This window comes from Pararge aegeria, chromosome 27 (genome assembly GCF_905163445.1).
Source record: "Pararge aegeria chromosome 27, ilParAegt1.1, whole genome shotgun sequence".
Lineage (NCBI taxonomy): Eukaryota > Metazoa > Arthropoda > Insecta > Lepidoptera > Nymphalidae > Pararge > Pararge aegeria.
Genome location: NC_053206.1, coordinates 8,247,535 through 8,374,945, shown reverse-complemented (window position 1 = coordinate 8,374,945; position 127,411 = coordinate 8,247,535). Strand labels below are relative to the sequence as shown.

Below are 127,411 nucleotides of genomic sequence, written 5' to 3'. Positions count from 1 at the left end.
CTACACCACGCGGCCGCCGCTGCCGCGGTTGTGGAGAAGGTTCTTGTAGAAGGTAAATTCAACCTCGCCCTCATCCAAGAACCCTGGGTTTCGCACTCAAACGTCCTAGGCCTGAACGCTGGGGGTAAGTTACTATCAAATACCAACGGTTGCAGGCCTAGAGCTTGTATTGTTTTCAACAGAAACATTAACTTTCTGCCGATTCCAGAATTATGCACTGACGACCTGGTGGCGGCATATATTGACCTCAACAGCTGGGGGGGCAGAAGAGTCATCCTCTGCTCAGCGTATTTACCCGGTGAGGTCACCAATCCGGCTGTCGCCCTACTCCCGGTGGTAGAGTACGCACGGGCACACAACGCGGAGCTACTGGTGGGATGTGACGCCAATGCCCACCACGACGCATGGGGCAGCAGTGACATCAACGAAAGGGGTGAGTACCTTTACGATTTTCTTCTTGCAAACTGCCTTCAGCTCTTAAATAGGGGAAACACGCCTACTTTTATAACAAGGGCAAGACAGGAGGTCTTAGATATTACTTTCGCGACTACCAATCTAGCCAGGTATATAGAAAACTGGTTGGTAAGCGATGAACCTTCCATGTCGGACCATCGACACATCAACTTTGACATAAAGTCATGCTCCAGCATGGAAACAGTTACTTACAGGAATCCGAGGTGCACCTCTTGGGACAGTTTCCAAAACAAACTAGAGAGCAACCTGGAACTGGTCCCCAAAAGTATAAAGACCCGTGTTGACCTTGACCTTGCGGTGGATGCTGTCTCCAGAGGTACAATCAGTGCCTTTGAAGACAGTTGCCCGCTTAGGGTGAAGACCACACGGCGTAAGGCACCGTGGTGGAACTCGAGGCTAAAACGACTCCGAGACAAAACACGTAAATTATTCAATAGGGCGAAGGCGACCAGAGAATGGGACATTTATAAAAAAGCCCTAACTGAATACAATAAGGAGATAAGGAAAGCCAAGCGAGCATCGTGGAGGAGTTTCTGTGAGGAAATTAGTAGCCTGCCTCAAGGAGCGAGACTCCACAGAATGCTAGCAAAAGCGAAACCCAATCAACTGGGGCTCCTGAAAAATCCTAATGGAACCTACACGTCAAGTGAGAAGGAAACCCTAGAACTACTAGCCACAACTCACTTTCCAGGAGCGAAAATCGGGTACGCTCGAAGTACTATGGCATGCTCTCTCGGCCATCCAAAAGTTGAGGATTGGAGAAGGGCATCCATCGTCTTCAGACCTGGCACTGTGAGGTGGGCCATAAGCTCTTTTAACCCGAATAAAGTATGTGGAACTGACGGCATTACTCCCCTTCTTTTACAAAAGGGAGCCCAGTTGTTAGTTCCGCATCTGGTAAAAATCTTCAGGGCAAGCTACGCCTGGGGACTTATACCGGAACAATGGACCAAAGTTAAGGTCATCTTTATACCTAAAACGGGGAAAAAGGATTACGCACTGCCGAAATCCTTTAGACCCATAAGTCTATCCTCGTTCTTACTAAAAACGATGGAGAAAGTGCTTGATAGGTATATCAGAGATGCGTTTCTCATTGAGAGACCCATCCACGCTACCCAGCACGCATATTGCAAGGGCAGGTCCACTGAAACTGCTCTGCTCAGCCTTGTTGACAAGGTTGAAAAAGCGCTGGAGGATAAGGAGATCGCACTCTCTGCTTTTCTGGACATTGAGGGAGCATTTGACAACACCCCGATACGCACACTGGTGGGCGGTCTTGCCAATAAGCAGGCTGATCATACAACCATCAGGTGGGTAGAGGCGATGCTCTCCAACCGGAATGTAAAAATCGAACTAAACGGTTTCTCGGTTGAGGTGCTCACCACCAGGGGATGTCCGCAGGGCGGGGTTCTCTCGCCCCTGCTTTGGACCCTTGCGGTGGACAATTTATTGCACAAGATGGCTAACTTGCACTTTGATGTCCAAGGATACGCTGATGACTTGGTGGTCATTGTGCGAGGAGCATGTCAGGACACCCTCTCCCATCGCATGCAAAGAGCACTCAACACTATTGAAAAATGGTGTATAGAGAACGAACTTACAGTTAATGCTGACAAAACTGTAATAATACCGTTCACTAGGAAGCTTAAGATTGACAATCTTAAGCCACCCAAGCTGAACAACATAAGTATCCCATTCTCGGAAGAGGTCAAATACCTGGGAGTTGCACTTGACAGGAAAATGACCTGGAACTCCCACATAGATGGCGTACTTAAAAAAGCAAAATCTGCACTGGGGATCTGCGGTCGGCTGGCGGGGAACAGATGGGGTATGAAACCCAAGATAACCTTCTGGCTCTACACAGCCATTGTGAGACCTATTGTGTCTTACGCATCCGTGGTTTGGAGTAGTAAGACGATGCAGGTAAGAACCCAGAACAAGCTAAGCAGTCTACAACGCTCAGCCTGCTTACTCATAACAGGAGCGATGAGCACCACCCCTGGGGCTGCTCTGGATGCTTTGCTGAATCTCCCTCCTCTTCACCTACATGTTAGGAAGGAGGCGAAGGCTTGCATGTACAGGCTAACAAGCCAGGGTGTGGTAAACTGGATCTCACGAGAACTGAGGCATCTTCATAACTCAGTTCTTGAGATACCTGTTTTGGGGATGCCAACAGACTCAACAACTCCAAAACTTAATTTCCTCAGGCAATATACTGTGGAAATTCCAAACCGTATTGACTGGCTTGAAAACCGGATCACCTGGAAACCGGGGAGCCTTAAGTGGTACACAGATGGCTCCAAGTCGGGTAGTAACGTAGGATGTGGAATATTTGAAGAGACCACCAGGGTAGGGCTCCAACGTAACCTGGGTGTCTACGCCTCCATATTCCAAGCAGAGGTCTTCGCAATAATTGAATGTGCGGAAACCTGTCTGCTAAAGAACTACAAAAACAAAACTATTTATATCCATTCGGATAGTCAGGCTGCACTTTCTGCTCTATCTTCTGAGGTTCTAAACTCAAAACTGGTAGAAAACTGCAGACAATTACTGAATACTCTGGCGATAATAAACAGGGTCATTCTACGCTGGGTTCCTGGCCATAAGGGGATCATCGGTAACGAAATGGCCGATGAGCTTGCAAAGTCAGGCGCTTTGGAGAAGCAGATTGGCCCTGAGCCGGTCTGCGGAATACCCAAAAGCTTGGCGCAACTCACCCTTCAAACCTATTGTAATTACCACACACTTATTCGCTGGAGACAACTCCAAGGAATGAACCATTCTCGAGCGCTAATAAAACCATTTAACAAAAGGTCCGCCTCTGAGGCATTAGCACTCAACAGAAAAAACCTATGCATACTAGTGCGAGCGCTTACGGGGCACTGTGGGCTTAATAGACACATGTTCAACCTAAAGCTGCAGGATACAGATCTATGTAGACTCTGTAAGGAGGCTGCGGAGACGCCGCTGCATTTGATCTGTTCCTGTCCCGCGCTGATGCATAAACGCAGCACTCTTTTGGGGAAACACATAATGCAACCAGTGGATGCTAAATCTCTTCCAGCAAGGAAAGTGCTGCTTTTCCTGAAGGCGACCAACGCTTGCTGGGAGATCTAGACAGCGGCGTCACAATAGATCGTAGCCGGTCGACGTGACACCAGGGATCAGACGAACCTGAGCCGCCAGCAGAAGAAGAAGAAGAAGAAAGTAAAAATAAAGCATAAAGCATACTTAGTAAAAAGTAAAAATAAAGCATAATTATAATCTTCACATACTTTAAATGTTATAAATCTAGATGTATCTTTTGACAAGACTGCCTGAAAATGGAGAGTTAGGTTTTCATGATTTTTGTTTATGTCTGGATGTGATTTTCTTAATATCACTGTAATTTCTAAGTGCCTGCATAGATTTAGATTTTTGGTATTGTTGGAATCCTCACCTCATCCTAACCAAAAAAAAAAAAATTAAATAAGTAGCCATTTTTGACAGATAATTGTGCATTTTAAAAATCTTCATTGGAATGGAAATATGTGCAGATTTTATAGGCATTTCAAGAAAATTTGTTTATTTTTTTTTTGAAATATGTAAAAATTAAAAAAGATTAACTACGCATTTGACATAATTAATATACAAAAGAAATTTTTGTTTTCGAAACTTTCAAATAACAAAGTGTTTTTTTTTCGAATGCATAGTGTCGGTACTTGATTAAGAAGTAGTTACAAGTATTCTAGTGATAAAAGCGGATCTCGTTTTTAGGGGTCCGTAAGGATAAAACCCTACCCTATTACTAAGAATCCGCTGTCCGTTCGCCTGTCACCAGGATGTATCTCATGAATGGTGATAGATAGTTAAACTTTTACAAGATGATGCAGGTCAATGTTAGTCATATTGAAGCATCAAAAACCACTCGACTTTTATGAGTGTTTCTCGAACAGGCGGTAAGACACTTTATTCATTTAGCAGTTGATAGTAATTATTTTATCTCTAATGTTCTAAGCATTTACCATAAATTGGGAAAAGTGTGAGCTGGCAACAACAATCCGCGAGTGTGAAGTGAGACGTGCGCGGGTCTTCTCTGTTTTGGACTGCATGCAATAATGTCTTAATGAGGATTCTGTATGTTTCTAATTCTGTTGATGTAGGTATTTTTGTTGCTGCTAAAACAACAAATACTAAAAAACAATAAAATATTTAAGGGTAACATGATTACCGGTTTTCTTTGGCATCTTAGTATAGTACCTTTTGTTTCGTTTCTAAAATGAATAGGCATTTTCTAGGCAAGCGCGCTCTGCGTCATTACCCACCATCAGGTGTGTACGCAGCCAAGCCAAGTACCTATATTAAAAACGGGAACATAAATGAAAGACTTCATCGAGTATACGTTTTATTGTTTCGTCAGTACAAGATAAAATATTATTAGAAAATTGAAAATGTCTACAAAATTCCGTTATCGTAATCATTATTATTATCTATCGTGAAGCAGACTTACTTAAGTATAGTAGGTGGCATGCAATAAGAGCGCTGGCGATCCAACTGGCGTAGTTTACAATGTCAAGCGAAGTAACTATGGGCAATACACACATCGCCATCTAGCCCCAAAGTTAGCATAGCTCGTGTTATGGGTACTAAGATGACTGATGAATATTTTTATAAATAATATACAGATAAACACCCAGAGACTGAAAAACATTCATGCTCATCACACAAACATTTTCCAGTTGTGTGTTACAAAACTCAGATATGGAGACAGGTATACTCTGAAGAATTTATGTGAATGGAAGAATTCGAGTAAGCAAGATGTTTCGGAAACCCGAATGACGTTTGGGTCCAATTAGCGTTGGTAGACCTCAATAGGTTTGCAGACGCCATCCACCGAGTCCCAGATATCGATTATAGCGATACAAGGACAAAAGAATCTCATGAGATAACATCAGAAGGTTGAATCTTAACAAAATACCGTGTCGTACGAAAGTCGTAAAGTTTCTGGTTTAAGAGCGTAAAAGGCAATGTCGTATAAAAATTACAATACAGTCTCGTTATTAAGTTTTCTATGCAACAAACCTATGTCAAGCTGTTGACAACGTAAGATGACGTCTGCGTGAGCTTTAGATATAAATAAATATAAGTATACAAATATACTACAACAATACACACATCGCCATCTAGCCACAAAGTAGGCGTAGCTTGTGTTATGGGTACTAAGATGACTGATGAATATTTTATACATAAATATTTATAATATACATATTAACACCCAGACACTGAAAAACATGTATGTTCATCACACAAACATTTTCCAGTTGTGGAAATCGAACCCACGGCCTTAGACTCAAAAATCAGGGTCGCTGCCCACTGCACCAGTTGCCCGTCAAAATGAACCTAATGGGCGAATCTTTATCCTTTTCTTTAAAAGATCTCAAGCTTAATAGTGAGACACAAAAAAAAACAAATGTTGAAATTGTTTGGTATCATTTCACGCAGCAACGAAAAATCGCTAATTATGCATAGCGGTGGTAAAGGAACCGTGTGAGATGCTCAGGCTACTTTTTGTCTCCGCAAAACAAACGAAGACGAAGATGTAAAAATTCGTCCACAGCTCATTGAGTACCCAGTGCTCTTTTCATGTGACACGTTTTATAAGCGATTTGTTAATTGATTCGTGTTTCAGAAACTGAAACAGTGTTTCAGAAACTGGGATTAGTAACATCTAGTTAGTACAAGAGACTAATCTTGTACTTTCTTAATCAAGTACCGATGGCCTTGATTTAGTCAACAAATGATCGAAATTGTAGTTTAATTACAGTAAAAATTACCTTATTTAATAAAATCTCGATACGGTCGCTACAAAATTCAAAATTTGAATTTTGAAATTTTGAATTACAAAATATTGTTTAATAATTAATTTATCTATTTATCACCAGATATCAAAAAAATACGTGTAAATACATGTATGTGTGTATATGTGACATGACATTAATGGTGTGTGAGGCTGTACAAAGAGGGGTGTGTTTTTTTTCCACTACAATTTAGCCCTTTATTGGAATCTGACTTTGTGTGAAGTGATGTCATTGGATGGAAGCAGGCGTTACTTTGCGGAATTCCATGATATATTATGGAACTTAAGCTAAGTTTGCTATACTCCGCGAAAACAAGGAGAATCTGTATGGTGTAATTTATAGTTTCTTTAATCTTTATACTCCACACCAAACAGATCTTCGACAATGTACCTCTCTCATCAAAGCCAACATCTCCTGAGGATGCTTCGGTTTCGGAGCGAAACGTGCATAGAGGATACATTGCCGAGGATCTGTTTGGTGTGGAGTATACGGATTGAAGAAATTATAAATTACACCATACAGATTCTCCTGCTGTCCGCGGAGTATAGCAAATTAAGCTTAATTTTCATAATATGAAGCGATTCCTGTGAACTACCCTTGGAAATTTATTGTTTTCCCAGAACCAAAAGTAGTATGCTACTCTCCGTACTTTCAACTAACTCCAAAAATCAAGTCATCTGTTCGCTTGGTTAGGGCATAAAGGACAAACAAACAAAGAAACATATTTTGGCATTTATAATATTAGTAAGGATCATTTCATGTCATATATAAGAAGTTGAGTACACGGATTCTGTATGCTCTTAATTCTATGCACACACACTACGCGTCCTCACACACCTGACAGACACACACTAGAAGGCGTAGCACAAGATCTGCTCGTTCGCAATCGGGGAATTGTTTTCGAGTATCGGAAAATCGAACGTCGAAGTAAAATGGATCTTATTGCATTGTGTGAAAGCTCAAAGTTGCCTACAATTCTTTAGCTAGGGCTTTTTAAATGAAAAACGACTCCCAGTAAGCGAGCGAGCAAAACTTGTGCTAAGGCTACAGAAAAAATAACAGAAATAAATACAAAAAAAAACCTTAAATATATTGTTATGCTTTCTAACACATGATGACAAGGTAAAACATACGTTTGAAGTAAATTTATGTGTGTATGTCTGTTGTATTTTGCTGAAAAATTATTAGACCGATTTTGATATGGTTACCACCATAGAATAAGTTTTTTATATTTTATATTACAGTTAGTTGTAGGTTTAATGTTCCAAAGGACCTTATATACTAAATTATTTGAAAATCTAATTCGTTAATAGTAATTATAAATGTTTCATTTTTGTATGCGAGATATTTTATATTAGTTTATTTTAATTTACTCTAGTAGATTTTTTTTAACAAGAAATTGGTTTATGAAAGCTAATAGAAATGGGAAAAATTCACTAAGTTTAGTCAGTTCAGAAAAATGTAAAATAAGAAAATATATCGCCTACAAAAATTAGAAAATACTAAACCTATATAATACTTTATAATGTTGCACTACGCTATCTAAATAATTATCGTTATTATAAAAATAAAACTCGTCAAAATATAAAATGAGAAGTTATTTTTTATTCCAAATAAATTTTTTTTTTTTTGGGTAATAGACAAACATTTTTTTTTATAATCAGACAGGATATTTATTATTTCAATTCGATTTTCACAAAAACATAAACACTTCTAATAAAAAAACATAAACACTTGTAATTAAAAAGTACAATAAATTTTAACGAGTTTTATTTACACAATTGAATTGCTATTCTCGTCCAATCATCTTAAAAAAGTGATACAAAATGTGATATAAGTACCATAATTTCCTAATATAACCATAAAACTTACTTCTCTAAATAAATTTGGCTGCCCTACTGTGTCATTTAAGGCTTTTACCCCTTCCAGTTTCTACCCCTAAAATATATTTCGTTGAGTATTGATTTCATTAAATTATTTTTTTTAATACCGAAATTTAGAAGAAATGGCAATAATTTTTTTGTGGAAAGTGGCAAGAAGTTGCGTGGTTTTTAATTTGCCACGCCGGAATTTTAAGAAGATTTGTTTCTTTTTGAATTCCGTTTTTTATGAAGTTTGTAGAAATTTAGAAAACATCTTGAAAATAGTTGGCATTTACAGATTGACTGGTGGATGATATTTTTGTACACGAAAACCTTAACGAAACTAAATTGACAGGAGGTGTCAATTTAGATAAGATTAAAGATACATACTTGCAACGTACTTTAAAAGATAATCTAAAGATAATTTAAATGTTGAATCTTTTGTACTGTCTTTTATTCTACGATACCACCAACTACCACATAGTTAATTTCAATCAAGTTAAGAGCAAAAGCTAACAATATATTTCGGGCCAATTTTTCAATACGTTATGTAGTAATGCTAGTTTGGCAAATTTATTTTTAAAACAGCTCCTAAAGTAACTCCCTCTTCACGTTTTTCTTTGGTGAAAGGTACAGCACTATTTTACACCTGTCGCTTTAGTTAAGAGATGTCGCCACTGTTAAAATACCTCAGAGGTTTCGGTCATTGAAAAACCGGCCCGTAAGAAGCGAAGATTTAATTTAGTGTCCACTAAAATAAATTGAATGTATATTTTATAAAGTATACTAAATCTACTATCTACTTAAATACATTGTGAGCGAAAAATCAAATACATTGGTGTATCTATACGTGAGCTCTAGTAATAATAATTTAGTTGTTTTTTTTTAATTTTTTGAATATTCTAATATAATAGTAATATATAAATATTAAATATTTAAGTTCATCCGCCGCCCAGAAGAGCTGTACTGCATCTGGAATTAAAAGAAAGTATTTTAATCGGTAACTTTAGTACGTTTCATAAGATGGTTAAATAATGAGAGTTTTGGTAGCTCACTGACCTCAACTATTATTTGCTGTCAATTTGTTTTGTCTCCAATCAATTGACGTCACATTGGCGCTGAAGTTTGACGCCTGTACCAGTGTTCAAGAAATAAAAAGGACACGGTCTAAAATTGTATAGGAGTCTGCCCCAGAGCACCCATAGATATCTTCTTTTTACCAGATAATGAAGTTACATGTACGATGTAGCTTTGCTGTCGCAGATAAACGTTTGAAACACAAGTTGATGTATTTACTGACTTCTTGCTACGTTGTTTTACTGTATTAACTACCTGGTCAAACCATAGACCAGTTTTTTCTAGGTCTATGCGTTTATCTGTCATCACTCATCGTAAAAAGTTGACATTCCATGGCCGTAAAATAAATTAAAAAAAACAAAGTTGACATTATTTATAGGCATCATTAATATACAGACATAATATTATAAATGTCAATGTAAGTTTGTTTGTTACGCTTTCACGCAAAAACTACTTAACCGATCCTCATGAAACTTTGTACACATATTCTTGGAAGTGTTAGAAGTAATATAATACTCTTTATGCTGACATTAAACTCGGTTCCTTTGGGAGAGGGGATGAAAGTGTTTGACGATTTAACACCATAACTCCGACAAATTGTAACCGATTTAAATAGTTATTTTTGTACTATAGAGGTTATAATATGCATTTGCCCCAACTTTGTGTAGATCTGATGAATGTGATTGGAGATAGAGCACAGAACTCTCAGCGGGCAGCAGCAAACCCCTCATTTAAGGCTTAGCGATACTGAATACTTTATTTTTTATAGAACTACAATTAAATTGAATGCCACATACAAAAACAAAATCAAACGCAGACGAAGTCGCGGGCAACAGCTAGTATACAATAAAAATGACAAAATTACGTTAATTCATCGATTTTAACGAAATTAATTCTAATTCTTCTTTTTTCAATATTTTACAGCGGGATTATAAATAGTTGTTGAAAATCCCTTGTGTATTTATATTTTTTTTTAAATATGCTCATATGTTTGGGAAGCCTGGGGCAAGTTTCGGCCATGTCCTTTGAATTACTAACAACACTATGATATTAGTTCCAGAGACAAATGCATGTCACATTTAGCGTTTCAAGTGATGACAAAAAAGCTGCCATTTGTAGAGGGATATCCAGTCTAGTGTTGAGTTGAAAGAGTGTTGCTGTTTATATAAGTGGATAGTGATTGGTTTTTTTTCTGCGGCTGGATGGCACCGCGTGTGTTTGCTGGATGAGACCCGACCTTATATATATATATATATATATATATAATAATTGTATAGACTGTGGTATGTTTCCTGACTTGATGAAACACACCTGACCACAAAAAAAACCTGGCTTAGTTTGTTGTAGGCTCTTCTTAGAACAGGTCGCGTTAGGAACCCTCCTTGCTTGAGTTTTAAGTTAACGAATGCAGTTATCACCATCACTAACATTAGTGTAACATGTTAAATGTATGAACGCTTCATAAGTGCCTGTGATAAGGTCTACATGAATAAAACATTTTTGATTTAGAATTTGAATTGAGATATCGGTATTGCCGTTTTATACCGATTGCTTACATCTGGTCAAAAAAATGAGCTGCGAGTTATGGAAAGAGTTCTTTGACAAGAGATCAAAAGAAAATGGTATCTGGTACAAGACCATACAAGCTGAGCCTTTATGACTCCTTGGATCACACTTCAATGAATAGGCACATTCCATTAAATAAATTTGCCTACTTAATGGGAAAGGCTTCAACACCCAACTGCACAGAATGTGGTGTGGTGGAAGACGTACTCCATATTTTGATGGAATGTGTTCGGAATGAGTCCACGAGACGTTCCGTTTTTAATACAAATTGTATACACCACTTTATTGGCGGTATGAATATAGGTAATTCTAATAATTTTAAATGACATTGTGAGATGGTGATAACAAAAAAAAAACATTAAAGTTAATTTTTTTGTGGGCTTCTTCTTAGACCAGGACGCGTTTGGAACCCTCGTAGCTTTAGTTTTATGTTTACGAATGTGGTTATCGCCATCATCTCACTACCGTGTAATTCTTAAAAGTGCCACCTATAGGCCCATTTGAATACAGATATTTTTGACTTTGACTTTGGTAGTTTTAGTTCATCCAAATTACCAAAAAAATTCATTGATTTATAATGTAGCGGTAAGTTAAATATAATTTAGTGGCTCTAACAGAGCGGCATAGTCGCGACGACAAAGCTCTTTAAATAAGAATTGAACAAACAAATAGAGTCTCACCACACGCTCTCGGCCGGGCTCTGGAACTCCGCCAGCGCGTGCACGGGGCTGGGCTGTTTCTTCTGGCTGCCGCGCCGCACCTTGGCGCGCACCTCCTCCGGCTTCTCCGGCCGGATGAGAGGCTTCTTCTCCGGCGCCTTCATGCGCCACACCACTATCGGCGACTGCGGGCAACGCGCCGTTAGCTTCCCACGCACTCATGCGCTCCTGGTCACGAGCTACTCCAGTACCCATCATTCCCGACCATAGACAACTCGTATGCAGTGTTGCCAACACCAGATATTTAACTGTACCGTTTAATCTTCAAAGTTAAAACAGTTGTTGTAATAACGCAGAAAGTATCTTCGTACTTTGATGACATGATACGATAAAATTTCAAACTGCTAATGATACCGAAAAAAACTCCAAGACATGCCCCGGCAGGATACATTGCAGCGCATGCGCAAATGGGAATATTTAATATAATAAGACAATAATAAGTCCGCCTCTCAATCTGGTTACAGCGCCCTCATAGGGTTCCATTTCAAATGTAAACATTAGATTGACATTCTTTTTGAAAAATATAACAGTTATGTAATCTATATGACATTGTAATGGACTTGTAATTGAATAAATAAATAAATACGAATCAAAAGGTGACAATAAAAGGAAAGAGAAAGTAAAAAAAGGAAAGCTGATTCCTGCCTTTCAACAATTGTTTTTTGACAACGAAAATGCGTGAGTACATTGTGACGCTAAATTTGCATCATCTATCAACAGATAAAAGTAATAGTTTCGATTTGCGTCTTTTGTACATTATCGCAGGGTAAGAAAACGCAGTAGAACTTCCCCGGACGACCTCCGCTACAAAAACTTCAACTACCACTTAATAAACAGAAAAAGTAGTCATTGATGAAGGTAAAACCAACATGACACTTTAGTCACTTGACAATACTCAAAACAACTTGGCTGACAAAATGGGAATTGTTAACGCATGTCAGCAGGTATAAATTTTTAGTTTATAAACGCACCAGCGACCAAATCTTATTTTTATGGATCTTGCATAAAATGTTTTGTTTTTAAATATACTTAATCTAGAACTCTGCGTGCATTTTTTGGCCAAAATAAAGTTTACTAGATTTGAGAAAAAAATAAATTGGAATGTAACATAATTAATGATTTTATCATCTGAACTGTTGACCCTAAAAGTAGATGGAATTGGCCTTATGTTCAACTACTTACTTATTTTTATTATAATAATCGATTATATTTTATTAATATCATTAATATAGCCCTGACCTTGAAACCTCAGATTTTCATTAATTACTGTCTCCTCGAAACTCTGTCGATACTGTAAGGTCAACAACAAGACGGGGCAAACAAGCTCGCTTTTTTTTAATCCCAATATTACTAATGCAAAGGTATCGGGACACATCCAACACATTATTATTAAAGATTTTTTCAGGATACAGTTGTCATCATGCGTCGACTTCGCGCGGTTGTCGTACGAGGTGTCTAAGGGAATCTAGCAGAAAACGGACAGCAGCGTCATCTGTGCTGGTTACGGGCAGCCACATCGGCAGAAACCTTTAGTCCAGCAGTGGACCGGTCATAAATAGATAGGCTATTTATGATAAAACTTTGAGTAAAATGTCACCATAAAGTACGAAGAAACTTTTTGTGTTAAACATTGTATTTTTTGTTTTTTATTTTCATGCTATATGCAACAATCTGAAGAATTTACCATGTTTAGAAAACCAAGGCTTTTCAATTTTATTATAACTTCATTTTATATTTTTCGATTTTGGGCCTCATTAATGATTTTAAACTATGTGAGGACAAATTTAGAACTAATTCTTATTTTCTTTAATCTAACTTATCAAATATCAACAATCGAAGAAATAAGCTATTCAGGCAGAATATAATCAAAATCTGGTCTGGTTAAAAAGTTAGGGAATTGTTTGTTTTTTCTTTATCATTCACACGTAGTAGTATGTATATATTACGTCTTCTATTCATACAACTTTTTACTACTCCCATTAGATAAAGATTGTACGTATCAAAACATTTACCATACAAGATGTTTTTATTTCTAGAAATTTTTGGGAAATTTTAAGTCAAACTAAAATTAAATTAACTAAAGTGATAAAGTTACAAAATTGACTAAAATTTAAGTACATATTTGCCTAAAAAGCCATGCTGTAAAGTGAAAAAAAATGTGAAAGCTAAGCTAATTAATATAGGCTAACAATTAAGTAAATAAATCATGCAACTAATCGCAGTGCAAAGAACAGATACAGGAGTTTGACGCCTTTGATCTCGTGCCAAAAGTCGATGTCTAAATAACGTCGCATTGGATAGCCCTTCTTACTTAAGTCAGTAAGGGTCCTATCCTCACCCCGTACGATGATGTAACGGGCTTAATACAGGCTTTCTGGGACTTCTGTATGCTCATCCTTTTTCTGTGCTAATACATCAAAATATTAAAAAAAAAATATATTTTCATAATGTTGCCACTTACGTAGTTATTCTGCCCAGCCGCATAAAGCATGATATATATTTTGCGCATGAATAATTATATCCAATCATACATATTATAATTTCTATTTATTACTAAAACGTCACTATGGGTTTAGTACCTTTATTTTTTTCTTACCTTATTATGGCAAAAAATTTATTGGTTATTTTTAAAAGTGTCTATATTTTTAAAAATAGAAAAATCAACAAGTCCACTTATTAACCTTTAAAAAAAACTGAATATTACGTAATTAATAATAGGTATTTAATTTCTGTACGTATTTACTTTTTTATTGATTACTGTATAATAGTTTTCAAAACATTTTTGAAGTTATACTTCTTTAGCGGCGTTAGGAATAAATCAAGGGAGAGAAAATTATACGATGTAACGAAATGCGCGCGCATTTGGTTACACGATTTTAACAGGATGAAGGTAGTTGCGAAACCGAGTGAGAGAGGAATACATCGTCTGCCAGCTCACTTTTTTATTCGCGCACTCCGTCACTAACACCCTGAAGTTATATATAAGGTTTGACAGTGTACACCTTCAATTGTCAAAGTTGTCAAAGGGCTCATTCCGGTGATTTAATCGATTCAATTGTACAAAAATCTCAAATTTTTGATCATGAGATAACACGTTGATTTTGAAAAGTTTTATCTTGTTACGCCAAAGAAGTATAACTTCTAATGCGTGTACACATACGTTTTTTTAATTATCGAAAGGTATAAAGTATGATTTAAACATAAAAAAGGTGAAATACATATCCATAAGTACATAAAGAAAATATCTTTTTATTTTCAATTTCAAACAAACTTGTTTTTTTTCTATTTTTAAAGCAAATCATATTAAAAGAATGAATTTTTTCATACATTTTAAAACCGGTAAGAAAAATTGGAATAGTGTCCCTGGTTCTATGACAAAGATATCATGGCCGCGTGCGAACAGAATTCTGAGGCATTTTGTGACGTCAAATTTGACACCTATACAATTACTGTATAGAACGATGGACATTTTGGCTTCTTCGTTTATTAATATAGCAAAAATGATAGAAATTTGGTCTATGAGAAAGTAGAATCAATTATCTTCTATTTGAAGGTAATTAACAAAACATCGCAGTGTTTATATCCTCTTTGCTCGCGTTACGATTCTATTGTCATAGCTTTTAATATATACATATATTTATTAAACTATAAACTAGCCCTTGACTGCAATCTCACCTGATGAAAAGTGATGATGCAGTGTTAAATTATAACGGGCAAACGGATAACAATGGTATATCTATAGTTGTATATATTCTACAGCGCAATCATGATGTGAAGCGTTTCGTATTAGTTCTTGAGGTATACATACGGAGTTATTTTACTTTATAGTTGTATTTCAGCGCGTCACGCACAACAAAAACAAAAGTCACAATTAAGTTAAATCGCCTAAGCATGTGTGGGTTAGGACCAAATTGAATGCTGTAGCACCTTAGGAAAGTATTTAGGCACAATAGTCGTATCAAATCAATTATTACCTTAAAAAATAAATTACACCTATGCGATATCGGCAGTTACTCTAATCTATTCGATCTGAAGTTTTTTTAGTAATAAAACAATCACTCATTCTTACCTTGAAGTATTTAAGTATCCTGCACCTATATTCTTATTTACTAATATTATTATTGTATTTTTGAAGTAAAACTTCTAAAGGCGCAACTAGGGAGTAGCCCCTTCTCTCTAGGTAGTTTCCACTATTTAAATATAATAATTTGGATTGGTCGTAAGTATATGTTATGCATAGAAAAGTGAATAAAAAATATACAGTTTAAAAATCTCTAAATATAAATTATTCATAAATTTTCTGACGTTTGGTCTATAATATTCAATGACAAGGTTATATTGACATGTGCTGATGTAACCTTCAATTTTCTACTCTCAATTATTCTGTTTAACAAATTAAAATATTTTTAAAATGTGAAAGTAGAAATGTGAAGTAATATTAAGGAATTTTAAATAGAATATAATATGAAATAGTGAATATTAAAAGAAATGGCGGAGTCTAAAGAACATCTTACTCTTTCATCAAAAGTTGTACTTCGACCGCGCGTAAAGGTTTTTTTCTTCTATGATTATTTGAACGAACTAATTAATTGAACGATTCAATAATTAAGTTTTTTATTAAAAATTTTAATGTTAAAGCCTACCTCAACGGGATTTAATAAATAAATAAATAAATAATAAATAAATAAATAAGTATACAAAATATGTTCGGCCTACTGCACCAGTAATTAAAAACTAGAATTTAATGCAGTTTTGAAACATCGAACAACAATTGCCTATTCGAGCTATAAGTTAGTCTATTGGACAGAAGCAGGCGTTAATTTGCGGAATTCCATGATATATTATGAAAATTAAGCTTAATTTGCTATACTGCGCGAAATGCAGGAGAATCTCTATGTTTTAACAATTATTTATTGTAAAGCCAAAATCTCCAGAGCGAAACTTGCGTAGAGGGTACATTGCCAAAAGATCTGTTGTGTGTGGAGTATAAGGATTGAAGAAATTATAAATCCAGAACCATACAGATTCTACTGCTTTCGCGGAGTATAGCAAATTAAGCTTAGTTTTCATAATACGTTTTTATGTTCGCGGAATGAGAGGGTTGGAGGGGGGTGATTAGGCTAATTAGGATCGTAACGTGATCAGTGACTCATAATTAGTATAAATACGAGGTTTCATTGTTATTAGACATTAAATCTTTGACCTATCGTCAACCAAGCAACATAATCAGGGGTAAAAAATGAAATATGGAAAAAATCACCAAGCAAGGTCTATTTACAACCGCTACCGCACCGCGCTCGCTTTGCAATCGCTCTAGGGTTCTTCTTAAATATTTCACATTCACTAGGGTTCTTCTTAAATATTTCACATGTGACATGTTTGAAGGCCAAGCTAGCTAGATCGCAAATAGGTCGTAGTCCTAATAATTTGGTTAAGTACCATGTTACTTGATCAGCTGTTTCAAAACTGAATTATTTATTAATTATTATTCTTACCCGGGACTATTAAAAGAATTTAACAACTAGTAATAATTACAAGATAAAATTAAAACATAAAAATAAGCTTTATAAAATTAAGAATTATAATAAAAAAACAATAATAATAACAATAACCAAACATTCAATCATAATAGAAACAAAACATTCTAACATATAATTATTATCTTAGATCACCTACTTTTAAATAACATTTTAACTTATATCCTGTTACAGTAAATTTGTAAGGTGGGTAAATAATTAAACTTCATATTTGCCAGATATTTATGTTCGTGACATTGAGTTGGAGGTTATTTTGATATAAATACGACTGCATTATCCTCTATTATTACATTTTTAATCACTAGAGTAGTAAAATGGGTACTTTTTGTATAATGCCAGAAATACTTCAGATCGGACAGATAATATAGGGACTGCCGATGTGAGACGTTTTAGTTGTATAATCTTAAAAAAAGCATCACTTATATGTCAATTTGGTCCTTACCTTTAACAAATAGCACAGTCAAAACAAAAGCCACAACACTGTAACACGGTGGAGTTAACCCCACTCACGTAAGCACCTAAGATGCGGTCCCCCTCCCATTATTACCGTCCCACTACAGGGCACGGCTCTCCCCCCAGGGCCAGAAGGGTTTAGGTCGTAATCCACCAGACTTCACACGCGAGAACGTTATGGAGAACTTTATAAGTTTCCTCATGGTGTTATAAAACTGCATAAAACGCACATAGCTTGATAACGTTACAGGAGCGCACCGGAGATCAAACACCGTCAATAATATCTTCAACTTCATTAGTTCAACCAATGGACGTCCACTGCTGGACATAGGTCTTTTGTAAAGAGTTCCACAATCCACGGTTCTGGGCCGCTCGCCTCCAGCGGCTCCCAGCGACTCGCCTGATGTCATGTGCCCACCTCGTTGGGGGCCGACCTACGCTGCGGTTACCGGTGCGGGGTCGCCATTCCAGCACCTTAAGACCCCAACATCCATCGGTTCTTTGAGCTATGTCGGTAACCCTAGTTCTTCTACGGATCTCCTCATTTCTGTTTTGATCACGTAGAGATACTCCAAGCATAGCCCCATTCTTATGCAGCCCATAAATTCTTATGAGGGAAATCTGGTCGCTGATAAACATCACTGTTAGGGCTCAAGGTCACTCAGATTTATGTTAGGAGTGTCTCTACGTGATCAAATCAGGAATGAGGAGATCCGTAGAAGAACCAGAGTTACCGCATTGCTTGACGAGTCGCGAAGCTAAATTGACAATGGGCTGAAATAGCTCGGAGAACAGTTGGGGTCCCAAGGTTCTGGAATGGCGACCCTGTCCCGGAAAACGGAAAGATGGGAGACGACATTGAATGAGTCGAAGGAAGGCTGAACTACGCTAAACGCAAGCGTCACAAGACCGTGTATAGAACTCTCTACAAAAGTCCTATGAGCAGTTGACGTAAATGGGTTGATATGATGGCAAAATTCCAATGTTTCAATGTGAGTGTAAGGTATCTCACCGCGATGGTGCCCTGGCGGGTGTACTTGGTGGAGGCGACGTAGGAGGCCTTCACAGTCAGCACCACAGCGTTCATGAGGTTCTTGGCCGCTTGTATCAGAGACGTGGCGCTGTCCAACTGCAAGAGAAGTACATACGGCATTGTTTCATTGATTTTAAGTGAACCATTGTGATTTCAAATTCGATGACTGTTAAAAATTCATCTATTTCAAGTAGGCCTAATATAAGCACTTTTGAAACGTCAAGTATGTCTGTTTGTAGTGACTCTACCACCGGTTCGGAAGGCAGATTCTACAGAGAAGAATCCGGCAAGAAACTCAGCAGGTGCTCTTTTCCAACATCAACAAGTTACATTTTACATTTTAACAATTCATTTTTCTATCTTGTGAGAGATGAAAGCGGAGCCGGGTGCTTCCAAGCAACCTTTTCATTTGTGTGTCCGCCCAAACCGTGTCTTTCTGTCACGATAAACAAACAAACTCATAAATGTTGACGACGAGAGTATGAGATAGCTGTGCTTGATGAAAAATTACTTAATACCGCAACGACTGTAAAATGCAATGTACCATACTTGCTGCATAATGTATTATTGTAGCATATGGATAGTATATAGTGTCGCATATATCAAGATGGATAGTATATAGTATCGCAGTATGATACCACACTTTAGTTTTTACGCAAAAAAATATTGTGCTACTTTTCAAAACTATTGTGAAAAACAGCAGATTAATTTTCATGGACAATCACTTCCTTAGATATACAATATATTGCATAAACAGTATTTATCATAGACAATCATTTCTATAGAAAGTAATTTCCACAAACCGTGATTTCCATAGACAATTATTTTCATAAACAAGAATTGCCATATACCATAATTTCCATAGAAGATAACTTCAGAGACAATATATTTGCATGGACATTAATTTCCATAGATAATAAGTTCAAATACAATAATTTTGCATGGACATTAATTTCCATAGATAATAAGTTCGAAGACAATAAATTTGCATGGACAAGAATTTGAAAAGATAATGAGTAATAGTAATAGTTTCTACAGACAGTAATTGCGTAAGACAATGACTTCAGGGACAATAACAGTTAAGCATAGACAATAGTCCCCGCTGTCGGGGAGCAACTCACCCCGCTGACGATGAGCTCGCCGGAGATGTTCTGCACGTCGGCCTTGACCTTGCTGGTGATCTGGATCTGGTGGCAGTACAGCGCGATGCGCTGCAGGTAGGCCAGCAGGTCCTGCTTGGTGGACGACTCCGGGCACTGCGGGACAGCCTCTGTTGTACACGCGCCGAAACACAACAACCCTCGTCCACGAAAAAACAAATCATTCGCGGTCCCTTTCTGTAACACTGCTGCAGCATGACACCTATACCGCGTCCATTGTTGTCGTACAACGCAAATTCAAAATTTCTTTATTCATGTAGGCCTATGACAGGCACTTCTGAAGCGTTCATACATACATGTTCACATAATTGTAAGGGGACGGTGATAACTTCGTTCGCCAACTTAAACCGAAAGCTACGAGGGTTCCAAACGCGCCCTGCTCTAAGTCTTAAGAGCCCACAACAAACTTAGCCGGGTATTTTTTTTTTGTTATCACCATCTCACAGTAAATTTATTTAGCTATGAACCTAGAGCAATTCGCACCCAAGCTTTTTGACAGCAATGCTCAATGGGATTTAACCCATTACGGGCGGACAACATTGTTCCGTGAATTGTTGAGATACTCTGAGAATATTCAATGACCTTTACTTCAATATTCGCAGAGTACAACTATAGTATATACACTATATTGACATCATGTCTTTAATGTCATCTTTCATTAGCGTTAAAATAAAGATGGACAGTGAAATGAAAGAAATAAAGATGCTTCGCGAGAAACGCGAGTAATTAACCAAAGCTGGCTCAAAAAGATGACGGCGTAGACAAAGAAAGCGTTGGTTTGGCGAAAGGTTTATGGTATCAAGCAGACGGCAGACCATGGTCAAGGCAAGCTTGGGACACATGGAAACACCTGGAGGAGGCCTATGCGTCATTAGACGCACTGATTACAATACCGAGACGCTGATAACAATAAACTGATGTGCAAAATATTAGTGACAATAATTTAAATTTATACATTGTAACAGCAATTAAGACTTTATTTATTGAAGTAAAACTTCTTTAGGCGCGACTAACAGTTCAGTTTTGTTCTGTTTACAGACGATGGGCTTCATACCATCTGCTTATAGAACTTCAATAACTGAGCTCTATTGTAAATACACGATTAGTAAAGAAAACTTCTCGCCCGACGTTATAAGCGTTGTTGATGGATGACACGATTCAGACCGTACAAAACACCAAAGTGGGCAGATTCTGCCCGTGACATCCATATTGACATCTCGTAGCTACGCAGTCCCGTCGTGACCACGATCCATGCAACTGGCTTGAAATATCGACACATCCCAAAATATTATCGTGGTTTGAGTTTAGTAAAATAACTGGCCACCGACTAGGACTATTTGTTAAATACAATTTTTCAAAGGTACGAATTTCTGTTCCATCGGTCAACGGGAAGGGATAAAATTTCAATTACTACATTTATCCGTACAAGGGACATAAGGCATGCTAAATAAAACAGTTTAAAAGTGACCTGCTCGGCGATCTCCCGCGTGAGTTTGTCAAGCTTGGTGCCGGCCTCCGAGATCTTCTTGGCGGCGTTGATGACGTCCATCGTGGTCTTGAGCGGCCCGCGGCCCCTGCAACGTGGTTATTTTCATGTAATACAAACTCTGAGGTACCACGATATAAGCAAACCGAATCCTAAAAAACTTAAATTCTTAGGATCAAATGTTTATATGGGGTCAAATAAAAATTGCCAGACAAGTCTCAGCGTTGTAGTTCCTATCATTAAAACCAATAACAACAACTTAAACAACTTTTGTTCTACGACTTTTCGAAAATCAGTATTAATTTATTTCATGCAATAAAAAATATAAATCATGTTATTTCTGTATGAAATGAAAAACCAAATACGTGTGAGTCGATAACGTCGCGCAGTCGGGTCAGTGACCACACGATATAGTCGTGTTTCGCGCGCTGTTACCGATGTGTCACTACAGAGTAGTAACAAGTAGAGTATCTGTGTAAAATTTTGAATATTTAATATTACACAAGCTATCGAGTTAAAAAAAAAGTTGTAGAACAAAACATCTTAGTTAACAAATACGAGAACAACAAACAAGAGCTTTGTGGTAAACCTAAACGTAAGCTACGTTTAGCTGTAACCATTATAGCAGGCTAACTACTGACTAACGCAAGTTTACCTGTCATTGCAGATTGTTTACCTGTCACTGCCCAATGCTTACCTGGTAAAGTCCGTCATCTCCAGCATGATCATGCACATGTGCTTGGCCAGCATGATGATGTCGTTGCCCGCGTCGTCCCACTTGGCCACCTCGTTGTCGAAGGTCATCTTCTCGCGCCGGAACAGCTCCACTTGCTGCAGGATCTTGCGCTTGTCTTCCTCCGTCATTTTGCGCATGGCTTCCTGTTCGGGGGATGTTTCGGAGTGCATTATGTGTATTGCTACAAAACTTGGAGTTCGAAGATTGGCATTGCATCTCCATTGTGCTTTAAAGAGCAGGTTAAGCCACACGTGATGATAGTCTCTGAATTCCTCTGTCTTATAAAAGTGGAGGCATGTGGCCAGTAAAATATATTTAAAGAATGTGAACGTTGGAATGGATTGAGCTTGGACCCGTGGCTTTGACGGATGTGTTTAGTCTATAGTACCTATATAGAAGTATAAAGGAAACAGCGTGAGAAAACCTGCACGAGAACTCTCAGGTTCTCGATAACGTTCTGGAAGGGTGTGAAGTCTACCAATCCGCACTCGGCCAATGTGATGGTCTACGGTTTTAGTTCGTATTCTGAACGAACCTGCCCTCGAGTGGGCCGGTAATGAGATGATTTTAGATGGAGCATTGGTTAATATTTGGCCTGTCAAGAGGTTTGTTAATCGCAGCAGCACTTTAACAGTTAGGCGATTTAGACAAATTTAATTCCGCTATCAATTTTCATGAATCTAACAATTACTTAAGAAAATTTGCGTATGTTCCAGATCTTCATTAACAGTCTAACTATCACAAATTAGTATTTTCTCTTCTGTACTCATTAAGATTGCTTTAAGGAAATCTCCGAACAATTTGAACCTTTTTAAGGCATGTTTTTGACATGCGATGTGTCTGATTTTTTAGGACAGATTAGAGACTTATGTTTTTAACATATACAAAAATACTCTAAATTTTTATTTTAACTGTTAAATTAAAGTGTAAAATATATTTCTGCGAGTTAGAGGAGAGTAGCAGTACGGTAGCAGGATAGACGCCTCATATGTGCCTGTGATGACTTCATGACTAAATAATTTTAGATTTAGAATTTTGAATTTCCACTCACCCTGGCGTTCGTGATGCCGCTGATGTCCGGGTACTCATCCACGCCGTGCTCTCCAGTATGAGCACTCGCTGCCAACAGATTCTACATGAGTCTTTACAAAAGCGATAATGGACTGATTGAAGTCTCCATTCTATTTCTCTTATGAAGCTCTGTACCTGTAACTACCGGGTCGACATTTCCGATCCCGGGATTTCGGGATTATCTATAATTAATCTTGGAATCCCGGGATCGTCCCGGAATTGTATTCGTAATTGAAAGTGGTAACAAAAAACAGTAAAACATATAAAAAACTTTTAGTTTTTTGAGGACATGTGAATAGGCATCTACACTTTCCATCAGGTGAGATTGTGATCAAACGCTAGTCTACGCACATCTTATTGACTATTGAAAATCCCGGTATTCATTAAAATTGATCCCGAAAATTACGGGACTAAAATACAACCGGGATCCCGGAACTCGAAATCGAATGCCATACCTATAACCCTTATATCAGAGTGCCAAGTGTGTCTTTTTTCCGGAAGGGGGATAACAAGCCACGGCCGAAGCCTCCCACCAGACCAAACCAGAGAAAATTCGAAATATATAATATATAATATATCCCCCCATAAGATTGCCCCTGCCGGAAATCAAACCCGGGATCACAGAGTTAAAACATCGGCCGTTCTCGAAGGTCGTCAAATAACAGTTAAGGGGTGTAGCAGTTTTTTGTGCTGCTAAACGATTTAGCGTTCCGATACGAAGTCGCTTGGAAACCGATTAGGGGTACATGTTAAATATAAATGCTAAACAGGTAAGCCCGCTACCATCTTAGACTGCATCTTCACATACCACCAGGTGAGATTGTAGTCGAGGGCTTAATTGTAGTGTAACGAACAAAAAGGTACATTAAACCTACACTCCCCCAATCGGTTTGAACGGCACATCCTTGTCAGTAGGGTGGTGGTATTATCACCCTACCGCGGCCGCAGCCTCCCACCAGGTGGACATGATGGTGGTAGCAAGGCGGTACTCACATCGGCTCCTGGTCTCCATGGTCATGTCTTCCACGGGCTCGAACTCCGTGTCCGTGTCGAGGTCGTCGCTGGTCTACACACATGCACGGTCACACACACATCTACACACATGGCTACATGCAATGGACGCTATACAGGGTGGTCCGTTAATTTCACGTTTATGTTTGTGTCCGCAATACTCCAAAAGCACTAAATGTACTGATTAAAATTTTATACCAAACGTTACATTTTTATATAAGAGTGTTTATAGCGTGTTTTGAATTTGATCCCTCATCAAATGTCAGTAAGTCAGGTTTTAGTTTTTGATTGCATTTTATCTACGAACCAACCTGTATAGCCCATTATGACACCAAATTAGACAACACAAATAACATAGAAAACCAAATAAACACAATATCAAGGTAAATAGAAACACTTCTAGTCGGTATTAATCAAGTTAAACCTTTAAAAATAATCCTAATACCAACTGACTGTAACGACAAAATTCAAATTCGTGCACACTGTGCTGCGCGTTACGTTTATGAAACAACGAATTTGCGACTCTAAATCAAGTCGTAGGTCATCAACAGTAGGTCCGTTTTCCTTTGGCGTTACAGTAGTAGGTATTAACACCCTCGCGAATCTAATTCTAAAGTTACCTATTATATTTGTATTTGGTTTTTTATATCAAAGAACACAACATATAATGATACAAATTAAATAAAGGTAAACTATTAATGATGAGTCCCACCGGTAACATGCGATGTTCACCATAATTAATGACTAGACCGACACAGACATGCCGACGAGCAAAACAAAATGGCGAAGTTAGGACACAAAGGACAATGGTTTGCTAAGTACGTGCTTGTAAGGGCGTAATAACGTAGCGGGGCGGAAATCCTTTGATCTTAGATTGAGGGTTACGGAGAATTGACTCCCAGAAAATTTTCAGCACTTTTTTTTAAGTCAACTACATGTTATCACTTGATTGCATTGTCACCTGGTGAGTGGTGATGCATCCTACGGTGGTAACAGACCTGTTAGGCGTATGGCAATTTATGTTAAGCCCATACACGCCCAAAAACCTAAGTTGTAAACTCTTCTTTAACATTTACTAAACAATTATTCATTAAATCGTAAAGTCAACATGTCCTGAGGATGCTCCGGTGTCGGAGCCAAACGTCCGTAGCGAGTACATTGCCAAAGATCTGTTTGGTGTATAAAGATAGAGTAAAGGGTATTGATTATAAATTTCACGGTACAGATTTTCCTGTTTTTCGCGGAGCATAGCAAATTAAGCTTAATTTTGACAGTATCGCACCGTAACGCTGAATCTTTTGGAGCCACGTCATTGACCGCCGAGAGAAAATTCAGAAATTATAAATTCCCAAAAATTCCCCCACCGGTAATTGAACTTCCACACTTCTCTAATATGTACGTCAGTGTTGAAAATTTCCGGGAGCCCCTCATATCTACGATCTCCAGCCCTACAACATCAACGCCCTTCATGACTACCGCATTCGCCTAAGGAGCCCGAAAGCCTACGCAAACGGACGGACAGTCATGCCATGGACACCGCACTCGGCTCACATTTGCTCCTGGTCTCCAGAGTGTAGTGTTCGTCCAGCTCCACATCCTCGGGGTCCAATTCCTCTTCGTCCTACGCACAGTTATTGCTGTTCAACTTGTATCATTTTGGAAATGAGCAGACTACATAAATGTAAGTAACTATATAGTAAATGATCCTTGAATGGTTTAGATCTTTAACGTTACTTCATCAGAGTGGACTAAAAGAATGGTTTGAGAAGGGTTGGTAAATGATGCTCAGTTTTAGGACTACCTCACTCCGTAGTTTCTTCCGAGTGGACTAATGCAGTGGTTCTATGAAAATCCTCTAGCTAACTTTACATAAACAGGAAACAGATACACACCGGTGATTTTGTTACACTTTTCCCCTACCCTAACTTGGATTGAGGACCTTTGTAAAGAATCAGTATGATCTCATGATTTGAAATGTGCATTGTGTATTCAGTAATGATTTAATCTTCGTAAGAGATTGAGCGGGTTCTGCATCCTATTGCGGCTTCAGGAATGCCTTGGAAATTTTTTTTAATCCAATACTTCCTTGAAATCTGCTTGGACAGAGGCGATCACGCCTACGTTGACTCGAGCTAAAGAATTGGCGGAACACGTGCTAAGAACGCAAAGGTATTCCTCAAAAAATACTTGTCGGAACTAGCAGACAGTGCGAAGAAAATAAGGTGAAGGCAAAGACCACTGTATCACAAACGAAATACGCATCACATGCGACGCAAGTATAATATACGTTGGTAGGTTCTCATGTTATGATTCTTTAAATCTAAAGATTCAAATAATAAAATATGGACTGGGGAAATTTCTTCGGTTATTGTCACTAACTTTTATAAATCCCCACTCAACTTGCATTATAACTGCGTGGAGGGTGGTTAGCTTGTTTTGCCTCCTCAAATGTAAAGTTGATTTCGCGTATCCAAACATAGGAAAATTGACCTAATTCTTCTCGTTTTAGAGTCCCAAATTATGTACTACATTATTACTGAAAAAATCTATCTTCTATCTTCAAAATCTATCTAGCTGGACAATAATAAATAAATTTGAGTTCAAAATTAAAAAATAAGATCGTATAAATTATGAATGGCTGGAATTCATAATTTATACTAATCGTAGGTCAGTTTAGACTCTGTAATACGAATGTAATGAAAGTTGCTTTAACGCTCCTAGTCGTCCACACTTACAGCACAAGGCAAAACCATTATTACAGTATTTTCGACTCTAAACTGAGTGATATTAGTTTCATTTTGCTTTGATGACACAGTGTTCTGATACTTGTTGATAACTGTATTATTGCGAGCATGCAAATACAAAGCGTTACAGTTTTAGTTCAAGATTTGCTTTGTCACAATTGATGAGTTGTGTTCGAGTATCGAAATGGTTCAACATCAGTGAAAAATAGATCGTATGGATATTGTTTTAAAGCTGAAATTTTCCTGCAGTCAGCTTGGATTTTTTGCAGAACATTTTTAAAACAACAATCAGTACGGAACAAGTACGGAATTTTAGATTCTAAAACAAGTGGCACTAGGTCAATTTTGCTGTAAAGTTACAGTGTTTTGATACTCGGTAACGACTGTACAAATGCGAGCGAGCAAATATTGTAAGAAGCCTACTGATCGCTCTCTCTCGTGAGGGATGGTTTCAGAAGTGGGATATCATTACGTCTAAGATAGTTGCCGCTCCCAACTCCTTATGGGTACCTCATTATGGCTATAATATAAAATAAATTAATGTGGAAAGTGGAGTGATTTCTGGTATCTAGGATTTCGTGGGAGAGGATATTATCAGAAGTGGAATATCGATACGGAATGGTGAAGAGTGTTCGGTAAGGCCACGGCTGAGCACGCACCCTGTTCATGAGCACGGCGCGTCGGATCTCGCGCACGGCGTCGTACACAAGGCGCGACGCGTCGATGAAGTCATTCTCGTCCAGGCCCGCGCCCGCCCCGCCGCCCAGCGCCGACACGGCGGCGTCCACGCGCACCGCGAACTTCGACATCACTGCAACAACAACACAACACTTGGAAAACTGAAAATTACAATGCCATATCAAATAGTAGATAGTTCAACTAGAGCATATAACAAGTCCTTTTTTCATCCCGCATGGATGTTTTTATGTCGACCTCAAGTAAAGTAGTCAGATCTGAACGATTTTGACGGCCTATTGGCGGAATTGACAGTGAACCTGTTATATGAGTCCACGGCTGTGTGTTTGATATTGCCGAGGATCAGTTTGGTGTGGAGTATAAGGATTGAAGTAATTATAAATTACACTATACAGATTCTCCTGCTGTTCGCGGGTCATTGCCGAGGATCTGTTTTAGGTTAGTATATGCTGAGTGAGTTTTTTTTAATTTATTAAAACCACATTATTACCATTTTCTTTACGTTCATCTTACTATCCCTACTTCCCTACTAATATAATAAATGTGAATGTAAAAAAATTACGTAAGATTTTTTTTTTTTTTTTTATTTTTTGTTCAAAATAAAAGTAACAAATATTTTTCCAACATAATTATCCATCCCCTTAGAAACTATGCGTTTATGGTGTAAAAAAAGGTTTGTGAAAAAATCTCATATATATGCTATATAGCAGTATGCTGCCTCCCAAAATTACGCGGGCGTAGCCGCAGGGCACACCTAGTATTATTATAAATGCGAAAGTTCGTATGGATGGATGGAAGTTTGTTACTCTTTCACGTAAAAACTACTGAACCAATTTGACTGAATTATGAAATGAAGATAGATTATGCCCTGGATTAACACGTAGGCCGCTTTTTATTTCGGAAAAAATCACGTACGAAGCCGCGGGCAACAGCTCGTTCAATTTTTTTTTTGGTTTTCCCAAATCAACACTATTTCTACATGATTGTGTTATAGAAAACCTCGTAATGCTGAAGGTTCAAAGTGGGATGACTTTGACCAACTTTGGTGTTATTTAAATGTCGTTTGTTTCATCGAAATTAATATTCATCAGCGGCGTTAAAAGCAAATTAACCTTAGGAATGGGAAATGAGCCAATAACGGAATTCGGAGTATTAACTGCTGGGCTCGAGGTCGCGCGCGGAAATATCACGGCCGAGGATGGTTCAATAACTAATAAGATAAATAGCATTTTTGAAGCCAAACTTCTTTAGGCGCGACTAGGGAGTAGCTACGAAGTAACGCTTACTTACGTCAGACGTCTGTCTAGTTTCCGCTATTTAAAAATAAGAATTTTAAATATTATAAAATAAATAAAGAAATAAATATTATATAATATTTGTAAATTTATGTATTGTTTATTGTAATTGCGATTTCCCATCTCTCAAATATTATTGTGTACTATCGTTAAGGTTACCTGACAGAGATCACTTTTAGTGAAAAGGTCGCCTTTTGCTTTTAATTTTATTTTTGAATTTTTAAGTTTTTTTTTAATTTCTCCTTTACTACGCAATAAAGATGTTTTAATAAATAAAAAAAAAATTGGATTGGTCGTAAGTAGTATTATGTCATATGTCGCTTGTTGACTTATACCAGGTTCCCAAAGCTATAACTAGATTTAAAAACAAAATATTAAAAGCATGTCCTCAAATTTGAGCCAATACCAAAATGTTTAGTCAAGTTGATTACTCTTCTTAATCTATATATATAAAAATGTTATGTTTGTTTGTGCACGCTTCAAAAACTCAAAAAGTTCTGCACTGTACCGATCGAGCATAATCCGCACCAAGGATTGTTTTTATCTATTTTTTGCATCAGTCACATATCCGCGACCGCGAAACTACAGTTTTTTTTAACGATCGATGTACCAGTGGCCGCGCCATCAGCCGAAAGCGAAAAAGCACTCGCTGACATTTGTAATGTATTCTTTGTTTTGTTTCTTATTTCCCAACTATTTCATAAAAATGTGCCACAGCGAAGCGTGGCAAGGTACAACTAGTGTTATATAATTTTTAAAATCAACGTAAATATTCATTTAAATCATAATAACATTGATGCAGAAGATACTCTTTCAATTTAATTTTAAACATATTAAAATTATTTGTCTTAATGAGATCCAACAGTTTATTTACAAAAAATTGGAGATCCTTAAATAAAAGTTGCAATAATTTAAACCAAAGTAGCAAAATTATTCCTATGCAATTAACTACTCGACATAACTATAATGTGTTTTTAAATGGGCCTTATTGAAACAATAAAATAATAATAGGCTAATGAACACATAACATCCTCTTTTAGTAGCGCAGTCGGTTATTATTTTATAACAAATTACCGAATGAAATCTTTGAGATTTCTCTCAATAAGTTCAAAGTTTATATAAAACGTAAGCTTACAGAAAAATCCTATTATAATAGTAAGGATTATTTAAACGATAAAAAAGCTTGGGTGTGAATTGCTCTAGCTTCATATAAATTTACTGGACATCTTCCAGTAAATTGATGTAAGTGATTATTATTAAGTGATGACAAAAAAATAATTTTACCCGGCTAAGTTTGTTGTGGGCTCTTCTTAGACCAGAGCGCGTTTGGAACCCTCGTAGCTTTAGATTTAAGTTGGCGAACGAAGTTATCACCATCCCGTTACAATTATGTAAACAAATATGTATGAACGCTTCATAAGTGCCTGTGATAGGCCTACATGAATAAAGAAATATTGAATTTGAATTAACTTTAAGTGCCGTTAGGTTAAACTTGAGAACTCAGTAGGTGCGAGCTTCTGAGGCTTATCTGGCTTAAGATAATCGCCGACGAGTCGACTTGACTCGACGCCGGCACTCGTGACGTCATCGGTGTTCAGAGGACAGTGGGAACGAGATAAAGAAGCATCCTCGAGATGGACGCAAAGATTGTACTATCTAAATCTGTAAGAAATTACGCAAGAGTTGGAAACACACGGAGTGGCGTTCGGGGCGGGAGCGTAGCGAAGTCGCTTTATCCAATTTTCTAGTTTTAACTACCTAATTGGTCTAGTCATAGCTTGTCCAAGTACCTATCACGAAGGTCTGGATACGAATCCCGGAAAAATTTCCTCTCGGAGTTCGGACATTTGTGATTACTTCGGAGAGCACGTTAAGCGGCCTGTGTCGGTTATTACCACTAACAAGTGATAGTAATCTCAAAGCCCAATTACCCGTATTGGAATGGCATGGTGGGAGAAGAGGCTTGTGCCCTACGGTGGGACGTTAATAGGCTACAGCGTATTGCACTCAAAAATATCACTTTGTTTGTTACCATAATCGTCATCATCAGATTAACTGACGTCACACAGGTCACGTCACACTCACATCCTCATGAATATAGAACTGTATCTATTAATTTAACGACAATAGTTATCCATTATTGAACGGGAGAGCCTCAACGATTCCTTAGCATTGCGGATAGGTAAAGACAATATTTTGATGTCAAAAGTCACACATACATCCAATAGCATACTTGAATCAATGCAAAAGCATTCGATTGATTTGCACCACATTTCAACACTCAATAAAATATATCAAGAAAAATTTATAAAATATTCAGATAGGATATTTTTAAAGGCCTGTAAGACAATTAATAAAAATAAATATAATTGATTTAAATAAACTGCATTTAAATATAAGCATATAGATACTAATTTTATTCAAGTGTTTATAACTGCATGGTAGTCTAATTTGAAAGATTTGCCAACCAGATCAGCTCGGAGACTGGCTTCCCTCGAGGTGTTCACCTATCGTCACTGGGTCAGCCTAAATCCATTCTCAGTGTGTGTGTGTCATAGTATATGATATTATTATTATTATTTTTTATTATTTAACTCTTTATTTGTACACCACTATGAAATTAGGAAAATAAAAAAAAAACAATATAAATACTGACAAATATAAAGACAGAAGTAGAATACAAAAGGCGGCCTTATCGCTTAGTAGCGATCTCTGCCAACCTTTGGATTAGAACAAGATGAGCGAGAGCGGACAGGTGGTGTAAAATTATTATAAATCTACATTCAAATAGCTAAATACAAATACATAAACAAAATTGCACAAATGAGAAAAAAAAAATATAAAATAATAAACTAATTTATACTCTATCATACAAATATACTTAAGAACATATAGATAATGAAAATAAACATAAACAATGTACAAAGAGTCGTCATTATTGTGCAAGATAATATAATTTCACCGCGTTTTTAAATGTTTCAAGCGATTTGCCTCACGAATTCAAAAGCTTGCACTGTAAACGATGATATGCATAATAAATAAATAAATAATAAATAATAAATAATAAATAAATATACGACAATACACACACCGCCATCTAGCCCCAAAGTAAGCGTAGCTTGTGTTATGGGTACTAAGACGACTGATGAATATTTTTATGAATAATATACATAAAAACTTAGAATATACATATAAATACCCAGACACTGCCAAACATTCATGCTCATCACACAAACATTTTCCAGTTGTGGGAATCGAACCCACGGCCCTGGGCTCAGAAAGCAGGGTTGCTGCAAACTGCGCCAATCGGCCGTCATATAGGTCAAATTTCACTTTTACCAGAGACATTATTTAAGTCCCTGGTCTACAACCGATCATCTGGACGACGAAAGCGCGAAGTTTAAATGCGTTAAATCATCCCGTAACACACACAAATCGAGACAGAATCAAGATAAATGAACTATCTTGATTATTTTTAAGTGTTGACCCAAAACATAACACCTACATTCACCACTGTAGTTTAGTGTCTGGAATAACTAAGTTAGTTTCAAGATATGCATTTAGTTATTAGTAAAACAAACTTAGTTTAGTCTCTAGAACACAGAAGTGGTATTAAACGAATCGGGAGCAAAGGATCAAATATGTGGGTAATATTCTGCGTAGTTCTGTGCGCCGGTGTATCCCAGGGCAGGGAACGTCTGGACCCCCTGGTCCAGACCAATCAAGGTCTCATCAGAGGTCAAAGATCTGAGGATGGTAGTTATTACAAGTTCCTCGGAATACCATACGGGAAGATTGATGACGGTAACCCATTCGGAGTAAGTATTTTTTTTTAAATATTTTCCTAATGCAGTCAAGGATATTAAATCTAACACCTAATGGGTTTTTGTGAGCGGTGATAGCCTGGACCACCTGGACCTGGTGGGTAGGACGTCAACTTCACAATCGGTGGGCCGAGTTCGTATCCCAGCACACACCTCCAAGTTTTCAAAGTTATGTGCGCTTTAAGCAATTTAAATATCACTTGCTTCAACGTTGAAGGAAAACATCATGAGGAAACCTGCATGCCTGAGATTTCTCCGTGATATGCTCAAAGGTTAGTGAAGTCTGCCAATCTGCACTCGACCAGCGTGGTGGACTACGGTCTTAGGCCCTTCTCATTGTAGGACGAGACTCGTGCCGTGTAGGGGACTGTAATGGGTTGATATGATGATGAATCGGTTTCTATGCTACATCGTAAGTACTGGACTCCTTGTCCACGGCTTAACCAGACCAGAGAAAATTAATAAAATATAAATTCCCCAAGTGCCCTCGCCAGAGTTCGAACCCTTGTGTACACATATAAACCACTTGTTTTAGGGACGGCAAGATATCCTTACATGTACTAATTAATATTATAAATACGTAATTGTCTTTGTTTGTTTATCGTTTACGCTCTAACTAAGCAATCACTCAACTTATTTTTTGACAAAGTCTTAGTTAAAAGGACGAAGAGTAACATTGACAATGTTTTATCCCAGAAAAACAAATAGTTAATAAGAATTCGTAAAAAAACGGTAACACGGATTAGGAACAGATGGTGTCAAATAAAACAAAAAAGAAAAAAAAATAAGCTATAGTAAGCTCCTAGATTAAAGACTGCGGTATGCGCTCTAATTAATCATATAAAAAATAAACTTTCAGCTCGCCACCCCTCATCCTATATTCGATGAAATCTATGAAGCGGACGACGACTCCTCCGTCTGCCCTCAAATGGAAGGATCCACTGATGACGTAATCGGTACATTAGACTGTCTGCGTTTACACATATACGTTCCCGCGAAGGCTACGTCACGAAATAGATTACCCGTACTAGTGTACATTCACGGAGGTTCATACAACGTTGGCTCTGCCGCACGCAACGGTCCAAAACATTTGATCCAACACGATGTTATTGTAGTCCTGTTGAACTACAGACTCGGTCCGTATGGTTTTCTATGTTTGGGAACGCCGGGAGTGCCCGGTAACCAAGGTATAAAGGACCAACTATTAGCCTTGAGATGGATTAAGGATAATATAGCTTCCTTTGGTGGTGATAGTGGCAAAGTTACACTTATGGGTCAGAGTGCTGGCGCTCGGTCCGTGGAACTACATCTTTTGTCCAAACAAGAGAAGCTATTCAGCAAGGCGATACTACAAAGTGGTACAACATTGAGGCCCGGGAATGTTATGGCTACGGATGGGACACCTGCATTAAAAATTGCTGATAAATTAGGTTTCACAACAGAAAACGTTGACGAAGCATTAAATTTTCTTGTACAAGCTGATCCTAACTTAATTATAGGAGCATACTCTCAACTATCACTTAATTTAAAAGTATGTGTTGAAAAAGAGATTGATAATATAGAAAGTATTATAACAGAACATCCGATACATCTTAATATACCTAAAATTAAAGCAATGCCCATTTTAGTTGGTTACACCAGTAGGGAAGCTTTGAGTACTGATAATAGTAAACCTAAAGATTACTTCAAAAGTGCAAGCTATTTCAGAGATAACCTAGAACTAGTTTTTAACCTTGATGAAGATTTTGAAGATTTCATAGATATTGTTAGAAGTTTTTATATTGGTGACGAGGAGTTGACTGAAGATATTAGGCCAGATATTATAAATTTCGAATCAGATTTCGACTTCGTCTATCCTATACAAAGGATTATTAAAAAGTATCTAGATAGTAGTCCTGGAAACGTTTTCCAATATTTATTTTCGTATGAAGGAGGGATGAATTATGTAAAGAACAAACACAATATAAGTCTAGAGGGTGTGGCACATGCGGATGAGCTAGGCTATTTATTTCAAATCCCAGACGAGATAAGCATACCTTCGGATGAAGACAAGCTCATGATTGACAGGCTCACCACTCTATGGACGAACTTCGTTAAATATGGGTGAGATAGAATTTCACACTAAAACAACTAGCAAACTTAAGCTTTAGAGATTAGTTTTCTGCAGAACATTAACTATATCATCGTAATATAGTCCTTAATCCATCGTAATCCTTGAAATGAAATAGAACATCTGCTGAGTTTTGTGGCGTCTTTATTGTAAAATCTGTATTCCAATCTAAAGATAAAGATCAACAAACAGAAAGGCTTTAGGCTCAACAAACGAGTCAATAATTTAAGCTACTCGATTCTTTATAAGTAAGTTATATGTAACTCAATCACGCATACATTTTGGGAAACAAATAGGTTTTGTCGACTATGTTGCCGACGGAAGGTAGTAATAGTATGTATTTTTTCATCTTCTTGCAGAGATCCAACCCCAGAGACTACAGAGCTGTTACCTACAAAATGGCTGCCGATAACCAACGGCTCAGCCAACTATCTAAACATAGACTCTGATTTGGTGATGAAGAAGAAGCCGTTCAAGGACAGATTAGCTTTCTGGGAGCTGTTTTTTAAGGCCAACCAAGAGAAGCAAAAGTGGTTAAACATGAGTTGAATTTCCGCGACATGAATGTTAAATTAAAAATAATTTATGCTTTTATTAAATATTTTATTATTTTTAAGTGACCGTTGTAAATAAAACCTTGCTGAGCTGAGATCATACAATGTATTGTATGCCCTGTTTCATTCTAATCCTTATCTTATTCAGTGTTATATTAAACATCAGCATCATGTTCATCTTCAGCTTTTTAAAATCCCACTACTCTAATCTTTAAAATTGTAGAACAATCTGTTACCTAATGTGTTCCTTCAAAACTATGATTTGGGATTCAAGCCGCGGGTAAAGACAAAAAATCGCACCGAAATAATGAATTTCTAAGCTCGAAACTAATCAGGGACTGTGAAGACTATATGACGGCTCCAGATCGCTTGCATGATCTAAAGCTTATCTGGCTTAAGCTATCTTCAAACAATCGATGTGGATGAGTCAGCTTGTTATCCGTATTCGAGGTACGGTGGAAATTTGATAAAGCTGTATTCTCAATTTGAAGATACTTAAGTAGATACTTTTAATCTGTTATCCAAGCGATAAAAACATACGGAGAGGCATTCGGGACGGGACCGCAACGTTGAGTTATTTCCTGAGTGTGTTTCTAAAGCTACACTTAAATGTTTTTAATTTATATGAATAAACTCTCCTAAAACTCTCTAGTTTGTTTTCATGATGAACTACGGATTCTCGGTCGAATTCTGATTAATAAAATTCTCAGTTCAAGCTCGGAGTTAGGAAATTGGTGGTTCACGTCCGTGCCTCGGAGTGCACGTGAAGCTCTCGGGTCGAGTTATTGTCACTAAAATATGACGATAATCGTCTTAAACCCTTACTCCTGTGTGAAAGGAGGCGTGTGCCAAGACGTTTGAACATTAAAAGGCTGATGATAATTAATGGTTGAAATACAGCTGAAAATGCTAAAATAAAAGCGCCGAGTTAAATTTAGAAAATTAATCCCGTAAGTTGCATAAGTATCGAGAAACGTTAAAGATAGATACGCTATCTTGATTCCTTTAAGTGTTGATCCGAAATGTTATAACACATAAATGTCATCATTGTACCTTCTATCTTACCGATCATATCAGATCGTATTTGCATGTTTTTCTCTGTGGTGTGTACGTTAAAAATGTGTTCATTCAGTCATTGGGCACAATAAATTAATATTCATCTGTAGTTATGTTTCGGGATAACATGTTTAGTTTAAACTCATAAATATATAGTTTGCGGAACTATAGTTAAATTTGAAGAACGTCAAATTTTTGTAACACTTAAAAGGTGGTTTTGATCGAAGTATTTTAGGTAAACGCAATATGTGGGTAATCTTTTGCCTAGTACTATGTGCTGCTGTATCTCACGGTCGGGAGCATTTGGGCCCCCTGATTCAGACACATGAAGGACTCATCAGAGGTCAAAGAGCCAAGGATGGTGATTATTATATGTTCCTTGGAATACCGTATGGAAAAGTTGATGAGAGCAACCCGTTCGGAGTAAGTTTTCTTGGTTTTTTTGAGCAAGCGAATTTGTGTTTTCTAAATTTTCTCTGGTCTGAAAAGCTTCGGCTTCGACTATACTCGACGAAAACGTGCCACTAAGGAAATTAAAATTTAAAATTTCTTTATTCAGGTAGGCCTATAAGAGGGTCTTATGAAGCGTTCATACATATACTCGTATGTTAACATAATTGTAAGGGGATGGTGATAACTTTGTTCGTCAACTTAAATTTAAAGCTACGAGGGTTCCAAACGCGCCCTGGTCTAAGCTCTTCTTAGCCCACAACAAACTTAGCCGGATAATTTTTTTTTTAATACAAAGCGATTAAACATTCCGAGACAGTGTGGCATAGAAATTGATTAGGGGTATTTTTTTTATTCCACTACAAGTTAGCCCTTGACTGCAATCTCATCTTGTGGTAAGTGATGATGCAGTCTAAGATGGTAGCGGGTTAACCTGTTAGGGAGAACGGTAGTCATACCCCTAATCGGTTTTTACGCGACATCACCGGAACACTACATCGCTTAGCGGGACGTCTTTGCCGACCAGACCAGACCAGAGAAAATTCAGAAATTATGAATTCCCATATTGCGAAATCGAACCCTACCTCGGGTTCGATTCCTTTCTGGACCTTATATTTAAATTCACAGCGCTCACCATTGCGCCAGGGCGGTCGTCAAAAATATGGGTATGGTTTAATATAACTGCAAGTTACAGTTCCATACCTACATTGCCATCTCAGACTACATAATCGCTTAACACCAGGTTAGTTCTTAACTCCAATCCCACCAGCTACTACTGGTGGTGAAAAAAGAATTAGGAAATTCTACGCGACTTGATTGCAGTTCAAGACTAGCTTGTAGCAAAGCGAAAAAACTAAATGCAACGAAAAAAAAACACCTTACAACCTACCAAATACTAATTTATTTATTTTAAACGTTATGCTAGTCTCTCTGCTTTTAGATATTCTAAATTAGACCGTAATTTGACGGATTTCAATGTATATAGCTTGATATACTTACTAATATTATAAACCTAAGCTCGCCGCTGGTAATGTTTGGCTCATTTATGGCTAAGCCTCTTAACTTTTCAAAGTTATACGCGTTTCAAATTTAAGCAAAAATCGAGAGGAAATTTTCATGCTTCACAGTTCTCCATAACGTTCTCAAAAAGGCATGTGATGTCTACAAATCCGTACTTAGCCAGCTCGCAGCGTGGTGAACTACCACCATATTCCGTCTCATTCTGAGAAAAGGGAACCATTGAGAATCCCAAAACAGAAATCGTCTATTTGTAATAAGTATAAGGATCAATCTTTTTCATATTGCTTCGTCCTGACTCATGACTATGTTAAGGCATAGATGCAAGTATATAAATAAAGATGCATGCCCTGAAAACATATTCTACACAACGAGCAGTTTTAATTAAAATTACTTTCAGGTAGCCTCTCCATACCCAAAATTCGACCAAATCTATGAAGCGGACGATGATTCTTTCATCTGTCCTCAAGTGGAAGGTAATGACGTAATTGGGACACTTGACTGTCTGCGTCTGAACATTTACGTCCCATCTAATGCAACGTCGAAAAACAGACTGGCAGTATTAGTGTACATTCACGGAGGCTCGTACAACGTCGGATACGGGTCAAGATACTACTACGGTCCAAAGTATTTGATCAGACACAATGTGATTGTAGTTCAAATGAATTATAGACTCGGTCCGTATGGTTTCCTATGTCTGGGAACGCCGGAGGTACCTGGTAACCAAGGTATAAAAGACCAGCTACTAGCCTTGAGATGGATTAAGGAAAATATAGCTTCCTTTGGTGGTGATAGTAATAGAATAACACTTATGGGTGAGAGCGCTGGCGCGGGATCAATAGAATTGCACCTTTTCTCTGAGCAAGAAAAGCTGTTCACCAAGGCTATAATACAAAGTGGCACTACGTTGAAACCCAGTGGTGTTTTAGGTACCGATGTGACACCTGCATTAAAAATTGCTGATAAATTAGGATTTCCAACAGAGAACGTTGCTGAAGCGCTAAATTTTCTTGTAAAAGCTGATCCAAACATAATTTTAGGAGCATATTCTGAGCTGTCACTAAATTTGAGACCTTGTGTTGAAAAACGAATTGATGATATAGAAAATATTATAATAGAGCATCCCATTAATCTTAATTTACCAAAAATTAGAGCAATGCCTATTTTGGTTGGATATAACAGCAGAGAAGCATTGATGACCGATAAAAATAAACCTAAAAATTATTTTCAAAGTCCAAACTACTTCAGAGACACTTTGTCACAAACTTTTGATTTTGACGAAGATTTAGAGGATTTAGACATTGTGAGGAGGTTTTATGTTGGAGACGAGGTGTTAGATGAGGAAGTGAGATCGAATATTATAGATTTTGAATCAGATTTTTACTACAACTTTCCTATACAATGGGTTATAAAGAAGTATCTATACAGTAACCCTGGTTATGTTTTCCAATATTTATTTTCGTACGAGGGCGGGATGAATTTCATGAAGAACACACTGAATATAAGTCTAGAGGGAGTGGCACACGGGGATGAGCTTGGTTATCTATTTCAAATGTCAGACGAGATAAGGACACCTTCGGACGAAGACCAGCTGATGATTGACAGGGTCACAACTCTATGGACGAACTTCGCTAAATATGGGTGAGATTATTTTTGAATATGATTCCTACGGTATTTGTGGACCTACCAATGCATGATTTTAAAGAATGTGTTAAAACACATTTATTACAGCGAGGTTGTATGTAGACCTAATCACAGGCAATTATAAAGCGTTCATAAATTTAACATGCTAACACTAATGTTGTCTCCACTCTCTTATTGTGATAATTATAGTTTTTAATTTATTTCCAGAGATCCAACACCAGAGACAACAGCTCTGCTATCTACAAAATGGCTGCCATTAGCCAACAACACAGTCAACTATTTGAGCATAGACTCTGATTTATCGATGAAGAAGAAGCCGTTCAAGCAGAGACTGGCATTCTGGGAACTGTTCTTCAAGGCCAACAAGGAGAGGCTAAAGTGGCTCAAGAAATATTTCATAGAAACACAAAAATAAATAAATAAAATAAATAAATATACTACGAAAATACACACGTCGCTAGCCCCAAAGTAAGCGTAGCTTGTGTGGTGGGTACTAAGATAACTGATGAATATTTTTATAAATATAATACACATAAATACGTATAATTTATAGATAAACACCCAGACACTGAAAAACATTCATGTTCATCACACAAACCTCTCCAGTTGTGGGAATCGAACCCACGGCCTTGTACGCAGAAAGCAGGGTCGCTGCCCACTGCGCCAACTGGCTGTCAAAAAATAATTTGACTTAACAAATTTTTTTTTGTGTTTCTATAAATCAATACATAGAAGTGCGATAGTTTGGGTCTTCACGCATCAACGGGGTACGGAGCCCGGTTAGAGGCAAGACTATTATTTGAACCTTTTTTCATTTATCTGCTCGGTATTCAAGGTTCTAGTTATAAAATCATGAATAAACTATTTCTAGTGTGTTGTGTTTTTTTTTTAAATTTAAACCTGATTTTTGCCTGAGGTAAACGGATCGTGCGCGAGTACCCTAAGATTCAATTAGGCGGCCTTATCGCTACATAGCGATCTCTTCCAGGCGACCGATGGCGTAAAACATTGCTGAAGACGGGAGGTAGGTGGTGCATATTAATATATATATATTAATATATATATATATATATATATATTAATATATATATATATATATATATATATTAATATGCACCACCTACCTATAAATATATATAAATATATATAATAAATAAATATATACAATAAAACCATATATCTATATATATAAAACCTAATGTTATGTTGTTTTGTGTAAGCTTACGCTAAGTTTACGCTTAAAAAACTCAAAAAGTTCTGCACCGATCGAGCTGAAATTTTAGCATGATATATAATCTGCACCAAGGATTGTTTTTATCTATTTTTTGCATCAGTCACATATCCGCGACCGCGAAGCTCCCGTTTTTTTAACGATCGATGTACCAGTGGCCGCGCCATCTGCTGAAAGCGAGAAAAACACTCGCTGACATATATAATGTATTCTTTGTTTTGTTTCTCATTTCTCAACAATTCCATAAAAATGTGCCACAGCGAAGCGTGGCGGGGTACAAATAGTATATAATAAACTTCTTCACAATATTATATATACATACTAATAATTTGTATATACCTATACAATGAATATTGAGATCAGATATGTGGAACGTGTCACAAAAGATTCCTTTCCTATCGATCATGTTGTTATCATTGACTTGAGATACACATCTGAAAGCGTATATCTGTTAAAGCACTAGAAGTTATCGCATAAGGTCGCTACACTTGACGCCGACAAGATGTTGGCGATACCGATATTGTTTGGAGTTCTGGGCTACGTCGGAGCCAGGGTGAGGGTGGACCCCTTGGTGCAAACCAGCCTGGGCCTGATCCGCGGCGTGGAGGCGACGGATGGGGATTATTCTATGTTCATGGGAATTCCCTATGGAAAAGTTAACGAGGAGAATCCTTTTGGAGTAAGTATTTACAATAAAGTCAAAGTCAGGTCAAACTCAAAAAATAATTTATTTAAAGTAGGCCCAGTTTATAAGCACTTCTCAAACGTCAAGTATGTCTGTTTGTAGTGAATCTACCAACGGTTCGGTGGGCAGCATCCACCGAGAAGAGCCGCTAAGAAACTTAGCAGTTGCTCTTTTTTAAAAATCATTTTACGGTTTACATTCTTTTAAATTCAATTTCTTGTGATAGATGAGAGCGGAGCCTGCTTCCAAGCAGCCTTGTCGTTAAGAAATTCATCTATCCTGTTTTAACACATTGTTTAAACGTATGCATTGGTAGGTCCAAAATTACTGTGGGAATCATATTATAAAAGCATATACTCAATCCCACAAATGACTTTTGCACCTTTCGCAAACGATGTGCAAATGCCACTACTTATGTCCGTTTCGAGTAAGGTTGTTTGTATCCACTTTTCGTGACATATTTTTTATTCAAATATTCACATAGATGGCACTTTTGATGTCATCAACATACAAAATGTGTACATAGGGAGTAGTGATGGCGATTACTACATTCGTAAACTTAAAACTAAAGCTACGAGGGTTCCAAACGCGATGTGCTCTAAGAAGAAGCCCACAGCAAACATAGCCGGCTGTTATTTTTAATATCACCATCTCATTGAATTTGATTGTCGCACTGTGTGTTTGTTTGTAGTATCGTAGCTCTCGAACGGATAAACCGAATTTATATTTGAAGATGTTTTATTGAAAGGTGAATCGGTCTGTGAGTTTTCTTAGCTACGTTTGATGAAGATCGGTTCAAAAAATCACCTCTCTCACAACTTCCTCATAGTGGGCAGAGACCCTGCTTTCTGAGTCAGAGGCAGTGGGTTCGATTCCCGGAACTGGAAAATGTTTGTGTGATGAAAATAAATGTTATTCAGTGTTTGGGTGTTTAAAACTATCAGATACATCAGTTATCGTAGCACCCACAACACAAGCTACGCTTACTTTGGGACTAGATGGCGATGGTGAATATTGTCGTAGTATATTATAAATATATTAATTTTATTAAAAACTGCTGAATAAATTAATATGATTCAATGTATAACGGATGCCCGCAACTTCGTCTGCGTAGAGTTTTTGATGTCCCGTGAAATAAATAAACCGCCGTTTTTGTAGATAACGATACGGAACCCTCCCTGTGCGAGTCCGACTAACTCTTTTTTGGTTTTATCGTAGTTAATATTTTTATTGATTGGCAATCAAATCTCATCACGTATCAAATCTGACCATCCGTTGTAACCTTATCACCAAAGTATATTAATTAATCAGCGTATCAGCGAAAACAATGACTTTCGTATTACTTGTTCGATAATAAAACTAATTTAAATCCAAATACTTTAAGATTGAAACACAATTATCTCGAGACGTTGCAAAAATCATATTTTTTTGTATTTTTTATTACTTTAAAACGGACCCTTCACTGCAGTCTGCTGTATTAAAGCAATAGCCTCGCCGGGCTCGGCTTAGTGTGCGTCGCGACGCCCTGGGGCTCCGCGGTAATGTCCCAGGGACGTCGTGTGGCGATCCATTTTGTATGAACCTCTATGAATGCTCGTAGCTAAAACTATAAGTTGCCGAACTTAGTTATCGCCATCAACTCACTTCTATGTCATATTTTACATGTAATGTGTGCATCAAAATTGCCATCTATGTGCCAATTTGAATAAAGAAATATTTGACTTTGACTTTGACTTTGAAATGACGAAGTCATGCCCGGAGCGAGAACACCGAATTGGTTTCCTTTTTGAAGGAAGCGGGTTAAAAATGATACGTTTTGCAGGCTGCAGAGCCCTACCCAAAGTTCGAGGAAGTGTTCAGCGCCGTCGACGACTCAGCGCTGTGCCCTCAGAGGGAGGAGTTCAACAACAGCCTCGCGGGGAGCCTGGACTGCCTGCACCTCAACATCTACGTGCCCAACAAGGCCAGCTCCAGGAGCCGACTGCCGGTTCTGGTGTGGATCCACGGGGGAGGCTTCAGCAATGGCTTCGCTGGGAGATACGTGTTCGGCCCCAAGTTCCTCGTCAGACACGATGTTATTTTGGTCACCTTGAACTACAGGTGCGTTACGCTGCTCCTCATCATCAGCCACAGGACTTGAATCCAGTTAATGTTTCAAGTTATGCAGGGATTTTCACTCGCTACGGTTTTGTTCCGCTTGTTACCAGCTTCATCATATCAACCCATTTCCAGCGAGTCTTTTCTATAAATGAAGGGGGTTAAGACCGTCCACCACGCTGCAAAGTGCGGATAGGCGGACTTCACACAGCTTTAGAGAACAGTATGTAGAACTCTCAGGCATGAATGAATGAATACACTTTTATTGTACACCACATAAACATATAGTAAAATTATAAATAAAAATTTAACAAAAGTATACAATTTGGCGGCCTTACCGCTACATAGCGATCTCTTCCAGGCAACCAAAGGCGTTAAACACAGCTCAAGAAGAGAGGTAGGTGATGCATTTAGATAAACATGCATATATACCGATATACACATATATGCTGGTTTCCTCACGATGTTTTCCTTCACGGTTAAAGCAAGTGATATTATAATTACTTATAACGCACATAACTTAGAATAGTTAAAGGTGCGTGCTGGGATTCGAGCAAATACCTTCTAGGCTAACTTTTGAGCTCCAACCCAATGGGCTATCACCGCATCAGGGTTCCAGGGTGATAGAATTGCGACTTCGCAGTGCATGCAATGGGAATTCTGGTCTCTAAATCCTGAATTTAGACTATTGTCACGGTTCAAATGACTAAACCTCATCTAACCTATACATTTCATTCTTCATTCTTTCAGGTTAGGCGCTTATGGATTCATGTGCATAGACACTCCCGAAGTACCAGGAAACCAGGGGTTAAAAGACCAGCGTCTAGCTTTAAGGTGGATCAAGAACAACATAGCATCTTTCGGCGGGGATAACAACAAAATCAGTCTGGTCGGCGAAAGCGCGGGCAGTGTATCCGTCGAATTCCAGCTGATGGCCAACCAAGAGAGACTGTTTAATCAGGTTATATTACAGAGTGGTTCAGTATTCGGCCCATGGGCTGTTGGCTCCTCGGATGTGACAGCACCTTTGAGACTCGCGGCTAAGTTGGGATATGAAACCGAAGATTTAGACGACGCTGTTTCATTCCTAGCCAAAGCTGATCCGAAGTTAGTCGTAGGTGCTACTGGGGAACTGTGGATGGGCTTCGGGCCGTGTCTGGAGAGGAAGTTCGATGGTGTGGAAAGTATTCTAACTGAACATCCCTTGGTAGCTGATATGAGGAACGTGAGGAATACCAAAGTGATGGCTGGATATACGAATAAAGAGCAGTTGGTTTCGTACGCCAATCGACCGCCGAGTGACTTTGAGAATCTAAACGTGTTCAGCAGTATAAGAAGCTCGTTCGTAGACGACGATGACTTCCAAGCGATGGAGGACACTGTACGTCGGTTTTATATTGGTAAGCTTTTTTATTTTGAGTCTATTAAAAGTTAGCCCTTGACTGCAATCTCACCTGATGGTAAATAAAGATGCAGATCATATATCAATAATCAGTTTTTACGCGACATCGTACACTAAATCGCTTAGCGGCACTTCTTTGTCAGAAGGGTGGCTTCCCACAAAATTAGAGCAGAGAGAATTACAGAAATAATGTATTCCAAATTGCCTCCGTCCCTGATTAAACCAGGGTCTTCTCACTGATAAGCCACAGCGCCAACCACTTGTATTGAATAGAAGCAGGTATTACTTTGAGGAATTCCATGATATATTATGAAAATGAAGCTTAATTTGCTATACTCCTCGGAGCGAAACGTGCGTAGAAGTTACATTGTCGAAGATCAGTTTGGTGTGGAGTAAAAGAATTAAAGGAATTATAAATTACAACATACAGATTCTCCTACTTTTGGCGGAGTGTAGCAAATTAAGAGCAATTTTCATAAGACTACCGCTGAGCCAGGAAGGTCAAAAACTACCTTTACGGACGAGCTCTGTCACCATGCTTTACTAACTTTTTTCTAAACTACTGTAGCTTTTTGGAATACGGGTCTAAGTCAAAGCCGACAATCCTCAATTGACAGGAGACGAGGCAGTGACGGAGGCGTTGCGATGGAACCTGATGGATTTCGAGTCGGACTGGTTCTTCAACTACCCCGCGCAGTGGAGCATCGACAACTACCTGGAGAAGGGCGCTTCGGACGTCTTCTACTACGTGTTCTCATACAGCGGCGAAAGGTGAGACTCAATTATTATTTCCACTCATCATAATCAAAACCCATTACTGAAGCACTTATGGGCACGATCTAAATGAAAAGCTTTTACACCGTAGTCCACTGGAACTTGGCCAGTAGACTTCACATGCCTTCGAGAACGTTATGGAGAAATCTCAGGAGTAGTGATCTTTTACTACAGATCACGGGTCCACCGGGTCGGGTAGTCCACCACGCTGGCACGGTTCGTATTGGCGGACTCCGCACACCTTTGAGAACATTATGTAGAACTCTCAGGCATGCAGGTTTCCTCACGATGTTTCCCTTCACCGCTGAAGCAAGCGATATTTCAATTCGATCCTGCCATATAGGTAAAGTTTCCTCACAATGTTTTCCTTCAATGCTGAAGCAAGCGATAATTCACTTTGATCTCGCCATATAGGTAAAGATAGCCTAGTGGTTAGGGTTTCGGGTTCCGAGTTCGATAACCGGCACGCACCTCTGACTTTTCTCTGAGATATGTTCGTTTCAAGTAATTAAACATCAATTGCTTCGACGATGAAGGAAAACATCGCAAGGAAACCTGCATGCCTGAGAGTTCTACTTAATGTTCTCAAAGCTGTGTGGAGTCTACCAATCCGCACTGGGCCAGAATGGTGGACTACGGTCTAAACCCCTTCTCATTGTAGGGGGGGAGACCCGTAATCTGTAGTGGCCAGTAATCACGAAGATCACCCGCTTTAAAGGTGAAGGCAAACATTGGGAGAAAACCCGCATGCCTAAGAGTTCTCCATAACGTTCTCGAAGGCGTGTTCGGAGGAGACCCGTGCTCTGCAGTAGACCGGTAATGGGTCGATATGATGTCTGAAGGAATCTTCTTTGATTCTGCGTTAATTATTTAAGCATTGCTCGTCATTAATGAAAACGGGTAGGTACATATCTCACACAGTGACGCTAGTGACCCGAGGGTGACGGTTCGTTTTGTGTTCCAGGAACTTCGTGAAGAGCCGGTTCAACGTGACCGCAGAGGGGGCATCCCACGCTGACGAGCTGGGCTACCAGTTCGACCAGGCGTACGTCACAGGCGCACCCTCGCCCGCGGACCAGCTGATGATAGACCAAATGACCACGCTTTGGGCCAACTTCGTCAAACACGGGTACGTTAAACGAAAGTCAAAGTCAAAAATATATTTGTTTAAGTAGGCCCATAGGTTTTTTTTTTATTCCACTACAAGTTAACCCTTGACTACAATCTCACCTGGTGGTAAGATGGTAGCGGGCTAACCTGTCAGTGAGTATGGTAGTCATACCATAGTTATAGTTATTTATATTATGGGCCTCATAAGAAGGCTCAGAGTCAGTCAGCGGGCGATGGAGAGAGCTATGTTAGGAGTATCTCTACGTGATCAAATCAGAAATGAGGAGATCCGTAGAAGAACTAGAGTTACCGACATAGCTCAGCGAGTCGCGAAGCTGAATTGGCAATGGGCGGGGCACATAGCTCGGAGAACCGATGGACGTTGGGGTCTTAAGGTGCGTGAATGGCGACCCCGCACCGGTAAACGCAGCGTAGGTCGGCCCCCAACGAGGTGGAGAGATGACATCAGGCGAGTCGCTGGGAGCCGCTGGAGACAAGCGGCCCAGGACCGTGTATTGTGGAACTCCCTACAAAAGACCTATGTCCAGCAGTGGACGTCGATTGGTTGAGATGATGATGATGATTTATTTTATTTATAAAATTATTCATCCGTTATCTTAGTACCCATAACACAAGCTACGCTTACTTTGGAGCTAGACGGCGATGTGTGTATTGTAAAAAAAAAAAAAGTCAAGCGTCCTGAAATAGTGCACTATTCTGTATCATGAAATCACAACGCGAGCGAGCCGCATGTGAAAGCTAGTATGAAATAAATAATACTTTCAGAGATCCAACGCCAGAGACTTCAGAGCTGCTCCCGGTCAAATGGACGCCTGTCACCAAGGACACCTATACGTATTTAGACATGGACAAGCAGCTGTCGGTCAAACGCCGACCGTACACCGACCGCCTCAGCTTCCTGCAGCTGTTCTTCAAGGCCAACTGGGACCGGATGAGGGCTGTCAACAACTAAGCCCACTCTCAAGAGCACGACATCAAATAATCAGTCTGTACACACGCCAACGTACGAATGTCTGTTAGTGGTTTTCGTTATAATAAATAATAGATCATGACAAATTTAACCTTTTTGTTTATTTTCATCCCTTTTCATTATATATATTCGGGAATAACTGTCATATATAGACGGATTTGCATTAGTCTTCAAAATTATATCGTATAATAATAAATAATAATTTTGCCTCATCTGGTGACAGAAGGGCTATCTCCCTTTTTTTTGCAAAGAATCAACCTGGCTGCCACGCTGCAGAGCCATTTTTAGTTTAATTGTAATAATTTTCATTTTATTGTTGTTATTTTGGAAGTAGTTTTTTTGTTTATTAAAACAAACTTCGCACTAAAAAGTAATAAAAAGATCGTTAACATTTTGAAAGAGAAAAAAATTTAAAAACAAAAGCAATAAACCTCAGTGCGTCCATCTGCCAAATTTATTAAATTCATTAAAAACTAACTAAAAGGATAGAAACATCATTTTAATTTGAATATTTTGTTTTCATTTTAAATAATCTTATTTTATGCAGTGTCAACAAACTCTGTCGGACGCATGCCACGCTCACTTCTAATAATTATTAGCTTTTTATTAGCTTCACCTGTATGTTTGTATGTTTGTTTGTAACCGACTTCTTTGGGCGCGATTTTGACCCACTTTGAACCATCAGATTTGATTCAAACTTTGTAGACATATCGAGTACCGATGACAATACACTAATCTGAGAAGATTATTCCAATTTTCAATATAAAAAATAAGATTTTTTAGTTTTTTCGAACTATTAATTACAATTACTACAGCGCCATCTAGACCCAAATGTAAAAAACCTATGGCTTTTCCAACAGACAACTAACAAATTCCACAGAAAACATTAAGCTACTAGATGGTAGAGGGCGTTAGCTGTTACTTTTTAATGGGCTGTTTTAAATAAGTTATCACGGAATTGATAGTAGATTAGATCAAATAACAGTTTAAAATAAACCTAAATAAATAAAACTAAAAAGTAGAAAATAAGTAATAGTATAAAAAAAACTAAAAAACACGCTTTTTATAGAAAACCGAACTAAAAAATAGAAAATAAATTTTAATAAATTTAAATTAAGAATAGTGTTAAAAATTTCAATAAATATAAATTAATAATAGTGTGAATAAAAAAAAAAATATTTAAAAAAAAGCGTGGGGTGCTTTTTAAGATATTATCAAAATAATAATCACTCTACTCATATCTGTCAATAAAATATTTATAACTATTGACACCATGCACCCCACGCTTTTTTTACAATAAAATATATTTTTTTTATTCACACTATTATTAATTTATATCATTGAAATTTTGAACACTATTCTTAATTTAAATTTATTAAAATTTATTTTCTATTTTTAGTTCGGTTTTCTATAAAAAGCGTGTTTTTTAGTTTTTTTAAACTATTTTTTTTTTTTGTTGGTGATATAGGTAGAGTAACAAAATCTCGGAGTGAGCAGATGCCTCCGACTGCGTTTGACAACACTGGGCACTAAAATTATTCAAAATGAAAACAAAATATTGAAATTAAAATGCACTCGAAAAACATAACCCTCGAGGGAAAAGTTGCTTATAAAAGTTATAATAATATCGATTGTTACCTACTCGTATGGTCAACCGCTTAACTTTTCTTGGTTAAATTTTTAATATACATACTTTGTGCCCTAAACCTGTATCCGGATACAGACATATTATCCAACGAAAAGGGGTTTTAAGTGTTATTTCAAAAAACTAAATTAACTAAAGAACGTAAATTGACGCGGACATGCAACAAGAAATGAAATTCAAAAATTCTTTGATTATGCAAATCCATCACAGGCACTTACGATGCGCTCATACTTTTATGCACAGAATTGAGAATATACCGAATCCGTACACGACTAATATTGAAGCATCAAAAACCACTCTACTTTAGTAGACGGTTTGTCACTTAATTCATTTAACAGTTGACTGTAATTCTTTTACCTTTGATGTTCTAAACGTTTACCATAAAATGTGGAAAATGGGAAAGTTTGTGAGCTAGCAACATTACGTGGGTGTGAAAAGAGATATGATCGGGAGTGTATGTTTGTAATTTTGTGCTTATATGTTATCATTATTGTGAGTATCAAATTTTATAAACTTAAAATGCATATACAAATTTTCGGAACCTAATTAGACTAAACATAATTCGAAAATAATACTGCTTTAAGCGGTTACAGTAGACCTAGTTATCACCTCTCGCGATCGCTATCATCGAAACATGGCAACTGTCAATCATAAAGCCATACGAGTGCAAAACGACTAATACATGTTTCACACCGCACCAAACAAATCAAGATATCGATACTCGAGATATAAGATAACAGTCATCTCCTGACGTAAAGCAGATTGGTCTCAGACTCTGTGGTGGCAAGATGTGGGTTACGGGGTTGGTCCTTCTGTGCCTCGGGGCGGTACGTGGCTTGGATCCGCTGGTGGAGACGCAGGCCGGCCTCATCCGAGGGTTGAGGGCTGATGATGGGGAGTATTCCATGTTTTTGGGGATACCTTACGCGCAAGTCCAGGAGGACAATCCTTTTGGGGTAAGAGTTCATGTTTATTTTTTTCCATCGCCTATTAACAGAACAACACTTCGCAAGCAACACGTTCTGCATCGTGCCGTGTCGTGTTAAGCGTCATGCGCCTGTAACTACACCGGCAACCACGCCCTTCACACCGGAACACAGCATTGCTGCTTAGCGGCAGAAATAAGCATGGCGGTAGTACTGCCCTGCCTACAAACGAACGAGTAGAAAGCTAGCTGTCCCAAAAACCCACACCCGCGGAATTTGGATAGCTCAAAAACTTTCCCATTTTCCTCATTTTATTTACGTTTAGAACATTAAAGGTAGAAAAATTACTGACAACTGTTAAATTAATTAAGTGACAAACCGTCTGTTCGAGAGACACTACTAAAGTGGAGTTGTTTTTGATGCTTCAATATTAGTCGTGTACACTGATTCTGTATGTTCTTAAATCTGTGTTAGTTCAAGCTGGAGCCGATGATGGGATCCCTGGAAAGGGAACGTCTTGGCAGATATTTTTTTTAAATTCATTTAGTTGAAAAACACAATAATATCTTAAAATACCAGGTAAGAATATAGCCCCACTTGATCTGTCAGAGATAAAAATCTTGCACATTATGTGTCATGTGTTTTGATATATCTTGACGTAACAGATATTGTTGCTAAGTGGAGTTTTTAGTTGGATAATGGCTGCAAAACCAAGGCAATGGAACGAAAATGAATGACTAACGTTATCTCTATTAAACTATTTTGATCAGTGCGAAAGTTTAGATGGTTGTTCGTTACTCAATTGCGCCATAATGTCTAAAAGAATCTTATCTCGGAAAAAATGTACGGTTCTTGTACGGATATATTTAGAGAAAGAGATCTAAATGTTTTTGATGTGAAACATCTATAGACGGAGGGTAAAACTGATTGATGGCGTGGCGAAACAGGCCGCCGTGGCGACGCTTCGCCACGCTATATGATTGAATTTTTGTATTTCGTATGTAACAATAAAAATTAACATTAATTTCGTAATAAAACAGTCATTATTAACTGACTTACAAAGGATTGGTTATATTTTGGTTGTATTTATTTTTATTTGTGGAGCAAATTTGTAATGCTTTATCTTTTTGTTATGCAATATCTGCAATAACTTACAGAAAACAATTTCGATGTTTCACATCTGCCAGGCGTCCCGTGACGGCTCACACGTTTTTTTAATAATGTCAATTCAGGGGTCAGAGAGTATCATACGTATCAAAATTTTATACCAACCCATTACATGGTCACACAACAGAGCACGGGTCTCCTCCAACAATGAGAAGGGGTCAAGGCCACGCTGGCCCAGTGCGGATTGGTAGACTCCACACACCTTAGAGAATATTATCGAGAACTCTCAGGCATACGGTTTTCCTCACCATGTTTTCCTTCACCGTTGAAGCGAGTGATATTTTAATTTCTTAAAACGCACATAACTTAGAAAATTTAGAAGTGCGTCCTGGGATTCGAACTCGGCCTCCGAAAGTGAATTCGAGCTCCTACCCACTGGACTGTCACCGTTTCATGCATCATTAAGATGGAAAACGAAAACAAAACGCAGACGAAATCAGAGGCATAGAAGTTTTTTTATAATTGCGAAAAACTGCAATCTATAAATATCGAATGTTTTCAGGCATCCATCCCTCAACCTAAGTTCGACTCAGTTTTTGACGCGTCCGACGACTCTGCCATCTGCCCTCAAGTGGAAGAATTTGGTAAAACAATAGTTGGTACTTTGGATTGTCTCCACTTAAACGTCTACGTACCCAACAAAGCAAGTTCTAGAAACAGACTGCCTGTGCTGGTCTGGATCTATGGAGGTGGATTTTCCTACGGTTTCGCTAACAGGTGACATAAAGATTTTATAAATAAAAAATAAGCGTAGCTAGTATAACACATTATGGGTACTAAGATATCTGATGAATATAATACGCATAAATACTTATAATGTACAGATAAACACCCAGCCACAAAAAACATTCATTCTCATAACACAAACATTTTCCAGTTGTGGGAATCGAAGCCGCGATCTTGGACTCAGAAAGCAGGGTCGCTGCCCCCTGCACCAACATGCTGTTTGTTTTATGAAAGCCAAACATGAAATTAATTTTAAAAACACATTTCTAAAATATTGATATACGAATTATTTCACAGATTCCTCTACGGTCCTAAATATCTAGTGAGGCATGACGTCATCCTGGTAACCTTGAACTACAGAGTGGGACCGTACGGATTTTTCTGTCTCGACACACCAGAGATACCAGGAAATCAGGGCCTGAAGGACCAGGTGTTAGCATTGCGTTGGATTAGAGAAAACATAGCTTCATTTGGTGGCGATGTGAACAAAGTCACGGTTATGGGCGAAAGTGCTGGGGCTGCTTCAATCGAATACCATCTCGTGTCACAGCAGGAGACACTTTTCAACCAAGCAATTATACAAAGTGGCACAATCCTCCTTCCTGGTCTCTTGGAAGAAACAGGCAGAAGTAAAGCTCTGAGCATCGCCCAGAAACTAGGCTTCGAAACAGAAGACATAAATGAAGCTGTGGCGTTCCTTACGCAGACTGATGTCAAACTGGTCATAGCAGCCACAGACGAATTGGGTTTATCAAGTAGACCATGCGTAGAAAAAGAATTCGAAAACGTCGACAGCATTATGACAGAGCATCCAATAAATATAGATAGACCTAAAGTAAGAAACATGCCTGTATTGGTTGGTTTTAATAACAAGGAACGATTAACAAAATTCGCTACCATGTCTGCTGAACAATTCAAGAACCGTAATTTCTTCGAAGAATCTTTGCAAAAGAAATTTGTCTATGACGAAGATTTCAAAGCAATGGAAGACATTGTGAGACGCTTCTACATAGGTGACGAGCAGATAACCGAAGCATTATCCGCCAACATAACAGACTTCGATTCGGATTACGACTTCGCTTTTCCCATACAAATGAGCATACAAAAGTACCTCGAGGGCGGCGCCAAAGATGTGTATTACTACATGTTTTCCTACAGCGGTGATAGAAATTTTGTTAAGAAACGGTTTAATGTCACCGAACCAGGGGCGTCGCATGCCGATGAAATAAGTTACTTATTTGATTTGTCGTACGAGGACGAGGCGCCGTCTGCAGCAGATCAGCTGGTCATCGATCAGATGACAACTTTATGGACGAACTTCGTAAAATATGGGTAAGATTCTTTAATTTTTGCGATGCTATTCTTGAACGTGGTGTAGTATTGCCTGCTTTCTCATATTATCACAACAGTATAATAATTGTTGTTTTTTGTCGTAACTTTCAGGGATCCGACTCCAGAGACGTCCGAGCTTCTGCCGGTGAAGTGGTCGCCCATTAGCGAGCAAACCTACACGTATCTGAACATAGACCACCAGCTGTCAGTTGCCACACGCCCCTACCACGATCGCATGGCCTTCTGGGAGCTTTTCTATGAGACCAACAAGCACAAGCTGAAGGGGTATCCGGAAAACTAACCAAAAATTCCTAGAATTCGTGTAAATGTCACATCACACAAGGAAATATGTCATGTTTAATCTTGCTGTTGTAAATAAACTGTGAACATTTATACCTTGTTTAAATTTTTAAAATCATTATCAGATAACAGATCTATATACGAGTATATAAAAGAAAGTTGTGTTAGTTACACCATTTACAACTCAAGAATGGTTGGACCAATTTTTATGATATTTGATTTTTTGGATTTCTCTTAGACCGGAATAGGATAATAAGTTTTATAATTACAGTAAAAAAAAGATCCACGGTACGAAGTTCGCCGGGACAGCTAGTTTTTATTAAAAATAAACGAAAAAGGTGAATAGACTTGACTAGTTCCTGCATTCTGATTCAGAAGATTACAGCTTGTACAGTAAGATTTAAAAATAAAGAGGTAGTTTATAATGTATTTCTAATTTCAACCCTTTTTTATTAGCTTTTTATTAGCTTCACTTGTATGTATGTTTGTATGTTTGTAACCGACATCTTTGGGCGCGATTTTGACCCACTTTGAACGATCAGATTTGATTCAAACTTTGTAGACATATCGAGGACCGATGACAATACAATAATCTGAGAAGATTATTCCAATTTTCAATATAAAAAATATTTTTTTTTAGTTTTTTCGAACTATTAATTACTATTACTACAGCGCCATCTAGACCCAAATGTAAAAAACCTATGGCGCTTCCAACAGACAAGTAACAAATTCCACAGAAAACATTAAGCTACTAGATGGTAGAGGGCATTAGCTGTTACTTTTTAATGGGTTGTTTTAAATAAGTTATCACGGAATTGATAGTAGATTAGATCAAATAACAGTTTAAAATAAACCAAACTAAAAAGTAGAAAATAAATAATAGTTTAAAAAAAACTAAAAAACACACGTTTTATAGAAAACCGAACTAAAAAATAGAAAATAAATTTTAATAAATTTAAAATTAAGAATAGTGTTAAAAATTTCAATAAATATAAATTAATAATAGTGTAAATAAAAAAAAAATTATTTAAAAAAAAGCGTGGGGTGCTTTTTAAGATATTATCAAAATAATAATCACTCTACTCATATCTGTCAATAAAATATTTATAACTATTGACACCATGCACCCCACGCTTTTTTTACAATAAAATATATTTTTTTTATTCACACTATTATTAATTTATATTTATTGAAATTTTTAACACTATTCTTAATTTAAATTTATTAAAATTTATTTTCTATTTTTTAGTTCGGTTTTCTATAAAAAGCGTGTTTTTAGGTTTTTTTTTTAAACTATTATTTATTTCTAATGAATATCATCATCATGGTGGTGATAACAAAAAAAAAAAAAAACACCCGGCTAAGTTTGTTGTGGGCTTCTTCTTGACCAGGACGCGTTTGGAAAGCTCGTAGCTTTAGTTTTAAGTTTACGAATGTGGTTATCGCCATCATCTCACTACCGTGTAATTCTTATGTACGCATCAAAAGTGCCACCTATGGGCCTACTTGAATAAAGATATTTTTGACTTTGACATATCGACCTATGACCGGCCCACTACAGGGCACGTGTCTCATCCCACAATGAGAAGGGGCCTGTAGGCCGTAGTCTACCGCGCTACGTATTGCGGATTGATAGACTCGACATACCTTTGAGAACATTATGAAGAACTCTCAGGCATGCAGGTTTCCTCACGATGGTTTTCCTTCACCGTCGAAGCAAGTGATGTTTTTAATTACTTCAAACGCACACAACTTAGAAAAGTTAAACTTAGTTAGAGGTGCTGGGATTCGAAATCGCCACCGAAAGTGCAGTCGAGCTGCTAGCTACTATCACCTACTATCACCTCTTCTCTAATTACCAACTGAATGCAACAACTGCAAAAATAAAATAATCATTGCTGCACATTGATATTTCAAGTGCCTACAGTTCACTGTAGACTCTTTTGAATAACCAGCACTGTCGGGCAATTCAAACAAAAGTTTATAAACTAATGTTATCAAATTTAAAGATATCGGATAAGATTTATCTGTAGATAGTCATTCATCTGCTGGCAGTTCAGATCAAAGTGGTGCCCAATGCAGTGGCGTTAAGATGTGGGTTTTAAAGTTAGTCTTGGTAACCTTGGGGTCAGCTCACTGCCTGGTTAGATTGGATCCGTTAGTAAATGCGCCTGCGGGTCTTATTCGAGGCTTGAGTGCTGATGATGGGGAGTATACTATGTTTTTGGGGATACCTTACGCGCAAGTTCAGATGGATCACCCATTTGGGGTAAGAATTTTTATATTTTTTTTTTTATAAACGAAGAAGTTTAAAAAAAACTTATAATATCTGATACCTTAGATAAAATCACAAGATGAATTTGATGGTTTTAACAACATACATCTTTTCAATTTCAATAACAATAAAGCAACATAATTTAAACTTGAAAATCCCGTTTTAACTCCGAAGGAATGCATTTGAAAGTTCTTTATTAGACAAAGATTCAATCAACATAGATTATTTATGGTATACGGTCTCTGCCAGGCAGTCGGGTAAGTCGGTTTATTTACTCGCGAATTGTTCAGTTTCTTTTAATATCAGACTCGTTCTAAGCAACAATTGATGTTAGAGTTAACTTAATTGTTGCTAAGTAGTTAAGGGTTGGATTAGTTTGGCTCGTTTGTGGTGCAACGAAGTAGTGATACTCGTATATATAAAAACGCTTTTTTGAAGTTTTGTTGCTACCTTTATTCAGTCAAAAACGACAATCTCGACACGGAAAAGGAGCAAGGCGGTAATCCCATATAAATAAACTTAATTACTATTAACAACAACAACTTTCAGGAATCCATTCCTCAAACTAAATTTAACTCAGTTTTTGACGCGTCCGACGACTCTGCAATCTGCCCTCAAGTGGAAGAATTTGGGAAAACAATAGTTGGCACTTTGGACTGTCTACATATGAACATCTACGTACCCAATAAAGCAAGTTCTAGAAACAGACTGCCTGTGCTGGTTTCGATCTACGGAGGTGCATTTTCTGTTGGGTTCGCTAGTAGGTAAGCAATAAGATAAAGACTAAAAAGCCATGTCCAAATTTGTTATTGAATAATCAATTAAATGATTCCTTTGTTATAGATACTGTCGCTTTTAGTATTGATGCCGACTTTCCACTCAGCGAGCAGTACTATTTCTATTTGCTTTATATTTTTTCTTTGCGTCATGTTGCAATAAAGTCTTTCTCCTTTCTATGATAGATTCGTCTATGGTCCCAAATATCTGGTGAGGCATGACGTCATCCTGGTAACCTTCAACTACAGAGTGGGACCGTACGGATTTTTGTGTCTCGACACACCTGAGATACCAGGAAACCAGGGGCTAAAAGACCAGGTCTTAGCATTACGCTGGATTAGGGAAAACATAGCCTCTTTCGGTGGCGATGTGAATAAAGTAACGGTGATGGGCCAAAGTGCTGGGGGCGTTTCGGTAGACTTTCATCTCGCGTCGCCAAACGAGCCACTTTTTAACCAAGCAATTATACATAGTGGTTCTATGCTTATTCCTGGGCTATTAGAAGAATCAGGTAGAAGTAAAGCTCTTAGCATCGCTCGGAAACTAGGATACGAAACCGAAGACATAACTGAGGCGGTGGAATTCTTAACGAAGACTGATGTCAAACTTGTCATAGCAGCCACAGAAGAACTTGGGTTCACAAGTAGACCATGCGTGGAAAAGGAATTCGAAAATGTCAACAGCATTTTGGTAGATCATCCGATATACAAAGATAGACCTAAAGTAAAAAACATGCCAATTCTGATTGGTTTTAATAACAAGGAAAGATTTGCAAAATACGCTACCTTGCCAGATGAACAATTTAAAAACCGTAATTTTTTCGAAGAATCTTTGAAGAAGAAATTTCTCTACGACGAAGAATTTCTGGAAATGGAGGACATTGTGAGACGCTTCTACATAGGTGATGAGGATATGAGCCAAATATTACGACCCAATATTACAGATTTTGATTCAGATTACGATTTCGCCTTTCCGATACAGGCAAACTTAAAGAAGTACCTTGAGAGCGGCGCCAAAAATGTGTATTACTATATGTTTTCTTATAATGGTGATAGAAATTTTGTAAAAAAACGGCTCAATATTACCGAACCAGGGGCGGCGCACTCAGATGAAATTGGTTACTTGTTCGATTTGTCGTACGAGGACGAGACGCCGTCTGCGGCAGATCAGCTGGTGATCGATCAGATGACAACTTTATGGACGAACTTTGCAAAATTTGGGTAAGGCTCTTTATTATATATTATACTAGCGTAGCGCTTCGCCGAGCTAGATTTTGCTTTATTTTATTTAAACAATAAACTTACATCATTAAATTTTTAATTTAAGTCTCATAATATATTAAATCATTTATTTCTCTCCGTATTCAAAAAAAGAAGTGCTCCGATCGTCACCAAACTTTACAGGATTACTCGCCAGGTCAATCCGGAGATTCCCTGAAAGTTTCATTGAAATTGATCCAGCCGTTTCGGAGCCTATACGGAAAATACTTACACACTTTCTCTTTTATATATATAGATAGATAAGGCTCAATATACAAACTTCGATCACGCGAATCTCTCCGTGAAAAATTTAAAGAAATAAGTATACTTACAGTAGCTTCGCAAAATATTTATAACAATTTAATCTTTGTTAAACAAGACATTAATCTATATAAAAAAGTGGATATAAACAATAGACTTACTAGAAACGGTCAAAAATTAGTGATATCAGCATATCGTCTTAGGAAAGTTGGGGGAAAAACTTTGTTGGGCTGAGTATATGATTTTATAACATGATACCTTTGATAGTAGTAACAGGAGCATCAAAGTTATCATTAGTTCTAAAATAACAGTGGATGATAGTTATAATTTCTAGGGATCCTACTCCAGAGACGACGGAGCTTTTGCCAGTGAAGTGGTCGCCTATCAGCGAAAATTCCTACACGTATCTGAGCATCGACCGAGAGCTGACAGTGGCCACTCGCCCCTACCACGAGCGCATGGCCTTCTGGGAGCTGTTCTTTGACGTCAACGCAGAAAAGCTAAAGGGGTATCAGCAAAAGTAAAGAAGTTAAGCTGAAATCATATGAAGTAGAATTTGCGTTGATGATAAATCTTTGTGTCCCTCGAGAAACATTCAAATTAAATCATTGGTCTTGCGATTAAATCATTGGACAGTTATTCTGAGTTTCTATTTCTCTTACAGTGAAAACGCTTTCAAATTTAATCGAAAGTTTGCACATCTCCAGTTATCAAATCTTAAGATTTCCGATAAGATTAAACTGAATAGCCATACATTTTCTGACAATTGAGATCAAAGTTGTTTATACCTTGGTAGTGGTAAAATGTGGGTTCTGAAGTTTCTGCTTTTGGCCATGGGGTCAGCTCACGGCCTGGTCAGATTGGATCCGTTGGTAGATGCTCCAGCGGGACTTATCCGAGGGTTGAGAGCTGATGATGGGGACTATTCCATGTTCTTGGGGATACCTTACGCGTTAATCGAAGAGGGCAACCCTTTCGGGGTAAGAGTTTATGGAAATAATAGCTGTTGCGTAAACAAATAATTACTAGATGCGCTAGTTTGACGCGCGACACAAAAATAATACGCTTCCGTAAACTTATATTGCACACCTTGGATTTACGTTAAGCCAATATATTTTGTAGGGCTTAATAATATGCATACATCTGTCGTCCCTTTTACAGCAAGATATACAATTTCATCCTTGATTTTGTTATTTCAAAGACTTATGTATTAAGGTTGCATGTTCTTAAGCGAAACAATCTCGATACATTACATTACATTTAATGTGGTGATATTGATCGAATAGGATAATATGCTTAACGAGCATAGAGTCATGTTTATTGATCAACGTGTTTAGTGTTCTTCGTTTGTATGAAAATTAATACGTTGGTTTTAAAATTGTATTCAGTTTTACTTTTCGTCCTTAAAATAACATTTGTCATTGCCATAAAGTCCTAAAGCTGGGTACATAATTTCTCCCTTATAGGAAAAGATTTAAAGCTTATGCTTTCACTTAAATAATCTAGAAATACTGTTATGATATAAACATTTTTAGGCTGCCATTCCTCAACCTAAATTCCACACAATTTTTGACGCGTTAGACGACTCGGCCATCTGTCCTCAACTAGAAAGTTTCGGAAACACAATAGTCGGTAATTTAGACTGTCTACATTTGAACATCTACGTACCCAATAAAGCAAGTTCTAGAAACAGTCTGCCTGTGCTGGTCTGGATCTATGGAGGTGGATTTTCCACTGGGTTCGCTAGTAGGTAAGATATGTTCGATATTATTGATACACATAATGCATTATGAAAATACGATGACCATAATAAATTTCTTGAATTCTAACAGGTTCCTCTACGGACCTAAATATCTGGTGAGGCATGACGTTATACTGATAACCTTGAACTACAGAGTAGGACCGTACGGATTTTTCTGTCTCGACACACCTGAGATACCAGGAAACCAGGGTCTGAAGGACCAGGTATTAGCATTACGCTGGATAAGAGAAAACATAGCATCGTTTGGCGGTGATGAGAATAGAGTCACGGTAATGGGCGAAAGTGCCGGAGGCGTTTCAATAGAATACCATCTTGTGTCAAAACATGAGAAACTATTTGACCAAGCAATTATACAGAGTGGTTCCATGCTCATTCCAGGGCTTATAGAAGAATCAGGCAGAAGTAAACCTCTGAGCATCGCTCACAAACTAGGATTCGAAACGGAAGACGTTGCTGAGGCCGTAGCATTCCTTAGTAAGACTGATTTCAAACTAGTTATAGCAGCCATAGTAGAACTCGGATTAACAAATAGACCATGTGTAGAAAAAGAATTTGAAAATGTAGACAGCATTATGACAGATCATCCAATAAATTTAGATTTACCTAAAGTTAGCAACATGCCTGTACTAGTAGGTTTTAATAATGAGGAACAGTTGGTGAAATACGCTACAAAATACGCTTAAATTTTTTTGAAGAATCTTTGCTAAAGAAATTTGTATATGACGAAGATTTCAAAGAAATGGAACACATTTTGCGACGCTTCTACATGGGAGATGAGGAGATGAGTGACGCATTACGAGCTAATATTACTGATTTTCATTCGGATTACGATTTCGCCTATCCTGTACAAGTAAGCCTCGAGAAGTACCTTGAGGGCGGCGCTAAAGATGTGTTTTACTACATGTTTTCTTACAGCGGTGACAGGAATTATAGTAAAAGACGATTCAATGTTACTACACCAGGAGCGGCACACGCTGATGAAATTGGCTACTTGTTTGATTTGTCCTATGAGATGGATGCGCCATCTACGGCAGATCAACTGGTAATCGACCGAATGACAACTTTATGGACGAACTTTGCAAAGTTTGGGTAAGACGCTTTATTATTTATATTGCCATTCCTAAATTTGTGACGAAAACGTCGATAGGTTGTAAGCAATCGCCAGTTAATTGCAGGAAATAACAGTTTATTATTGCTGTTATGATCATTTCCAGGGATCCGACTCCAGAGACGTCCGAGCTTCTGCCGGTGAAGTGGTCGCCCATCAGAGAGAAAACGTACACGTATCTCAACATTGACCGGCAGCTGACAGTTGCCACACGCCCTTACCACGAGCGCATGGCTTTCTGGGAGCTGTTCTTTGAAGCCAACAAGCACAAACTTAAGGGGTATCGGGAGAAGCAATGAACTGTGAGATAATAAGTTCGACAATAATTGTTCATAACAAAATAAGCAAGTGTCCTTATAAAACAGGTCAATTTAGTTATCACCGATGCTATTATTAAAAACATTTATGTTTTACGTTAACATTATACGTTGTTTAAAAGTAATAGTTTTAAAATCTCATGGAAATTAACTTCGTTATGTGTTACATTTGCGCGTGTTTCATGCCTGTGTGTAAAGCCATTTCAATCTGAATTTCATCACGCGTCATAGGAAGTAAAATTACATAAATCTATTATACAATTTATATTGTTCGTTAAATGACAAAAGTTGCTTGCACTGTTCAAATTATCGAATCTTGAGATATCGGATAAGATTTATCTGAAGATAGCCATTCCTCTCCCGGCAGTTAAGATCAAAGTGGTGCGCAACGCAGTGGCGGTAAGATGTGGGTTGTGTATTTTGTCTTATTGACCTTGGGGTCAGTTCACGGTCTGGTCAGATTGGATCCTTTGGTGAATGCACCAGCGGGTCTTATCCGTGGGCTGAGAGCTGATGATGGGGAGTATTCCATGTTTTTGGGGATTCCTTACGCACAAGTTGAAGAGGACAATCCGTTCGGGGTAAGAATTTGATTTATACAACGTGTAACAGAATAACGAAATAATATTGAAGCATGCATGAGTATATTTCAGGAGGAATCACCCTGTAAAATATTTTTCTAGACATACGAAGTGTTTAATTATGGCAATCCCATTGAAGATAAAAGATCGACACGCGCATAGTACCTACGCTACGCGACGCGTAGCTAATAAAGTGACAGGAGTCACATGATTTTAATTTTGCATTTTAGGGCTGTATTTGTATGTATTTGATTTCTTCCAGTAAAAAGTATGGCAGTGGTTTACTCAAAAATTATTAGGTTATTGGTTTTACGGATAAGTCTTGTAAACAATATACCTCTAAAGCGTCTGAAGTATTATTTCGATTTCATTTACACGTTGTATAATTAATTTAGACAAGGTTAAAACTTCGCATCACAGGTTATTAGAATCTTAAACCGACATTCTAAAAGGTAAGATCATCATCACGGCAGGGGATCTTAAAACAGTCTTAAATCTCGCGATCCCTACTGTCAAGCGTCACTTTTCTATATTTATTGTATGGAAAAGTGACGTTCGACTGCAGTGATCGCGAGATTTACGCTTGTCGCAAGCCTGTCGTGAGATACGAAGCCACCCTGCCGTGGCCGGTCTTGTCCCGCAGGTCACAATGAGAAGGGTTTAGAACGTAGTCCACCACGAAGTCCCAGTGCGGGTCGGTAAAGGTTACATTCGAGTTAGTTAATAATCGTTATGGACGTCCTTAAAAACATCTTCGTTTATTTTTCTTAGAAACAGTTCTAGAATACGAATTTGGAGTAGCACTTGACAATCCAGGTGTACTCCAAATAAAGATAAGATAAAATTCACTGCAAATGCATCTCCATTCTACATGTACTTTAACATTGTAGATACTAGATTATCTCAGAAATTCGCTAAACCACTTTAGTGTTAACTGTATCTGATAACAAAACATTCCTATGGCCTTTTTGACAAGTCGATATTGTTACCGAGCAGAAAAATTTAGTGTGATCATCGTTTTCAACCCATTTCATCTTTCAACCTTTCAATTGGGGCAGTGGGCAGCGGCCCTGCTTTCCTAGTCAAAGGTTGGTTCGATTCCCACAACTGGAAAATGTTTGTGTGACGAACATGAAGTTTTTCGGTGTACGTGTGTTTATCGGTATGTTATAGGTATTTATGTAAATTATTCATAAAAAATATGCCTCAGTTATCTTAGTAACCATAACGCAAGCTACTGTGTGAAATTTTCTTTCATTATCATCATCATATCAACCCATTACAGGGCACGGGTCGCCTCCCACAATTAGAAGGGGTGGGCCGTAGTGCACCACGCTGGCTCAATATGGATTGGTGGACTCCACACACCTTTGAGAACATTATGTAGAACTGTCAGGCACGCAGGTTTTCTCACGATGTTTTCCTACACCGTTTAAGCTAGTGATATTTTAATTACTTTAAACGCACATAACTGACTGATTGTCAGTACCTGTGCCATTGCTGCATGGTACACGTGCTTTCCAATCGGGCATGCTCGAAGGGTATTATATAAACTATTTCCTTAGGCTAAGTTTACTAACAACTTAACTTAATTTTAACTTTGTATTTTACTAACCATTTATGATCCAAGTCGGTCGAAATAAATGTTTTTTTTTTTATTTATTTATAACTAAGAAAAGTTACAGGTGCGTGCTGGGATTCCAACTCGGCCCCCCGAAAGAGAAGTCGAGCCCAATGCGCTATCACCGCTTCGTGGACTTTAATATACATAAATACTTATAATATACAGATGGGAACCGAAACCTCGGTCTTGGACTCGGAAAGCAGGGTCGCTGCCCACTGCGCCAATCAACCTAAGTCTAAAACAACAACCTAGTCTAAGTACATTGAAACTGCAATGTTACCTACTAGATGGTGCTACAGTCTCTGTAAGACTGTTATAAAAGGCAAATACTTATATCGGCTTCAGCGGGAGAGCGGTAGTTTATTGGTAAGGTGACCTCCCTGGCGCAACGGTTATCGCTGTGAATTTAAGTAGGAGGTCCCGGATTCGATTCCCGGCAGGGGCAAATTGGGAATTTATAATTTCTGAGACCAGACCAGAGAAAGGTTTCGTCTGGTGGGAGCCTTTGGCCGTGGCTTGTTACCCCCCTTTTGGCAAAGACGTGCCGCTAACTAAATGATACTATGTTATTTATTTATTTATTAAATATTAGACTGCATCATCACAAGATTCAAGATTGTAGTCGAGGGCTAAGTTGCAGTGGAAAAAAAAGGCGCCGAGGCCGCGAATGCCTGAGAGAAGCAGGTTCAAATCCTGTCGGTTTTATTTCATTTTAGTTGAGTAGTCGGAGTCGGATGTCTCTTAAAAAGTTCAAAGTTTGTATTAAATGTAAGCTTATAGAAAAGTCCTATTATAGTATAAAGGACTACGTAAACGATAAAAAAGCTTGGGTGTAAATTATTGCTCTAACCAGGTTGCTCTTCTAATAATTTAAAATGGCATTGTGAGATGGTGATAACAAAAAAAAAAACACCCGGCTAAGTTTGTTGTGGGCTTCTTCTTAGACCGGGACGCGTTTGGAACCCTCGTAGCTTTAGTTGTAAGTTTAGGAATGTGGTTATCGCCATCATCTCACTACCGTGTAATTCTTATGTACGCATCAAAAGTGCCACCTGTGGGCCTACTTGAATAAAGATATTTTTGACTTTACTTTACAATTTAATAAAAAAAATATAAAAGTGATATTTTACTTCACCAGGTATTGATATTGCACTAATAAAAAATATGACATTACTGATAAAAGCTTTCGTATGAAACATTCTTCGTCTCCAGGCGTCCATTCCTCAAGCGAAATTCGACGGAGTGTTCGATGCGTCCCAGGACTCCAAGGTGTGCCCTCAAGTGGAGGAGTATGAGAACACCATCGTGGGCAGCTTGGACTGTTTGGAGCTGAACATCTACGCCCCGAACACAGCGAGCTCCAGGAACAGACTGCCTGTGCTTGTCTGGATCCACGGGGGGGGATTCACTATTGGATATACTAGCAGGTAGGGAAATAAATAAAACGCTTATAGGGTTTCAATTGCATGCATATAGCTTTGACCCGGGGTATGCATAAAGCAGGAAGATGTCTACAAATGGCAATATCCTAACACAATCAGAGTAATTTAAAATAAATAGGGTAGACAATGCTTTTGCACAGGTATGAAGTGCACGCCACTGTAGGGTTTCATACCATGTTTAACAAACGATTTATCCCATAAAATATATAACGTGTTACTGAAAACCGAAATAATAGTTCACATGCTTAATAGTACATGAGGTACATTATGTAATGTCACTGAGTCTTCAATCAGAAATTAAAAAAAAAAAGTAAAAAAAAAAAAAGTAATATATAAATAAATTGAGATAAAAATGTGTTTTGTAATGGAAGAGCGAGATCTTCTGGCACAGGTTTTAAACTTAACAGAAGTTCTCCGCCTTATCTGCTATTGTTTTATGTGAACAAATAAATTTTCATTTCAATTTTTTTTCAATCAAAATTTAAGATTTTGAGTAAACCGCTGACATTGTTTTTACTGAAAGAAATCAGATACCAAAATGCAAAATTAAAATCATGTGTCTCCTGACACTTTATTAGGTACGAATCGCTTAGCGTAGGTACTATGCGCGTGTCGGTCTTTTATCTTCAATAGGGTTGTCATAACTAAAAACTTAGAATGTTTTGAATTTGTTGGAAAATTAAATATGCTTCTTTTGATTTAATATTTTTGCAGGATGATTCCTTATGAAATATAATATTATAACGTAGTTCTGTTGCACATTTTATATACACATGCTGTAACACTATTTATCTAAAGAGTAAAAATTACAATAATATGCAGTGTGAGTTAAAGAATCACCTGCGGATAAAAAAGTTCTTCAGATAAAATCTCTCGTGACACTTTTAATAACAGTTTCACTTTTAAAAACGTTGACACCTTCATTCTGTCTGCAAAAAACTATGTATAAAGCTGTCGATGCAAATTGAAACATTCGTACTATTGCCGAGTATTTAATCATTATTTATCTATCATTTATTATTTTTCTTTTTTTTTTTTTTTTAAATTATTAACAATGCTTAAGAATAAATTAAAAAACACTATTAAAAATTTATAAAAAAAAAACTTCCACCCTCCGCTTGCGGGGCTTTTGAATGCCCAAGCAACCGGTGGTCAGAGCTCCAGATTGAGAAACCTCCTCACAATACGCGCCGTTTCAAGGACTACTGCCTTCTGTATCCGACCCTTGATCCAACAACCAAGCGAAAGCTTCTTGAGATGTTGGTCGAAGCTTTTCGCGAGAAGACCATTGACTGAAACGACGATCGGAACAACAACGGTCGACTCAACATTCCACATGGCGGTAATCTCGTGAGCAAGGACCAAGTATTTAGATACTTTTTCCTTTTCAGCTTTCACCAGATTATCGTCATGTGGAATAGTTATGTCAACAATTATTGCACGGCGCACTGATCGATCGACTAGCACTATATCAGGTCTATTAGCTGTAATATACCTGTCAGTGATAATCGTTCGATCCCAGTAGAGCAATGCACTGCTATTTTCAAGAACTGACGCTGGGTCGTACCTATAGTAAGGCATCTCAAAATCGATAAGGCCAAACCGAGTTGTTATTATTATCATTATTTATTATTATTATTTTCTCTGATTAGTAATTTAGTCACCCAAGTTTAATGTGTCTTTTTATTTAATTTTTTCTTTTATATCAATTAAATAGTTTTCTATTCCTTTGTTTTTTTCTTTTATATTAGCACTAAGAGATTTCCGCATTTACTGGCTATAAGAGCTAATTTCAATCATCTTATCAAATTCTTTTTACAGATTCATCTACGGTCCCAAATACCTGGTGAGACATGACGTCATCCTAGTAGCCTTGAACTACAGAGTGGGACCGTACGGATTCTTCTGTCTCGACACACCGGAGATACCAGGAAACCAGGGCTTGAAGGACCAGGTGTTAGCATTGCGCTGGATTAGGGAAAACATAGCTTCTTTCGGTGGAGATGTCAATAAAATCACGGTCATGGGCGAAAGCGCCGGTGGGGCTTCTGTAGAATACCATCTGCTATCGCAACATGAAAAGTTATTTAATCAGGCAATCACGCAGAGTGGTTCTACATTCCTTCCAGGTCTGTTAGAAGAAGACGGTAGAAGTAAGCCGTTGCGAATCGCTGCGCACCTTGGTTTCGAAACGGAAGACGTTACTGAGGCTGTGGCGTTCCTTGCGAAGACTGATGTCAAGCTGGTCATAGCAGCGACGACAGAACTCGGAATTAGAAGCAGACCGTGCGTGGAAAAGGAGTTCGAAAACGTCGATAGCATTTTGACTGATCATCCAATGAACATCGATATGCCTAAAGCGAGGAATACACCTGTGCTAGTCGGATTCAATAACAGAGAGCAGTTGGTGGGATACGCGATGATGCCGGCTGAACAATTTAAGCATCTCAATGTCTTCGAAGATACTCTGCAGAAGAAATTTATCTACGACGAGGAATTCAAAGAAATGGAGCAGATTGTTAGACGCTTTTATATCGGCGATGAAGAGCTGAGCGATGCGCTACGATCTAACCTAACAGATTTCCAGTCAGATTTTGACTTCGCCTTTCCTATACAGTTGAGTTTGAAGAAGTATCTCGAGAACGGCGCCAAAGATGTGTTTTACTACATGTTTTCTTACAGTGGCGATAGGAATTTCGTTAAAAAGCGAGTCAATGTGACTGCACCGGGGGCGGCGCACGCAGATGAGCTGGGCTACCTTTACGACTTGACCACCGAGACGGAGCCACCGACCGCGGCAGACCAGCTGGTTATAGACCGGATAACTGCTCTATGGACAAACTTCGTCAAATATGGGTAGGTCTTCACACTTTGTTACAAAGAATCTTATCACTTGGGATTTAAAGTTCAGAATCGGTCAAGAGTAGGTATGTTAAGAAACAGAAACTATGACAACAACAAAATAGTTCCGAGTAAATTCCTCAAATATTTAAGTTTCGAGACATTAAATAAGAGTTATAAAAGCAACTGTGTCAATCGGTATTGATGCTTATTATAATTTCCAGGGATCCGACTCCAGAGACATCCGAGCTTCTGCCGGTGAAGTGGACTTCCATCAGCGAGGAAACCTACACGTATCTGAACATAGACCAGGATTTGTCAGTTGGCACACGCCCCTATCATGAGCGCATGGCCTTCTGGGAGCTGTTCTTCGAGGTCAACCAGCACAAACTGAAGGGGTACCGGGAGAACTAGAGAAGAGAACCCAGCTACTAACACAGCCCTGGCTACTGCTAGATTATATAACGGTGTTATTATTCAAATAGAGCTCGCAATATACTAGACTTCTAGTCTTTTTATTTGGCCACCATCTTGGAATTGAATTTTTTTATAGTATATTACTCTAATAAAAAAAAAGAAAAAAAAAGCCTTTTCATAAAATTAATATAAAGTGTGAATAGATTCTTTGCAAAATAACAGTCGCCTTCTTCTTCTTCTTAGTCGTTTCAGTCTTGACAGACTGGTCGTGGTCGTCATCTGGGTTTTGTGGCTCGCTTGACAATACTTCGCCACTCTTCTCTAACGGATGCCTTTCTTGCGCATTCATGTAGAGGAGCCTCGATTGTGGCCTTCACTTGGTCCGTCCATCTCATCGGTGATCTTCCGCGTGCTCTGGTACCTTCTACTTTACCTTGAACCACAAGTCGCTCAATGGACACGTCATTACGCCTGGACACGTGACCGAAGAAACTAAGAATTCGCACCTGAACTGCAGAAGAAAGGCGCTGTTTGATTCTGAGTTCGTCAAGAATTGATTCGTTTGTACGAAACATGTTCCAGGTCACTCCCAACATTCTCCTCCAGCACCACATCTCAAGAGCATCTATTCTTTTCTTCTCAGTCTCCCTCAGGGTCCACGTCTCCGAAGCGTAGAAAAATATGGGGAATATCAGTGCTTTAACTAGCCGGATCTTTGTGGCTTTCGTTATATGACGATTCCTCCATATCCTTTGCAACTTGTCCATAGCCGATCTAGACATTGCCATTCGTCTCTTGATCTCGTCAATGCAGCCACCATTATTGGAGATCTGCGCACCTAAATAGATGTACGATTGAACTACATCACAGTTCGCAATTTGTGTTACTTCCGGCGTGTTGTTGTTGATACGGTCGACAATCATCATTTTGGTCTTAGCACGGTTGATCTTCAGGCCAAATTCAAGACTGATGCTTTCCATCTTTTGCAAGAGATTTTCTATGTAGCGGGCACTAGATGCGAATAGAGTGGTGTCATCCGCGTAGCGCAAGTTGGAAATCTTTAGGCCACCAATTACAACTCCATCTGGCCAGTTTTCTAGAGTGCGTCTCATAATAAGCTCTGTGTATATATTAAACAGAAGTGGCGAGATTATGCATCCTTGACGAACCCCGGCCTTAGGTTGAAAGTGGTTCGAAAATTGGTCATCTGTCTTTACAGATGCAGTACCATCTTCGTAGAGACGCCTAAGTAGGTGCACGAGGTGTTTCGGCGTTCCCATTTCCAGTAGAGTCTTCCAGAGCACAGGCCATTTGACAGAATCAAATGCCTTTGAGAAATCTACAAAGCAGATATAAGTTGCTTTGTTAAATTCGCGAGACTTCTCAATTATTTGGCGAACTATTAAGATTTGCTCCCTGGTGCCTTTTCCTTTTACAAATCCTGCTTGTTCCGGAGCTACTTCCTTGGACAAGTAGGACTTCAGGCGTTCGTTTAGGATGTGCAGTAAAATTTTGCTTGCATGTGGTATAAGAGCAATAAGACGATAATTACTGCACAACTTTGTTGAACCCTTTTTATGAAGCGGAACAAAGACAGTATGAGCCCAGTCTTGAGGCCATATTCCAGTTTGCCACACCTTATTACAAAGGACGTGGAATATCTGTACACCATATTCTCCGGATGCTTTGATTATCTCTATTGGGATTGCATCCCTGCCTAAAGATTTTCCATTCTTTAGGTGTTTTATTGCAGCTCTGACTTCATCTTTAAGAATGTCTGGCTCTATTTCTTCACGACCGGGCTCAGTTGAAGCAAAACACAGTGATTGTGGGTCCTCAAACAGTGACTGACAATATTTTCTCCAGGTTTCCGAGATTGCTTCTATCTCCGTCACTGTTTGACCGTGAGAGTTCTCAATGGCCCAAGTTATGGAAGTGAGAGATTTAGTTATAAATCGAATTTTCTGATGGAGGTCTCTGCACTCATGTCTATCTGCATGGGCTTCAACTTCAGCACATAAGTTTTGAAGCCAGGCATTATGATCTCGCCTGCATGCTATCTGTATCTGCGCTGACTTCTGGTTCAATGTCCTCACATTAGCTCCTCTAGCCTTCAAAGTTCGTCTCTCTTCCACAAGGGCCAGAGTATTGTCACTCATCCAGTGTTGCCGTTTACGTGCTACTATAGGTGGTGTCGCACCTATAGTACAGTCGCCAGGCCACCCCAAAATATACAAAAATTGGTCAATTTAGGTCAAATATAATCATCTAGTTTTGACCGATATAAGTTGTGAAAAAATATGTAATCAGTTTGGCCATCTTGGACCGATTTTCATCAAAAAAACACAGACAGACACGTCAAACTTATAACACCCCGTAGTTTTTGCGTTCACGACGAATACTTCCATGATGATTGCATTGCGACAACGATTTAAATAAAATGCATAATAATTATGAGTTTTATTTTAACACGGCTGAGGTTTCGTCAAGAAACCTTTTTTATTCTCTGCGAGTTAGCCGTTGACTGCAAAGCGCTTGATCACAAAGCGCCACGATTTAGTCGGAAACGTTGTAACTAGCCACGGCCGAAGCCTCCCACCAGACTAGACCAGAGATGATTCAACAAGGCCGCTGCCAGGAATCGAACCCGTGCCCTCCCACTTAAAGCCACAGCGCCCACCGCTGCGCCGCGGAGGTAGCCAAAGAAACATTTAATTAAATAAAGCAGTTATTTTTTTTACTTAACTTGTTAAACCTAATCGACACTGAACATAAGAACATAAATCTTCTACAGTTCCGAGCAACGATTAAAATTCACAACATTCGTAAGGACTGGATTGGTCTTAGAAAAAAAAAAACAATGACTTTGATGATGAAGACACAGACAAAAGACAAAATATAGACGGAATTTTCATTAGGCAATAAAAAAAAATAACAAGCAAAAAAAAAAAGGAATATTAATCATCTGGACTAGATAATGGATGATTAAATTTCCTTACTTGACAATTATTCATTGTAAAGTCAACATCTCCTGAGGATGCTCCGGTGTCGGAGCGAAACGTGCGTAGAGGGTACATTGCCGAAGATCTGTTTGGTGTGGAGTATATGGATTGAAGAAATTATAAATTACACAATACAGATTATCCTGCTTCTCGCGGAATATAGCAAATTAACATACTTTCAAAATATGTCTGGACTAGAACCACGGGTTCTAAGTTACAAGACCGCCCAATTTTTCCACCTGAGCTAAACCTATGATGATGGTGACTATATTGTATAGCAGGTTTTTATTGCCTAAAAACACGGATAAAACGGCGTTTTATAAAAATGAAACCTATCTACAACGATTTATCAACCCCGAAACGTACTAAATATCATGAAAATCGCCGGAGCTGTTTCCAAGATTCATATTATATATATATATATACTAGCGGAACCCAGCGCCATCTGTCGGGCTGATTTGTGAATCTAAACCATCCAGGGTTCCACCCAAACGCATAACGAAAAATTCATTCAAATCGGTACACCCGCTTAGGAAGAGTTCAGTGACATACACACGCACACAAGAAATATATATAATATATATGAAGATATAGATAGATAAAAGTAATAAATAAGATATGTATGGTAATAACTTTGTTTGCCAAATTAAACCTAAAGCTAGGAGGGTTCTGAACGCGCCCTGGTCTTAGAAAAGCCCACAAAAAACTTAGCCGGGTGTTTTTTTTTTGTTATCACCACCTCACAGTCAATTAATATTTAGCTTTGAAGTTAGCACAATTCACACCCAAGCTGTTTAAGTAAGTCATTTAAGTAATCCTTAATATTATATAAGTATTATTTTTTTAATAGCTTACGTTTTAAATCTTAATATTTCATGCGCTATATTTAGTTCGTTATAAAATAATATATAATTTCCCAAGAATGAATTCTTAATTTTACGTTAGTAAATTGCACAACGAATTAATTTTGGCTTCAAATTTTCATCAAATCAAATTGTGATATATTTTAATGTTTATTAATTAATTTTTCAAATATATTTTTATAATTTTTATTAGTGTTTTAACCTAAACTTGGAGGAATTGGTAGGAGAGCCGTAGCTTAATTGGTGAAAGCGCTCAGGCCGCGATTGCCCGAGAGTCGCAGGTTCAAATCCCGTCGGTTCCGAAATTTTTTATATGTGTTCTAAATTTTAAAAAAATTGTTAAATATGTTTTGACTACATATATGTTATGTACTGTCTGTATGTACTGTATGTGCAACAAAGACTTTATTTCAATTTACCTCCTTCTATCTTTTTCCTTTAGTCTGTTTACAAAGTATTTACCCCTGAACTTTAAACGCCATATTAGCATATTGAAGTTACACAATTTTCAACTTTATCACTATAACAATAGAATTTAAAACCGTTCGTAGAGGCTACTATTTTTTTACTATGTCAAGGTTACATATATTTTGAATTTGTTTTTCATGTATAGTAATGATGTTTAATGTTTACAAGTTAATTCTATTCAACCAAATTCCAAAATAGGTTATCGATTCGAGTTTTTTTTTTAAATTATTTTATTTAACTTAATACATAAGACGTAGTAAATACACGTTTAAACTACCGTTGGTTTAGAATAAGAATTCGATACATACAAAAAAAAAAATATACATATACGACATGTGTGTGTGCGTGTATACACATCGCTATCTAGCCCCAAAGTAAGCGTAGCTTGTGTTATTGTATATGCTTGTAATGTACATAAAAACAGCCAGACACTTTACTTCACTTCAAAACCATTCATGTGCATCGCACAAACATTATCCAGGGTGGGAATCAAACCCTGGACTCGGAAATCAGGGGACGTCTACAAAGTTATTTTGTAGAGAGTTCCAAATAACACGGATACATTCAGAAATTATAATTACCCAAATTGTCCGCGCCGAGGATCGAACCTGGGCCCTCACACAAGACCGCAGAGTTCAGCGCTGCGTTGGAGAGGTCGTCGGGTACCAGGGGCGCAGATGTCGCAAGAGTAATGCGCGCATAAAATCAATTATGCGCAGTTTACACCACGCCAATAAAAAACTCGTCACCATAAAGGTTCGTCGATGAAATAAATCAGTTACCAGTTTATACAGAGAGTTTCTTTTACGAACAACTTATTTTAACAGACTTTTTTAAAAAAGCATGAGGTTTTTATATATATTTATATAATTCAGTTGTTCATTCTATTTTTTATATATTACTATCTGTCCCGGCGTAACTTCGTATCGTTCGTGGATATTTTTTTTTTTTGATGAATGTTATATTTCAATACTTATTATCCTATTCCGGTCTAAGAGAAATCCAAAACTTCAACATCTATATATATATATATACGTTCGGACATAACTCCGTCGTTTAAAGATTAGCAAAACGATCAGGTTAAGGTCCATTTAAAGTTCTGAATAGTTTCGGATCAGGAATATAATTTATATTTAGGGGTCAGAAAATAACAAGGAGCACGTGATATATTTCCATTCATTATTTACTGTCTCTGAGACTTATCTGTGAAACCGAAAACCTAATAGTTTTTGAGTAAACCACTTGCATAGTTTTTACTGAAAGAAATAAGATACAGCCCTAACATCACATGCAAAATTAAAATCATGTGACTCCTGTCACTTTATAAGCTACGCGTCGCGTAGTGTTGGTACTATGCGCGTGTCGGTCTTTTACCTTTATTAGGGTTGTCACAAGAAAACACTAAGAACGTTTTGAATTCGTTTGTACGGAAAAATAACTATGCTTCTCTTGGTTTAATATTTTAGAGGGTGATTCCTTATGAAATATACTTAGGCATCTTTCAGTATTACTTCGTAATTCTGTTACGCGTTGCATAAATTTAAAAAATCTCGGAAATTTGATACCCATATTGAGGGTAAAGTGTGTTAAAAAAAATCGGCGGCCATCTTGCATCGACTTTCATAAAATATGGCCAAGCACACTACAGACTAATAACTAACTTATAACAATTCAATTAAAATTGCAACCAGCCTGTATCCAGTGAATTTCTTTAACCTTGACCAAAGCCATATATGCTTTTAAGACGTAACAATGATGTCCGATCTCGGGTCATATTGACTCATCTCCCGATCGATCGGGGTCACACCGTAGTGAGAGTCCACGCGTCTCGAAGACGTTGTTGGTTATCGACACTTCGATAACTAACCCCCGACGTCCATGTGTCTGTCTATGGCGTCGTATTTCCCGAACACATGATCCGATTTTTTTTTTTTCATTTCAAAGGTGAATTCATCGGGAGTGTTAGCTATCTTTCATGAAAATTAAATTTCAAATTTATAATGCTTTATCTTTTCATAATGCAATATCTGATTCCTGTCGTATTCGGTTCATAAAACTTATAAAAAAACAATTCCGATTTTTCACAGCTGTCAGGCGTCCCGTGACGTAAACACATTTTTTCTTAATCCTATACAAGTTAGCCCTTGACTACAATCTTAAATGGTGGTAAGTGATGATGCAGTCTAAGGTGGTAGCGGGCTAACCTGTTAGGGAGTATGTAGTTATACCCCTAATAGGTTTCCACGCGACATCGCACCGGAACACTAAATCGCTTAGTGGCACGTCTTTGTCGGTAGGGTGGTAACTAGCCACGCCCAAAGCCTCCCACAAGACGGAAACTCACCTATCCTACTGATTTATAAGTGTGTCTCAAGTAATTACACAATAGCTTCCAAAAGCGGCGAGTACGCGACCTGCACCAAAAGGCGATGTTTGAAAATAAATTAAATGTCATACGATTTCGATATGATATACAATCAATTGTGAGAGACGTGTTTTTTACGCAACCGAGCACCAGTGAAGTGCGTGGGGGGTTTTAACCAGGGTAAACATATAACAGGAATATCGTAAAAAAATTAAAAAAAATACCTATATGAGTCGTATGAAAAAGTAAGCGTAGCTTGTGTTATGGGTACTAAGATGACTGATGAATATTTTTATGAATAACATACATGAATACTTAGAATATACATATAATATAAACACCCAAACACTGAAAAATATTAATGTCCAACACACAAACATTTTCCAGTAGTGGGAATCGAACCCACGGCCTTGGACCTAGAAAGCAGGTTCGCTGCAAACTGCGCCAATTGGCCGTCAATAAAGTAAATATACAGCAGGAAGATCGAAAAATAAATTGAAAAACTCCTTCTATATGAGTTGTATGAAAATTTTTAGGGTAGGCAGTGCATCTAGCTATCGGTCACTATATGAGTCTCCCGACTGTCTGAGGGTTGGGGGTCACGCTGTCCTGATCGCCTCCCCCTTAGCGTAATAGCCCTGGCAATCGGTTGGAGCGGTTTTACACGTCTGAGAAGTATACAACGGGTTCCCCGGACGTCTAGTAAAGCAAACGGGAGGGACATTCTGTGGTAGTTTTTAGTTTGGGTATACCAGTCCCACATAACCTCTGTCCTGCCCAAAAAAACAAAGGAAGCCATAAAGTTTTTCCACCACAACATAAAAAAGGGTAGGCAGTGCATTCGTGCATGAAGTGCACGCCTATGCCGAGCACCTACTATGGGAGGTCTGGGAATGCTAATATATACTACAAGTTAACTTATATACTGTTTGATATAATACGGCAATATATTAAAGCCATAATTCTTACCGGTTTCGAAGCGACATCGTACGAACGTCTTTGAAGGGTAACTAGCCACGGCCGAAGCCTCCAACCAGACCGGAACAGAGAAAATTCAGAAATTATACATTGTGCACAAAAGCACTGCCTACCAATGCACATATTGAAGGGGAATTTTTCTTTTTTATGCCCTGTAGCTGCTTTATGCAGTAATAATATTATTGAAATTTTTATTGAAAGGATAAATATTTTTAAAAATCAAATTATTAAGCACCATTCCATATAACTTTAGGGATTATGAATTGTATATGTACAATATTTTTAAGTGTTTATTTATCGTTTCAACTTTAATTTAATTGTTACCTTTTGTTTAATTTAATTCCAAGTTGTGTTCACACAACACATTCTTTGTGTTGTAGCTTAGAAAGAAACTATTATAATATTACTTATATTTAGATCAACTCGTACGTTATTAACAGTTTTGTGTACCAAATAACAATAAAAAAATAAAAGCTTTTTTTTCTCAAAAGATGAGATTATTAGCGTACGGGGAACGGAACCTGTGACCTCTAACACGGAGAAGGTTTAGGCTACGGCGCCCGGAGGCCCGCCTATATATAGCCTGGCGGCTTCGCATCTCGCCAGTCTGTGACCTACCTTGCACCAACATGGTGAGTTCCTTATTGTCAAATTATATTAACACATCCATCGATTACCGTTCAAGTGAATTTAAGATGTTGACCGGCCAAGTGCGGATCGGACTCTAGCACTGAGGGTTCCGTAACTATAAAATCTGCAAAAAAAATTATGTCTGTTGTACGGGAGCCTCCCTAATAACAGTAATTTATTTGGTACCAGCGTGGTGTTTTTTGGATATTCTGCAGGAAAAGTACATTTTCCAGGAATAAAAAGCAGCCTACATGTTAATCCAGGCCATAATCTATCTCCATTCCAAAATCCAGTCAAATCGGTTCAGAAGTTTTTGCGTGAAAGAGTAACAAACATCCATCATGGTCAACATGGTATTATAAGTATTTATGTATATTATTCATAAAATTATTCATCAGTCATCTTAGTTCACATAACACAAGCTACGCTTACTTTGGGGCTAGATGGCGATGTGTGTATTGTCGTAGTATATTTATCCATCCATCCATCCATACAAACTTTCGCATATATAATATTAGTAGGGTTTATACAGTTTCAGTTATTAGTTATTTCGATGAGAAAGTAGCTTTTATACAAATAAAATATAAAATATTTATAGTATATTATGTCCATCACAGCATTTGAGTCCTTAAATATTTGTCGTCCTTAATTTTAAATTAACTATATATTTTTAAAGTGAATATATAACTTAATATCTGTGAATATTTCAAGCGTCTGTCTGTTCGCATTATCAGTATCGAGCAAATGAGAGCAAAAAAACCCCACAGTTAATAATTTTTAATCAATTTTGATTTTTAGTATTGTTGTTATAGCGGCAACAAAAATACATCTATTGTGATAATTTCAACTGTCTAACTATCGCGGGTCATGAGATAAGCTGACAGACAAACGAACGGACAGCGGAGTCTCAGTAAAAGGGTCCCGTTTTACCCTTTGGGTAACCCTAAAATTACGGTTCAAATAACTGTTATTAAATCTGATATGTGTTTTTCATGACCATACATCTGATTAATTGGTTATCAGCTTTTACGATTTCCTCCACAGAAAGCGACCTCTTACGTAATGTATACTTAAAAAATTGATATATGCGGTTAAATTATAATTTTGATAATGCATATCACCCTGCTTTCTGCGTAAACATGAATGTTTTTCAGTGTCTGGGTGTTTATATGCATATTATAAGTATTTATGTATGTTATTCATAAAAATATTCATCAGTCATCTTAGTACCCATAACACAAGCTACGCTTACTTTGAGGCTAGATGGCGACGTGTGTATTGTCGTAGTATATTAAAAAAAAAACCAAAAAAGATATAAATCATCTCTCGCGGTGCGCATGCGCAGGTCGTATCAAACAAACAAACTTTGACATTTCGATCATCTGCGCGATTTATCACACCCGTTACCAAATGCACTAGTACCGCCGGGCGACCTTCACCGGGTTCGTTTAACGCGATTATATATATTAAAGCGTACTTAACATACGTCTGTCTATATTACGAAATACCGTGTGGTGCAATGTGGAAACTTCGCTAAGTAAAGAAAACTCCTTTTTTATATTGTAAGCAATCTTTTCAGCGTTGAGCGCTGTGGTTTAAAATAGGTCGTCTTGGGTTTGAATCTCGAGCAGGGGAAATTTCTTTCTTTAATTTATTTTTTTGATGTGAAACATCTATAGGTAAACCTGATTGTTGGCGTAATATATGATTGAATTTTATATCGCATTTAATAATAAAAACGAATATTAATTTTGTAATAAACAGTCATTATTAACCGACTTACAGAAACGAGAGGTTATAAATAAATAAATAATTTATATGCTATGACAATACACACATCGCCATCTAGCCGTAAAGTATGCGTAGCTTGTGTTATGGTCACTAAGATGACTGATGAATATTTATATGAAAAATATACGTACATACTTATAATATACTTATAAACACCCAAACACTGAAAAACATTTGACTGTCAGAAAGCAAGGTCGTTGCCCACTGAGCCAATCGGCCGCCTAGAATTTGGGAATTTACCCGCGTGCATCACTGTGGCAGGTACTTCTTATTGTCCCTAGATGGCGCTGTTCAGATTCCATACAAATCCTAGTTAACTCTTACGAGATCGAATAGGTGGAATATATAGGTTTTAACAATAGTGAAGCTTTTGGTATCAGAGCTCGTCCGGGGAAGTAACGCCATGCTTATTTCTGCAAGGCTGTGAAGGGCGTGGTTGCTGGTGTCATTACAGGCATAAGGCTAAACACCTACGCATCGGGTTGATCGTCCGGGAGGTACGCAAAGGGTTCCCCGGGCGTCTAACAAAGCCAACAAGAGGGGATATGCCGTGGTGGTTTTTAGTTGGGGTATACCCCTTTTAGAGGAGTAGTCCCACATAACCTCCTGCCCAAAGGTCGGAGGTAGCAATAAAGCTTTTAAACCACGCAAAAAAAAAAGGGTTGATGGACACAAAACGGCACTTTACAGGTGTTCCTTTCACCCCCCGCTTTGTTTTACTCTTTTTTATAGACATACCAGGTAGACTAGAAACTTGGTCCATTAATGAACAACGATAATATATTATGAAAATTAAGCTAAATTTGCTATTCTCCGCGAACAGCAGGCGAATCTGTATGGAGTAATTTATAATTTTTTCAATCCGTATACTCCACACCAAACAGATCTACAGCATTTAGGTTTCGCTCCGAAACCGGAGCATCCTCAGGCGATGTTGACTTTACAATGAATCATTGTTAAGCATACCAAATGAAGCTTAATTTTCATAATATATTATGGATTTCCGCAAAGTGCATGAGAATATGTAGTGGGACAAAATTTACCCGCGCCTCTTGTGACTCGCGCCACAGGCGAATTTTAAATGCCAACGACGTTACCTGACCTTTGCATTTAAACATCGCTTAATGCCAAACTTAGTTCAATATTAACTGAGCCATCTGCCTAACCTGTACGGGCGATGGAGAGAGCTACGCTCAAAGTTGTTACAACCTACAGAAAAAACATGCAAAGAAATATATCAGTTTTGCACGCCTCATAAGCGAAGTTTTTTTCTTTATTGCTTTTATAAGTGAATATAAAAAGACAAATGTTGAGAAAAAACACCATTATTAACACTCATGATATTTTAAAATTTCTTTTTATTATTTAAACTAATTAAAAATTTTTGTCTTGGACGTCCGTGTGTCTTTATGTGCGGATGTGTATCTTGTGGTCACGATAACGAGCGAAATACTTCACTTTTCGAGTTGGTTTTGTTTTTTATACGTACAAAAGTATATTTCATAAGGAATAAAAAACGCTATAAAAATATGAAATCAGAAGAAGCATTTTTATTTTTCCATACAAACGAATTCTATTGAAAATAAAAGGCAAAAATTCAAAAATTCTAAATTCAAAATTCATTTATTAGTAGGCCTAATATGAGCACTTTTGAAACGTCAAGTCTGTCTGTGTGTAGTGACTCTACCACCGGTTCGGAAGGCAGATTCCACCGAGAAGAAGCCGGCAAGAAACTCAGCAGTTGCTCTGTCCTCCCACAATGAGAAGAGTTTAGTACGGCCTAAACTCTTCTCATTGTGGGTTTTGTTTTTTATACGTACAAAAGTATATTTCATAAGGAATAAAAAACGCTATAAAAATATGAAATCAGAAAAAGCATTTTTATTTTTCCATACAAACGAATTCTATTGAAAATAAAAGACAAAAATTCAAAATTTCTAAACTCTAAATTCATTTATTAGTAGGCCTAATATAAGCACTTTTGAAACGTCAAGTCTGAGAAGAGTTTAGGCCGTAGTGTAGCACGCTGGCCCAGTGCGGATTGGTAGACTTCACACACCCTTGAGACCGTTATGGAGGACTCTCAGGCATGCGGGTTTCCTCACGATGTTATCCATCACCGTTAAGCACCGCAAGCGATGTTTAAATTGCTTAAATTAAAACGCACATCTCCGTAAAGTCACTGGAGAGTGCCGCGGCTCGAACTCGGTCTCCACGAAATCCGAAGCTATAATTATTATGGTTAGATCAGGCAAATAAAGATTAGAATTTGATTATTCCCAGAAACTCGCAATCGTGATCCTGCTGGTGGCGTACGCGTCCGCCGACGTGTCCCACATCTTGGGCAAGGCTGGCGAGGCGGGCGCGCAGATCTTGGAACAGGAGCACAACGTGGGCCCCCAGGGCGAGTACGAGTTCACGTACAAGACCGAAAACGGCATCTCCGGCCAGGAGCAGGGCGGGCTCAAGCCAGTGTCCGGGGTGAGTGCTACAGCCTACAATATACTCCCCTCCCCCCACTCCCCTCACACCCTCAACCCGATTGACAGCCGATTGGCGCAGTGGGCAGCGACCCTCCTTTCTGCGTCCAAGGCCGTGGGTGCGTTTCCCACAACTGGAGAATGTTTGTGTGGTGAACACGAAGTTCTCAAGTCTGAAATTATTTCAAGTTTGCCTAATATAAGCACTTTTGAAACGTCAAGTCTATCTGTGTGTAGTGACTCTACCACCGGTTCGGAATGCAGATTCTACCGAGAAGAAGCCGGCAATAAACTCAGCAGTTGCTCTTTTGCAATATCAACAATTTACATTTTACATTTATTCATCAGTCATCTTAGTACCAATAACACAAGCTACGCTTTCTTTGGGGCTAGGTGGTGATGTGTGTATTGTCGCAGTATATTTATTTATTTAACCCACCCTCCTATCCCAAGTACCGACCAACCCTCTCACACCCTCAACCCACTTTACCTTTTCCCCACCCCAACCTAAGCACTAACTAAAAAAAAAACGGAAGTTATCTGACACCGTGACATAAGGTTTGACAGTGTCCACTTTCAATTGTCAAAGTCTGCGAGCTCATTCCTAAGTGATTTAATATATTCAATTGTACAATATCTCAAATTGAAATGTTGAGTAAAACTTGGTTGTCCGATATAATGAGTGCATTAGTATTCCAAATTTAATTATGTTTATTAGTGTCCATTTCTTTTATTATGCAGAAATATTTTTTTTTTGTGATATTTAATTAAACTTTATTTCACTACATAATGCGTTATAATAAAACTTTCAATATATTAAATATCATTCTTCTATTGTTACTGTCGTTTTCTCAACAAACGTAGAATAAATAAGGCGTAAGATAAAACTTTTGAATAGATTTTTTTATATATTTGTATAACTTCTAACGCGTGTACACGTTTTTTTTTACATAGTGCATAGAGGGTATGCAGATGATATAAAATGAATAAAATCTCCATTACGAGTTATAAATACTTAAGGGTAGGCTTTTTTTAACTCGTACTGGAGATTTTCTTCATTTTATATCATCTGCATACCCTCTATGCACGCCACTGAGTGTCCAATAACATCTTAGCACTCGCTATTTTGTTGCTGTTGTCTTGGAAAATGCAGCTCAATTAGAACGGAGTCAGTGTGTGTGTGTGTTCTTATTGTGGAATTCATCATAACAGTCCGACGTGGCAGCGGAGACGGTTCAAGGCGAGTCCAGTTACACCGCGCCCGACGGTCAGGTCATCCAACTGTCATACAGCGCTGACGAGAACGGATTCGTCGCTAGGGTGAGTAACGCCAGGTGCAAAGAGTATAGGTACATGAAATAGTGACGCAGTTAATCATTAAAAAAATAGAGATTCTAATGTGGTACATAAGATGCATCCTATATAACGTGTCAGCGGCGCGGTGCGGCGGCGGTATCAATTAAATCAATGTCTGTTGTTTTATGCAGCAGAAAAAATGTTCGATGCACAAATTAATGTTTTATATTTTTTATTTGTGCATTAGACTTATTTACTATTCTTAATACGGCTTAGAATTACTTTAGATGGTATTTATAAAAGGAGCTGTTTATGTTAAACAAAAAAAAACAGTATATAAAAACTGTATAGCGAGTCGACTCGGTGATTATATGGATATAACGTGAAAAATCGTGGGTTTTCATACAAACTTTCAGCCCCGTTGAGAGTGGAATTAAAAAAACCTTTTTAATGGCTGTTTACGTCATAAAAGAAACGTATCAGTCAGATCTTTCTAACTATAGAGATTGAATTTTGCTAAAACCTAACGTATTCTAGTGTAGTTTTTAACTATAGAGATGGACTTTTCTAAAACCTAACGTATTCTAGTGTAGTTTTTAACTATAGAGATGGACTTTTCTAAAACCTAACGTATTCTAGTGTAGTTTTTAACTATAGAGATGGACTTTTCTAAAACCTAACGTATTCTAGTGTAGTTTTTGACTATAGAGATGGACTTTTCTAAAACCTAACGTATTCTTGTGTAGTTTTTAACTATAGAGATGGACTTTTCTAAAACCTAACGTATTCTAGTGTAGTTTTTAACTACAGAGATGGACTTTTCTAAAACCTAACGTATTCTAGTGTAGTTTTTAACTACAGAGATGGACTTTTCTAAAACCTAACGTATTCTTGTGTAGTTTTTAACTATAGAGATGGACTTTTCTAAAACCTAACGTATTCTAGTGTAGTTTTTAACTATAGAGATGGACTTTTCTAAAACCTAACGTATTCTAGTGTAGTTTTTAACTACAGAGATGGACTTTTCTAAAACCTAACGTATTCTAGTGTAGTTTTTAACTATAGAGATGGACTTTTCTAAAACCTAACGTATTCTAGTGTAGTTTTTGACTATAGAGATGGACTTTTCTAAAACCTAACGTATTCTAGTGTAGTTTTTGACTATAGAGATGGACTTTTCTAGAACCTAACGTATTCTTGTGTAGTTTTTGACTATAGAGATGGACTTTTCTAAAACCTAACGTATTCTTGTGTAGTTTTTAACTATAGAGATGGACTTTTCTAAAACCTAACGTATTCTAGTGTAGTTTTTAACTACAGAGATGGACTTTTCTATAACATGACGTGTTCCATAGAGTAATATAAGCGTGTTGTTTTGCAGGGCGCTCACATCCCCACCGCACCCCCTATCCCAGAGGCGATCCTGCGCTCACTGGAGTACATCAGGGCCAACCCACCAAAGGAGATCAACTAATCTATAACTAACACTAAACGTAATACAACCACCGAGTCGCATTCGAAGGTAGACAACGCCAGACGAAAGTGATAGTTTTCCTGTGTGGACCCCCATTCTGTAACTTTTCTGACAGTTACCGAACTGTCGCTGTCAAATCATGCGTTTGGTATGAAGAACAGTTCGCAACTTGTTGGAAAAGTCACCGAATCGGACCGCAACCATGTAAACTGAATTGACAGCACTAAAAATGCACAAGATGTGTTTAAACTGCTGTCAATTGAGTTAAAATATAATCTCAGTTAAACCAGTTTAAAATAATGTAGTTTTTTAACTTGCCACTTTGTTGGAAGGGATTTTTTTTAAATACTCAACATTTTTGTACGCCTAGAGATAAAGTAAGAAGCATCTGTGAATTGATTTCTATGAAATCAACGGGCCATATTTTTTTATATTTTTATAATAACAATTATTGTGATATTCATAAAAAAAAATACAAATAAAACTTTTTTTGTTACATTTCGTTTTCTTTTCAATTCGTGACCTTTCTCAACTTCATCCTCCTCCTGATATTAGCGCGAACAAACATACAACCTCTTCAGCTATTAGTATAGATTTAGAATTTCAATTCAAATTCGGATTTCATTTGTTTGTACTTTAGAGCACTTATGAAACGCAGTTTGTAGTGACAAATGTGAAGAATCACACCAGTTGTGTTGCAATTTCACATTATTTGTTCATTCGGTGAGACATTAAAGCGGAGCTGACTGCTTCCAAGCTATCTTGTCATGAGAAAATTCATCAATTGTTTTGTGACTTAACACATTGTCAAAACACGGTTTTAATTGAATATATAACAAGTGCTTATAAATATCAAAAATAGTTGTAAATATCTATAAGCCAAGTTTCATATGTTTATATTAAATAGATTTATTAAGAAGGCAAAGGTGGTTCTAAATGTTTCGAGTAAAATAAATATATTCATGGCACGTCGTCAGTTGCTTTCTCTTGGCTAACATTGCTGACACGCTCCGCGTGTCTTGATATAATATATTATGTGCATCAAAATTAAACTTGTTACAAAGTGTCTTATTGTAAAATGAACCTTTGAAAAGTATAGATGAGCGCTATAGTCCCTATAATCGACGCATCGACGGTAGGAGAGCCATAGCTTAATTGGTTAAGGCGCTCAGGCCGCGATTTTTTTTTTTTTTTTTTTAAAGTATATAGACAAGTGCTTGACTGCAATCACACCTGATGGTAAATGATGATGCAGCCTAAGATGAAGCGCGCTTGCCTAGAAGATGCCTATTCACTCTTGATTTGAAGGTACCCAGATTATAGGTATCAGGGAAGACGGAAGATGGGAGGGCATTCCAGGCCTTTGCGGTGCGGATCAGAAAGGAAGAAGCAAAACGCTTCGTACGTGTTGATGGTATTTCAACCACGTAACGGTGCAGATTCTTTCGGTGCCTCGCAGTTCGATGGTAGAAAGGAGATGGTTTGACCAAATCGAATAGCTCCTGAGCACACTCTCCGAAATGTATCTTGTAGAAAACAGCCAGACAAGCAACCTTGCGCCGGTGTTCAAGGCTTTGAAGTCTACTGACTACAAGGTCGTTGCCAATGAGTCTCCTAGCACGACGATCCACCGAATCCAAAGCATCGAGCTGGTACTTGGCAGAGCCATCCCATAAATGGCTGCAGTACTCCATGCACGACCGAACCTGAGCTTGGTACAGGGTTAGAAGCTGTTCTGGCGTGAAGTAGCGCTTAACTTTGTTGAGGATGCCAAGTTTTTTGCCAGCAGTTTTAGCTTTGGACTCGATGCATTGTCCAAAGTTTAGATTGGACGAAATGCTGATACCTAGGAGCTCAATACTATTCGTGATTGGCACAGATACATTTCGGAAAGTCGGAGTTAGGGGGAACGGACTCCGTTTGGCGGAAAACAAACACGCTTGGGTTTTGGAAGCATTAAACTGTACCAGATTAGTGTCACCCCAATCGGACACCTCGCTTAAGGCCAGATTAACGCGTTCCACCAAGGCCTCTCTGAGCACAAGAGTTTCTTCTCCACTAGCTCGTGGACTGGACATGTATCTAACCGTCACAGTGCTGTCATCTGCATACCCAAAGATGCCGGGTTTTAACAGATCATTTATATGCAGCAGGAAGAGCGTAGCGGAAAGAACCGATCCCTGAGGGACACCAGCGTTGATGGCCATTAGGTCAGACGAGGACCCATCGACGACAACCCGAAAAAATCGTCCACTCAAGAAATCAGCGATCCAGTTGCAAAAACTAATGGGTAACCCGTAGGCTGGAAGCTTGTGCAGAAGACTTTCATGCCAGACACGGTCAAAAGCTTTCGATACATCGAGTGAAACGGCGAGCGCTTCACCGTGCTTATCCATGGCTTCACCCCAGATGTGCGTGGCATACACTAAAAGATCCCCTGTTGACCGATTTCGTCGAAAACCGTACTGACGGTCTGACAGGAGTTCGTTGTTTTCTAGGTATGCCAGAAGTCTGTTATTAAGTACACGCTCCAGACTTTTACATAATAAAGAGGTGATAGCAATTGGTCTGTAGTTAGATGGGTCGGCACGGCTACCCTTTTTTGGAACAGGTTGCACGTTGGCAATCTTCCAAGCTTTCGGGACCTGAGTGGTTTTAAGGGAGAGGCGGTATAAACGTGTTAGAATAGGAGACAATTCGGGAGCACAGGTTTTAAGAACCACTGCTGGAATACCGTCTGGACCACTGGCTTTATTCACATCCAGATTGCGGAGCACTTTTAAAACCTCACACTGTCGAATGCGTATCTCTGGCATGACAGAGTCACAAAAAGGTATGGTTGGTGGTGAGGCACTTCCTGAATCTAGCTGTGAATTAGCTGCAAACAGAGATCCTAAGAGGTTAGCTTTATCTGTTGCAGTAAAAGCCAGAGACCCGTCAGGTTTCAAAAGGGGTGGCAGCGAAGGACGGCAAAAATTCGTTTCGATGGACTTCGAAAGGGACCAAAAAGCTTTACTACCACGTGGATAAGAAGCTAATTTTGCCCCGATACGTATGGTGCGACTAAAACGAGCTCTTTTTAGTACCTTCTTGTAGGACTTGGCGGCTGAGTTAAAAGCTCTCTTCTTGGCGGTGATATCCGGAGCTTTTTTTGAACGGGCTTCAGCCCACGCTGCAAACGCTGTATCTTTATGCGCCTCGGCTTGGGCACACTCAGCGTTATACCACCGTGGAACCCTGCCATCGAGTGATACGTCAGCGAATGGAATAAAGTATTCCATGGCTTGCATTATGACCTCCGATAAAGCTTTTTCACTGCTCGACGGATCATTAGACGAGAAGCATACTTGCCGCCAAGGAAAAGATGCAAAAAAATGCCGCATCTCGTCCCAATCTGCTGACTTGTATCGCCACACCCGTCTGATTCCAGTAGAACCGGAGTCCAGGGGGTGATAGTTTGACACTGACCTAACCAAACAGTGATCAGAAGTGCCCAAGGGAGCTCTAACTGATACTGAAAAACGGTCTGGGTCGGTAGTCAGCAGAAGGTCTAGGCAATTAGGTGTGTGGCCGTCGATATCAGGTACCCGTGTTGCCTCTTGGACTAGCTGAGAGAGATCTAGCGATAAGGCAAATTTAAGCGCCTCTCTCCCGGCGTGGTCGGTGTTCTGGTATGGGAATAGCCAGTCCTGGTGGTGAGCGTTAAAGTCACCCAGAAAAACCATTTGGGCAGTCGGATACCGACGCTGTACGGTGTCAGCCGTTTCACTGAGATACTGAAACATCCGCGTCGTCTCCTGGTCACCACTATGTGAGCGATAAGTACAGGCGTAAACAATCTGATCCGTACCTGTATCCAATAGACACCACATGATTGAGAAGTTGGGTACCTCCAAGTTACGGAGACGCCGGCAACAGACGTCATTACGTGCGAACATACAGACCCCGGCACGAGGTTTAAAATTATGCTCAAGTGAATACCCTGGGTACTGAAGATACGCTACATCTGTTGGAACCCCAATTTGTGTCTCCGTAAGAAAAAGTAAATGCGGCCTCTCAGTCTCCAGATGATGGTGGACTGCACAGAGATTAGAGTGTATTCCTCTTATATTTGAGAAATGCACTTTTAAGGAGAGGAGGTGCAACCGCTGTGTATACTTACTTTTCTTCATTTTGCGTGTCATTTGATGTAAAGGGTGAATAGGAAAAGGGATGGCAGTTGTACGAGGCGCGACGTTTGTAGACTCCTCAATCCACGAAGATACCACACTAAAAGGAAGACTCGACTGGAGACTGCGGGGACGCCCGAACCCCCCTGGGAATCACCATCGGGCCCTCTCTCTGGTCGTCAACCAGCACGATGGAAGCCATCCCAGGATTTTTCGCTAGTTGGCGGGGCAGCCTTTCATAGGTGACGAACCTATTAGTTGGGCCCCCTACTACCTGCGGTCGGCCAGCGGTGCACCGTGCTTCGGATCCCGCTAGCCTCCAAATCGAGGCGTCCAGTGTAGTTACCCCGTGGATCGGATCCTGTCATTAAACGCAACGCAACTGTACATACCCATCCCCTTTAGATAAGCTACTACGAGCATCGTTCCGGAACACGACAAATCGCATCAGTCAACTGACACAATCAGTCATTTTGCGGCGCGGTTTTGCTCGCAGGGTGGTAATTCTAGCCACGGCCGAAGCCTACCACCTAAGAAAATGATACTCGTTTAGCACCACCCAGGGGCCACGTGTAGGGTAACAAGGGTTAAAACCTAATTTCGGTAATTCCTACGGACGCGAGTACCAACGACCCCCAAAAATTTGCCAGAAACTAGAGAGTCCGCAGGTTCAAACCCTATATTTTATTAACATTAGGAGCAAAAATAAACTAGTTGTGCAGTTTACTAGGCTACACAAAATTGCTAATTAATTCAAGGGCAATTGTATATTATTTTATAACAAATTACCAAATGAAATTCAAGAGAAGTTCATATAAAACGTAAGCTTACAGAAAAATCCTATTATATAATATTAAGGATTACTTGAACGATAAAAAGCTTGGGTGTGAATTGCTCTAGCTTCATAGCTTAAGATAAATAAACTGTGAGTTGGTGATAACAAAAAAAAAATATTACCCGGCTAAGTTTGTTGTGGGCTCTTCTTAGACCGGGGCGCGTTTGGAACCCTCGTAGTTTTAGGTTTAAGTTGGTGAACGAAGTTATCACCATCCCCTTACAATTATGTAAACATATATGTATGAAAACTACATATGTGCCTGTGATAGGCCTACATGAATAAAGAAATTTTGAATTTTTTGAATTTATAAAAATTAAGTGCGTCTTATTAACGTTTTATATGGGGGTCGAACAAAATCTCACGATATCCTTTGGAAGGGAGGATCTAAATATTGTTAAATTTACCTCACGTAGTTAAAAAATGGATGCCCACTAGTGCCAGAATTTCATTTTGATCTTTAGTTGTCACCATCCAAAATGGCAAGAAAGTAAATGATATCCAGTTGGTACAAACGCGAGCCCGTATAATCACAGGCCTTCAGTACAGAGCAGTAGAAATAATGGCAGTCTACAGCCAATACATATTTGAAAACATAATGTATGTTTACAAAAATATGTCTAAATTTAAGAGAAAATGTGGCTGCAATAATTAGAACGTTAGAAGCATCAATAAACTTGCAATGCAGTACACTAGACTACTTTTTCCTCTTTTTTTTTTAGATACCAACGACAAATATATTTTTGTAGGGAAATAATAAACCTATAATCTTACATGCTAATAAGAACGTTCTATGTTGGCTTGGAAACCGGAAAAATCAGAATCATTTCGTTTTTTTTTTTTTAAATATTAATAGCGGGCAAACGAGCAAGTGGGTCACCTGATACTAGGTGATCATCGCCGCCCATAAACACCTGCAGCACCAGAGGAGTCACCGATGCGTTGCCGGCTTTTAAGGAACTTGTTTATCTGCCCCCTTGAATAACCCTAGATTGTATTTTTGAGGAAACACATCAGATGGGAGATTGTTCCATAATTTGCAAGTGCGCTGTAGTAAAGATGATGTTAAGGTTTCCGTTTCGTTTTTTTGAATAAGGTTGCGAACCCTGGGCTCCACGACGCACTTTCCTGCAATACATGATAGAGAAGCACTCACCCTGGTCGCGCAGCACGGTGACGGCCTCCAGCACCCGCTTGGTGTAGATGCAGGGCTCGTAGTTGTCCATCTCCTGCGTCACCACGGAGCACACCCTGCGGGCAGCGCCACGATATAGCCCACAACCTTTCACTTTCAGAAATGGGATTCTCATCCCACTTCTGAAAGTGGGATCTCAGTCACTCTACTACTACCACTGGATAGGCTTTCGCTTTGTTTTTATCACACTAGCGACTTCGTTTGCGTTTATTTTGTTTTTATCAAAAATCCTGCCGGTATGAACTTTATTTCTATGCAAATTTTGCACCAATTTAAGTTCAAGGGAGAAAAATACTATTTCTTTAAATATTATAATTTGTTTAAGCCAAAGTGGTGTCAATCAATCGGAGAAAAAGTGACAGCAGCCTGTCCAGTGTTAATAAAAGAGTTAACAAATAATTTTCGCGGCATTGGTGGCGACTAGCCGCAGCCGAAGGCTCCTAACAGGCCAGAGAAATTATAAATCCAATATTTATTGCTATATTACGGTCAAATCTAGCACTACTGTCATACAAACACTTATATCTCTTCGTCTCATAAATATAATGTATCTAGTTTTTTATTTTTAGGAAAATATCCTAGTACGTAACATTCATTAGCTGCATTCGTACACGCTTGCGGTTGAGGAGAGTGGCTACTTTTACTATATTGGCTGTTGTTCCTATGTTTATATTACGTCATGATGTTTTATAAAAAAATAAAATGTCATCCCACTTCTGATGTTACCTTTTACTATTAAAACAGCGCTCTCCGGTCCGCCAGGGAACTGGTCAAAACAGTATTAAAACTAGCTTTAAAAGGTGGAACAGCAGTGGCACGACACGCTAGGAATGCCGAGCAATAGATACCTGGAAGCTCTGCCACGGATGGCCCCGGCGGTCCTCTCCAGCGAGTCCGGGTCACCCTCCTGTAGCGCCACGACGCACTTGTTGACGTCTTCCAGGATGTGATTCTCTGCGGGGGACACACTTATAATCAGTTTTTATTATGAAGAAGTGTCTTTTTTTTATTCCACTACAAGTTAGCCCTTAAATATAAGTCTGAAATTATTTTATTGAACTTAAATAATGAACAGTGGAAGTTGTTTCAAGGACACGTATTATCTGGCTTCTCTATATAATTTTATTATTTGTATATATCTTTAATTCTATATTTTATATATTATTCTATGTTTTTATACATTATAGTTTACATTTGGTATATCAGTGCATGTATTGTATATCTGTATTCTATTGGTATCAGTTTTTTTTATGAGTAGGCTCAGCTCACACTCAGCTGTACTCTTGAAATTCTCCTCTCATTCGAGGGCTTCTGGAAAAAAATTCTTGAGATAAGTTGCCCTTGTGGCACTTATTGTCCTAATTATGTTTAAGTTTTAAATTTTAGGTATTAAAGAAATAAATTCATTTTAGTTATGATAGTGTGCATTGGCAGTTGCGTCAAGGTTACTCGTTAGTTACGCTCACAGTTATAGAAGTTATGCAGATGATATAAAATGAGTTATATTCTTCCAGCGGTGCTAACAAGTTTACCTCCGTTTATTAATACACATATGTTAATTGGATATTATTTCCACTCGTGCGCCAGTGCTCTGAGAGTTGATGAAGCTGTGGGAGAAGATACATTTATATCCTTTCCCCTGGGATATAGTTGTCTCCTGCTCGTACTAGCCGTGCTGAATGAGTTACAAAAACTTAAGGGTAGGCTTTTTATAACTCTTATCATGCCTATCCTTAAGTAATAAATAATTCGTAGTAGAGATTTTTATCATTTTATATCATCTGCATACCCTGTGCATACCCTCTATGCACGCCACTGGCTACGCTAGTGTGCACTGGCAGTTGCGTCAAGGTCACATTCTATTTATGATAGTGTGCACTGGCAGTTGCGTCAAGGTCACATTCTAGTTATGATAGTGTGCACTGGCAGTTGCGTCAAGGTCACATTCTAGTTATGATAGTGTGCACTGGCAGTTGCGTCAAGGTCACATTCTAGTTATGATAGTGTGCACTGGCAGTTGCGTCAAGGTCACGCTAAGTTATGATAGTGAGCAGTGGCAGTTGCGTCAAGGTCACACTAAGTTGTGAAAGTGAGCAGTGGCAGTTGCGTCCAGGTCACGCATTAGTTAAGATACTGAGCAGTGGCAGTTGCGTCAAGGTCACCACATTATTTCGATTAGGGAGCAGCGGTAGTTACGTCAAGGTCACGCATTCGTTATGATAGTTTGCACTGGCAGTTGCGTCAAGGTCACGCGTTAGTCATGCCAGTTATGTTAGTGAGCACGGTGGAAGTTCACCGCTGACGGCGAGGAAGTCGTCGATGGTGGTGATGTCGTCCACGGCGTCGGTGAGCAGGCGCACGGCGGCCTCCCAGGCGCGCGCGAAGGCCGACGCGTTCTCCTGCGCCACGCGCGACCGACTGCGCGCCGCCAGCACGCGCGCCGCGTTGATCACCTGCGGGCACCACGCGAAACTGTCATGTCCAGTGGAACTTGGCGGTCCGGTACTGAGATACATAGATAATGCGTTATAACGAAACTTTTTTATTTCTTTGTGTTCATTTTTAGTGTCGTTTTCTCTACATACGTAGAATAAGGCAAAAGATAACATTTTGGAGAAGATTTTTATCTTGTTACACCAAAGAATTATAACTTCTAACGCGTGTACATAAGTGCACACGCTTTATTATATATTTTTATATATCATTTGCAATTTATATCGCCAAAACTTTGTATTTCTGCAAAAACAGGATATTTTTGGATAAAGCAGATACTTTCGAAGATTGTGGGGCCTATCATACAGGTAACCACGCCCTTAGCAAGGAACATAGTAATGCCGCTAGGCAGCAATAGATGCCGCTCGGCGGCAGTGGATCCCCGCTGACGTGTGCTCCGCCACGTACCTGCGGGCAGAGCGCCTCGATCTGTCCGGCCGCGTGGCGCACCATCTTGACGCCGTCTTCGTTGTTGGACATTGAGCACACCAAATTGGCGACCTGAAGACAATAAATAAACAAAAATATAAATATACTATACTACGACAATACACACATCGCCATCTAGCCCCAAAGTATGCGTAGCTTGTGTTATGGGTACTAAGATGACTGATGAATATTTTCTTTTATGAATAATATAAATACTTAAAATAAATAGATAAACACCCAGACACTGAAAAACATCCATCGCACAAACATTTTCCAGTAGTGGGAATCGAACCCACGGCCTTGGAATCAGAAAGCAGGGTCGCTGCCCACTGCGCCAATTGGCCGTCTATACACATATCATATAGTACATAGAATTAAACGAAGTCACCTACGCTGTTTATACGCTTAGAACTTTTATTTACTCCCATGCTTTAAATCCTCTATAAAAGATTCTGAAACTATTATATTATAAAACGGATGATATAACGTTGTACTGAATTTCATTATCATCATCATCATCATCACATCAACCGATAGACGTCCACTGCTGGACATAGGTCTTTTGTAGGGAGTTCCAAGTTCCACGATTCTGAGCCGCTTGGATCCAGCGGCTACCTGCGACGCGCTTAATGTCGTCTGTCCACCTCGTTGGGGGTCGACCAACGCTGCGCTTACCAGTACGGGGCTGCCATTCCAGCACCTTGGGACCCCAACGTCCATCCTTTCTCCGAACTATGTGCCCGGCCCATTGCCACTTAAGCTTCGCGACTCGTTGAGCTATGTCGGTAACTTTGGTTCTTCTACGAATCTCCACATTTCTGATTCGATCGCGTAGAGATACTCCGAGCATAGCTCTCTCCATCGCCCGCTGAGTGACTCTAAGCCTTCTTATGAGGCCCATAGTTAACGACCATGTTTCAGAGCCATAGGTCATCACTGGCACCACGCACTGTTCGAAGACTTTCGTCTTCAGGCACTGAGGGATTTCTGACGAAAAGATGGCACGGAGTTTCCCGAACGCTGCCCATCCGAGTTGGATTCGGCGGTTCACCTCCTTCTCGAAATTGGACCTACCTAACTGGATCGTGTGTCCTAGGTATACGTATTCGTCAACAATTTCGAGTGCAGTGTTCTCAACGATTACTGGTTGAAGCGGAACATGAGCATTAGACATAATCTTCGTCTTGCTCATGTTCATTCGTAGGCCAACCTGTTGAGAAGCTCTTTCATTATAACACTCCTTAATTTTTTTTATCTCTCTTGCGCAAAGAAAGGGTTTCACGCGGACAGCCAATTTCTTACTGCTCGATACGTCGTGCTACGTGCATGAATTTCAAAAAAAAGAACATTGTCATTCACTCGCGCACTACATACAGAAGGATAAAGAATTTGAAATTCCCGCCATTTTTTTCGATACTTTTATACTTTTGTTTACAAAAAAAAAGCGAATCGAGTTTTTAGCACAGCACACCAGAACACTAAATCTGTGTGTAGGGTGGTAACTGGCCACGGCCAAAGCTTCTCACCAGAGCAGACGAGAGAAAATTCAAAAATTATAAATTCCCAAAATATAATAATAAATACTTAGAATATAAACAGACACTGTTTTTTTCCATTTTCCAGTTGTGGGAATCGAACCCTCGGCCTTGGGCTCAGAAAGCAGGGTCGCTGCGAACTGCGCCAATCATCCGATTCGGCCGGATTCTTGCCGGGACCTCCCACTTAAATTCAAAGCGCACAACGTTGCTCCAGTAAGGTCGTGAAAAAAAATTAACATTCTCATACCTCCACAAGCTTATTGGCATGCTCGGTGAACACGATCGCGTACTCCTCAACTTCCTTCTCGTTGCCGCTGCGGGCCGCCTCCAGCAGCACCAGCAGTGGCACGTTGGTTTCCAAGAAGCTGGAACCGAATTAAAGGTTTTTGTCCTCTAGTGGATATGTTTATCGGCATGCAGAAACGGAAACACGGACTCAGCCGGGTTTTACGAACTCAGACGGGTATTAAAAATTCCGCCGGGTATTCCAACTCAACCAGATATTACGACCTCAGCTTGGTTTCCCAAAGTTAGCCGGGTTTTACGAACTGTCTGGTTTACAAAATTAGACGCGATATACGAAATCAGTCGGGTATTACGAATTCAGCCGAGTAATATAAACTCTGTCGGGTATTGCAAACTCGACCAGGTATTACAAACTAAACTGGGTATTAAAACTCGTGGCTCGTGTGGTGGCATAGGCTGGCTGCATACTGCCTAGGCTACTGTGACGTCACGTCAAATGTACTGGACGGTGCGCGCTGATTTGTGAGGGCACCGTCACAAATTAATTGAATAAATAAATGAAATTCTTGCTTTTGGGATTAAATAACACGACAGATACGTCTACATACCTTTTTTATTTTTTCCTTAGAACTTACTTTTTGACCCTCGACACAAAAACGATGGGGTTTCATAAGTTAGAAGTGTCTATGTGTGTGTGTGTGGTTGTTTGTGTATGTCTGTCTGTGGCATACTTTTTCCCGATCGGATGTACAGATTTTGATTTCTTTTTTGTTGTAAGGCGGGAGTTTTCTTAGCTATAAAAATCGCTTTAAGATGGTCGCCATCACAAAATGGCGGATAACATATTTCTCAATATGTTATCTGCCATTTTGTGTGTATGAGTTTTGTTTGAATCCTAAATTGAATCGTTTTTCGATTGACTTGTGATGTTGGTGCTAAAATTTCCCGAATAAAAGCTTCTGTTAGTATTATTATGAAATACCTGTCGGACACGTGGTCGACCACCGCCTTCCGCAGCTGTCGCCGCAGGTCCCGCGTCTTGCGGCACATCTGCTCGAGCGCGCGCTCCAACCCCTCCGACTGTTCCGAGCGCCCCGTCTGCGACACGTTGCATGTTGCAGACATGAACACGGTAGGCGTGAACATACAAGACGGAAAAGAAGCCGTGAACGACCACCAAAAACCCGGCCACTTTGGCAAGCTAACTGGGCCGAAATGTATGTATACAAAAAGAAAAGAAGATGAAGAAGAAACACTTTATTGCACGTATAACATACAGGAAAAGAAACAGTAAGGAGTATACAGTACACAATGTAGACATGCAAAGGCGGCCTTAATCTCTTACAGGCAACCGTTGTAGATAGGACTCACAGCAAGAGAACGGGATAGTGCCAAGAGTGTTGATACAGAAATAGCAAAATGTAAATATCCTATATTCATATCCTCTATAGCCAATACATATTTGAAAATTTAATGTATGTTCACAAAAATGTATCAAAATTTAAAAGAAAATGTGACTGCAATAATTTGAACGTTAGAAGCAAAAATAAACTTACAGTGCAGTACACTAGACTACACAAAATAAGCAATTCATTTAAAATAAATAAATAATAAATTACCGGTCGATATCTTGGGGATGTCACTAAAGAAGTTCAAAGTTTGTATTAAGTGAAAGCTTATAGAAAAGTCCTATTATAATATAAAGGATTACGTAAACGACAAAAAAGCTTGGGTGTAAACAATTGCACTAACCAGGTTGCTTCTTAAATATTTTCTGATGACAATGTGAGATGGTGATAACAAAAAAACACCCGGCTATGTTTGTTGTGGGCTTCTTCTTAGACCAGGGCGCGATTGGAACCCTTGTAGCTTTAGTTTTAAGTTAACGATTGTAGTTATCGCCATCACTACTCACTGCTATGTACACATTTTGTATATAATAACGCATCAAAAGTGGCATCTATGTGCCTATTTGAATAAAGAAATATTTGACTTTGACTTCGACTTAAAGATACAAATACATATATAATTTAAATAAATATTCGTAATATATAAATATAAATAAATAAATAACAAAATTCAGCTATCGCTAGGGATATATACCTCATTAAGTGGATATAACGTAGAGTGACAAGATGTGGCTCAGTTTGTAGATAGGAGACATACTTTCCACTATTTACCAAGACATTATAGTGACCAGTTAATTTTCTGTATCTTATGGCACTATATTTATCTTTGTCACAACGTAAGGTGTGGCGCATGAATACTAGGACGATAATAAGAATCCTAGGATGAGATGGATACTTGTTGAGTATAAGAACAACCACGTAGTACGATAGACGAGCTTATCGTGACAGAGCTCGTCCGGGCAAGTACTATCCCACGATTGTTCGTGCCGCTCAGATGGCATTGTTGCAATACTGCGTTCCGGTCTAAAAGGTGCAGTTGTTGGTGTCGATGCTTAAAACCTACGCCTTAGGTTGACAGACAAAAGGCGGAAATTTGTAGAACGTTCGTACTTGCGTTGCGACGTTATACTGTCTATAGGCGCTTTTCTACTTACCATTAGGTGTGCCATCTGCTTTGACCGTCAATTATTAGAAAGAAAAAAAAACTACCCCAGTATTCATAAGGCCACCCATAGTAATACGCGTCTGAATTAGTAGTCACAAACTCAGTCGGGTTTTACAAATTCACCCGGGTGTTACGAACTCGGACGGGTTTTAACACACGCACTCACATTGCTCATGTACTCGTGCAACAAATCCTGGAGGGCTTGCCTCACGGCGTTGCATTCCGCAACGATGCGTTCGCGACGCTCGTCCCTGCGAACAGGAAAACTACTTCAAATGCCTGTTGTATTGGTCAGACAAAAAAAACTTAAAGGTGACACCACAAGACCAACACAATGATTGTGTCGGTTGGGATATCCAATTGTGTTTGGTTGTTTTCTCATTGGTTGCTGAGTATCTGTCTGTATTATTTTTTTTGCGTTTGATATATATACCCGGCTGACTGGCGCAGTGGGCAGCGACCCTGCTTTCTGAGTCCAAGCCCGTGGGTTCGATTCCCACAACTGGAAAATGTTTGTGTAATGAGCACGAATGTTTTTCAGTGTCTGGGTGTTTATATGTATATTCTAAGTATTTATGTATATTATTCATAAAAATATTCATCAGTCATCTTAGTACCCATAACACAAGCTCGCTTACTTTGGGGCTAGATGGCGATATTGTCGTATTATATTTTATTGTTTATTAGTTATTATTATATACCCGTCACAGAAGTTTGTTCTAAGTTTTGTTACATTTATTACCGTTTTTCAACAAACAAAAACTAAACCTCTTAAATACCCCTTTTTTCGTTCGGTCCCCAAGCTCAACACCAGCTCGGTGGACGTTTTTTTTTGTGCTAGTCGTACGTATTTACCAATAGCTGCCGTAAAGAGAGGTTTCAGTTCAGTGCGAGCAACCAGATCCAGTACCTGGTAGTTCCACTGCACTTAAAACGTGAGGTGTTAGATGAGGGCGAAACACTGGTCCCACCTGAAGGGCTAGTGACGATCGCATCAGCGAGACCTCAGTTTGAAAAACCGGATACAGTACCTGATGGTTTTCACTGGACTTAAAACGTGAGTTCTTAGTATAGGGCGAACCTCTGACTGGTGGTTCCATTAGACTATAACGTGAGATCTTACTTCAGCGCGAACCACAGGACCTGGTTCTTCCACTGAACTAAAACGTGAGGACCTTGAAGAGGGCAAATCCAAATACCTGGTGTTTCCACTGGACTTATAAAGTGAGGTCCCAGTAGACGTAGGGCGTAAACCAGACCCAGTACCTATTGGTTCTACTGGACTTAAACACGGACGTGAGGTCTTTGTAGTGGGCGAACCCTAGAACCCGGTGGTTCCACTGGACTTTTTAGGTGACTAGGTAGAGGGCGAACACAGGACCTAGTGATTCCACTGGACTAACAACGCGAGGTCTTAGTTAAGAGCGAACCCCACGAACACCTGGTTGTTTCACTGGATTAATAACGTGAGATCCTAGTTAAGGGGCGATCCCCATCGCCTGTTTGTTACGCTAGACTGATAATTGAGGTCCCAGTAGAGGGCGAACCCCAGTGCCGGGTGTTTCCACTGGACTTAAAACGTGACTTAGTATCGGGCGAACCCTTGACTGGTGGTTCCATTAGACTATAACGTGAGATCTTACTTCAGGGCGAACCCCAGGACCTGGTTCTTCCACTGAACTCACAATATGAGGCATTAGTTGAAGGGGAACCCCAAATAAAGGTGGTTCCATTGTACTTAAAAATGAGGTCTCAGTAGAGGGCGAGCCCGGTACCTGGTGCACGAGCTGTCGGCCATGAGCGCGGCGCCGGAGATGATGGACTCCAGGCGCTCCTCCAGCGACGGGCGCGTGCGCAGCTCCGAGTAGGCCAGCGGCTCCATCACCATGCGCTCCTGCGCACACACACACACACACAGGTCAAAGGGAAAGGGTTCTGTACCATACAATTACTAATTCATCTTAGGGTCAGTTAATGCAATACTCACATCGAAATCGTCAAGCGCCTGCGCAAGTTCCCCGGGACCCTCCACTGGCACGCGGCTGTTACCTGCAATATAGAATGTGGGAGTCATCATCGGCTTATTGGCGACCAATGTTAGACGAATGCGAGTTAGGGGCTTAACGTGTTTCCGACGCTTTACCGCTTTGCCCGCTACCATCTTACACTGCCAGGTCAGATTGCAGTCAAGGGCTAACTTGTAGTGGAATTAAAAAAAAACGTGTGTGTTCTTATGTACACGCGTTAGAAATTATCCCTATCCCTATCCCTACTAATATTATAAATGACAATGTAAGTTTGTTTGTTACGCTTCCAAGCAAAAACTACTTAACCGATCCTCATGAAACTTTGTACACATATTCTTAGAAGTGTTAGAAGTAATATAGGATACTTTTTATCCCGACATTAAGCTCGGTTCCTTTGGGAGAGGGGATGAGTGTTTCACGATTTTACACCATAAGTCCGACAAATTATAACCGATTTAAATAATCATTTTTGTACTATACAGGTTATAATATGTGTTTAATTTTGCTCAAACTTTGTGTGGATCTGAATGTGTGATAGAGGACACAACTCCTCAGCGGTAATCAGCAAACCCCTCATTTAAGGCTTAGCGATACTGAACACTTTAATTTTTCTTAGAACTACAACTAAACGCCACATCAAGAAACCAAAATCAAACGCAGACGAAGTCGCGGGCAACAGCTAGTAGTAAATATAAGCTGTATTTGACAGTTTGAGAGTTCAAAATAGGAGTGCTCCGATCGTCACCAAACTTTACAGGATTACTCGCCAGGTCAATCCGGAGATTCCCTGAACGTTTCATTGAAATCGGTCCAGTCGTTTCGGAGCCTATACGGAACATACCCACACACTTTCTCTTTTATATATATATATCTAACTTTAAGGTTTATATGTGGTGTATCCAACAGCTACTTTATACTATATTGTAAATTTACTAGGCGTTTCAAAAGTGTTTATAAACTAGGCCTACTTGAAATAAATGAATTTTGAATTTCGATAATGATGAAAAAAGAAATATTAATAGTAGGGTTCAAGGGTGTTTTCAATTGTTTGTTAGAACGCGCTAATCTCTGGAACTACCAGGCGGATTTGAAAAATCTTTTCTGTCTTTGACAGGCCAGTTTTCGAGGAAGGCTACGGCTGTGGGTGAGGGTTATCAAATGCGTCACCTGAGGGCGGCAGCGGGCGGCCCTGCGCCACGGCGGAGATGGTGTCGACGGCGGAGCACACGGCGCGAAGCACGAAGTCACGGTTGGCCTTGGCGGCCGCCAGCTCGGGGTGTCGCACGTACACCTGCGGGCCAGGCACAGCTAGTACGCAGACGTCACTTACAGTAGGCTTAATTTGCTATGGTCCGCGGGAACCTGGTAATCTGCCCCGTGCAATATATGATGCCATAAATCTTTTTACTCCACACTACCACGTTTTGCTTCGATGCCGGAGCAGACTACTAAGTTAGCAATTATTACAATGAACAATTGCCAAGTTAGCTATTATTACAATAAACAATTGCCAAGTTAGCTATTATTACAATAAACAATTGCCAAGTTAGCTATTATTCATTGTATAAGTATTGAATTGCACTGTGCAGATTTTCCTGTTTGTTACTCAATTGGATTTGGATTTTGATGAAATTGGCATGCATGTGGCCTTCTACTAATACTTTCTATCTCGATTCCTTAAGTAGTTATAAATTGAAAATTATTAACGAGTGAAGCTCCTAGACCTCCCAATTTTGAAGTCCACGCAGACGACGTTGTGGGCAGATGCTACACATATATCCCTATCCCTACTAATATTATAAATGTCAATGTAGGTTTGTTCGTTACGCTTTCAAGCAAAAACTACTGAACCGATCATCATGAAGATGTAAATCCATATTGTAGCCATTACCTATCACTTCGGCCACAGATTAATGAGAATCAAGTACCAACTTGAAGCTTTGGATTCGGTGGATCGTCGGGCCAGGAGAATTATAGGCGACAATTCGTTAACGCAGGCGAAACTACATAGTCTCCAGCACCGACGTAATGTTGCCTGTTTATCGGTTTTTTACCGGATATACTTCGGTGAGTGTGCTCAGGAACTTCACAATCTTGTTCCCCCCTCCCCTTTTTTACCACAGAACAGCGAGACACCGAGAGCGGTGGCATTCTTATGTGGTTGATATCCCATCAACACGCACGAAACGTTTTTTATCCACGTTTCTGATACGTGCCGCTAAGATGTGGAACGCTCTCCCGGCAACTGTGTTTCCTGCCACGTATAATTTGAGTACCTTCAAGGCTAGAGTGAATAGGCTTTTTCTAGGCAAGCGTGCTCCAACCTAGACCTCATCATTGCTTTCTAACGGGCATGATTGTCGTCAAACGCTGGCCTATCGTTAATAAAAAAAAAAAAAAAAAGAATCTATCAAACAGTCGCCATACGCACCTTGGAGTATGGAGGGTAGAGGTAAGGAGAGTCATCTTATATGGGAGAAAAGTTGAAGAAGTGTCCTGTTGTATGCGCTAAATAACAGTTCAAAAATCCTTCACAATGGCGCTGGTGGATGCACAGGGTATGGTATGAATGTAGCAATCGTAGATGAATTGAAGTATGCCGAGTTAAAAAATTTAATGTCATTATCGACTAAAGTAGTTAATTATTGAGAATTTCAACAACTTACGTTGTACAAAATATCGTGGTAAATATAACCTTACTTCCTTGTTTATTTTTCAAGCCTACTCTAACAATATTTATATTTGGCGCTTCCTCTAACAATATTTATATTTGGCGCTTCTTTTAAGAGTTACCCTGATGCAAATGTGGCGCCATCCTAATTTAATACATTTTGACGACACTTTTTCATATACACAGATGACTCTCCTTGCCTCTACCCTCCATACCTTGGAGGCTAATAAAAAAAAAAGAAAAAAGAATCTATCAAACAGTCGCCATGCGCACCTTAATTAAAACTATGATTTTTATATTTTGGATATAAAATTTGAATTCTATTTTATCTTCAAACGATTGTTAAATTCATGCGTACTTAGTTCATTTCACTAACAACTACTATTGCAGGTCGAAGTTATGAAATAGACATTTCTTTTTCTTTACTGACCACTCTAGTTCGTGCCTTTTTCAAGCTACTTGACACTGGCGAAGTAGATTGTGCTGTTTTGGCACCACGAAAAGCCATAAATCAAAAGAAGAGAGGTCGCCTGAAAATCAGCGCTGTAGCAGTGATCATAAAACCACTGCTACAGCATAACGTTGAGGCGATACTCTGTTTGGGAGGAACAACACCACAGATATGTCACTGCCGCCAGGGAACTATATTTGTTTGTTTTTAGCATATTTATTTTGTAACCTAACTTTAAGATCCTTGCTTTTATTTTTAAAAAGTTTAATTTGTTAATGATAACTTTATTTTTTTATTTTTTATTTGTAAAACTCGTACCTTATATGTTAATTGCTATGTGTTGTTTTTATCCCAAATAAAAGATTTTATTTATTTATTTATTTAAGATGCGCACCTTGGAGGCGGTGAGCAGCATGGTGGAGTGCTTCTTGAGCACGGCGCGCGCGGCCGCCAGCTCGTCTTTGAGCCGCGGCTCCTTGAGCTCGCGTTGGCGGCGCTGCGCCTGCGCGGCCAGCGCGGCGGCCGAGCGCGCCAGGCGCCGCGCCGCGTCCGCCAGCTCGGCCTGCGACGCGGCGCCGCGCAGCGCCTGCAGGTCGCGCTCCACGCCGCGCAGCTGGCCCAGCAGCAGCTGCACGTCCACCATGTCGGCCAGGATGAGCAGCCGCGTCACCGCCGACAGCAGCGCCCGCGCCGCGCGCACCATGCCCGAGCGCACGCTCGACGCGCACGGCTCCGACGAAAACTCGCGCGCCGCCAGCCCCATGGCCGCGCCTGAGCACAATTCAAAAAATTCAAAAAATTCAAAAATTCAAAATTCAAAAATTCAAAATTCAAAAATTCAAAATTCAAAATTCATTTATTTCAAGTAGGCCTAATACAAGCACTTTTGAAACGTCAAGTCTGTCCGTGTGTAGTGACTCTACCACCGGTTCGGAAGGCAGATTCTACCGAGAAGAAGCCGGCAAGAAACTCAGCAGTTGCTCTTTTCCAACATCAAAAATTTACATTTTATATTTTAACATTCATTTTTCTATCTTGTGAGAAATGAAAGGCCGCGCCTGAGCACAATGCATGACTACACCATCTCCGGCTTGTATCGGCGGTTATATCGTTGACATTACTATTCCACATGACGGTAATAGCTTAACAGGTGACGGCTAAGTTTGTTGTGGGCTCTTAGACCGGGGCGCGATTGAGACGTTTCCGACGAGAACTCACGCGCCGCCAGCCCCATTGGCCGCGCCTGAGCAAAAAACGGTCACAAATTAGTGATATCTGCATATCGTCTGCGAAAGGTGCAGAACTCCTTTGTGGGGTTGAGTATTTATTTTTTTTATTTATACTCTTTATTTGTACACCACTCAAACAAGACAAAAAAAGAACAAACACATGAAGAATGAAGCAGGATACAGAAGCCGGCCTTATCGCTAAGTAGCGATCTCTGCCAAGCAACCTTAGGATTAGGAAAACTAAAAAGAAAACAAATAGTATAAGTATAATAATATATAAGCTTTTACAACATGATTCCTAAGGAAATTCTTGACCTACCGATGCATACATTTAAAAAATGTGTAAAAACGCATCTAGTACAGCGAGGTTACTATACATTTGATGAATTCCTCAATGACAAGGTAGATTGGAAGCAGCCAGCGTCGCTCTCATCTCCCGCAAGATAGCAAAATGATTGTAAATGTTGATGTTGGAAAAGAAAAGCAACTAATGAGTTTCTTGCCGGCTCTTCTCGGTATAATCTGCTTTCCGAACCGGTCGTAGAGTCACACAAACATGCATACTTGGCGTTTCAAAAGTGCTTATAAAGTAGGCCTACTTGAAATAAATGAATTTGAATTCGCACAATGGCACGTCTGCCGCATGACTACACTATCTCCGGCTTGTATCGACGAATGAACAATAGTCATTGTTGACATTACTATGTCACATCACAGTAATAGCTTAACAGGTGACGGCTAAGTTTGTTGTGGGCTCTTCTTAGACCGGGGCGCGTTTGGAATCCTCGTAGCTTTAGATTTAAGTTGGCGAACGAAGTTATCACCATCCCGTTACAATTATGTGAACATGTATGTATGAACGCTTCATAAGTGCCTGTGATAGGCCTACATGAATAAAGAAATTTTGAATTTGAAATTTGAATTTCTGGTGAAAGCTGAAAAACAGTCAAAAATATCTTTATTCAAATATAGGTGGCACTTTTGATGCGTACATAAGAATTACACGGTAGTGAGATGACGGCGATAACCACATTCGTAAACTTAAAACTAAAGCTACGAGGGTTCCAAACGCGTCCTGGTCTAAGAAGAAACCCACAACAAACTTAGCCGGGTGTTTTTTTTTGTTATCACCATCTCACAATGTCATTTAAAATTATTACAAGAGCAACCTGGTTAGAACAATAATTTGCACACAAGCTTTTTTATCGATTACGTAATCCTTTATACTATAAAAGGACTTTTCTATAAGTTTACGTAAAGGAAAAAGTATCCAAATACTTGGACCTTGCTCACGAGATTACCGCCGTGTGGAATGTTGAGTCGACCGTTGTTGTTCCGATAGTCGTTTCAGTCAATGGTCTTCTCGCGAAAAGCTTTGACCGACATCTTAAGAAGCTATCGCTTGGTTGTCGGATACAGAAAGCAGTCATTGAAACGGCGCGTATTGTGAGGAGGTTCCTCACTCTGGAGCCCTGGCCGCCGGCTGCTTGGCCATTCAAAGTGTTTTTTGTTTAAATTAATATGTAACAACGTAATAATTATATTTGCCTGCATTGGCGTGTTCGATTGTTATTCACGTAAACACTGCGGCTCTAATAGATCATTCATGATATGGTTACAGGTCGACCAATAGCTTGTGGCCTCGTACCTGAAACTCCAATCTATCTATATTTATAAATCTACTAAATAAACTTGGTAACTCTTCGATATGTTTAGACTCGAAAAAAAATCCAAAGTTTTTGTAGTAATAGCAAGTGCATACCAAGTGCGTACCAAAGTGCAATATTAAAATAGAACAAAAAATAAAATGCAAGGAACTAACAATCCAAAAAAAAATATTCTTACACCAACTTTTACTTTCTTTAATAATACTTTCTTAAATCCAAACGACATTAATAAACAATTAATTATAATTTAAATTAAACAAAAGAAAGCACGTAACTTAGAAAAGTTGGAGGTGCGTGCTGAGATTCGAACTCGGCCTCCCGAAAGTTAAGTCGAGCTCCTTCCCATTTTCCACCATTTATTAATTTTCATTTTCGTTTTTAGTAGTTTTTTTCAGTGTTACATTATATAAGTAGAAACTTATAAAAATACACTTCTCCAATTGCGGGTTTTTGAATGTCCAAGAAATTATTTTTTTATTCGCCCCTTGAATGCAGTTTAGAGGGAACATGTCTATTTAATTCTTCACAGAAAAACAATTTGAAACTTACGTTTACGTTACTTTCCGGAATTACATGTTATATTATGAAAATTAAGCTTAATTTGCTATACTCCGCGAAAAGCAGGATATCTGTGTCTGTATGGTGTAATTTATAAATTCTTAAATTTTTATACTCCACACCAAACAGGTCGGTAACTGGAGCATCCTCAGGAGGTGTAGACTTTACAACGAATGATTGTTAACAATTCTCCTGCTTTTCGCGAAGTATAGCAATGCAAGCTTAATTTTCATAATAATCCTTGACCATATTTCAGTGCATGATTCTGCTAAATTGTCTCAATGGATAAATACGTTAAAGTTAAGGCTCGACTGAGATGAATAGAGGGTGAATCTTACCAGCCTTTCTGACTTCCTCCACGGCGGCTAGCATCTCCTGGGTGATCTCCGGGTTCTCATAGGCGATTGTCTGCCCCCTTTCTATGAAGATCTCCGTAGCACGCTCCACGGTCGCCACGAGGGCGCTCGCACGTTTAGACTTGCCCGCTGTTATAAAAACAGGGTTTGTTAGACTTAGAGCAGAGCGCGATTGTAACTCTCGCAGCTTTAGTTATGAATGTAATTATCACCATCGATTCACGGGTTTACATATTTTTTATGAAATGTACGAATTGAAAGAACTGAATAAAGATATATTTGACTTTGACTTAAGTTTTATCTGCAGAATTTACCACGAATTTTATATATATTATTATCCGCGTATAAGTCAACCTTAAAAGATATAGAAGAGGCATATGCTTTCGCGGACTTTTTTTTTGAACTTTTTGTGACGGTAAAAATGTTTCATAGTCGGTAAGTTTAAACTAAATTTATGAGGATTCCAAAGCTGTCATAATCTAATAAGACTGTAGCGGTCTCCACATTACCAAACTAGATGGCGCCACAATAATCCTGCATCGGTCCCCGAGCACGATCACCCGCTCGGAGGAAGATCTTCGTATTGTTACGTTCGAGCGTATTACCATGGCTCCCGTACAAGACTAAAATAAAGTTAGCGAGATGCGTCAGACATAAAACAAACTCACGTCTTTTCTTCTTAGCCGCTTTATCCTTGCTGTTCACCAGAGTGGTGACCTGCAGCACCAAGGGCTCGAGGGTGCGCTCCACCGACATGGTCCTTATCTCCAGGTTCTTGGGGTCCCACTTTAGGGTGAGCTGACCTGTAGTGCCATAGGGGTCCGTGAGGGTGGCCATTGGTGACGGGGTTCTGGAACACAGATAAACTTTTCATTTTAATACTCATGTGAGCTAGTTTTATTTCCTCTTACGGCGATATTTAATGGTAATACTACATCAGTTTTTATTTTATTCTAACATAAGTTAGCAAAGTCACGCGAATGGTTATGGAAATTTATAAAATTGATATATCATCCAAGTGTAGGTAAAACAATTATTAATATTAATAAGAAAAAAAAGCAATGTGGCATCTCTTGTTTAAAAAGTGTTTCATTGTACGGACCTTTGAAAATTAGATCGAAACTGCAGTGTTTCCTTCTAGATGTCGCTATAGTCGTTATAAAACTAAAAAAAGGCATATAGTCATTCAGGCATCGGCGGTGTGAAAGCCGTAGCTTAGTGGTAAAGCGCTCAGGCCGCGAAATATCTATGTGCATTTTAAATTTATAAAAAAGAAGGGGAACGGAAGAACTTGTTAGCGAGTATGCCAGTTATATTTAACTCATATTTTTAATCACTTTCTACGCAACATTGTATAAGAATGCTAAAGCTCTTAGCGGCACGTCTTTGTTTGTAGGGTGTTAACTAGCCATGGCTGAGGCCTTCCAACAGACCAGGCCAGAGAAAATTCAGTAATTAGAGTTCCCAACTTGCCCCTGCCGGAAAACTTATGTTACTTCTGGACAGAATAGCTTTTTATTGGTATTAAATGGTTAAAATCAGTCTGGTAAAGTTTCAATATTAATATTAAATGGTTAAAATCAGTCTGGTAAAGTTTCAATATTAATATTAAATTGTTAAAATCAGTCTGGTAAAGTTTCAATATTAATATTAAATGGTTAAAATCAGTCTCGTAAAGTTTCAATATTAATATTAAATTGTTAAAATCAGTCTGGTAAAGTTTCAATATTAATATTAAATGGTTAAAATCAGTCTGGTAAAGTTTCAGAGCCCATTTGGTACAAACTACAAAAAACTTTTTCCTTATAATAGCAACCCATTACAGGGTCTCCTCCCTAAAGGAGGGTTTAGGCTGTAGTCCAACATGCTGGTCTAGTGCAGATTGGGGTACTCCACATGCTATTGAGAACATCATATAGAACTCACAGGCATGCATGTTTCCTCGCTATGTTTTCCATCACTCATGAAGCAAGTGATATTTTTATCACTTGAAATCCACATCGTTTGAAAAGTTAAAGGTGTTTGTGATTCAAACTCGTCCCACCAAAAGTAACGCCAATATCCTAACCACAGAGCTATCACTGCTTCACACAGTACAGCCTCTAACTTCTTTTACATTCTGTCTTAAATGGACAAGTCAATGTTATGTGATGGTAGATACAAATAATTCATCGTCATAAATAGTCTGTATCAGTGGACTGTTCACAACTGCTGAATTAAAAACCCCTCCAAATGGAAGGGTTTACCCATAGTCACCACACCAGATTGCATTCTTTCATTTCATATTTTACTTCTTGTGTTGTTATAATCCCAGCACGCAACTCCAAGTTCTGTGCATTTTAAGTAATTAAAATATCATTTGCTACAGAGTTCTTCATAATGAAGACATTGATTTTGACATTGATTGAAACACAAGACATTGAAAGGTGTGTGATGGCCCCTAATCTGCGGCCCAGTGGAGCCAGTGTGGTGGACCAGTTTTAACCCATCTCATTGTGGATGAAGATCTGTGCCATGAAGTGGGCCGGTTATATTTTTTTTATTAACGATAGGCCAGCCCTTGACGACAATCATGCCCGTTAGAAAGCAATGATGAGAAAAAGCCTATTCCCTCTAGCCTTGAAGGTACTCAAATTATATGTGGCAGGAAACACAGTTGCAGGGAGGGTGTTCCACATCTTAGCTTATCAGAAACGTAGATAAAAACGTTTTGTGCGTGTTGATGGAATATCAACCACATAAGGATGCCACCGCTCACTGTGTCTCGCTGTTCTGTGGTAGAACGGGGAAGGAGGAACAAGATTGTGAAGTTCCTGAGGTTGATATTATGATATTGATGATTGAATGAATGATGAATTAAACAATAATCACTTGCTTCAGTTTGAAGATAAAGATTGTAAGAAAACAGGCATGCCTGAGAGTTCTCTATAATGTTCTAAAGGGTGTTTGAAGTCTACCACTCCAGTGGTAATCTTCAAACACCCTTAAGCCGACGGCCAGTGTGTTGGACTACATCCCTTCTTTTTCTGAGGGGAGACTCGTGCTTTATAGTGGGCAGGTAATAGGTTGATTGACTGATAGAGATTACTGACATAGAAACAGCAAGACTTGTTTACTTTGTGTACTTTCACAGTGTGATGTCTTACGGGATCTTAGTATGGGGCAAAGCTGCTGATATTGAAACTATATTCATATTGCAGAAAAGAGCTGTACGGTCAATATATAAACTTAAATCACGTGAATCCCTCCGTGAAAAATTTAAAGACATAAGTATCCTTACGGTAGCCTCACAATATATTTATAACAATATAGTATTTATAAGAAAACATATTAGTCTTTATAAACAAAAAGTGGATATAAACAGTAGACTTACAAGAAATGGTCATAAATTAGTGACGTCTGCATATCGTCTGCGAAAGGTGCAGAAGTCATTTGTGGGACTGAGTATACGCTTTTATAATATGATTCCTAAGGTAATTTTGGACCTACCAATGCATAAGTTTAAAGCATGTGTTAAAACACATTTATTACAGCGAGGTTATTATACAATTGATGAATTTCTTAATGACAAGGTTGCTTGGAATCATCCCGCCCCGCTTTCATCTCTCACAAGATAGAAAAATGAATTTTGAATTGAAAAAGGTTAATTGTTAATGTTGGAAAAGAGCAACTGCTGAGTTCCTTGCCGGCTTATTCTTGGTAGAATCTGCTTTCCGAACCGGTGGTAGAGGCACTACACACAGACAGACTTGACGTTTCAAAAGTGCTTATATTAGGCCTACTTGAAATAAATGAATTTTGAATTTTTGATATTGTGATGATTAATGCCTTTGTATTCTCGATACAATGTGTTCAACTACATTTCATATTACGGTCGTTACTTATAAGACAGTGAAGCAAATAGCGATGGATAAACAAATTTAAACAATATTTGTTCTATTGAATAAGAATAGCATTGATAAAACAAATGTCCGTCCCTTAGTGAAAGTACCGACTAGTGAGTCATTCTGATTTAAACTCCTTACACAGAACAGTTTTTAAACCTTAAAATAACATAACTCACAGTGAGTTGAAGTCACACCTGAAGTTATTTAAAAGATCTGTTCTGAAAACTTAATCAAATAAGTAAAACAATGGGTTTTTAAGAATAAACAAAACACTGGGATCCACAAATGCTATAACCCGGCCTATTACAATAGGTTATGTTTTTAGCGAAAACAACTGAAGTAAAGCCCACTTCTTTAATCGGTCGTGTAAATTATTGACATTTATTGTGTTAGCATTTACCTTAAAATCGACGCTATTTTGAAGAAAGTGCTGTAATTAACACAGAGCACTACACAATTAGACAGTTATACACACAATTTAACACACTCAAGTTAAAATTAATACGATTAATTACGAAAAAGTAGGAAAATAACACGATATCGCTCACTAAGGCGTGTCAAAAACAGTAGTACTGGGTTGCCATATGTTAAAAAATGTAAACGACAAAAGTTATTGCCAGGTGTATAAATAGTCTTAAAGAATTCTTTTGCTTACTTTTAAAAATTGACAAATGATAAAATTAGTATTGAGCCTATAGTAACTAGAAGCTTTTAATTATACCCAAGAAATTTAGTTTTATTGTGTTGTATTGGTGGTTATATCTGTTGTCCTAACAATATGCATTTCCTTACCTACAGACATTCCGACACGTTTATTGCTTTTTCGGACGTTACACATTGAGCTTTGAATTATTAAAACATTGATAGAAAGAGTTCTGCTATCATTCAAGTTATCATATCTTGTTTTAAAAGAGACAGTTATTTCAAAATCATAAACAAACACTTCAATTGTTCTAATTTCTAAAAAAAATCATGTATGTGGTATAGGAGTAATATTTCTTCTATTGTAATGACACCGTCTACCTATTGCCGTTATCAGTAACGAGCAAATGCGACCAAAAAAAGCGGCAAAAGAAGTACGTCATCGTCGTAAATTTTAACTGCACAATTATTACGTTTTATGAGATACAGCCTCGTTACAGACAGACAGATAGACGGACGGACTGCGGAATCTTAGTAATAGGGTTCCGTTTTACCACACAGTTTTTAAATAGGGCTTGCATAGGATTTTATCGAAAATTTACCTACGCGGATAAGCATACCAATGGATTAAAGATACTACTAGGTTTGTTTATTTAACGTTCTTTCATAATATAATCCAGAATAGCAATTTATAATCTCATCATTATAAATTGCTATTAATAAGTAATTGTTTCTTGCCGGCTTCTTCTCGGTAGAATCTGGCTTCCGAACCGATGCGGTAGTAGAGTCACTACAAACAGACAGACTTGACGCTACGAAAGATACTTATACTTAGGCCTAATTGAAATATTTTTGTTTCTTCATCAAACCTTTAAGGTAAACTAAGAGTTAGGTTCGAAATAGAAAACAAAACTACCAAACTATTTCACAAAATTTATTCCAACACGTCAAACGAATCGTCCATAACTTCAAAAATATCCGTACACGCCACTGTAGTAGTTGCGTTCAATACGAGCATTCAAAATTCAAAATTCATTTATTTCAAGTAGGCCTAATACAAGCACTTTTGAAACGTCAAGTCTGTCCGTGTGTAGTGACTCTACCACCGGTTCGGAAGGCAGATTCTACCGAGAAGATGCCGGCAAGAAACTCAGCAGTTGCTCTTTTCCAACATCAAAAATTTACATTTTATATTTTAACATTCATTTTTCTATCTTGTGAGAGATGAAAACGGAGCCGGATGCTTCCAAGCAACCTTGTCATTAAGAAACTCATCAATTGTATAATAACCTTGCTGTAATAAATGTGTTTTAACACATTCTTTAAACTTATGCATTGGTAGGTCCAAAATTACCTTAGGAATCATATTATAAAAGCGTATACTCAATCCCACAAATGACTTCTGCACCTTTCGCAGACGATATGCAGATGTCACTAATTTATGACCATTTCTTGTAAGTCGACTGTTTATATCCACTTTTTGTTTATAAAGACTAATATGTTGTCTTACAAATACTATATTGTTATAAATGTATTGTGAGGCTACCGTAAGTATACCAATTTCTTTAAATTTTTCACGGAGGGATTCACGTGATTTAAGTTTATATATTGACCGTACAGCTCTTTTCTGCAATATGAATATATCAGCAGCTTTGCCCCATAATAAGATCCCGTAAGACATCACACTATGAAAGTACGCGAAGTAAACAAGTCTTGCTGTTTCTACGTCAGTAATCTGTCTAATTTTCCTGACGGCGTAGGCAGCCGAGCTTAGTTTACCTGCGCCTTAGTGTATCTATATGGGTACCCCACTAAAGCTTACAATCCAAGGTCATGCCCAGAAAAACTGTGGAATCTTCCATTTTTAGTGATTCTCCATTTATTATTATTATTTTTGTAAGTAGGTTTTGCAAATCTGCTTCCATCTACAACAGTAGATAAACACAGGAAATAGAACACTATTTCCTTCTTTTTCCCAACATCTTCTACGTCCACTTCGGGATTTTCTAAGTATTTCTTAATATGAAACGGAATGCGATCAATATCTGTAGAATTAAGTTCAGTGACAGCAGTTCTTTTTTCTTTATTTACTTTAGTAATAGCTTTATTCAATTTTCTTCTTTAATCATTTATTTTTATGTGATTGGCTTTAGTACTTGTTTGATTTTCTACCATTACTCAATGATGTTGTAGATTTCTTATTAAAATTTATATGTCTTTTGTCTATTGTTATTTAAGAATAATTTTGTTTTATATCTATATCTTTTACACCATTCAATTCATTTTGGTTATGAAATTTATTAGTGATTTTTGTGTTTACATCAGTTTCACTTGGATTTAATTCACTTCTGAGATTAGTCGTTAAATCATTCTGTATTTTAGCTCTTCTAAGATGATGATTATCATTACTAATGTTATTAAAATTGTCAGTTTCCGTGACGTTGTTAAATTTTATAGTCACTTTTTTACTTTAGCATGTTTAGTAGATTTATCCTGACTTTTTTTCTCAGTGGTGTTAAAATATATTTCTCCTGGATTTTGGCAATTCATCATCTGTAGATTGATGGGGTACCAGCTCTAGAACTTTCATCTAAGATATCTAAATTGTCTGGATACAAAGTTATATGTGTTCGTTTTTTTATGGTGTTATTTATATAAGAAGCATTTTGGTGGACTATGTTTCTATTTAGATTTATAACATCTTTCATCCAATATTTCTTTCGAAGATTCAGTCTGTTTTCTTTTTTTAAAAACCAAGTCTGCCATTTTTATCATGAGAAGATTCGGAATTTCTTACTTAATGCCCTTTCTTCGCTTTGCAGTTGAACTAAGTCAGTTTTAGGTTTATTACTTTAAGCAGACTGTATATTATCGTTATTCTCATGTATAAAAAAAATTACGAAGGTTATAAGGTGCCTTTCCGTTTATATGTTCTGGTAAAATTGATATATGTTCAAAAATATTTCACAGCCTTACTGACTGTGTGTTAAAAACTTCTCATGCTTCTACCAGAACGGCGGAAAATCTTCCATTTCCGTATGAACTGCGATAGTTTCTTTTTTCCGAATCTCTTTTGTGTAACGTATTTATGAATCTCATGAGAAAAATATTTTTATCTTTTTTACCTTTTTGTATTTTTCTAAAAAAATTATGTAGATTTTTTCTAACTTCTTTAACTGCTTTTATTTTGATGCGATTTAATTCGTTTGTAAAAAATCTTCTCATTTTATCCTCCAGTGCTACTGTTATGAGCAAGCAGGCTGAACAACTTGCTTGCTTGAACGTCGGGCTTGTAGACTGCTTAGCTTGTTTTGGGTAGTTACCTGCGTCGTCTTGCTACTCCAAACCACGGAAGGATATGACACAATAGGCCTCACAATGGATGTGTAGAGACATACGGTTATCTTGGGTTTCATGCCCCATCTGTTCCCCGCTAGCCGACCGCAGATCCCCAGTGCTGTTTTTGCTTTTTTAAGTACACCATCTATGTGGGAGTTCCAAGTCAATCTCTTGTCAAGGGTGTTGGAGGTGCTACAAGTTTTTCGACCGGCTGTACTCGTACCGCGTACCGCTTGCCTCGGGTGCCCCGCGCCCCCTAGCCCGCTTGGGCCAGGAGTGGGTAGGTTCCATTCATCAATGAAAAGTCTCTTAAATCATGGTATCTTAGAGCTAAAACTAGCAGAATTATGGATTGCGATACCAAAAATATGTAATGAACATACAAGTTAGGATAGTATAATTATAGTAAGTAGGAATTAGTGTACGAACATATTTATTTTTTGCATGCCATCTAAGGCGGATTGCTTGTCCCTGTATTTTATATACCAACGATGTAAACCAATCTGCAAATAAACGATTTGAATTTGAACTCAACAACAAAACTAATGATTCCATCAAATACTACTTATAAAACAAAATTGATAATGACGTCAAGTATACCAACCAATAAAGTGCCTACAGCTTTTCAGCAAGATTAAACTATTCTGCAAAATACATCATTTGATTTAACTGATTCTTTAAATACATTAGCAAATTTTACAACCATATCAACTAAAACAAATATACCTTCAACTATAGTAACTACAGTTTTACGAAAAGAATTGACTCCGATTCCCAACACATCAACTAGTATAACAGATTCTGTTAAAACATCTGCATTCATTAGAAATTTGACAGCTTTATCGCTTAAATCGAAAGTCTAATGATTTGGTGATGCGTAAATTTCTCTACGTTTGTATTTACAAACGTTTCACCAACTCTAATACCCGTTTTCGCCAAACCTCGGCATCTCCTCCGGCTCCCGTAGGTTTTATAACAATCCAAAGTAAGCGCGAGTGGCTGGAACCTCATCTATACTTATAATAAAACTGTAACTGGAAGATTTCTGTACAGTTAATGTATTTTGAAAATTTTGACCGGGGGAAGCTTTATAATCGATACTGAGTCCAAAACAGATTTTTATTTAATTTTTGTCAGTCTGTCTGTCTGTCCGGGCATCACGTGAAAACTACTGAACGGATTTAAATAAAATTTAGTATAGTGGTAGCTGGTATACCGGGTCAACATATAGGATACCTTTTATCCCGATAAACAATAAGTTTCCTCCGGGAAACGGGATGAAATTTTTTATCAATTTTACTTAATAGCTCCGTTAAATTTTAACCGATTTCAATAATTCTTTTTTTATTTGAAAGTGTATACTATGAAGCATGTATTGTCTAATTTTAATGAAGATCTGATAAATATTTTTGGAGATAAAGGACATAACTCTTCACAAATAACAGCAAGTCGCAAGGAATATGGGACAACGATCGAATGCATGTGTTAAAAAAATATAAAGATGGAAGGCCAAGGTATTCACTTATTAACTATAATACCCACAATGTTCAGGATGGCACTTAGATCTTTCATTAATTAACAGTATTATTGAAGCTAAATACCTAGTTTCTTAGCAGTAATTATTTATTCTAATACTACTATTCTTCCTTACTATTAAAGTATTCATTTTATAAAATACATCTTTAAAGTCCACCAACCTGCTTTAGAGCAATGTTGTGGGTCTGTACTCTATAAACCTGACTTCCCAAGGAGTGAAATAAAACAACTGGACTGACTCTAATACTGTATATTAGGCTTCTATATAATTCATATTACTTGTTACCTTCAAATGCCTCTACTACCAGTTCGGAATGCTGTCTTCGGCAGAGAAGACCACTGGCAAGAAACTCTACCGTTGCTCTTTTATTCAATCAATTAAAACAACTTATAAACACAATAACAACATTGTCATATGTAATAACGCTAGGCCCTTTGATACAAGACTTATTTTAAGACAGGTCAACATAACTACTATTATCACTTATAACATCAGGACTTTTGGAACAAGTGGTTTGTATAGCTCTCTGCTACATAAACTGTCTGTTTAAAATAATGCTAGGGCTCCATATATGATACCTAAATAACCCAAAGAATGAGATATACTTATATTATGCAACATCAGGTACAACCATAGTACCAACAACTCCATCACCAGTACATACAACTCTTGTTTCGCCACAACAATATTTCGTTAAGTATATCGTTTCTATTGTAAATCATCTCTTCTCAATTTGTAACGTGCTATCCACAATACTTTATTAATCTCCTTTTTTCAATTCATCAGTTTCAATCCGTGCTAACTTTTCTTTCCCGCCAATCTAACTTGTCAAACTCGCGTCTCCCGCCATAGATCCTATACTTTTCTTTGACAGTCTACTAAAGTCCATTATTATATTTTCAATACATAATTATCAATGAGTATACAAACTATGATTTGTTGATATATTTAGTATAATCCTAACACATGCGTCCCTCTAACGTTATCAATGCGAAAGTTTGTGAGGAGGGATATATGGATGGATGTATGTATATATCAACTAAAATAATGAAAACTTACTAACTCAGTATACCACGTAAAATAATAGTAGGTACATAGCCACGATGATTATGATTTTAGCATCAGATCTTTTCTAGCTTCTCGATTGACTCATATGCGTCCGTTATATTCCCTTCGTCGCCTCGTACGACACCCGCGGGGAGAGGCTGGTTATAACTGTATTCTGTACCAGCTGTTGCCCGCAACTTCGTCGGCGGTTAGTTGTAGATCTAAAAATTTTAAAGTATTCTGTTTCGCTGAGCCTTAAATGAGGGGTTTGCTGATTACCGCTGAGGAGTTGTGTCCTTGATCCACACAAAGTTTGAGCAAAATTAAACACATATTATAACCTGTATAGTACAAAAATGATTATTTAAATCGGTTATAATTTGTCGGACTTATGGTGTAAAATCGTCAAACACTCATCCCCTCTCCCGAAGGAACCGAGCTTAATGTCGGGATAAAAAGTATTCTATATTACTTCTAACACTTCCAAGAATATGTGTACAAAGTAAAATAAGGATCGGTTAAGTAGTTTTTGCCTGAAAGCGTAACAAACAAACTTACATTGACATTTATAATATTAGTAGGGATAGGGAAGGGATATGGACAGGGATATTTCACCACACGACACGTAACAGTGAAAGCTTGTTGAAATAATAACACAGATAATATACGTCTTTTACAGAATGGAATATCCGAACGAATACCTTGAATATGTCATCAACTACACACGAATTCACCTTCGTCACTAACGAAACCATCATGAAGAGTCTTCTGTGTACAGAAAGGTAACAATTGTTTATTGAAACAAAAAGTAAACACTTAATAAATAATATATAGTTAATAAATAAGAAAAAGAAGAGATATGGGTGAAATTCAAAATTCATTTATTTCAATTAAGCCTAGTATTTGCGCACTTTTGACAAAACAGATGTTTACAGCTTAAGTGAAGACAACGCACATTCCTACACTGATGATTCACTGAATTGTGATGAAAATTATACGTCTAAAGAATTACTTAGCTTAGGAAGCCAAAGATCATTAAGACATATAAATAAAGAGGACTCTTATAAAAGTAATACAATTAGTAAAAGATATAGAAATAATAAGAAATTTTACAGCAGTGAGAAATATGGCAGTGATTTTAAAGCAATAGACACAATATACGAAAGCCTAAATAGCTGTGAAACCTATGATATGAGTAAATATAATAAAAATTACAGCAGAAATTATGCCAATTACAGAAACCTTAATACAGAACGAAAATTTGTAAATCATTTGATAGGAATAAAACCCAGTAATGATAAAAATTACATATATAATAGACATCAGAGTAATTTTCTAAGTAAAATAAAACCAACAACACGACAAACTCAAGTAAGAAGTCCATTGAGTGTTCAAAATTATAAAAAGTTTACAGAATCTTATATGAGAATAAGACATAACGGCAAAACCGTTGTAAACAATAAGAGTTTAAAAATTAAAACAAAAGAAAATGCTAAATTAAGTAAACACATTAAATTACGAAATAATAAAACAAAAGTTATAAGCAATCGTTATAACGACCATTATTATAATACAATGTATTGTGCAAATTATATATGTCAGACTAAAATAAGTAATAAATCAAATAACGACAATAAGTCACCGAATAAATTTGAAAAAGTTTTGACTAATAGTGATTCAATTGACGATGAAAGACTTCTTAAAGCCAATCTCGATGATGCTTTGTTTCACAGAGAAGTCGTAACAGATATTTATGATCACAGAAGGCACTTCGTAGAAAATGTAGATAAGCGACAGAAAGACAGTTTAAGTGACTATGAAGTAAAACTAAAAAGAGGGATTTATAAAGTTTTTGGGTTTAGCGATCATTTTGGCAAACAGCTACGAACAGGGCATTTAACTGATTTTGCCATCGAAAACTAAATAGAACCCTGATAGAGAAGACCCGGGGTATGCTCGAAATAAAAATAACCGTGTCCTGAGAAATATCACTTCACTCACCTCAAAATTTCGCATTATTTGGAAAGTGAAATGCCAAAAATACCACCGCCCCTCAACAGAGGTCTCGGATCCTTTTCTCGAAACCTCAAAAGGCCCTAATGGTCCAACCACGCGTGACTTCCGACTGTGTTCAAGGAACTGGCCAACAAAAGCTTGCGAATACCATTTGCTACCAATCCCATACGAAGAAACGTCAATTCTAATGTAGCTTTATGAAGAAGCAATTCAAGAGTCGTTTTTGCATAACAAACTCTGTATAGCTAAAGTAAATGGACCTAATCAAAGGTGTTTTAGAGTCGCAAATACTATGATTCTTATTTTTGTTTTACAAACGTTCAGTCAACAGTCCAAGGTAGAGACTTGTAGGCAGATTTCAGCTTAAATGCAATCCATATAAAGTCCATTTTACTCCGATGTCCTAGTATTTTCATACTCGAAAACGTCTCTTCGATTTCGAGCGAGCAAACTTGTACTAAGGTAGTATTTTTTTGGGATAAGTACGGGTTTAATAAATTTTTTTAGTAAAGAGTGTTATGGTGTAGGTACTACATGTAGGTTATATTTTTAATGTCATTATTGACCGACCAAGCTGTTGACTCACCTAATGGTGATTGGGAATAGCAGCGTAAACAAAGCAAGACTACGCAGGGCATGCAAAGACCACGTACTGCAACGGGCGGCCCTGTCTCCATGAACCTGAGGCGTAGGTTTTAAGCCACGTGAACCTGCAACGACAGCGGCAACCACGCCCTTCACACCGGAACACAACGATGCTGCTTGGCGGATGAAATACGCTTGGAACTAAAAGACAGTGTTTAAACTGCTGCGCCAGGAGGGCGTCGTAGATACCAGGGACGCATATGTCGTAAGAGTAATGCTATAGCACTAAAGTCAACCCTTTGTGAGCGACGTTGTGGGAATCATTCTTTAACCTGCACGACAACGCTGCATGTTAACATAAAATCTAGATATATTAATATATTTTCCAAATGATGTAAAGGTATCGTTCTGATGTAAGGTATGGTGATAATAAATGTAAATAAGTACTTATATGATGATAATAACTTGGGTCTGAATTAACGCTCCAACCAGGTTGCTCTTCTAATAATTTTAAATGACAATGTAAGACGGTGATAACAAAAAAACACCCGGCAAGTTTGTTGTGGGCTTCTTAGACTAGGACGCGTTTGGAACCCCCGTAGGTTCAGTTTTAAGTTTACGAATGTGGTTATCGCCATCATCTCACTACCGTGTAATTCTCATGTAATGTACGCATCAAAAGTGCCACCTATGGGCCTACTTTAATAAAGATAATTTTGACTTTGACTTTGATTCGTGTCGTCTTTTAATTGGTTGCTTAGCTTAGAAAGAAAAGGAGGACAAAATTAAACAAAACTCTAATTCATACTTCATTTATTTAAAGTAGTCCTAAGCAGTTTTGAAACGTCAAGACTGTCTGTTTGTATTGACTCTTCCACCGGTTCGGAGGCAGATTCTACCGAGAAGAAGCCGTCAAAAAAACTCAGCAGTTTATCTTTTCCAACATTTTATACCTAAACAATCTTTTTAATTCCTTGTTTTAAAACTGTAAATAACACTGGTGACTTTAAAGAAAGTTCTATTTACGAACTCGAGAAAAGCGCCCGTATATTTATGCGTAAAGAGGTCTTCTGTACATATGTTTAAGCCTAAAGTAAAGAAGAACACGTCCTAAATGAACATGTAAACTCTACCGGAGCCCTATAGGACTTCAAGTTTAAATAATAATGTAGCCGCTCGAATGTTTACTTTCCCAGGCCGAGTCTAGGTATGCTAAATGTTAGTCCTAACCATTTGTACAAAGTATGTCTAAAATCAAGCAGTATTATAAATGCTTAAGTGTTTCTGTTTGTTTGTTGTCTATGTTCGCCTCAGATGTTGAACCGATCTTGATGAAATTTGGCACACATGTAGTTCGCATCCTGGAGATGGATGTAAGATAATATTTATCCCGAAAATACTGCTAGTAAAACTTACCCGCGCGAATTAAAAAAAAAAGGGATTTTGGAGCGCGCTAGGGAAAAATGATGAGAGTTCATTTTTGTTGTGAAACATCTATAGGCGAGGGTAAACCTAGCCGAGGTTCGGCCTAACATGAGGCGCCCTCGGGGCGACGACCACTTCGCGAGCCCTAGGGTTCAAATTCGTATGTAACAATAAAACAATAATTTTGTAATAAAACAGTCAGACGGCCGACTGGCGCAGTGGGCACCGACCCTGCTTTCTGAGCAAAGGCCGTGGGTTCGATTCTGACAACTGGAAAATGTTTGTGTGATGAAAATGAATGTTTTTCAGTGTTTGGGTTTTTATCTGTATATTATTTATAAAAATATTCATCAGTCATCGTAGTACCCATAACACAAGCTAAAAAAAAACGATTGATAAGATCTTAACAATTATACATTGTAAGGTCAACATCTCCTGAGGATGCTCCGGTTTCGGAGCGAAACGTGCGTAGAGGGTACATTGCCGAGGATCTGTTTGGTGTGGAGTACAGGATTGAAGAAATTATAAATTACACCATACAGATTCTCCTGCTGTTCGCGCAGTATAGCAAATTATGCTTTATTTTCATAATATATAATGGAATTCCGCAAAGTAACGCCTGCTTTCATCCAACTGTATTTTTATCTGCCGTCACCAGACGCCACGTTCCCGACACGTGTACCCAAACATGGAATTTAACATTTATTGAGTTGAAGCCGTGATAGCGCAGTGGGTAGGAGCTCGACTTCACTTTCGGAAGGCAAAGTTCGAATCCCAGCACGCACCTCTAACTTTCCTAAGTTATGTGCGTTTTAAGCACCTAAAATATCACTTGCTTCAACGGTGAAGGAAAACATCGTGCCTGAGAGTTCTACATAATGTTCTCAAGGTATGTGGAGTCCACCTATCCGCACTGGGCCAGCGTGGTGGACTACGGCCTTATCCCCTTCTCATTATGGCAGGAGACCCGTGCCCTGTAGTTAGCTGAAAATGGGTCGATATTACGAAGTTAACACTCTAGTGTATAGTATGTATATATAAGGATAAACTAAAGTTTCCGGTTGTAAGGTTATATTCCTGTAGGAAAAGAACAGAAACACTCGCCGTCTCACTCGATTACATAACACGTATAATTTAATTGTACACTTGACGTGACTTACATGAAAATCACTTGATAGGGCAGCTATTATGTAGTCGTTCGTTAAGTTAACGTACGCTATTTTCCAGTTGCTACTTTTCTCTTTATCATGCCTGCTATTAGCATGCCACCAAGGCATGAATGTGTGAATGAATGAATTCACAAAAATGTATCAAAATTTTAAAGAAAATGTGACTGCAATAATTTGAACATTAGAAGCAAAAATAAACTTGCAGTGCAGTACACTAGACTACACAAAATAAGCAATTCATTTAAAGGAAATTGTATGCAATTTTACAATAAATTACCGGTTGATATCTTGGGGATGTCACTAAAGAAGTTCAAAGTTTGTATTAAGCGAAAGCTTATAGAAAAGTCCTATTATAGTATAAAGGATTACGTAAACGATAAAAAAGCTTGGGTGTAAACAATTGCTCTAACCAGGTTGCTTCTTAAATATTTTCTAATGACAATGTGAGATGGTGATGACAAAAAGAACACCCGGCTAAGTTTGTTGTGGGCTTCTTCTTAGACCAGGGCGCGATCAGAACCCTCGTAGCTTTAGTTTTAAGTTTACGAGTGTAGTTATCGCCATCACTACTCACTGCTATGTACACATTTTGTATATAATAACGCATCAACAGTGCCATCTATGTGCCTATTTGAATAAAGAAATATTTGACTTTGACTTTATTTGACTTTGCATGCTAAGAACACGTTTGGAACGTGCCTCCCGGTACCCACCAGCCTGATGCGGAGATGTTAAGCCTCATCCACTCCCTTCTCAGCGCAACACAGCATGCTGCAGGTGGCAGAAGTAGCATTGTGGCAGTACATTTCCGGACGAGCCCGGTCACAAAAAGCTTTACTACAACTGTTTTTCTTCTATCTTTATAGTCAGTCTTAGATTTTAAATAGCTTTGCTGCGAAAGAAAGTAAAAAAGATTCAGATGGCAAATACGACGTGGTATTATTAGTTTGAAGTTTCTGTGTGTGTGTGTGTGTGTGTGTGTGTGTGTGTGGGTGTGTGTGTGGGTGTGTGTTTTTTTTTTTGCGGATATTTTTTACTTAATGCTATAAATACAAAACGTGAGTTTGTTATGTCTGTCCTTCCTTTACTACGCGATCAATCAACTAGATTTTTGCATAGCGTTAATTGAAAGGACGGAAAGTAACAAAGGCTACTTTTATCTATCTTTAAAGAAAACGAACGGTTACTGGATTTGTAAAAAAAACCGAAATAAGCACAGACGAAGAACGCGGGCGATAGCTAGTAACGGAATAAAAACAATATTACTAAATTTATTACTATCATTTATTGCACACACAAAAACAATGAGAGACACATTAAAAAATGAAAAAAATAATAAAAAACTAGTTTAGGTGTTAATGCGATCGCTCCCAGACAACCTTTGGCGAAAGTAGTTCTTACAAGGAACGGGTTGGTGCGGCAATAAAAATGTATACCTAAATTGAGTTATTACACGAACGATTTAATTTAAGATTCATTTTTTCACAATTTCAAGTACCTCCTTAATTACCCAAAAGAAAGAAAGCTAAATCTTTTTAAAGGTTTAAAATGCAGGTAACGAGCAAATAATTCACAGTAGTAAAAGTTAAGGATAATCCTATACTTATTATTTCTAAAAAGGTTTTACGCACCAAGTGTATTGAATTACTTACGTTCTTATTCTAAACCACATTAACTTTACAGCCTTATTGAGAGCCGATTGCCTTGTAGGAATAGGTAAGAGTTTCATTAGTTCTTTTTACATTAGTATTCAATATTTTAATCATTTGTTTTGTTACGCATCATTTTCTTTCTAGAAGAAGGAAAATCAATCGATATTTTAATCATTTGTTTTGTTACGCAGCATTTGTTTTTCTAGAAGAAGGAAAATAGCGTTAGATCTGTTATTTGTCGTTCCATCTTCACGACATATTCTTAATACTCCTTTGTTCTTGTTTGTCTCCGTTTGAAACCTTTTTTAACTGGAGTATAACGTATAAGATAATCATTTAAAATAAGAAGTCTAATAAAGTCTACATTATAAGTGATGTATTGTTTATTAATTTTTATAATAACTTAACTTTTATTTTTAGCCAATTCTTTTTTGTTATTTTTGTGCATTACGGTCTTTTGTCCTTATTAAATAAAATAAAATAAAAATATTATATTTCACAAAAAAATCGTACTTTATTTGAAAGAAATACAAATCAATTCGTGATAGGCCCATGTGAATTAACATTTATTTTAATATCAGCGCTTCTTTGGCAAGATAGTCTGAGTTTTAAAGTTAAATTTAAAGTAAGTCTATTTTACAAATACTTTATAAACATCAAGTTTGTCTATTTGTACAACCTGTTCTTAAGGTTTACCCGATAAATGGCTTCGGGAAATTTATCAGCTCCTTTCTGACATCAAAGTCGAACGCCAACTTTACATACCTTGAGAGATACACTGCGTCTTTGAATTTTAAATCGTGTGATTTCTTATTATTTTTACATTTGACCGTCATTAGATGTCATTTTCTGGCCCTTTTCTGGCATTTTTGCACAATAACAACCTATGAGACCGTATCGAATGTAAACCTCAGATCTGTCGAGGTATCAGGTTGCTTTATTGTTTATTTCGCTCGAACATCAATACGTGTCACGGCCAATAAGTAACACGCCTAGAGAGAACTGTCTGAACTGTTTGTCTTTTGAATCCGCGCCGGATCATATGTCGATATGGTTTTGTTAGATTTTATGTTAAAACCATTTGCAATTCAACATTGTAAACACTACATGTTTACCATAAAACAGAAACAGAAGCTATTTGGTTTATAATTAACTGTATAACCTTTTTGTTCATTCAATATCTTCAAATTATCAATCAATATCTTCAAACTAAAGGTAGTGCGAATTATTAATTTAATCACCTACTCTAAAAGTCACATCTTAAATATCAGTTGTCTTTAATAATGCATAATTCAAATGATCTTAACATCATTTTATTAACATAACAAACTGAGCTTAATATCAGAGCGAATTGCTATTTGCTACAAGATGGTGGGCATCGGCTACAGTAACTAAACATTAACTAGCCCTTGTTATCAAAGATATTTTAAGGGTGACATTTTGGGCGTGATTGCCATCGCGTCTTTTATCAAATCTACAACCTGAATACCAGAGGTTATTCATTGACTGGTTTCTGAGTCTCTCAACAAGAGACTCAAGTCTGTATCAGGTCGCACCAATGTTAATACGAAAATATCCACAGCCATCACGTGATATAAACACTCGGGGTAAGTCAAATATGATTATTTTTATTTATTTAAACTATTCAATAAAATAACTAAGAATTATAATCAAAAATTCTTTTATATAAAGAAGCTGACAACATGCTAATAAAGTTCAAAGGGTTCGCCAAAACGCATACGTAAACTAAGACATTATAACTGAAATTTTTATGACATCTCAGTAGATTTTAAGACCAAGTGGGCCACTACTTTGGCAATTTAGAACGTTGTAAATAGCGTATCCAAGTTAAGAGAAGACAATTTTTTGGTCTCGGCGGCGAACAAACGGCCCTTTGGTACCTGAGTTTTTAGTGTTGTTTGAAAAGTATTCTGTCGCAGATTAGATTATATATCAAACCTTCGCTCTTATGAAAGCCATAATTAAAATTGTTGCGGAATGTTTCGCCATGTTTTTTTTTTGCTAATTTCTGGCTCCTTTGGTAGTTTCTTATCGATAGATCGTTTCTACTCATAGCTCCGTGACAAACACTATTGCTTTATATTAGTCTTGACAAGCAAGCAATGTCAAACGTGATGTCAAAAATTACGGTCAGAGCTGACGGTAAAGGTATTATAATTAGGTGCCATTTTCCATTACATATACACATACCTGTAACTTTTTTTTCTGCAGATTATTTTATATCGAATCCTTCATAATCAATACAACGAAATAAATAAATAAATATACTACGACAATACACACATCGCCATCTACCCGCAAAGTAAGCGTAGCTTGTATGGGTACTATGATAGCTGTTGAATATTTATATGAATATTATACAAATAAATACTTATAATATACAGATAAAGGTCCAGACACTGAAAAACAATCATGTGTATCAAACAAACATTTTCCAGTTCCACGGCGTAGGACTCAGAAAGCAGGGTCGCTACCCACTGCGCCAGTCGGCCATCAAAACTATAATAAAATATAAAAAGAAAGTGGACTGTAACAATATTAATATTAGAAGTAAAATTAAACTTGTAGTGCAGTTTCATAGGCTGCATAGATTTAGTAATTCATTTAGTAATAATTGTATATCATTTCATAACAAATTACCAGATAAAATCATTAAGTCTCATTTTGTATCTCAATAAGTTCAAAGTTTATATGAAATGTTTTTTTTTATAAAACGTAAACGTATAGAAAAATCGTATTATAATATTAAGGATCACATGTGTGATGAGCTTGGGTATGAATTGCTCTGACTTCAAGCATAAGCACTGCTGTCAAACGTCACTTTTCCATACGATAAATAAACAAAAGTGACGTTTGACAGCAGTGATTCCAAGATATACGCCTGTCGCAAGCCTGTTGCGAGATACGTAATCACCCTGCGGAACATAGTAATGCTGCAAAATATAAAAAGAAAGTGGACTGTAACAATATTAATATTAGAAGTAAAATTAAACTTGTATTGCAGTTTCCTAGGCTGCATAGAATAAGTAATTCATTTAATAATAATTGTATATCATTTCATAACAAATTACCAGATGAAATCATTAAGTATGTATTTCAATAAGTTCAAGGATTTTTTTTTATAAAACGTAAACATATAGAAAAATCGTATTATAATATTAAGGATTACATGTGTGATGAGCTTGGGTATGAATTGCTCTGACTTCAAGCATTACTATGTTCCGCAGGATGATTACGTATCTCGCGACAGGCTTGCGACAGGCGTATATCTTGGAATCACTGCTGTCAAACGTCACTTTTCCATACGATAAATAAACAAAAGTAACGTTTGACAGCAGTGATTGCAATATTTACGCCTGTCGCATTGCTGTCGCGAGATACGTAATCACCCTGCCGGTCTGAAGGGTTGCTGGTATCATAACAGATAGATAGATAGAAAGTCTTTAGTGCACATACAGAAAAAAAAACAAATTGAAAAAAACAAAAGGTAAATAAATATATATGCGCAAAGGCGGCCTTATCGCTTGATGCACAGACATATGAGATACCTACGCTTCAGGTTAAGGGACACAGAATGGCACTTTGTAGGACGTGATCTTTGCAAGCCCTGCAAAGTGTTATTTATTTTACTTTCCTCCATGCCTTAACATAGTCACGAGGCCCTGTCAGGACGTAGCAGTAAGAAACAGTTTGACCCTTATAATTATTACAAATATATGGTTTCTGTGTTAGGATTCTAGAAGTTAGTGTTAATAGAAATATATATATACTAGCTGTAACACGCAACTTTGTCTGCACCAAATGATTTTAATTACAGGTTTTAATATCTTAAAAAAACCTAGAA

General features: G+C 38.2%; 3 protein-coding genes across 4 annotated transcripts; 2 read left to right on the top strand and 1 right to left on the bottom strand.

The window, feature by feature from the left end:
- Positions 1-8,629: 8,629 nt before the first annotated feature.
- LOC120635860 (catenin alpha) lies at positions 8,630-110,692 on the bottom strand. Of its 2 annotated transcripts, none has more exons than XM_039907055.1 (23): positions 110,535-110,692; positions 106,916-107,097; positions 106,230-106,376; positions 102,832-103,208; positions 100,483-100,606; positions 99,276-99,337; positions 99,064-99,182; positions 97,455-97,539; positions 95,697-95,812; positions 94,716-94,833; positions 92,910-93,002; positions 92,305-92,461; positions 90,857-90,962; positions 89,970-90,064; positions 27,426-27,577; positions 25,574-25,643; positions 22,992-23,059; positions 21,902-22,083; positions 21,187-21,292; positions 19,680-19,814; positions 18,538-18,654; positions 11,497-11,660; positions 8,630-9,145 (listed from the first exon to the last, which is right to left on the bottom strand). In XM_039907055.1, coding segments are annotated over exons 2-23 (2,763 nt in total). In that variant the 5' UTR covers positions 107,085-107,097; positions 110,535-110,692; the 3' UTR covers positions 8,630-9,144. The 2 variants fall into 2 exon arrangements, with proteins under 2 accessions (XP_039762989.1, XP_039762988.1); XM_039907054.1 differs by lacking the exon at positions 25,574-25,643 and adding an exon at positions 24,005-24,077.
- LOC120635861 (acetylcholinesterase-like) lies at positions 50,076-53,891 on the top strand. Its single transcript, XM_039907056.1, has 4 exons — positions 50,076-50,303; positions 51,943-52,157; positions 52,464-53,498; positions 53,610-53,891. The coding sequence occupies exons 1-4, from the start codon at positions 50,136-50,138 to the stop codon at positions 53,797-53,799; spliced, it is 1,608 nt and encodes a 535-aa protein (XP_039762990.1). The 5' UTR covers positions 50,076-50,135; the 3' UTR covers positions 53,800-53,891.
- Positions 61,962-68,459, top strand: LOC120635862 (cholinesterase-like). The gene is made up of 4 exons (XM_039907057.1): positions 61,962-62,138; positions 64,975-65,189; positions 67,026-68,060; positions 68,270-68,459. The coding sequence occupies exons 1-4, from the start codon at positions 61,962-61,964 to the stop codon at positions 68,457-68,459; spliced, it is 1,617 nt and encodes a 538-aa protein (XP_039762991.1).
- Positions 110,693-127,411: the final 16,719 nt, after the last annotated feature.

Bases quoted from the DNA above. Each gene is read 5' to 3' on its own strand.
- LOC120635861 (XM_039907056.1), top strand. From the start codon at position 50,136: ATGTGGGTTACGGGGTTGGTCCTTCTGTGCCTCGGGGCGGTACGTGGC. The intron at 50,304-51,942 runs GTAAGAGTTCAT...GAATGTTTTCAG, and splicing joins AGGAGGACAATCCTTTTGGG to GCATCCATCCCTCAACCTAA. The intron at 52,158-52,463 runs GTGACATAAAGA...ATTATTTCACAG, and splicing joins TCCTACGGTTTCGCTAACAG to ATTCCTCTACGGTCCTAAAT.
- LOC120635862 (XM_039907057.1), top strand. From the start codon at position 61,962: ATGTGGGTTGTGTATTTTGTCTTATTGACCTTGGGGTCAGTTCACGGT. The intron at 62,139-64,974 runs GTAAGAATTTGA...CTTCGTCTCCAG, and splicing joins AAGAGGACAATCCGTTCGGG to GCGTCCATTCCTCAAGCGAA. The intron at 65,190-67,025 runs GTAGGGAAATAA...TTCTTTTTACAG, and splicing joins ACTATTGGATATACTAGCAG to ATTCATCTACGGTCCCAAAT.
- LOC120635860 (XM_039907054.1), bottom strand. From the start codon at position 107,084: ATGGCCACCCTCACGGACCCCTATGGCACTACAGGTCAGCTCACCCTA. The intron at 95,813-97,454 runs GTGAGTGCGTGT...AACGTGTCGCAG, and splicing joins TGCACGAGTACATGAGCAAT to ACGGGGCGCTCGGAACAGTC. The intron at 90,065-90,856 runs GTATCTATTGCT...CGCTGCCCGCAG, and splicing joins ATCCGTGGCAGAGCTTCCAG to GGTGTGCTCCGTGGTGACGC.